Source organism: Neovison vison, chromosome 7 (assembly GCF_020171115.1).
Source record: "Neovison vison isolate M4711 chromosome 7, ASM_NN_V1, whole genome shotgun sequence".
NCBI lineage: Eukaryota > Metazoa > Chordata > Mammalia > Carnivora > Mustelidae > Neogale > Neogale vison.
Genome location: NC_058097.1, coordinates 130,906,821 through 131,050,999, shown reverse-complemented (window position 1 = coordinate 131,050,999; position 144,179 = coordinate 130,906,821). Strand labels below are relative to the sequence as shown.

At 41.3% G+C, this 144,179-nt stretch overlaps 3 protein-coding genes across 6 annotated transcripts; 1 reads left to right on the top strand and 2 right to left on the bottom strand.

The window, feature by feature from the left end:
- Positions 1-17,834: 17,834 nt before the first annotated feature.
- GPR83 (G protein-coupled receptor 83) lies at positions 17,835-31,242 on the bottom strand. Its single transcript, XM_044258300.1, has 4 exons — positions 30,859-31,242; positions 26,474-26,599; positions 23,909-24,042; positions 17,835-20,592 (listed from the first exon to the last, which is right to left on the bottom strand). Exons 1-4 carry the CDS (start codon positions 31,240-31,242, stop codon positions 19,968-19,970), a joined length of 1,269 nt encoding a protein of 422 aa, XP_044114235.1. The 3' UTR covers positions 17,835-19,967.
- An 8,960-nt stretch (positions 31,243-40,202) lies between these two features.
- On the bottom strand, positions 40,203-122,630 carry MRE11 (MRE11 homolog, double strand break repair nuclease). Of its 3 annotated transcripts, none has more exons than XM_044258295.1 (20): positions 122,543-122,630; positions 121,682-121,813; positions 119,308-119,440; positions 113,984-114,144; positions 106,605-106,692; positions 105,101-105,242; positions 101,357-101,471; positions 96,778-96,963; positions 95,722-95,893; positions 94,382-94,462; positions 90,154-90,280; positions 80,821-80,921; positions 79,427-79,600; positions 72,592-72,651; positions 67,137-67,356; positions 66,134-66,214; positions 58,386-58,444; positions 55,407-55,474; positions 46,444-46,522; positions 40,203-42,855 (listed from the first exon to the last, which is right to left on the bottom strand). In XM_044258295.1, the coding sequence occupies exons 2-20, from the start codon at positions 121,699-121,701 to the stop codon at positions 42,799-42,801; spliced, it is 2,124 nt and encodes a 707-aa protein (XP_044114230.1). In that variant the 5' UTR covers positions 121,702-121,813; positions 122,543-122,630; the 3' UTR covers positions 40,203-42,798. The 3 variants fall into 3 exon arrangements, with proteins under 3 accessions (XP_044114230.1, XP_044114231.1, XP_044114232.1); XM_044258296.1 differs by having other exon boundaries at positions 121,682-121,762; positions 122,543-122,624; XM_044258297.1 differs by lacking the exons at positions 40,203-42,855; positions 46,444-46,522 and adding an exon at positions 55,212-55,319.
- Positions 122,631-122,704: 74 nt separating this feature from the next.
- Positions 122,705-129,448, top strand: ANKRD49 (ankyrin repeat domain 49). Of its 2 annotated transcripts, XM_044258298.1 has the most exons (3): positions 122,773-122,869; positions 126,128-126,482; positions 127,929-129,448. In XM_044258298.1, exons 2-3 carry the CDS (start codon positions 126,225-126,227, stop codon positions 128,388-128,390), a joined length of 720 nt encoding a protein of 239 aa, XP_044114233.1. In that variant the 5' UTR covers positions 122,773-122,869; positions 126,128-126,224; the 3' UTR covers positions 128,391-129,448. The 2 variants fall into 2 exon arrangements, with proteins under 2 accessions (XP_044114234.1, XP_044114233.1); XM_044258299.1 differs by lacking the exon at positions 126,128-126,482 and having other exon boundaries at positions 122,705-122,869.
- The last annotated feature ends 14,731 nt before the right edge of the window (positions 129,449-144,179 follow it).

Genomic DNA, 144,179 nt, shown 5'->3' with positions numbered 1-144,179 from the left:
TATATATAGAAAACCCTTAAGACTCCATCAAAAAACTACTAGAACTGATAAATAAGTTTAGTAAAGTTGCAGGATACAAAATCAATGTACAGAAATCTGTTGAATTCCTATAAACTAATAATGAAGCAGCAGAAAGAGAAATTTAAAAACAACACCATTTACAATTGCTCCAAAAACAATAATCTAGGAATAAACTTAACCAAAGAGGTGAAAGACCTGTATTCTGAAAACTATAAAACACTGATGAAAGAAATTCAAGATGATACAAAGAAATGGAAAGACATTCCATGTTCATGGATTGGAAGAATAAATATTGTTAAAATGTCAATACCACCCAAAGCAACCTACAGATTTAATGAAATCTCTATCAAAATACTGAGAGCAATTTTTCACAGAACTAGAACAAAAAATTCCTAAATCTGTATGAAACCACAAAAGACCTCATATAGCCAAAGCTATCTTTGGGAAAAGGAGTTTTCTTTTATAAAGAAGAATATACAAGGCTAGAAAGAACCCATGTTGTGAAATGGGATGAAAGGAGCTAGTACATGCATGATTATGTAGCAGTTCAGAGAATGTCTTTCCTGGAGGCCAGCCTCTTTTCCAAAAGGACCAATAAAGAAAGGCTATATGCTGGCTGAAGTTGAAGGTGGGCCAAAGTTCAGGGGCCTGAGAGAACCAAATATTTAGTCCCTAGTGTCCCCATTCTATAGTCATCTTAAGGATCAACTGGGGAAGGATCCACTGGCAAGTCCCCTCACAACTATCCCGATCACCTGGTTGTTGGCAGGATTCACTTTTTTGAGGCTCATTGGACTGAGGGCCTCTGCTCCTCACTGGCTGTTGGTTAGAGGCATCTTTCAGTTCCTTACTTTGCCCTTCATTTCTCTCCATGGGTCTCCTTAGTCCACAACATACGAGTTTGTTTCATCAGAGCCAGGAAACCAAGAAAAGCCTGAGGACGAGAATGCAAGCAAGACAGAAGTCAGAGCCCTTTGCAACCTAATCTTAGAAGTGACATCCAATTGCTTCTGCCATGTTTTCTATTCATTGGAAGTGTCAACTTTAAATTGTCAGGAGGCAGAATTAAGGAGAAGCATTTACTGAGGAACTAAGAATTGTAATTCAGGGTACACAGATTTGGGCAGCAACCCAAACAGAAAGGAATGTGTGTATAAGTTGTTTACAAAGAATTTTGATTGGTGTTGGCAGCAGAAAATTAATCTTGGCTAAACATAATTGGTTGCTAAGGCTGTCGTTAAGCAAATGTCTGTTACTGTAGCAAGTGGCAAGCCTTCTTGTTTCCAGAGTTCTTGAAGCATTTGCAGTTTGGCCCTGTTCAAAAGTTCATGTTTCCTCTGGTGAGGACATGCATAAGACCCACCTCTTTAATGGCCTCCCACCTCCATTTTAAAATCCCTTAACATAAATGACTCCATTTTATTTTACCTTTCTCAGAAGCAGAGTACCATACCCAGCTCACACTCAAGGGTAGGGATGATACAAGACAGTAGGGCTCATTGGGGGCCATCTTGGAAGCTATCATAAATCTCTGTCAAATAAAAATCAGATTCAGGGGACGCCTGGGTGGCTCAGTTGGTTAAGCCGCTGCCTTCGGCTCAGGTCATGATCCCAGGGTCCTGGGATCGAGTCCCACATCGGGCTCCTTGCTCGGCAGGGAGCCTGCTTCTCCCTCTGCCTCTGCCTGCCTCTTTGTCTGCCTGTGCTCGCTTGCTCTCTCTCCCTCTCTCTCTGGCAAATAAATAAATAAAAAATCTTTAAAAAAAAAAAAATCAGATTCAGGTGAGTAAGAGTCTCCATTAGCAGGGATTATTGCAAGGAGGGAATAAAGATTATTGCAAAAAGGAGAACACTGACCAAAAAATCAGCACTTTGTTCCTGTTGATCAGTGGGGACAAAAACAGTTCATCTAATCGTTTGTGAGCCCAAGAATGGGAATTTGGATAATAAAGAGGGTACCCAGGAGCCTTATCCAACTCACATGGGAAGGGTGGTTCTTTGCAATAAGCCATTTCCTGGAACACAAAAGGTGAGGAGATTTCTTAAACTTCCTTGTTTTCCCTGCTCAGGTCAAACTCAGTATCACCATTTTCCTTCCCATCCCTCCTGCTCCCAGCATGGGGGTGCTTCCACAGGGGCCAGCCAACATTGGCTGGGTTCTGCACCCCAGGTCTTTGCTCAGTGGGTTGCCTCAGGCAGGATGGAGAGGAAGAAGGGCAAGAAGAGGAAAGATAAGAATAGAAAGCATTTCCTGAGCAGTTGCAGGTATCAGGAGAGTCTTAAATGGTTTTCCCACATTATTTCATAAAGTTCCTCCTCTGCCACTTCCGGTTCTATCTCACTCCATCCTCCAGGCCCCACCCCCGACACACCCCACTTGCCAGTCATGAACTCAACTGTCCCTCACTACTCAGGATGCACCTGCCATTCATGCCCTTCTCTGTATTACTATTATTTACAAATAATTCCTGGACTGCAGGCTGAGTGACCCACTCATTTTTGCCAGTTCCTGGGCCTTCCATTTTTTTATCTGTAAAAACTGAGATTGGAGAAGTGAACACTGTGTTGGGCTTACAGAATCAGATTTTCTGATTTTCAGGTGACCACAAACTGCTGGAAAACGACCAAACAACGTCTCAAATCCATCTCAGGGAAGGAAATTTTCTCAATAACGGTACTAATGAGGCCCTTCTCACTGTAACAGAACCCTCTTTAGCATTCTACCAAGGCCACCCCTCCTCTGATCCCACCACAAATAGAGCCCCCTCCCGCCCCACACCAAACCCTTCTGATGCTTGGCGGCCTGAGGAGTTTCTTATTTCCTTTCCACGGTATTCGAGAACTCCTTGACATTCAAATAACTTCTTTGCTTCTCCAACCATTCCCAACTACCAGGCACCTACCACAGTGTTTTAAGTGAATTCAACCTATCTGACAAGGAAGCCATTTTCTATAAAGAAGGCCTTGAAAACACTACAGATTAGAGGAAATGCAGACCGTAACAAAGGAAGGTAATCACATAACAAGGCCAAGAGCTGCCTGGCCTTGGGAGGAGAATGACTCCACAATCTGCAAGAAGTGGAAAGTAAGCATATACTAGCCCCTTTTGTTTTTGAGAGCTTACAGATCTGCTGTATTAGGAAACAGGCTTCTATAAAGATTAACCCTCAGCGTCTATAACATCAGTGCAGGGAAACCTTGTTTCATTGTGCTTTGCAGAAAAATTGCCTTTTTTTTTTTTTCCAGATTGAAGGTGTGTGGTGACCCTGCATCAAGCAAGTCTGCTGGGACCATTTTTTTTCCAACTGCATTTTCTTCTTCTGTGTCTCTGTGTCACATTTCGGTGACTCTCATGAATATTCCAAACTTTTTCATTATTATATTTGGTATGGTGATCTGATGAGTGATCTAATCTAGCATGAGGCTATCTAACGATTATCTGTGTGAATTACACAATATTGTCATTATTTGGGGGGCACCACAAACCTTGCCCACCTAAGACAGTGAATTTAATTGATAAATGTGTGTGTTTTGACTGCTCCACTCACCAGTTGTTCCCCACTTACACCCCATCTCTCTTCACTCTCCTATGGCTTTCCTACTCCCTTAAACACAACAGTATTGATTTAGACCAGCTAATAACCCTACAGTGGTCTCTAACTGTCTGAGTGAAAAGAAGAGTCGACCGATCGATATGGCACATTTCACTGTTGTCTTACTGTAAGAAATTGCCGCAGCCACCCCAGCCTTCAGCAACCACCACCGGATCGTTCAGCAGCCATCGGCATCAAAGCAAGATTCTCTCCCAGCCAAAAGATTACAATTCACTGAAAGCTCAGATGATGGCTAGCGTTTTACAGCAACAAAGGTATTTTTAAATGAAGGAATATACATTTTTTTTAGACATAATGCTACTACACACTAACTAAAGTATGGTGTCAACATAACGTTTCCGTGCACCAGGAAACCCAAAAAATGTATTCAACTGACCTTATTGTCATTTTCAATTTTATGTGGTGTTCTGGAACCAAACCTGCACGGTCTCCAAGGGATGCCTGTACACAGTAACAAATGCATTATTGTCTCCATTGTTTGAGTGAGATTACCAAGTGCTGGAGCACGCTCAAGGTTACAGAGCCTGTAAGTGGCAGAGTGCTTTACAGACCAGCCTGACTCCAAAAATCAGGCAATGAGCCCGTGCACCCTACCCCACGCCCCACCCACCCAGGGCTGTGTATTCCTGGGAGGCATGAGGATATCTAACAATTAGCCGTGTAACTTATACAGTCCTTTGCACATTATCAGTCTTCCATAAGTATTAAGAATTCTAGACCTATGGAAACCTATCAGTTGGAAATGGTTTCAAGTGCATTTAACAGAATATCCAAGTGATGGGAGTTCAGTTAAACAGGGCTTTTTTGGGTCACATAACAATATTTTGCTCACCCAATGGTAGATGGCTGGCTTAGGTTCCGCAGTTTAGGACAACATCTCTGGAACTTTCTTCAACTTTCAGAATGGGTGTTGGGTTAGCCCACAGGCAGTGCTGGACACAGGTCTTCAGAAGGCATCGGGTCCCAGACTTTCATGTTACCAGTGAGGGACTGCAGCACACAGAAGCTAACTGACTTGCCCGAGAACTCACAGCAAAGTGGCCAAGTTCAGGTTTAAACCCAGACTCCCTAAACCATGGCCTCTCTGCTTCTAAGAATCAGGAGAAGGCTCTTGAGACAGGGAGAGAAAGATGTTTTTCCTTTCACGGGGGAGCAACTTTCTCAAAAAAGCAATGAGGGCTCTTCAGTATGGTTTGAAGAGCCAAGATCATGTTGCAGCAGGCAGCGTCCATCCATACCCAAGGCAGCCTCACCCAGAATCTAAATCCCTTGGTATCCCCAGTGTGTTCCAAGGAATGACCTTCAAACACATTCAGGACACATGTCCCCTAAACAAATCAATCAGAAATCAAAACAAAAGCCTCAAGAGTGGGAACTAATAGGGATGCAGAACGGGAAGAATAAAGCCTCACAAGTCATTGTTCAGATTAAGTGAGTGAATAGAAAGCCCTGGCTGCACAGCATCCGCCTTCCTTTCTGAGGGATGTAGGAATCTTACAGATGATACCAACAGTAGGGGCACCTGGGTGGCTTAGTGGGTTAAAACTTCTGCCTTCAGATCAGGTCATGGTCGCAGGGTCCTGGGATCAAGACCTGCATCGGGCTCTCTGTTTGGCAGGGAGCCTGCTTCCCTTCCTCTCTCTCTGCCTGCCTCTCTGCCTACTTATGATCTCTGTCTGTCAAATAAATAAATAAAATCATTAAAGAGAAAAAAAAAGATGATACCAAGAATTGCCATTTATGGAACATTGATCAAACATTTATCGAATTTACAAAAGAATAAACACTTTACATGCTTTATTTCATCCTCACAACCCATTTTACAGATAATGACATCAAGGCTCAGAGAAGTTAATTGAGTTGCCCAAAAGCAGGGGTGAGATGGATTTAAGCCCGTTTGTCTAATTCTAGCAGAGCCTAACATTAACCACTACATCCTCCTGTCCCTCCTGGCTTCAGAGTCACAGGACAAGACAAATCCCCAGCAGAAGACTCTTCACTGACCCCTACTTCCCAAACAAGCACCTCTGCAGAAAGAGAATTCTCAGCCTTGCTGAGAAAATGATCCCATGTCCTAAAGCCTGACATTCACTGCTCAGAGAACTCTCCTCTGTCAGAACCTAATGGCTTCTTGCTGTAATTTCAACTCATTGCTTCTTTAGTTTAGCTGGTAAGGCTTAGGATAAAATGAAATTGAAGTGTTATTTCGAAATACTTGTGTTTCCATCCTTCATAAAAACAAACAAACAAACAAACAAACAAAAAAAACCAGCTCCATCATTTTTTGGACTTCTTGGCAACAGTGATTTACTTCTTACTTTCAAGATCATGCTCTAGCTAATAAAAATAAAATGTTTTTTGGGGGGATGAAGGCTGGTAGAAGATGGGGGTAGCAAAAATAAAAATTATTCATTGCCAAGGGAATGAAGCTCAAAAGTCATTTTTCTTTGAAGAGAATTTGGGGGAGAAAAGAAAAGAAAGAAAGAAAAGAAAAGAAAAAAAGATCTAGAATGCTGCCCAACCTATTCGTTTCTTTTTCTTTGTACTTTTTTTTTTAATAAGTGCTATGCTTTTTTTTCTCACGCTGAGTTTTGAGGACAACCTCACATCCTACATACTCTCAGATAAGTCTATTTCTAGCCCCATACAGTGCCAATGACACATATTCACCAAACGACATATACTGAGCTTTCATTATCTTACTTTGAAATGAAGATAAAAACAAACAGCTCAGGTCTCCCTCTCACAGGACAGCAGATTCTTCACATCTTCAAAGGAGTGTTCCCAAGTCTTTGGCAAACTCCTAGGAATGACTTTTGTGAGAATCTTTAGACTAGCACCTAACTGCCCTTTAAATTAGTTCAGTCAAGGGCACCTGGGTGGCTCAGTGGGTTAAGCTGCTGCCTTCAGCTCAGGTCATGATCTCAGGGTCCTGGGATCGAGTCCCACATCGGGCTCTCTGCTCAGCAAGGAGCCTGCTTCCTCCCTCTCTCTGCCTGCTTCTCTGCCTACTTGTGATCTCTCTGTCAAATAAATAAAAATTAAAAATCTTTTAAAAATAAATAAATAAATAAATTAGTTCAGTCAAAAGTCCCATGTCTCCTCCAAACAACTATACAATCTAAGTTAAGTTTTTTTCATTCAAGCTTTATTTTCCTCCTAATAAACAATAAGGGCTGACTGGACACTCACTGAAAATGCCATAGATTTTCCTTTACATTTGCCCCCCTCCTCTTTTTTAGAGATAGAGAGCACATAAGTGGAGAGGGGAGGAGCAGAGAGAGAGGGGAGAAAGAGAATCTTTTTTTTTTTTTTTAATTTATTTGACAGAGAGATCACAAGTAGGCAGAGAGGCAGGCAGAGAGAGATGGGGCGGGGGAAGCAGACTCCCCGCTGAGCAGAGAGCCCAATGCGAGGCTTGATCCCAGGATCCTGAAATCATGACCTGAGCCAACGGCAGAGGCTTAACCCACTGAGCCACCCAGGCACCCCAAAAGAGAGAATCCTAAGCTGACCCCACACTCAGCATGGAGTCCAATGCATGGCTTAACCTCACAAACATGAGATCATGACCTGAGTTGAAATCAAGAGTCAGATGCCTAACCGACTGAGCCACCCAGGCGTCCCCACTTTACCCTTTTTGGCTGGATAGGTCCTGTACACATTAAAGACTTGAGTCCTTCCTAAGGCATCCCTCCTTTAAGTAGCCTAAACTTTTAAGCTCTGGACAATTACTTACTTCTCTTGGAAGTAAGTGTAAGAAGCTAGTTTGGTCATTTTTCCAGGTAAGTAATCAAAATAAATGGTAACAGAACAAGAAAGGGATGTTTGACCAAATCACTCATAATAATACTTATTATGGACTGAATTGTGTTCTAAATTCATATGTTGAAGCCCTAATCCCCACTGCGACTAGAAGGAGATAGGATCTTTGGGGAGGCAATTCAGCTTAAATGAGTCATTAAGGTGGGACCCCAACCCAATAGGACTGGTATGTTTATAAGAGGATGAGACACAAGAAAGCTCTCTTCCCCTTACCCCCAGCTTGAGCATATGAAAGAAAGGCCATGGAAAGTCACAGTGGGAGGGAGGCTACCCGAAAGGCAGGAAGGGAGGCCTCACTAGAACCTTGGTGGCACCCTGGCCCTGGACTTGCAACCTCCAGAACTGTCAGAAAATAAACTTCTACTGTTCAATGTACCCAGTCTGTGGTGTTTTATTATGGCAGCCCCAGCAGACTCACAAAATGCCACTCAATGGAATTAAAATGATTACTTAAGCAACATAAGGAGGAAACAGCGAGGGTCAGGGAAAGAGTCCAGGAGAAGTGAGGAAGTGCGGAATTGTAAGTGAGCTGATTACTTGTGTCTTATGACAGGGAATCAATAGATATTGGAGCAAACTGATAAAAAAAAAATGAGGACTTCTGAATACATTATTTAAAGTGACAGAGGGGAAACATTGAAGAATGCGTCCACTTCAGTTAATAGAAAATCTGCATATTGTGGATTGAAGAAATAGTTGGGTTTTTTCTCCCCACACCTCATACCAAGCAGTGCAGGGGTAAGTAGCTGCTGGCATTAGTTAAGAAATCCCCAGTAGGGGTGCCTGGGTAACTCAGTGGGTTAAAGTCTCTGCCTTCGGCTCAGGTCATGATCCCAGGGTCCTGGGATCAAGCCCGGCATTGGGCTGTCTGCTCAGCAGGAAGCCTGCTTCCCCTCTCTCTCTCTCTGCCTGCCTCTCTGCCTACTTGTGATGTCTCTCTGTCAAATAAATAAATAAAATCTTAAAAAAAAAAAAAGATATACCCAATGCCCAATGTCAGGGCCAGCATCACCGCAATTCTCCTGGCCTTCTCTTCATGATCACAAGCTGGATGTTGCAGCTCCAGCCATTAAGACCTCATTCCAGACAGGATTAGGAAGTGAGGGAGAAGGGATAGCACCAGCAGACTGGCTTATATTTTTGCCCAGAACTGTAACATGGTCACCATTAGCGAAAAGAAAGAAGGGGCTTAGGAATGGGTCTTGCCTACTTATGTTACCGGAATGGTTAAAAGTCTTCTAAAGTGTGAGGCCATGGGCATGTGGTCAGAGAGTTTTGTTTCTATTTTGATCTTTTTCATGTTCAAAAATTTGGGAAACTTTAAAATTTTGAAAGCTTTGAAGGATGAAAAGAAATCATGCCTCAGGTTTCTAAATTACCACATGTCATGGACACCTTGTGGGGTGATCGTTGAAGCCACAAATTTAAAACAGGGACTGCCAAGAATCTACTTGGTGTGATATTTCTTGGGGTAGCCCAGGAAGGTTCCAAATTCATTTAGCACCTCTGAGAGTCTCATAGCTACATACTGAAGCCAGCTTCCTTGAGCTATCTACTCCAGGCCTTCGTCATGGCTACTAGATAATTCTTGGCAAGACCCACAACCACATAGAATAGTGGTCAAAGCATGACCAGTGGCATTAGAAAGACTTGGGTCTGACACCCACTACACACTTTTTACCAGCTGTGAAATTGGACAAATCACTTCAGTCTCACTTTTCTGTTTCCTTGCTTATAAAATAGAGATAGTAACACTTCCTAGCACTGTTGGCAGTGAGTATTCATCACTGGTTTGCTAGCACTTAGAATGCCTGAATCAAAAAATATTTGTTGAATACCTCCTGAACCTTTTCATTTACAATTTCCCTAAGAATTACCATAATGTCTGAAATGGGCACATCATGTTCTGTTTATGGTGACTCTTATGTAAGCTTTTAACTTTCAGTAGACTAAACTGCATACACTAAGTTGCATCTCTTAGGTAGCTAATGCATAATAACTAGAAGCTGGACTTAAAACATACTTTAAGAAATTTTCATGCAAAGTGAATTATTGAACTCTTTGTTCAAAATGTGCACCTGGGTTGCTAGCTGTTCTCTGCCCACTACAAACTCCTAGCAGTATTGTTCAAAACGAAGAAATGGGAAAATCCAAATTCCATAAATGAGGACTAAACTGAAAGCTAAACTGGTGAGTAGGAGTTGGTATCAGAACTGCCCGTGAGAATATCAGGATTAACTACACATCTTAGATGCTGAGGTTATACTGGGGTTGGGGCTAGAATTTCCTGACTGAAGCTGGCAGCCTGTGAGTGCTATGCTCTCCGACTAAACAGTGGAAACGGAACTAGGATATGGAATGGCCAGGAGAAGTGAAAAGGCAACTTCCCACTCATTCTGGGCTAAGGGTGGAAAATAAAGTTACTCACAAGAAATTGGAAATCTAAGCCAGCTCTATGCTTGGATGTGGGGCCAAATTCACACCACACATGGAGTTTGGAAAGCCTAAGCTGAAAACAACCTTACAAACCCATGCAGAGTGGTAATAACAGAAAATCTAAGCCAGATTAATCTTTTTGTATTAACAGCTAAAAATCTGGAAAAATATTTCGAAAGCAATTGTACAAAGGCATCAGAGAGGGACAAAAAGCAAGTAGAAATGGGGAAGAGCCTACCCTTGAAATACAATGACAACTGGTGTGATTTGGGAGTCAGAGGCTTTTTGTCTGTAGAAATTCCTCAATAAGCACGAAGCTCAGGGTAGCAGAAAACCAGAACCTTCCTCCTTGAGATAGCATAAGACAAAGTTCAGAACTTGCAGAATGACTGGAAGGTTATGGGTAGAAATTGAAGAGAAGAAGGAGCTACAGAAGGAGTGAAACATAAAACCTTAATGTAAACTGAGCCAAAATCCTTGGTAAATCACTAAACCATGCATGTGGTGGGGAAGGCCAGCAAAGCCCAGCTGATAAGCAGCAGGTGGACACTGAGAGGGTTGAGAAGAGATTTTTTCTGCAGGTAACCACAGGGGATATCAAGGCTACTGCCTGCTAGACCAAAATAAGAGAAACAAAACCCTTCAGGGAAACATAAGATCCAGACTCTGTTCAATACACCATAATAATCATCATCAAGCAATCAATCAAATTCATCATCAAGCAATCAATCAAAATCATCATCAATCAATCAAATCATCAATCAATCATCAATCAATCAATCAAAAAAATCACTAAGCATGCAAACGAACAGAAATATGTGACCCATTCTCTAAAGAAAAATCAGGCAACAGAAACCAATTCTGAGATGACCTAGAAGTTGCACTCAACAGACAAGAAACTTATTTAAATCAGCCACTGTTGGAACTACTCAAATATTTTACAGGAAAATACAATCATTATGAATGAACAGAGTGATAATCTCAGCAAAGAAATGAAAATTATAAAAAATAAATAGGGGAAGGATAAGTCTTCTGTAATGGTGGCATAAAAAGTTTATGCAATTGCTTTTGAAGATAAAAGTTATAAAATGGGACAAAATAATTTAAAACAATTTCTGTTCTGTGAAAGATAATGTCAAGAGAATGAGAAGACAGGCCACAGACTGGGAGAAAATATTTGAAAAAGACACATCTGGTTACAAAAAGACTCTGAAAATGTAATGCTAAGAAAAGAAAGAACCCAATGGAAAAATGGGACAAATACCTCAACAGATACCTCCCCAAAGAAGATATACAGGTAGCAAATAAGCATATGAAAAGATGCTTCCCCTTATTTGTCAACAGGAGAATACAAGGTCAAACAAAAATGCATTACCACTACACACTTACTAGAAGGGCCTAATCTGGAACCAATTAAAAATTTTAAAACTGGGGGCACCTGGGTGGCTCAGTGGGTTAAAGCCTCTGCTTTCGGCTCAGGTCATGGTCTCAGGGTCCTGGGATTGAGCCCCACATCAGGTTCTCTGCTCAGCAGGGAGCCTGCTTCCTCCTCTCTCTCTCTCTCTCTCTCTCTGCCTGCCTCTCTGCTTACTTGTGATCTCTGTCTGTCAAAAAAATAAATAAAATCTTAAAAAAATTTTTTTAAACTGAAAAATATAATATCTACAGTCCATGCCCAACACATCTATTCACTATGATGGAAGAAAATCTAGTTAGTATAAGAAGATGAGAAAATGATGAGTCATGTAAATAATGTCTTTATTTGTCAATGTCATGATCATATACATAGATGATCCTAAAGAATCTATGAAAAAAGTCTACTAGAATGAATTACTGATTTAGTATGGCTGCAGGGTAAGAGTTTGATATAAAAAGAAACATTTTCTACATCTTGGACCAACAGAAAGAAATGAGAATTCCAGAAGTGATGGTCTAACAAATGCCTTAGGACCAGGCAGAGGTAGGGACATTTAATAAAACATAAAATTAGGTGGGAAAAGCAATTCAGCAAAACTTTGTATAATAAGGGAAAGAATAGGTTCCAGCTTCCCCCAGAAGGAAAATCAGGCCTCTTGCTGTAAAATTGCTTTGAGTGGATAAGGTCTAAAAATGTAAACAGCATTTCTGAGGCACAGAGCTAGGTAACCCTTCCTTTGAAGTGACTATGTCTGGGTTGACTACCTGTACTCTTTCAACAGCTCTGCAGAGACTTCCCAAGGGCCCTGTCATGCCTTAAATTCCATGCCTGGAATGCTTTAAATTTTGGCATGTTCCGTGACTTGCAACTTGCAATCTTTATGTGGCCAAGATTCTGGCAGACACTGTCACAGAAGTGAGCTGTGTGAAGTCGACTTCAGTAGACTTGGGTAGACCAGTAACCTGGGTGAATGTCAAAGGGTTCCTCTCAGGAACACTGAGCTTGAGGCATTTAATTGATTTGTGGCAGCTGTAGCAGAGATTCTACAATGCTGGGTGGTGAATTATGGCCAGTTGCATCAGTGGGTTTCTTCTAGCATTGTCCCATGGAGTAATTGAGCATGTCTCTTGGCTGCTGCGCTCCACTTTTAAAACATCCCAACCAGGTTCCCTAGTGTTCCTGAAGATCTTATCTCTTTGATATGCTGTGAAAATTGCACTTAAGCTAGCTAGAGTGGGTTCTGTTTTCTCTACAAAGGATATTGATTAGTAAAGACTTTGCTCCAGAACTGGTGGCAGGCTACAGACTTTCAGAGAAATGGGGATCTGGAATAAGTTATCTTTTTTCATAGGGTTTGAAGGCAGTGGGGATTGGGCTAGCATTACAGGAGGAGGCACAGGTATTCTATGGCCTGTTTTGGTTGAGCAGTCTCTTAAATGATCCACCAAGGTCACTAGGAATAAAATGCCTATTGAAAGCAAAGCTTCAGTGGCCGCAGCACTTTTTCTAAGAGTTTTATGGGTTTTGCTCTTATATTTAGGTTTTTTATTCATTTTGCATTCATTTTTATATACAGTGTGAGGTAAGGGTCCAACTTCATTCTTTGCATATGGATATTCAATTTACCTACCATCATTTATTAAAAAGTCTCCTTTTCCCCATTGGTCTCTACACCCTGGTTGAAAATCATCTGGCCATATATGGGAGGTTTTATTTCTGGGCTTTCGGTTCTATTCCATTGGTCTTTATGGTTGTCTCTTTGCCAGTATCACACTATTTTGATCACCATAGGTTTATAATAAGTTGTGAAATCAGGAAATGTAAAACCTCCAACTTTGTTCTTTTTTTCAAGATTATTTTAGCTATTTGGGGTCTTAAGAATGGCTTTAACTAGTTTAATAAGGAATAATAATTTTATAATTTAATGATCTGCTAGGTTTCTATCGCTTCTGGGCTCAGTACTGGTCTATGCCATTATATATGAAATATAAAATATTATAAAATAAAATGTATATAAAATAAAATAAGCAATGTAAATAAAAAGAAATAGGAATAGTGCAGTGGATTTATTAGTTATGACCCATGCATTCGCCCTTAAATATATCCCCTCAGAGAGCCCAGATTTTTCCAGAGCATAAAGACACACAATAGTGAGAGAAATGCAGACATATGGGAAAGTGTTTGAGTGGATCTTTTCCATGCATCAAAAATGAATGTGAGGATACTATCTTTGAAATGGACTTCCTAATGTGAGTAAGGTTGATGGGCCTGGATTCTGAGGGGGGCAGAAGCCAAGTAGTAGTACTCACCTCTAATGGCACAGAGGGTAGGGTTACTATGGCAACCAGCAGGGTCAGCTCATTCGTCAGTGATGTGGCCCACAGGAACTTCACAGCAACTAAATTATCACAGGGACCTGGAATAAATAGAAGGCCACTCTACTAAGGTACTACTCGATTTATATAACAAAACAAAAAACAGCTGTAGGTCTGGCAAATGGAGACCTAACTTTAGCCACCACGTCTGAAATCCAGAGCCCCTCATTTAATTTCCATACCCGAGTTACTATACAGATCATGGATCTCTTGAATAAAGAAAAGACTGTAACAATATCACTGTAAGTGCTATAGTTCTCCCAATCAGCTTCTCCAAAGGGGCTTATGGAATGACCAATTTGGGAATGACTGGACTGGCTTTTAGTTCACACCAGTTCTTAGAGATGGAAAAAGCCACTGTGGCCCATAGGTGACAGCGAGGACTTTTAGAGGTCAAGTGATAAACGGAATTTTGCTTGTGTCTCACTCATCTGACGTCAATGGGTCTATTCTGTGGCTAATTCCCGAGTTCCTAAATATAGAATTGGAATACTTAGCAACTGACAGAATCTACACAGGAGCTCCGTTATGGTGGTATTAATGGAAGCCCCTGGAAGCTCTTCCTCCCAGTGAAAATACAAGCCAAAAGCAACATCATCTCCCTGAAGGAATCACTGAGGTAAGTGCCAATATTACATAATTCATAGGTGCAGAGGTAATGATTTTTATTCTAGCCATTCAACTCACCTGCTTAAACTCTACCTAAAATAGATCAGGTCACATACACTGGACTAGCAATCAGAAAAGCATTCAATTTCTCAGAAGAAGTGCTAGAAAGTAGATGCGCAGTGCTTGTAGGCAGAATAATGGCCTCCCACGTCCTGACCCCCAGAACCTATGAACACACTCAGGCAAAGGAGAATTAAGGTTGCAGATGGAATTATGGTTGCTCGTCACCATTTTTAAAATAGGAAGATTATCCTGGATTATTCAGGTGGATCCAATGTAATCACAGAGGTTTACAAATTACATCCTCGTAATCACCTTTGAAAAGTGGAGGGGATTGGGGCTCCTGGGTCGTTCAGTTGGTTGGGCAGCTACTTTCTACTCGGGTTGTGATCCTGGAGTCCCAGGATTGAGTCCCACATCGGGCTCCCTGCTCAGCGGGGAGTCTGTCTCTCTCTCTGACCTCTCCCCTCTCAGGGTCTCTCTCTCTCTCTCATAAATAAATAAATAAAATCTTAAAAAAAAAAAAAAAAGGAGGGGATGGGCAGAAGAACAGAGAAGGGTATGTGACTTCAGAAGTTCAGAGTGATGTCACCCATGTTGCTGGCTTTTCACATGGACAAAGCAGTCCATGATCTAAAGAATGTGGGTGGTCTCTATAAGCTGGAAAGGACATGGGAATGGAGCCAACCCAGAGCCTACAGAAAGGAATGCAACCCTGAAGACACCTTAACTTTAGCCCCAGGAGAAATGTGTCACATTCTGACCCATCTACAGAAGTGTAAGATAATAAATGTGTGTTGCTTAAGCCACTAAGACTGTGGTAATTTGTTATGGCAGCCATAGAAAACTGATAGAAATGTCTTCAAAATTCAGATAGTTTACATGTACCTTTTCTTGAGCAACTGCTAGAGAATGTGGACTTCCAAAATAAAGGAGTAAATTTTTTTTAAAAAGAGGAAGACAGGGATCTAGGAAACTCCAAGACCTAGCAACTGGGTAGAGGAGAAGGGGGATCCTGAGAAAGCAGGTGCTCTGCAAGCAGAAAACTCCGTGAGCCCAGGGAGAAGCAGCTGACAGCCTAGGAGGTGTGGTGGGGGAGGAGCGATGGCAGACACTCCATGTGTGTGGTCAGGTCACAAAGGGGTTTTAACTCTTCTGAAAAACTGAGAAGGAATTAGTGATTGTGACATAAAAAACTAAACAAAGAGGGAGTTTTAACTCCAGAAGAGCAAGGTTGTTTGTAAAAAGGAAATATAATTGTCATACCCTATTTGTCTTGGAAGTGAACTCTATTTGCGTGTTTTAATAACACAGACATAGAAGTAACTTGATTAGAAAGATACAGGGAAGAAAAATAAAGGCTTGGACCTCTAGATCTCCATTTTTATTGGTTTACTGTTTGTTTATAGACTACAGAGGCACAGAATTTAATTAATCATAATCCTTGGTTTATGGCTCACCCTTAACGTTGCCCCAAAGAAAAGCTAGAACCTTGACAACTATTTATAACCCCATCACCCTACGTGTGAAGCCATATACCTTCTCCTCCATCTCAAGTAACCAATATCCTAAATGTTGTGTTCATGATTCCTTTGCTTTCCTCACATTTAATCTGGGCACTTTAAATTCATGACCACTCTGGGGGCGCCTGGGTGGCTCAGTGAGTTAAGCCGCTGCCTTCGGCGTGGGTCATGATCTCGGGGTCCTGGGATCGAGTCCCGCATCGGGCTCTCTGCTCAGCGGGGAGCCTGATTCCCTCTCTCTCTCTCTGCCTGCCTCTCCATCTACTTGTGATTTCTCTCTGTCAAATAAATACATAAAATCTTAAAAAAAAAAAAATTCATGACCACTCTGAGGATAAGGTTCCTCCTAGGCTAGAAACAGGAGGATAGAAGGAACTATTAACATCAACCACTCTGTACCCATAAAGCAGCAAATAGTTTATTCTCAGCAAGAGAGACTACAAAGTCTCAGAAAGGAGAATAAACTGCAGGGCTTTCTCACACTAGATACTATTAGAATATTATTTAAGTGCCATCTAGCATTGCACGTACCTTATTTGTTCCCTCTTTAGCTACTCCTTTAAATGAAAGAGAATGGAGGGGGCAGTACACAGAGATGCCAAAGCAAGATGCTAATGGGCTGATCTCAGCACTGCCAGCATCTTCTACCACCTGCAGGCAACATTCCAAGACAGGCTTGCTTCCCCAGTTGATGTGTCCCCGCCGTCTTCCAGATTTGCCCCTGGCCCCAGACACTCTGGTGTTGCCTCCTATTATCCTAGAGCCTGTACCTAGGACAGCAGCACAGAGGGCTCTGGGGGCATGCATGTCACATCAGTCTGGAGCAGTGAGGGTTGAGTTGAGCTCTGCCTGTGCCCTCTGAGGACCCCAAGGCCCAGGCTGCCTAAAAGACAACTGTTTGCCTTGGCAAACAGTTAAGCAGGGCACCAGCAATCTCTAAGTCACTTATGGTCTATTTGGAAGATGTTTCTAACCAGAATTGAGTTCTACTGTACTAGAGCAATGGACTCATTGGCCATGGAGCTGTGAGGACTCTGGGGTCCACTTAGTCAAGCATTTCCCGAGCAAGTAACTCAAGCACTTCCTTTTAGGATAGTTAACAGGTTTTACCCCAAAAGTGTCTCACAATTGAGGAAATTTGTCAAATGTTGAATTAAAAACAAATCAAGATTCTTTTTCTACCTGACTTCTCAAAATCTAATTTCCAAGAAGGTAGCATTTACCCAGTTTTGCTCTGTGGTCTATAGCTGAGCCTCAGTCTCAACCACAATGTAGAAATGGTAACACCGAACCCGGGGGACTGCTGTGAGGGCGAATGAGATCATAAGCTGAGCAGCATTTAGCACGGTATCTTCATATTTGGTGTCAGCAAATCTTATTTCCCTTCTCCTTTTCCTATGCTTTTCATTTTTCTTTCAAGTATTCCCCTTGGCTCTGTAAATTATCCCTATAAGCAACCTTCCATGAAATTATGTGACACTGATTTCCTGGGCTCTGGGTGGCATCAGAGTAACTACGGATACTACAAAGACCCCTACCCAGCTTACCTGGTAGGACAAGGGGACCCTAGGCCCAGTGGGGCAGAAATCCTGGTCAACATGGGAATGTGGCATCCACTGCACACTCTGAGTTGGAGAACCAATCCCAAGGCTTCAGTGGCAGCTCTACTTCTTCCTGAAACACTAAGGACTCATGGGTGGAGTCCTGGGTACTCAGCACAGTTCATAATCACAGAAGAGGGGATTTGGCAGCCAGTTCAATGGAAGAAGCACTAGACTGAGTTTAGAGGTTTCCAGCTGGCCATTGACCCTAGCCAACACATGTCTGTGCTTCCTCAGTTATAGCACGCAGGGGTGTGGGCAGATGGTCTTCATGCTTTCTTTGTGATCCAATGAACCTCCATTGTAAAGGTTACCAACTGTGGTCTAATCAATAGTCCAAGAAGCATAGTCCATGCATCCAAAATATATTTTATTGAGACTAGAACATCCACAGTAAAGTACACATTATGAAACATCGGAAAGACTCAAGTTTAACAACTTTCACATTCACAAATACAAACTGCTTTTGGCTCTGAGGCACACAGAGAACAAGGGGAATGGGGAAGACAAGGTACTGTCTTGGAGACCCAGATCTAGTGGGCTATGTGCGGGTCTTCCCCCACAGAGAAGGGTCTCCTCTGACTTGGCAGTATCTCTAGATGCCTTCACAAGGAGGAAAAGTAATGCTTTCCCCATGATTCCAGAGCAGGACAAACTATGTGTAATTCTGTTTTCTTTCTGGTTCAAAGAATTTCCATGGCAGCATTAAGATGAAACCATAGGCTACTTCTTGACACCACAGAGACAGTAGGCACAGACCTGGAAGCCATTTGGCCTGAAAAATCCATCTTGGGAGCCCTGTAGGCTTAGAAGCCAATCTGTCCCATGAAAGTCAAACATTTCAAACATTCTCATAAATCGAGAGAGTAGGATAATGAACCCCCATGGTTAATTATAGGAAATCAGATAATATGACCAAGTTCAGTTTCAATGAACAGTCAAGAGATTGAAGTGAAACCTGGACAAAGTCCTTCTCCCCAAACCTCACTTCTCCACTCAGCTCCATATCCGTGTTTGCTTTCAAGATCCATCTGGTGCTAGGAAGACACCTAAAGCCAGTGTAAGAGTGGCAATTGTTTAGGGTGGGTGAATTAAGTTCTATTCTGCCTGTGTCTCCTGGGTGACACAGTGAGTCACTCAGGACCAGACTGAACGTGATGAAAACACTCAGTCTCTGGAATGAGATTTCTCTGGCATGTTGAATCATTAAGGACTATCACGATGTCACAGGTTTCTGAAGGTGACATGAGAGCCACCAGGGTGATGTTGACAAGTGAGTCGTTTTGGGGGAACTGGCATGAAGAAGCCGTATTTATTATTCAGACAACACAGAGAAGTGGCCTGTCTAGACAGCTTGGGAGGATTTGAAGTGTCTAAGAGCAATTATTTCTGGCATGTTAGAGAGACTGCTCCATCATCTCCTGTAAAATCAGGGCAACATTTTACCACTTCTTGTTCTATGTGAGTGCAAGATGGAAGGCATTATGCCTCCTCGATGAGTTTTATTTCCCAGCTCATCATGATGGCCGCCTTCTGAGAACTTCATCCAGACCTTTCCCACCACTGGCTACAAGAAGGCGGCAGTCTGTTGGCTCCACGACAGCCTTACTCTTGGGTTCCTCTCCCACCTCTTCTACCAATTCTTCTTGTGGACACTACCCTTGGGAGAGAGGCTCGGAAGTTCTCTGTTATGCCCTGTGCTTAATTGTGTCTACGTGGAAAAGTGTAATTCAGGATGGAAGGGAGGGCATGCGTATACACACATGCAAAGGGAAAAGCTGTAAATAAATCCATAGCATATTAACAAAATGCAGAAAGCGATGACTTTTGTTTTCTTCTTTATGCTTTTCTAAATTTTCCCAAGTTTTAATAATAATCCTTCTTTAAGAGAACTCAGTAATTCCTCTTTAAGGGCCCTAATTGGTCTTTTCTTGTCATCTGTCCAGCCAGCCACTATACTACTGAGATTCATCCTGGCCCAGGACTTCAGTAAGTGAGGCCCAAAAAACCCTCCACGTCAGCTGTGGCTCACTCACCTTTCAATGGCCAATGAACGTTGTTTGAGTAGAGTTCTGTGCATCTGGGCCAGCCACGCCCCAAGTATGACTCAGGTGTCCTTTATGAACATTCGGTGGTCGGGAGGGTTGTTAGGCAGCCAACTGACTCAGCCCTCATGTGGGCTGAAGCTGTCCTGGGTTCCCTGGCTCAGGGAACCAAGGTGATATGCCTCGCAGCATTTCTTAGACAGGAATTCATAAACACATGTCTGATTTGTAGTTGCCTTTTAGTTTTGCACATCCAATGGGGTAGGAGGCTAGACAGCATTTCCTAGAAAATCCAGGGTCCCGTGGCTTCTGTGGGGCCTTGTTTCTAGCACTGTGAAGGTCATGTGTGAGGGGACAGGCATTTTTCCAGGCTCCATCCTCAGGCCCTTTGCCAGCCTCAGCTGGGGACAGAGCCCTCTCCCTGCCCCTTCCCGCCTCCCTCTAACTCACTGCCACGATGGGCTCCACAGCAGACAGGTCTGTCTTCCCAGACTGGAGTTGGGAGGAGGGCAAGAAGTCATTGGCCAGTGGAGCCCTCCGGCCATCGCTCTTCTCTGTCCAAGCCACCCTGAAAGAAGCAACTGGGGAGGGTGGCCTCTCCTCCTGGGGCTTGGGCAGCCTTTGGCACATGCTCAGTAATGCCTTCAGCTCGACCCTGAAGTTCTCATTGAGCCAGCAGTAGATGAAGGGATTGTAGCAAGTGCTGCTCATGGCAAACCAGTGGAAGGCGAAGTAGAGGGCATTGTTGGTGTGGATGACCTTGCTGGACAGGAGGAGGACATAGCAGTTGAGGGGGAACCAGCAGAGAGCAAAGAGGACCACCACCAGCATCAGCATCTTGATGGTCTTCTTCTTCTTACGCCGAAGGGCCAGGTACTGCTCCGTGGTCACATCCCCAATGGTGTTGCACAACCACAGCTTCTTGGCCACTCGGGCGTAGGCCACGGAGATGATGAGGAGGGGGAGGATGTACAGCAGGATGAAGGTGGCCAAGTCCAGGTACTTCCAGAAGAGGTCAGCTGGCTCAGGGAAGTCTGGCAGGCACAGGGAGCGGACGATGTTCTCACTGGTGGCAGGGGGACGGGGAGAGACAGAGACACAGAAACAGGGAGAGGCAGAGACGGAGAAAGGAAGAGGAGGGTGCGCCATTAGCGTGGAAAGGCTTCATCCCAAGAAGCACTGGCCTTCCTCCCGCCTGGGCTCCCAGCTCATCCCTTAGAGCGCTTTTGCTACAGCATAATTATCTGGCACATTTCTGGCTCTCCCCCTAGCCTGGGAGTTCTATAAGGATAAGGAGAACACCTGCTCTCTCTGTGCCTCTTAACCTTGTATTACTCTTGAATAGGCCTGCAACAGAGACCCAGTAAATATTTGTTCAATGAATGGATACAACACTGGTGTTCCTCGTCTTAGAACTAACTCACCCTGAGAGCACAACGTGCTCAGGAAATCCTGGAATTCCCCAGTCAGTTTATGACCTACTCCCATTCCAGAGGGGAATTAAGGAGGGGGGCAAAGAAATGATGGGTCTTAAGAATGTGAGTAGCAGGGCGCCTGGGTGGCTCAGTGGATTAAGCCGCTGCCTTCGGCTCAGGTCATGATCTCAGGGTCCTGGGATCGAGTCCCACATCGGGCTCTCTGCTCAGCAGGGAGCCTGCTTCCCTCTCTCTCTCTCTGCCTGCCTCTCCATCTACTTGTGATTTCTCTCTGTCAAATAAATACATAAAATCTTTAAAAAAAAAAAAAAAAAAAAAAGAATGTGAGTAGCAGAGCCCGAACTAACATACCTTCAGCCATTCATATAACGAGTATCTCTTTTCTATGGAATGCACCTGGTCCTCTTTGAGGACCCCCCCCAGAGCCCGTGTGTTAGGGCTCCGCAGATTCTGACCTGCTGAATGAGGAGGCGCGAGGCACCCACGCAGGGCCGGCAAGTACCTCCCTGGGCATCGGAACTCCCGCTTCGGGGAAGTGAAAACCGCGGGGCCGTTTTGACGGAAGGCGCGGTTTCAGTACGCTCACGCGTAGGAAGCCACAACACGAGATCTGTTGCTTACAAAGCCCAGAACGGAGGCCCCGGGAGCTGGGGGAAGAGCAGTCCTCTGTCCGGGTCACCAGCAAGCACGCGACAGAAGGCAGGTCGCAAGCACCTCTTGTGAGGAAGGGGGCTGCGGCTGGGCTCACTCGAAGTGGTCCCTTTAGAAGGTGACCCGGGAAAAATAAGGCAGGAACTTGTGGTGGGAATCCTAACCCCGTGTCCTAATCTAAACGTCCCAGTTGTGGTTGTGAATGGAGTTATCATACTACAAAAGGTTTAAACTCAAAATGGCTCTTTTTTCCTCCCATCCTGTGGCTCAGTGCTCTTGCCCTGGGTGCTGGTGGCCCTCATTACTGACAGAGAATTCTCTTTGCTTCTGTTAGCAGGGGGAAAAAAAACAAACAAAAAAACCCAGGTCCCCATGGGTGAGGGCGGATGGGAGTCCGAGTGCTAGGGGATTTGGGTATGTGATTCATTTCAGTATCATAGAATTTGGGGAGGGAGCCTTTATAAATGACAGCTGACCCTTGAGCAACAGAGAGGTTAGGGGTACCGACCCTGCACAGTTGAAAATCCCTGGCTGAGTTTTGACTTCCCCCAAATTTAACTACCAATCACCTGCTATGGACTGGAAGCCATACTGAAAACATAAACAATTGATTAAAACATTATTTTGTGTATGTATTAGAACTATATTCTCCCGATAAAGTAAGGAAAAGAACATTTTATTAAAGCAAGAAGGATTTTAACCAGCTGAGTGGCTCAGTGGGTTAAAGTGTCTGCCTTCAGCTCAGGTCATGATCCCAGCGTCCTGGGATCGAGTCCCACATTGGACTCCCTGCTCAGTGGGGAGCCTGCTTCTCCCTCTGCCTCTGTAGCTCCCCCACTTGTGTTCTCTCTCTCTCTATGACAAATAAGTAAATAAAATATTTAGAATTAAAATATTTAAAATCAGGAGAAAGAAAACAACACCTTTCTAGTGCTGGAATCTATCAGTGGCAAAAAATCTACATAGAAGTCGATCCACACCGTTCGAACAAGTGTTGCTGCTCAAGTGTCCGCTGTAGCTGTAACCAGCCTTCAGACTTAGTCTCTTGACCCTGCCTGTGTCACCGAAATGCATGTTTCTAAGTGCACACCTCAGGAGGAATAGTGCGTGGCGACTGTGGGCACGCTGCCCTGCGCCCCTAGATCCTCTCAGATCCCAGGCACAGGTCTGCAGTGCCAGGACGCTAGCCCCCGGACAACCCTGTGATCTCGTGGGTGCCTAGCCTCGGGCCACTGAAATCATTTCCTACAGATCCCCTAAGAGCCAGAAGGGGCTGGGAGTTTCCATTTTCCCCAGGGAAGCCTGGAATATGAAAGCCCAGCTCCCTGGCTTCAAGGCTGAACAAACTCTGTGTTATCTTTGCTCTAGAGATCCGGTGCAACTGGCTGTAGCTAACCCCCAACAACCCTCTACCCCCAAAGTGCACCTTCCCTCAGTCTCCCTCCACTTTCTATCCTGCGTCCCCTCTCCCTCAGCCATGACCCCTGGGAGCACTTCCTTATAATCCATCTGTATCATCACAGGGTCTGTTTCTAAGGAACCTCATCAAAAACAACTATGAACTGATGAAAATTGCTTGAAGCTCATTCATTCGCTCACTCATTTATTCAGTAAGTAAGTGATTACGTACTGAGAGCCTGTTACGTGGAGACAGTAAGTTAGGTGCTAGGGGACACCAAGGTAGCAGAATCAAGTTCTGTTTGCAGGTCGGGTGAGGGCATTTAAACATCACCATTTTAGGGGTGCCTGGGTGGCTCCGTCATTAAGCATCTGCCTTCGGCTCAGGTCATGATCCCAAGGTCCTGGGTCAAGCCCTGCGCTGGGTTCCCTGCTCAGGGGGAGCCTGCTTTTCTCTCTCCTGCTCGCCCTAGCTTATGTTCCCGCTCATGCTGTGTCACTCTGTCAAATAAATAAATAAAATCTTAAAAAATAAATAAATAAACAAACATCACCAATTTAGAATTTTGCATCTTGGTCTGTGTGATTGTGTGGGTACCTATTCCCAGTGACAGAAGCTGTTCACTACTGCCTTGACCTTGCAGACAAACTGGGTGGAGAACAAGGAGAAGCCGAAGCGGTTGAGAGGAAGAGAGGAGAAAGAGAGGAAGGGATGCCACCGAGAGTCGTCGTTATCGCCCCCCGGCCCAACCCCGGCTCAGAAGCAAGAGGACGGGAGACAGACAGAGGGAACAGCTGTGTGCAGCAGGTACTGGGGTCAGGGCCGGAGTGGGGATGCTCAGATTTCCCTGTCAAGGTCCTCGGCGGCCATGGGCTGCTCCTTACTAGCCAACTCACCTGTACTTGAAGGTAAATAATTTCTGGCAGATGGCATGTGGGAGTGAAAAGAACGTCGCCATGGTCCAGATGACCGTGATGTAGATGACCCCTTTCGTGATGGAGATCCGGGGTTTCAACGGATGCATGATGACCTGGAAAACAGGCATTGTGTCACCGGCCGAAGAAATGCAGAAGCAGACAGAATCCTGACGACGCAACTGCCGTGTCTCTCTAAGGCAGGCAGGTCCGATTTATAAAGGAGCACCCCCGGACCATGCCACCCCCCGTGGCCCCCCTCCAGCGAGTCGTCTGGACTCAGACACTCCAAGCAGCTCAGAGCCGTCTTGCCATCGTATGTGGCAGAAGGAGGGGGCGGGGCAGGGGTGGGGTAGGAGGTCTGCTTGCATGACACCCACAAGGCTAGGAGAAGGACAAGCCATGGTCGGCCTCTGCCTTGGGATTGTGCCCTGTCCCCTCCCCCAGGACCCTTTAGGTCATGGAGGGCGCTGACCTCATGGGAAGCTGCATGGATGTTTATCTGGGCATTCACAACACTGGTGATGAAATTATTTGTTTATTGGGGCGCCTGGGTGGCTCAGTGGGTTAAGCCTCTGCCTTCGCCTTGAGTCATGATCCCAGGGTCCTGGGATGGAGCCCTGCATCAGGCTCTCTGCTCAGCAGGAGCCTGCTTCCCCCTCTCTCTCTCTCTGCCTGCCTCTCTGCCTGCTTGTGATCTCTGTCTGTCAAATAAATAAATAAAATCTTTAAAAACATTTATTATTATATATTTATTAATATTATATATTAATATAAATTATTGCATTTGTTGTTAAAGCTGCAGTGCGGTCCAGCTTTCCCACGGCTATAGTAAAGCCTGGATTGCAGACTTTGGGCTGAAAAGCATCCTGGAATTGCCACAACGTGACAATCCATTCTCCTTAAACCTTTAGGTCAAGACTTGAAATTTCATGGCATCCTCGTCTTCTCTAAGAGCAGGAGCATTCTCTTTCTTACAAAAGGCACCCTGAGACAGGTGAATCCAGGGTTAGGGGGAGAGGTCATATAGAGTGACGCAGTGGACATTCTGGCTGTGTCTCCCCAAATTTTTCTCCAGTTTTTCTTCTAGGTTTTATGGGAGGAAGTCACAGGCTGTAGAAGCGGCTCTGCACAGCCCCCTTCTGGAGGTTGCCCTCTTTGCCCCTCACGCTCCCTCCTTGTTCAGGTTGCTGAGAGAAGTGAGAGCCTGGGTCAGAGGCCCTGGACATCACTTGAAGATTTCACTGGCTTTGGGACGAGTCCCCATTTTGGGGGTTTATAACACAGCATCGTGATCAATGTGGGCAAGACTTATTCCTGTTCTCCTCAGACCAACCCATCTTTGGCCCAAGGGTCACTCAGCCATGTTAAGATGGGGGTAAGCACAGGCCAGGTAAGGGTGATCCAGATTCCCTCTTGTTGAATTCAGGGAGAAGGTTAAGAAGAGAAAATATATTTGTATGCCAGAAAAATATTTGTATGCCAGCTTTTCAGACATTGCCCAAAGCGTCTGCAATAGAAACGCCAAAATGACGGACTTGCAGGGCTGAAGAAATCTGTTTGCCCGGCCCAGTTCCCTCCCAATGATGAATGTCTGCTAAACCATCCCTTTGAAGCGTCATCCGGTCCTTGTTTAAAAGTGGCCAGTGAAATGAAACTCATGACCTCCCCAGGCAGCTCTGTTCTATGAGAAAATTCTTTCTCACACGGAGCTGTATCTTTGAATCTGCGTCTTTGAAGCCTCCTCTCCCTTGGTCTTTGTTTGCGTCTCTTGGAGCTACTCACGATAAATTCTACCCTCTCTCGGTCCGGTGGCCCTTATGGTAGAGGCCTTGCAGGTGCCCCTCGGCTTTCTCAGAGCAGGGTGGTCTAGTGATCAGAGCGGAGGCTTGAAGCCAGACAGACCTCAGTGCTAATCCTAGCTTCATCAGTCACCAGTTAGGTGACCTTGGGAAAGCGTGGCACACACTTTCTCCTCGATTCCACACAGACCTAAGGATGCAACATGGACCGCCTGAGTCAGCGTGTGGGTGGTCCTTGCCACAGAGGCGTCCTCCTCCAGGATGGGCATCCCCAGGCCTTCTTTGGTTTCCTTTGCCATATCCACCACGTGCGTCTGATGGGGCAGGACAGCGAGCAGGGCCTTCCTGCCCTACCCTGAGGCCCGCTCCGGCCACCTGGATCCTCTGACTTCCTCCTCGATAACGGGGGCCAAGAAACAGCCATCTCCCTTGACGCTGCCCTGCCGTGATTTGCCAATCTCTTTTCATGTGTGATTCTCAGGTTGGCTTTTCTACGCCCAAGACAAGCTCATTAATTTCTGAGACACAACACGGAAGCCTTTGCTGGAACAACAAACTGGGAGGAATGATTTTCTCGTAGCACTTAGCACATGCGTTTTAAAATGCCTAGCCTGGGTGCTCAGACTGATCAGTGAGACAACTACGCATGCTGAAACATGTGTAGAACACTGTGTTGGACCCTGCAGTTCCCTGAGAAGCGAAGCCTGACGGGGATGGACAGGGGGTCAGGGGTAGGTGCCCTCACCTGGTGGCGGTCAACGGCGATGGCCGTCAACGTCAGTGCGGAGACATGCAGGGAGCAGTACTGGGCGAAGCGGCTGACGTGGCACATGCCTTTCCCGAACACCCAGGTGCTGTTCACAAAGCGGACCTGGAAACCAGCCCACAGAGGTCAGAGGCCTTGAGCCTGACACCCAGCCCCTGTGGCCTCTGAGGAGCTTCCCTCAGGAGGTCTCTTCCACTCCACCCTCCTCAGCTGTGGGTCACACACGATTTCCTCCCGCAGGACTGATTTCCAATCATTCGATTCAGGGAAACCTGATCACGTTGCTGGGGCCACCCCTTGGTAGGTGCCGGGAGAGTGTGGGAATCCGTGGGCTTTGGACTTGGACTTGCCGCCTCCACTGGTCTCTAGATGTGTGGCCAGGGCCGAAGGATACAATCTCTCTGAACTTCAGTTTCCTTATTTGTAAAATGAGCCTTAAAAGTCTCTACCTTGTAGGCTTATTGTAAGGATTAAGGTTTCAGGAGGTCTATAAAGGTGGGAACACCGTGTCTGGCAGATCAGTAGAAAGATATTATTAGAAAGAAATAGTAGCTATTTTTCTAGCAATAATAAAATCCATTCTTGGCCCGCATGAGTTCAGACTTAATGGGGGACACACATAGGAAAAGTCACAACAGAGCGTGGGGGCTGTGCTCTCTAATGTTGACTAAGCAAACCTGCAAGTCCATCTGGGAAGGGGACTGAGGGTCCTGGAGAGCGGCTGGGGAGAAGACAAGCTCCAGGCCAGTGTGGGGCCCTAGGAGCAGACCGAGGCCTCATCCCACATCACCCACAGCTGCCGGCTCACTCCCTCAGTGCTCCAGCCACTCCTGACCAATGCCCAAGAAAGCTCAGGCACTGATTCTGAACAAGTCTGGGGAGAGGACCCAGTATCTCAGGATGCAAGAAGGGAAGTATTCAGTGCCAGAGAAGGCCTGGAGAGAGGGCCACAAGGCAGGATGGGAGGGGGCTGAGGCTGATAGGAAACACGATAGAGGAAATAACAGAGCAAGTCAGTTGGACAGGAAGAATACCATCCAGTGATTTATAGCAGAGTATTTGCCTCTACGACTGTCACCTGGGGCAAAGCTGTTAGGCTCTATGGGCTTTACTGTTCGCGTCAGTAAAATGGGCTAAAGTTGTTGTGAAAATCGAACAGGAAAGAACACGTGGAGAATAGGTAGAGCAGTGCTTTTTTTTGTACAGAGGAAGCACTTAACACAGTAACTACTCCCGTTACGACATGAGACACTTTAGATGACCTTTAAAGAGTAAGTAGTCTTGGGCACCTGGGTGGCTCAGTCAGGTAAGCGTCTGCCTTTGGCTCAGGTCATGATCCCAGAATCCGGGATTGAGCCCCGAGTCGGGGTTCCTGTTTGGTGGGAAGCCTGCTTCTCCCTCTCCCACTCGCCCTGCTTGTGTTCCCTCTCTTGCTGCGTCTCTCTCTGTCAAATAAATAAATAAAGAATCCTTAAAAAAAAAAAAAAAAAAAAAAGGAAAAGAAAAGAAAAAAGGAATAAATTGTCTTTGTTCCTATAGTCGTAAGAACAAAGGCTTGGCCCTGAGTCAGAAATACCAGGGGCTGTTTGAGGAATAAACAGTGGGATGGTTTGGCGGGAGTGTGTAGAAGAGTGGCGAGGGACCGCGCGTATGGCCAGATCGTGACATTAGGACAGCAGACCAAAGATTTACTCTCTGTGGGGCTGGGAGCCAGCAGCCATATGAGGCTTTTGAGCGGTCCATGAACATTATGGGGCTAGACATCACCAGCGATTCCTGCTTCTCACCTCCCACCTTCAAGACATTACAGAGCCAACCGGGGCTGCCCTGCACGGCCCTCAGATCATCTGGTCTTCTCCAGTCCCAAGGCCGTGGTCCTCGTGATGTGCCCCACCATTTCTCCCCCGGACCGTTTCCAGCCTCCTAAAGGCTTCCCCTGTCCTCCGATCTTGGCTGCTTGTGATTCAGGATTCACACTGCTGATGGTATTTTCCCAACTAAAAATCCGATTACTGTCACCTTCCCACTTCGCCTCATCCTGGCCTTCGGGACAGAGCCAGATGCCTCCGGAGTACCCAGTCCCCTTCACAAGCTTGTCCCAGCCTTCCTAGCCCACCTCCGCTGGTCTCCAGCTCCCTGCGCACCCCCTACGGCACTCTGCCCCACTGCCCCCCCACCCCATCAAGGGCCACTCAACATCCCCTCAAAACAAAATGAGCTTTGACACACTTTGCCTTTGGTCTCCCGGTCCCTCTGTCTGCATGGAGCCTTCACCTCAACCTGGGAAACTCCGGCCCTTCCAGGCCGCTTTGAAATGTCACGTTCTTTGTACAGTCTCCTGTGACCCTCTCCTGGAACTCTGGCAGGACAGAACCAATGATTCTCTCCTCCAGTCTCCACCACATTCTATGCATGCCTCTGCCACCGGAATTGTAAGTAACTGTTTGCTTTTCTTTCGATGACCAGAGCTAAACTTCATGCTCACTGTCGTGTGTAAAGTGGACAGGAAAGGAGACCAGAGACAAAGAACGTTGTCACCAACTAGCTGGAAGACGGGATGCCTTACCTTAGAAGACCCTCCCCCCAGCCCTTTCATACACTCTTGTGCTTCAAGGTAACAGGGGATTCAGGATTGGGGGGGCGGTGGTATTTGGAGCCCTTTTGTCCTTGGCTGGTGACAAGAGGATTCCGAGTAGCCAGGAATCAGTTAGATATAAGCTGGCTAGCAAGCAGGAAAAGTCCATGGTTTGGAGTAGTGGAAGCTTAACATAGTCCACTCCCACACCTTCACCTGCCACCCCCGGGTTCAGTGGCTTAGTGGGCAGACCTCTGGACTTGAGTCAGAAAAGTAATTCTTATCATGCCTTTTGCCAAAAACTAGCTAAGTGACCTTGGACAAGGGACTGAACCTCTATCTGTGCCTTAGTTTCCTCACCGGCAAAACGCAATTTTCTCATAAGTGAGGACAAAAGAGAGAATGTAGTATTAAAATGTGAGGTTTGGGGGCCCCTGGTGGCTCAGTGGGTTAAAGCCTCTGCCTTCGGCTCAGGTCATGATCCCAGGGTCCTGAGATCGAGCCCCACATCGGGCTCTCTGCTCAGCGGGGAGCCTGCTTCCTCCTCTCTCTCTGCCTGCCTCTCTGCCTACTTGTGATCTCTGTCTGTCAAATAAATAAATAAAATCTTTAAGAGAAAAAAAAAGAAAAAAAATGTGAGGTTTGGAAGGATGTTCACACAGGTGGGAGTTCACCCTCTTCCTTTGGCTTGTCTATTATTTCTGGTTGAGTATGAGTGTGAGAAAGAGACAGGGAGGGAGAGAGACAGAGAGTCTGCTTTGGTCAAAATAACAATAATAACAAGGTTATTCCATGAAGCGGAAAAAAAAAGCAAAAAACAAAAAACAAAAACGTGACTCATGCGGCATAAACCTAAGGGATAACTGTCATTAGACTGCGTGGTCCTAGCCCTCACAATCCCAAACCACCCAGGAGCACCACACTCCTGAGTCCCAAGTCCCGGAGGGACGGGAAGGACACAGTTCATGCCAAGCAGCCAGTGCCTTGGTGTGGGGGTGGAGGGTGGGGGTGTGTTCATCTACCACCCACGTGCAAGTATCCCCAGCCCAGCCCTGGGACCCAAGCCCACCTCATTCCCATCTCTTCCCCAACACATTTCTGATACAGCCTCATTGTCAAACCACAAAAGAGAGACGCAATTTAAGTAAGTGGTCTAGGAAAATGCACTTAAGTGTCCATTAACAATTTGCAATTGTTTGCTGTTGCAGCTGTGGCACAAAGCAGCATTCTAGGGTGGCAGCGGGGCATTGAATGGGCTGGAACTTTGGGGATGGGGGGGACCTTAGCCATCTCTGCCAGCACTTCCAGGAGCTTCGATTTACCGCTTGATATCCAATAGGCCCAAGGCCCATTAAACAGGAAGTGGTCATTCGCTCCGGGGTGACTGCAGACACTCCAGTCACTGACCCCGGTGCCCCCAGCTGCAGAAGCTCGAGCTCAGAAGGTGAGGAGACAGACAGAAGAGAGAGCGAGAGGGAGGACAGAAAAACAAAACCACAGAGAAGGACAGGAAGAGTGGAAAAGGGAGGATAGAGACAGTCACCACCGGGAGGGAAAAAGATGAAGACACAGAGCACAGGGACAAAAGTCTGCGAGACAAGACAGAGTTCAGACTTCAGCGAGGAAGCCAGAAGGGAAGGAGCTGGAGAGGCGCAGCCCGTGCCCCCACCCCCCACCACCGCGCCTCGGGCCAGACGCGGGGCAACCGGAGGAAAACTGGAAGGACCGAGGGGAGAGGGGCGCCGGGCATGCGGAACGGGTGGGGGCCAAGCGGGGGCCGGGGCCTCACCAAGGTGAAGGGCGTGTTGAGCAGCGTGATCATGATGTCGGCGACCGCCAGGTTGACGATGAAGAGGCTGGTGGCCGAGTGCATTCGCTGGTTCTTGAAGATGACATGACAGACCAGGACGTTGCCGAAGAGCGAGAAGACGATGATGAAGGAGTAAGCCACGATGAGCAGGGCTTTCACCGTGGGGTTCTGGGACTCGGCTCCGTAGCGCCTCCGGCCCACAAAGTTCTGCCAGTCGGAGAAGGTGTAGTTGCCCCAGAAGAAGTGCGAGGCGTTGGGCACCGCCAGGGCCGCCTCCAGGCCCGGCTCGTCGGCCCGGCCCTCGGGGCGCTCGGCGGCTCGCACCAGCGGGAGCAGGCAGAGCAGCACCCCGCGCGCGCCCATCCTGCGGGAGCCCCGGCACCCGAGCCCGCGCCGCGCCCACGCCCGCCGGGAGGGGAGGGCGCCGGCTGCGCTCGAACGCTGGCCGCACTTCTCCCGCTCTGCGCAGCGCCGCGCCGCGGCTCCGGCTCCTGCCCCGGCTCCCGCTCCCGCTCCGCCGGTGACGCGCGCCCGCTCCGCCCGCTCCGCCCGCCCGGCCGGCGGCCCCTTCGGGAATGCAACCCAGCGGGGCTCCCAAGGCTTTCTCCCCGCGCGCGCTCGCCCGCTCGCTTTCTGGCGCGCCGCGCTCCGCCCGCTCCCACGCCGGGAGTACAACTCCGCCCGGCCTCCGGGGCTCTGTCCCTAAGTCACACTCGCCCCGCCATCCCGCCCCAGCCCGGTTACTGTCAAGGGAGCGGGCAGGCGGGTGGCAGCCGCCCCCGTGGGGGTGCCTGGCCCTTGGGGCGCGCAGCCTGTCAAGCCTGGTGTGCGGGCTCCGGGCGGCCCCCTGTGCGGAGACGGGGATGCGCAACGCCTGTGCCCTCAGAGCGTCAGCCCGGGCGCGGTTTCCACACTGCGGGGGATCCCTGGGTCCGGCTGTTTTTAAGGAACAAGGCGAGTAAGGCAATGGAGGGGAGGGCTTCTCTAAACCCCTGCACCCACCAGACTTCAGATTTGCTGGAGGGCTTCCTAGGTTTGGTTTCCCGAAGGTCTTAAGACAATGGGGGGGGTAGGTTTTTCCAAGGAAACTCTTCAAAGCGGAACAATCTGCTGACAGGATCAAAGAATCAAAGGAGATAAGTAGCTGCGTGCCCCAGGTGGCGGGAGAAGCTTCTGAAGCTTGAGGAAGGGGTGTATTACCCATGTTTCTGTTCTCTGCCTACTCCACAGGAATCCTGGTACCTTGCTCACCCGTTTTCATTCCCATTGAGTAGTCTCTCCCAGTCATGACGACCCGGCCACCCACCCACGGACCCCATCCCGGGGAGTCAGGATCAAATCACAGCTTTGTCACTTCCTAGCTATGAGATCCTGGGCAAGTTAAATTTAACTTTTCTGCCGTTGGTGAAAAGCTTTCTAGAGCGCCTGGGTGGCTCCGACGATTAAGCGTCTGCCTTCAGCTCAGATCATGATCCCAGGATCCTGGGATCCAGCCCAGCAATGGCTTCAGGCTCCCTGCTCAGCGGGGAGTCTGCTTCTCCCTCAGTCCCCTACCCCCAGCCCTGCTTGTGCTTGCTCTCTCTCCCTCTCTCGCTCTCAAAAAATTAAATAAAATCTTTAAAAGAAAGATTCCCACTTGTGGGGTTTTCAGAGACCCTTGAATGTCCCCACCACCCTGCCGTGTGGTGCTAGGTATGCAGTAATCTGTGGACTGACATTTGTAACTTCGGGGCCCACCCCCATTCAAATGGTAAAGGTCAGGTAGACTGCTGCATTATCTCCCCCTGCTGGGAGTCCACCAAAAGACTTAAGTCCAGGTGCCTTCTGAGAATTCCATTTGGCCCAGGGGAAAGCCTGCTCCTTTGTCCCACCTTCACCCTGAAGAATGGGCCCCGCCCACCAAAGTCCTCCTTTTTTCAGGAGGTCAGGAGGAGAGGCCCCAGGCACCTCTCACTTTGGAACTTTTCCAGGGGAGGTTAGATGTCAGCTTCTGTATGCTCTTCCAACTTCAGGGATACAGTTCAAGCGCACCTCTGATAAGCAGCTAGGAAATGGTTTAAGCGTCATCACAATAAAATACAGGTGCACTTCCCCAGGTGGGCGGGAGCCTGGGAAGTTTTCCTGGAAAGGTGGTACTTTGGTTCAGTCCTAAGGGACCAGGAAGAAACAGGTCGCAGAGGGAAGAAGATGGAGTATTCCAGAAGGAAGGAACCATGGTACATGCAAAGACATAGAGGTGAGTATGCTCCCGGCACATTCAGCGGCTGTAAGAGTGATATGAACTCATTCCCGAAGGCCCTTGGCATTCACCAAAGGGCGGTAAGTACAAAACTGACAAGATCAGGTCTGCATTTTAGAAAGAACACTCTAGTGACTTCCTGGGAAAAGGGCTGCAGCCGGAGGCAGGAGGTTTGACGGCTGGTCAAGTGATCCAGGATCAGAGGTGGGACCTGAATCAAGGTGCTGGCAAGGGGAAGAGCAAGGGTGACAGAGATGGGAAGGAGGACACGTGGATTGCCTAGTTTTCAGTTTGAAGTCAAACATCCACAGAAAGAAACACAAAAAGGAGCCTCCTCTGACCTCACTTACCTCTCTCCATTATTTTATCTGCAAATTCAAAGGGGTCCATTCTTGTTTCCAGTTTTTCCTTCACATTCACTCTTCAGGCAACTCCGTGTAGGGGAGAGGATAGTGAGCCAATGTCCTTCAATTCTGCTGATGGACCTGGTGGGTCCCAGAGGATTTAGGTGGTCAGAACAGGGGATTATGTGACTGGTCCTAGGAGAAGGGACAGGAGTGCCAGGCAGATCAAGTAATAGGTATTTAGTTCTATAAAAGAAACCAAGAGACTGCCTGTAAGCATGTAATTCAAGAGCCTGGGTTGACTTAATGGTCTACTAAGGTGACTTGGTACCATCTCAGGGAGGCAAGGCTGGAATGTGCTGGTAATTTTTTTTTTTTTTTAAGATTTTATTTATTTATTTTTTGACAGAGAGAGAGAGATCACAAGTAGGCAGAGAGGCAGGCAGAGAGAGAAGGAAGCGGGCTCCCTGCTGAGCAGAGAGCCCGATGCGGAACTCAATCCCAGGACCCTGAGATCACGACCCGAGCCGAAGGCAGCGGCTTAACCCACTGAGCCACCCAGGCACCCAATGTGCTGGTAATTTAGAAAACAAAACCCTACTTAATCAAATTGTTGAGAAAGAATGAATGGGCAGACTAAGGTTAGTCAGCCTGGAGTGCACAGAAAGGAATCAAAGGTAGGCAGTGTCCTTCCAAGCACTGTCCCCCATGTACCCTGCTTGGTGCTCTGTGACAGGTACACTCATCTGCTCCTAATTAATGCCTTCACTTTGATACATTTCTCCCCACATCATTTGAGGGCATTTATGCCAGATGCCTGAAACCTCCCCTCCATCGGAAGACAAGATGACATATTTTAGCTCTTAGCTTTCCACAGAAGAAAGTCCTGAGACAAAGATTCTAGAGGATGGGTTTATTTGAGAAATGAAGGCAAACACCAGTAGGGGAATGGAAAAGCGAGACAAGGTTGGGAAGGGGCCAGTAGTCTATCGGCAGGCCAGCTACCACTGTGAGTGACTGGAGCCCCTTCCTTTTGGGAAAGCCATTGCAAAGCAGACACATCGGCTATCCAAACCAGTAGACAAGAGCTGGATATCTACCCACCCAACTCCTGTCAATCACTGGTCGAAGGCTGCTCCCAGGGGTGTGATAATTCTCTTGCACTTCCAGCTGTCAAAGAAACAAGTAAATATTGGTTCTGGTTGGAATTTGGACGGATGTGCTCTTCCGTGAGCATGGCTCTCCAATCAGTCTCCCAAGTTCCCAGCACCCAACTCTCCTGGCCTGAATTTACTCTCAACTGTAGCAACAGCCAGCGCTTAATGAAAGAAGAACATCCCCCCACCTATCCCAAGTCAAGGCTAAGTTTTTAAAAAGAAGTCCCTTCCTCAGAGACCTTAATGGTTCTGTAACATTTTCATTTGCTATTATGAAGATGATTTGGGAAGACACAGAGCCGCCCTTACAGAATGAGACAGCTCCTTCCTTTGTGCGTTCTGAATAAAACTGAGGACGCTGTGTAGTCAGGCTGTGCAGATAGTAATTATATTTCTGTCTCTAATAATAGTCACACGTATTAAACATACCAAAGAGTAGAGAATTTAACTCTTTCAAATGGACTTGAAACAAGAAAAATAGTAAATCACCTCACCAGCATTCACAAGACCAAGAATTACAGAATGGTAATATCACACAGAGGCCTCAGAAAGAAGTGTTTGAGAGCCCCACTTCATCAACATTCCCAGCACTGCGAGTGGTTGTTCCTCTAACGCCAGGATTGTTTCCTGAAAAGGTTCTACTTGAGTTAAAAATGCACCAACCCACAGTTCTTCTCTCGTGCCAATCATCGGCAGAGGGGAAGAAAGATCAGCATCATGTCAGGTGCATGACTGTCACTCAGAGTTGATCTGTTTTAATGACAAAGGTGGGATGGCATCATACCTTAGTTACAAAGTGAATCAGGTAGACCTGAAATAGAAAGTATGGCTTAAGATATTCCCAACGCAATAAAAACACCGTATGTGGGCATGTTACCCCTGGAATCAGTTTCCAAGTATGCTGGAAATATTCCAGTACCCTGGAGCTGTAGACTAAAATGATCTATTCAGGGGCACCTGGGCTTGGGTCATGATCCCAAGGTCCTGGGTTCCAGCCATGCATCAGGATTCTTGCTCATCGGGGAGTCTGCTTCTTCTCCCTCCCCCTCTGCCTGCCGCTCCCCATGCTTGTGCTCTCTCTCTGACAAGTAAATAAAGTCTTCCAAAAAATGATATATTTAGGATAAATAAAAGAAGTACACCCAAATTCCAATGTACAGTTTGTGGTCCAAATACTTCTGTAAGTTGTTTGAACTTACTCCACACTTTAAATAGGAAGTTTTATAAATGATGGAGCGGGTATTGGGCCAGCTCATAGCAGCCCATTTAATCCCTCCAGTAGACTACTGGTAGCCTTAGTGGTGCTACCACAGAACTCCTAGCTACTCTTGGCGATTCAGAGTGCCATCCTCCAGCATCTGGTCCTCTTAAACTAAATGTCACGGTCATCTCAACCATCTCCATTGGTTAAACCATCACTCACAAGTGACTCCGAGATCTGTATCTCTACTTACCAATCCTTTTGAAAGCTCCCGGTTGTTATGACACATTTGGCTGTTGCTTGGACATTCCCACTTGGAACACCCCCCACCCACACATACACACACTTACAATTCAACATCCTCCAAACTAAACTCATTGTATCCCCTCCTTCCCTTACTTTCTTACACTTGCTCCTTTTCTTGTTCACTTGTTCACCATGGTTTGAGTCTTGCAGTCGTCTCCCAGCCCACCCCCACTTCATGATGCGATTGCATTCGAAGATGCTATTTCTGTCTCGAATGTCTCCCTCTGATCCCAGGGCCAGAAAAACTCCTCCTCTTGGAAGACCTAGCCGAAGTCTTCTCTCTCCTGTGAAGACTCACTGACTTCCTTGATTTCCACAACCCAAGAACAAGCTGTGTTGCCTTATCTATTCAGTTAAAAGTGCTCCTGTAACGTGAGATCCATTCTCAGATGTGCAGTTCCCTTGTGGTACTGTTTGTGACTTACCTGTCCACTCTTGCAGGCCAGGATGGTGTTATTCCGCACGTCATGTCGTAGAGCCTTGCACAGTGCCCAGACAAGAGAAATAGTAGTGTCTATTGTGGTAGACACTGGACTTGGAGTCAGATGACCCAGGAAGCAAGTCTTGAACTTTTCTTGGTACTCCTTTTGCTATCTAGCAGGATTCTGGGGACATATCTAAGTTTTCATTATAGAAAATTATATAAACCTTCATCTTCTAAACTCAATGTAAAACCATCCTTCTGTGGAAATATCTCCTGATTCTATTGCTAGTTAACGACTTAAAATGAGGAATCTTCATTAGATCTCTGAGGGGGCAAAGAGAAGATAGGATTCTTCTAACAGGTGGAGCCGTAGAGTTCATATTTCAAGGTTTTCTGTTACCCTACAGGTTGAGTCATATTTCCTAGCACAAGCTCTAATTCTGTGCTCTTAATTGCTATTGAGCTATTTATTCTACTTCTCTTTTATTTCTGTTCTGTGCTTTGTTTCAGTTGGATCCTTAGAGAGTGAAAGAAAATTAAGTGTGGTATCTAAACCATTTGATTAATACTGCATCTTATAGAGGAAAGAAGGATGTTTCCTGTTGTTGTTGTTTTTTTTTAATAATACCAAGTAGAAATTGTATTTCTAGAAGGCATCACTGGATCTGCAACTCATTTTCAGAGGATGTAAGCAACAGCTGTCGTTGGTCTTACACTCCTGAAAGTGCTTTAATACTTTTTTTTTTTTTATTGTCACTTGAGGTCATTAGTTTTGAGCACCAGAAAAAAGTTCTTTTCTTATATTAATTTTGTGCTCATTTCTATTTTACAAAGTTAGTACAACAATAAAGACAAATTCTAGCAATTACTTGCAGGTGGTAGAATCAAGGAGGTCTGTGGTGTTTGAGGTATGATGATCATTATTTCTCTGGGGAAGAGTTATATACGGTCAAGTAAACAATTTGGATCTAAATATAAAAGTCAGATCTCAGCCAACCAGAAGTTAATGGCTTACCAGTAATAAAATCTGATTTAAATTGTGTGAAGAAGATGACCGTACACATTGCTGGCAGAAATGCAAGATGGTACAACCTCTATGGTAGAGAATTTGGCCATGTTTAGTAGAACTACATATACACTTACTCCCAGTAACTCCAACATCTAAGAATTTACTCTTAAAGATATATGTCTAAAAATGTCCAAACACTAACATGCAAGATGAGCATTACTGCATTATTCGTGTAATTGTAAACATTGTAGCTACTTAAATAGCCAAATATGAGAGAATGATAGTGTAACCTATAGTATTTAAACTCAATGGAATACTATGTAGCTATGAAAAAGGGGATCTTTGTAAAACGACATGAGTGATTTCCAGCACAGATTATTCGGGGGTTGGGGGGAGTAATGCACACACACGTACACACACACTTTTTGTGTAAGAAATAAGGGAAAATGAAAAAAATACACAAAACTGCTTTTTTAGAAAAAAATGCAGAAAGGTTAAACAAGAATGGAATTGTTTACCTACAGTTGGTAGAGCAGAAAGGAGTGAAAGGGATAGGGAAGGGAGAAAGATTTGAGTACACATTTCAAATGGTTAGACTTCTGGAAGAATGTACATGTTTTATATATTTTAAAAAAATTAAATCCTGGACTAGAGGGAAAAACATGCTATGTAAGGAAAATTATTGGGACTGACAACACTGAAATATGGACTATAAAGTATTAAAAATTTAGAATTTTAAAAATTAAATTATTGAATAAATTTTAAATTTTCTAAAAGTCTAACTACTGATGTCATTAAAGACAATACCCTTATTCCTAGGGTATATACAGTAAGTATTAAGGGTAAAGGAGCATTACTCCTTGAAACCTCTCAAAAGACTGAAAAAAAAAATTTATATGTGGGTACATATTCACATGTGTGTATGAATATGTATGTAATATACACATACATGATTTTTTAAATGACAAAAGCTTAAAAATTAGTATATCTGAGTAAAAGATAAAAATAACTTCTCCATTATTCTAGCAGATCTTCCACAAAATTCAGTATTATTTCAAAATAAAAATTTTTAAAAAAATGATCTAGGGGTCCCTGGGTGGCTTAGGTAGTGTCTGCCTTCAGCTCAGGTCATGATCTCAGGGTCCTGCTCAGCAGGGAGTCTGCTTCTCCCTCTCCCTCTGCTTCTCCTCCACCCTGCTTGTGCTCTAATACAAAAAAATGTTTTAAAAAATTAAAAAACAAAATGAAACATGGTCTAGCTTTAAACCACTACTAAAAAACCTCTGTATTGAGATTGGGGTGATAAACCCCAGGGGCTTCTGTCTACGATGGATGGATAGATGCATTGACTGAGTTCAGTATTTATAGAAAGACATTTTATTTATTTATTTATTTATTTATTTTTATTTTTTAAAGATTTTATTTATTTGACAGACAGAGATCACAAGTAGCCAGAGAGGCAGGCAGAGAGAGGAAGGGAAGCAGGCTCCCCGCTGAGCAGAGAGCCCGATGTGGGGCTCGATCCCAGGACCCTGGGATCATGACCTGAGCCGAAGGCAGAGGCTTAACCCACTGAGCCACCCAGGTGCCCCTAGAAAGACATTTTAATAATGTAAAATGGAGAACTTCATTTAGTGCATCCTATTTACAGTGTCAAAGGACCAAAAGAAATGCAGTTGTGCCTCCCACCCTATTAAGCTACAGCTTTTTGCCTTTGGCAAATTTGCTCCAAGTCCAGATACATCAATGTAATCGATTTGAATGCGCTAATAGGTAGACTGGAGTTAAATTTGTAACTTGCAGTTGAGCAAATACTGATTTTTAAATACAATAAACATGGAATCTCTGGAACCAAACAGGAGACGTGATCAAGAGTACTTACTGCCATAGCTCTGGTAGCTCCACGTGAATCACTGGACACAGAGGGGCACGAAGCAGCAGAACGTGGCCTAGGCTCAACCAGCCTGACACCTGCTGCGCCTGTTTCTTAAATTAACCCACTGTCATGTGCCATCACTGGCGAAGAGCCCTTTGAAAATCACTTTACCGCTTTTGATGGCGAGGCACACAGATGAAACATTCCTGCATCTGACTCAAAGGGAGTGGTAACCTTTCAATGATGAACTGAAAAACAGTAGTTATCCCTCAGAACAGACAATGGTGGTTTGACCAAGAGAGGTGATAAAGCAGCTACGGAAACATCAGGACGTCAAGTACCAAACTGAAAATACACCTCGATGTAGGGACTCAAAATGTGACCACGTAACTGAGGGTTCCAATTCAATTTTGGTCAGTGATCATGCTAAAGTAATCGGAGAAATGTGTACCCAATTGTTGGGAGTTAAGTCTGGAGAGGATTACAGGGAAATATACATATTTTTAATATATGCTCTGTTTGAATTTTAAAGAATATTCACTGCCTTTATAATTTAAAAACAGCTAAAACCAGCTCTAGTGAATAGTCACAGTCAAGATACACAAATGTGCTGGCAATAGCAAGCAATGTTAACTGGCTTTACAGAGCTCAAACTAACATTCTAGTGTCTTCAGACCTAGCTAATAAACAATGAGTTAAAAAAAGTATTGAAAGGGATAAGCAAATAACAAAATGCAGACATTTTTCATTCAAGAATATGGAAGTTCTTCGGACTTAAAACACAAACCTTTATTCTACAAAACTTTTACAATAATTCTAATGGAAATAAGCCTTAAAAAAGCTACAGAACACCATGAATTAAATGCATGATAGATTTAAAAAGTCAGATTACATTGGGGTAAAGTTATTTTTAAATATAGTACATTTCAAAAGACAAATTTTACAATGCGAGTCTTTATTTTTTCTAATAAAGGGTTTTTCTCTTTGTTTATTAAAACATAAAACAGTTTCTTCTTGAACCAGTATTTGTAAAATTTATTGAACTAGCAACTTCCTCAGTCACAGGCAGAGCCAGGTGAAATATGTAAAGCAATTTACATCTAAGATTAGAAGGCTAATTTGGTATTACTGCATAGGCTTAGTATTATTGCATAGGTTCCAAATTTACTGCAAAACTATACTTCCTTTCAGATTTGCTGTTGGATCATCCTATCTGCCATCCAATGGCAGAAGCACCACCTTGTGGCAAAAAGGAAGAGCTTCTTAATGACAGAAGTCAGGACTGGTTAGCCGGAGGAGACGTCAGAACACTCAGTGGGCTTCCGGGGCACAAGTGATGGTGTATTTCTTGACCGGCATAGAAATGTTATGAGTGCTCACTTTATCATTCCTTATTAAGCCACATAACTTTTCTGGTTTTGTAATTTTAAAAGCTTACGGGGAAGAAATGGTTTCTGTACCCGAATTTACCTTTGTCATATCATGGAGCAATTTTTGGAGAAAAAGTCTTCTTTTTTCGTAAGCTGTCAGCATGCTTTTGTGACTGTCCTTCGCGATGATCCCCACATGGGCACATCTTGGTGGCAGGAGAGAAGAGTCATCAGCTGACCCTGCCCCACATGGGGCCTACATTGCCTGGACGCCCCCATCCAAACCAGCTTCCATTCTACACAGGAAGCAACTCTCATTCCCGGCTTCGCTGATGCTGGGAATAGTCAAGATGTCGTGACATGGTCCTGACAATATTTCACAGGATAATGCCTTTCGCTGGGTTAATGCTGTCGGCTCACCTAATCTTTATGCTCAAGTTGATACAGAATATATTTTTTAAAAATATTTAAAACAGATTTTTTATCCCAGTTCATCCCACAGAATGTTATATCCCAGTTCTGACCGAAGCCATGTCAAAGGGCTATAATATGGAGAAAGCCACTTTGCAAATTTTCTTTTATAATTTGACATAGTTCAGGTGTGACCATGCCAGTAATCATGAATATTGCTCAGTCGAGTGTTTAATTCTATATATAAGTGAAGAAATGTCAGGCTGTTGTACCACCGAGATCTGTGACTTCCCTAGGAAGTCTTTAAATACAGCTACATCAGAGATGAAAACAAGAAATACTCCAGGGGGTGTGTTAACAGTCTTAAGATGGAGATGGAATTATTCAGCTTAAATCTGAAAAGGTCAAATCGTTATTGCCTCCCCCACCCCCTGCAACACAAGTAAAGAAATACAAGCTTGCCCACGGCCATACCCCCTGAATGTGCCTGATCATGGAAGCTAAGCAGAATTGGGATTGGCCAGTACTTGGATGGGAGAAAATGTGGCCTTAACAAGGCTGCTTCACTAAAATGTCTGGAACTAGCCATGTCTGATGCTAAGATAAAATATTATTAATATAAAATTTTGGCATTGATAGTCCACAGAAGTTATAGTTCAGTACTTCATCTAATATAATGCTCAATTGATCACTCTATCTAAAAAAGTTCTTCAATATTTTTGAAATAATACAGTTAGAATAAGTTATTATTTTTTTTAACACTTTTCCTTGTAGAAATAGATGAGAGAGCTCCAGAATAAGGGACGAGAGAACCATGAAGAATGAAGAAAAGGACTAATGGAACCCAATCTTTTAAAAATATTTGCTACAACTAAAATAAAAAACTTAATTCTGAGATTTTTCTATTTTTTAAATACAAATATATCTAATTTTTCAAAACATAAGGTACCTCTAACATTCAAAGTCTCAGCGTCTGACACTATCACAAGCTTTAGAAAAAGAACAATATATAGTAATGAACAGTGAGCTTAGGCACAGTTTCAAAAAGATTGTCCTTGAGGAAATCCAGAATCTCTAGAATTTATTAAAATTATAAAGGGGTCAAATTTTATAAGCTCTTTTCCTCAACTTTGGCTAAATGTAACTACATTAAAATACTAGTAGTCTTTGATCATGAAGCAGAAACATACAGTGATAGATTTCTTTTAATCCTTACTCTCAAGAATGGTATTTAAGCAAAACCCTCATTCGGTAAGACGTACACTAACACATGTGAGGAAAGTAACATTCTGATTTTATAGAGCAGCCCCAGGTAATGTTAACAACTAGATTTAAAAAATAAGGAGAACCAATCTTATTCTGTACGTTCTTGAGCTGGGAAGCATCTCAATTAAAGGAGTCATGTTCAGGAAATGATACCCCAAAACATAAATTCTTATACATGAAATTTCCCTGATAAGTACATCTTTTTCAAATTCTTTAGTTAACAGCAGTACTTTAAAAATCTTCAACTGTAAACTCTCAGCTTGCAACATTTTGATTTTTCCTGAACCTTGAAAACTTCAAAGTTATATTAAATACATTATCTTCTGTTTCTTCTTAAAGAACTCATGTTCATAAAAGGATCATCATCGTCATCCTGAAATGACACACAAATGTTACATGAGTGACTGTTCCATGCTTCACCCAGACAAGACAGACATGCTCACGGGTAAACAACAATATCAATAAAAGCCATTTCGTCCTTTCACGTGAGGTGCCTTTCATTTTTCTCTTTGATTTATGGATATGAACCGTCTGTTCATTTATCTTTTCCTCCCTTCCCTGGTAGCTCTTTCACTGTGGAAGTAAGTCAGTCAGTTAAATTCTTAGCAAGCACTGAAAATAACTGATCCTGATATATGTGTGTGTGTGTGTGTGTGTATCCCTACAATATATACCAAATACATTTCTCTCAATTATTAACCTTAAAAAAGGCAAATAAAGTATGGGTAAGCCAGGAAAGTTAATACTCTTCAAGTCATTTCTGTTTGCTTTTTGGAAGTTTTTTTCCCAATCACATTTTATTACTGATGTTACCTAATATTCTGGAAACTCACCCCCCTGGCCAAATACGAAGGCACAGGACCTCAGAAATAGCTATAATTCTTATTTCCTGTTACCCATTTCATGCCAGCAGTAGACAGCTACTCTTAGACTGCTGCAAAAAGACACCCAGCAAATCAATCTTTGAAGTATCTTTCTGGAAAAAGCAGCAGTATGGAAGAGTTCTCATGCTGGAATGAGACCAAAGATTATATGCACAGTAAGAGCAGGAAAATTAACAAACCTCAGATAAGCCCAAATTATATAATTTGATGAGGATAATTTAAAATGGATTCTGATGTATTCTCTAGCTAAATATCCAGGAGAAAGAAAATTTGCCTGTAAATTTTCTTTCTCTTTAAATTAATTAAGAGAGGGAGAGAGAGCAAGAGAGTACGAGCAGGTGGAAGTGGCAGAGGGAGAGGGAGAAGCAGACTCCTGGCTGAGCAGGGAGCCCAGTACAGAACCCAATTCAGAACCCTGGGATCGCCGAAGGCTGATGTTTAACTGACTGAGCAACCCAGGTGCCCCTGATTTGTTTCTTTGAAGACATTAATAAAAAGGGATAATTATTTGGTGTTAGACTAAGTTAGCTACCCTTTGTTACCTACGTTACCTATCTCTAGTGAGAAATGAATGCCTTGAAAAATACAAATTGACTCACATAACTGATTCATTTTCTGCTATTAACAACGGCAGAACTTATTAAAAATGAGAGATAAATCCAACTTGAGGCATAATAACCTGCTAATTGCTTTTCTTTGCAGTTAACATGAACTACATCCAAATCTCTAACATTTAACATGTCCATCTACATGACTGGAATGAACAAATGACCACAACTGCTTGCTTCCCTCCTGGAGGAAACATGGTACTATTTCATAGGGAGCTTGAGCTCAAGCTGCCATTGTTCTCTGCAGCCTGAACTGCTGGTGAGTCGTCTCCTCAAGCTGGTTCAAAACCCCAGCTGGGATACAGGAACATGACAGCAAGAGCGGAAGCTCAAAACGAAAGGTGTGAGTCAAGGGCGACAGCAGGGATGAACCTGCAGGGCACACCAAGTGACATAAGTCAGTCACCAAAAGATAAACACTGTGACTCCACTTATAGCATGTATCTAAAGCAGTCCAATTCACAGAAACAAAAAGTACAATGGTGATTACTGAGGCTGGGAGGAAAGGGAAATGAGGAGTTGCTGGTGGGTGGAGATTTTTAATTCCAGATGAAAAAATTCTGGAGATCTACTGCACTATAAAATGAATATACTTCACACTAGTGCACTGCACACTGAAAAATGTTTAAGATGGCAAGTTTTTGTTTTTTGTTTTTGTTTTTGTTTTTAAGATTTTATTTTGGGGTGCCTGGGTGACTCAGTGGGTTAATAAGCCTCTGCCTTCAGCTCAGGTCATTGTCTTAGGGTCCTGGGTTTGAGCACCACCTCGGGCTCTCTGCTCAGCAGGGAGCCTGCTCCCCCTCCCTCACCACCCCCCTCCCCACCTGCCTCTCTGCCTACTTGTGATCTTTGTCAAAGAAAGAAAGAAAGAAATCTTTTTAAAAAAGTTTTTATTTTAGGGACGCCTGGGTGGCTCAGTGGGTTAAAGCCTCTGCCTTCGGCTCAGGTCATGATCCCAGAGTCCTGGGATCGAGTCCCGCGTCGGGCTCTCTGCTCCACAGGGAACCTGCTTTCTCCTCTCTCTCTGCCTGCCTCTCTGCCTACTTGTGATTTCTCTCTGTCAAATAAATAAAATCTTTAAAAAAAAAAAAAAGTTTTTATTTTATTTATTTGAGAGACAGCGTGAGAGTACGAGAGAGAAAGAACACGCAGGAGCAGAGGGAGAGGAAGAAGGAAGAAGCAGCCTCCCCAAGGAGCAAAGAGTCCAATATGGGGCTCGATCCCAAGACCCTGGGATCATGACCTGAACCAAAGGCAGATGCTTAACTGACTGAGCAACCCAGGCACCCCAAGATGCCAAGTTTTACCCTGTATGTTTGTACCACAATTAAAAAACTTTTTAAATAAAAATAAAGAAATGGGGTGCCTTCGTGGCTCAAGTCAGTTAGGTGTCTGGCTTCTGCTTAGGTCATGATCTCAGGGTCCTGGGTGCGGCTCCCTGCTCAGCCGGGAGTCTGCTTCTCCCTCTTCCCGTGCCCCTCCCCTGTGCCTGCACACTCTCTCTCAAATAAATAAAATCTTTCAAAAATTTAAAAAAAAAAAAAAAAAAGAAAGAAAGGAAAGGGGTTACAGAGCTAAGAAAAACACATTAAAGCAATTCAACAAAAACTAGCAAAGGCCCATCAACGGGCTGCCGTGGAGGAACGGGAAATGCCAGGCTTTAACACAGCTGAATGAACAGATGAGTGAAGCCGAGAGGCTAGTCTTGAGTCGGCCTCTCTATTCCTTCTCCCCCAGCTTAGAAGAGGCGTGGTAGTTTTATGGCCCGGACATAAATTGGAGTTTCTTTCACACGTCCTGTCATGTGGCACTTTAGTCAATATCTGAACCCCTCCATAAATGAAAATCACCACCGTGTACCCTTTTATATATGAAATGTGTAAAGCATGTAGCAAGTACTTAATAAATATTTTATTAAAGTAACATTAAAAACTTCTAGAATATCATCATCACTTCTCCAAATATAAATGACAGAAATGGAGGAAAAACTATTCTGATCCATGATTAACAGGGCAAATTAATTAAGAATTCAGGATATCATATTTTTAAAATTGACGGGTCTTTTATAGCTGAGTATTTAGATTTATGGGTACCCAACAAACATTACGTGTTGATTCTTTTTTTTTTTTAAAGATTTTATTTCTTTATTTGACAGACAGAGGACACAAGTAGGCAGAGAGGCAGGCAGAGAAAGAGAAAGGGGAAAACAGTCTCCCCGCTGAGGAGAGAGCCCGATGTGGGGCTCAATCCCAGGACCCCAGGATCATGACCTGAGCTGAAGGCAGAGGCAACGCACTGAGCCACCCAGGTGCCCCTACTTGTTGATTCTTAACATTAAGTACAGTTTAAAGGAAGGCTATCAATGCACGTATTTTAAAAAATCTTTTCCAGCAACTAGCTTAGCAGTCCTTACTTAAATTTTATAAACAGCTGAAAATTGATGAAAATTTAACAATATTACTTTATTACCTCATCTGATTCAAAATCAACTCCTTTAGCTATTTGGTTCTGAGACATGCACTTGCTTGATGATGATGCGCTCGACCACCTGAGGCAGAAACATGGGAAAAACATAGAAAATGAACGAGAGAATTCATGAGCCCTTTTAAGTGCAATTTTTCATTCTAGTAGCAGCCATGAGTAAAAATAGCTAATCCCTTCCCTCAATCTGCATTAGAGACAGTAAAACTGTAATGGTGAGGAAAAGGACTCTGGAGCTAGGGTCTGAATTCCAATTTTGTCATTTACTAGCTATGTGGCTTCAGGCAAGTTACTTAGCCTCTCTGCCTCAATTTTCTCATCCATAAAATGAGGATAGTAATCAGTTTTTAGAGAATTACTATGTTAATATGCTAAAAAACTTAAATCAGTTGCCTGACATCTATTAAACACTACACCGATCCTTGCTTATTATAGTGCTTAGCATGTATTAACATGCATCTACTATGATCCCCCACTCCTGAAAATTGAATGTGGAAATATTTGTATTCAAATACCAGCTATGTTTCTGTCACAAGATAAAGGGATTTCAGGGGAGGCTCATGATTTTCTAGGGCTCACTGCTCGTCTTATTCATGTTCGATCCAAATCAAACAGCAAATATACACTGAGAGCTTTTTCTTTTCCAGGTACTCTGATAGGCCCTGGGAAATATCAGCAAACAAGATCATGATTCCCCTCCTTATGAAGCTTAACTTGTGGTAAAGGAACTCACGTTTGTATGTCTTTTTACCAGTAGGAATTCTAAATCCTCTTAGATCAGGTCACTGCAGTCTATCCAGCCTGGTTTTTTACTGCCTATGAACTAAGAATGGTTTTCCCGTTTTGAAATGGGGTACATTTAAATGGTTTTACAAATATCTACATAATCGCCTCAGCTTTGCCTCTTGGACTACAAAGCCTAAAATATTTACTATCTGGCCTTTTAAGAAACTTTGCCAACTCCAGTCTTAAATGAAAGCAGCATTTGTAAACTTTTAGCTACTAATTTATTACCATGCACTGGGATGTTACAGCAAAAGTACGTCTGAAGTGTATCTGAAGATCTTGTCTGGACAAGTGGGTTGAGAATCAAGAGGGCATGTGTCAGAAGGAAAGAAAAAACCCACAGGTTCTTCTACATAAAAGTAAAGAACAGGAGGATCTATGAAGCAAACCTGAAGCAACAACACAGCTTTAGAAGTAGAGATCAAGGAAATTTATCAAGCGATCCATCTGGGACATACCCATCTCTCTATACTCGGCCTAAACGGGAACTGATCAGTTGCTGACTTGTTTCCATCTGTGACAGGAAGCAGGTCATCAAGAGCATACAGCCACAGTGCCAAAGAGGCGGAAGTTAGGTGAACCCATTCTTCCCGGGGGCTGGTTTATGGGAAAAAACCCACTGAGACCTGACTTGGCTTCTGATGTCTCCCCAAATAACCAATGGGACCCAGAAACGAGCCAGTCAACTATGACGGACAGTGGCTCATCTGATCACAGCAAGAGTCCTAAGTTCTGCATCAGGGGGCTCCAGAGACTTACAGATCTCATCTGTGAAGGACCCCCAGCCCTAGAAATCAACAGTAGAAAGGGAAAGAAATGGTTATACTCTTTTGATTGCTGGGTCGAATAAATGGGCCTTATCCTGGATATGAGAAAAGGTTTAATTTGATTTGCTTCAAATCAATAAAAATTTATCTTCAATAAAAAGAGAGAGTGTATCAAATTGAGTGCGAGGAGCTGTAAGCTTGTTTCCCCTTTTTGTTCAAATACGATCTAGGGCCATAAATCAGAGCGTTCAGCCTAGAGATGTTCAGCCAAGAAGTCAGCTGTAAGCACAAGGTGACATGTTAAAACTGGCCTAATACTGTGCCTGGCACATCACAGATGCCACAAAAATGCAAGCTTCCCACCACTCACTGTCTGCCCCTCCCCACCACCCCTCACTCTACCCCTCTTATTCATGTTTTGAGGGAGGATCCTCGGTTTATCTGGTACCTCTACCAAACCTGAATGGCCCTCTTATTGCCAGCACAAGGACAAAGTCTGGAACAACCTTCCCAAGGAAAAGTAGGCTCTCTGTTACCCATCTGGCAGGAGGCAGTTTTACAGTCCTTAGGTTATTTCCTTTTCCAAATTAACTGCTGGGCATTATGGAGCTTTTATTGCTTACCTTTTCTCCTGTTACTCTTGTTCTATTTTCCCTAGCCTGTTATTTAATTTATTTAATGAACACTTATAGAGCTGTTACTGTGTTACTATGTGTCAGGCATTACACTTAGCACTTTATAAGTATTAACCCACTTAAATCTCCTAATGATATGGGGTAAATACTATTAAATTCATTTTATAAATGAGGATACTGAGGCACAGAGAAGTAAAACAACTTGTACAAGGCCCATACCTTGTTAAGTTTTAGAGCTTAAATACTGTAAATAATCAAAATAACCATACAAACCTTGCCATTAGTAAGTAAGTCTTCAAAACCCACCAAAATTGTGTCAGTCTTTGCTTCATCAGAAACACAAATTTGCCCTGGCTGATTTCTGATCTGCTGCCAAAAACATTAATTTCTAAGTTGCCTCTCATCACTTAAATGATTCCTACTGCCTGCACAGTGGTTTGAGAGGTGAATCTCAAGTGAAGTGAAGCAGCAGCAGAACCCCTGGCTGTTGTGACTAGCTTGGCCACTGTAAGTAAGTAAGCCACTAACCTACTGTGCCTCCCTTTCTTCCAAGAGATGATGGGATAGTTACAGCTTCATCTGCCTCCTGGGGTGCATGTGAGCACCACACAAGCTAATTCACATGTAAAGGCTCAGAAGAATAAACAATTCAGTTATTCTTATTACCGCAGGAGTAAATAAGAAAGCGACAGACATTTATTCTACTGAAAAGTAGACAACACAAAATGGTAACAAAAATCAAGGTATTTTTCTTTAATACCCTTAAAATCTATGTCAAACATACTAAAATAGTATTTCTGTTGGTTCTAATAATGAAAAATAAGGACCTCATGCAACCTAAACTTTCCATTTCCTCTTGACTACTGATGCACTACTGGGGGGAAAAAAAAACCTCAGAAAGCTACACTTGTTTTTGTTTGTGTGTGTTTTAATTCACAAAGACAAGAATGATCAAGCAAGTACTAAAAGGGACTCTTCCTTTGATGGACTGACTTATTCAGATATTCTTTCAATAAATCTCCTCTTCCCTAAGCAAATTTGAGTTAGGTTTTTACTGGACCAAAGAACCTAAGGTGTCCTGACTAATAGAAGACTCCAGTTTAAGACAGTAACTCAAGTAACCCAATTATCCTCAACTATAGATCACAAATACACAACCTGACTTGCACCTCAGCCTGTCTTGGTATTTTGCACTTGTTCTACCAAAGCCGGCACTGGCTTTGGCAACGTCAAACTCTTCTGGGTCTTTCTCATTGCTCCTACTTTTCCTAAATTCTAAAGGTTAAAACCCAGGTACTAGAACACAAAGCCCTCTCTTCTCTACCTTCTCTTGTAAGGTGATCAATCCATTCTAACAGCTTCAAGTTCAGTATCTGTGTATCTGTTATATGCTGTTGAGAAGGACATTTAGGTATCATTCAAATCTTGTATCTGAGCTACGGACTCATATATCCAATTGCCTACCACCACCCCCTTCATATAAATTTCACAGGCATCTCAAACTTTCCACATCTAAAGCAGAATTATTTGATTTTCTGCCCATTATCCCTTACCAAAATCTATTTCTCTTCTTTGATGACTCTCAGTGTATGGCACTAAGAGTTCAAGTAGAAAACCTGGAAACCAACCATGACACCTCATTCCCCCTCACTCCAGATAGTCAATACATCCCCGACTTCTGTCACATCTACCTCCCAATATGCCCTGAAACCATCTATTGCTTCCCTTTCCCTTGCTACCGCTCTCGTACAAGCCTCTGTCATCTCTCTTCTGGGGACTATACACACTCCTTTCAGGTCAGCCTGCTTGTACTTTGCCTCCTGTACCACACGGATCCTTCATAAATGTAAATCAGATGGTGCAACTCTCTCAAAATCCTTCCATGGATTTCCCTGCATTTATAATAAAGTCCAAATACCTTACCCTGCTCAACTGTTACTGCTTCATGATCTATTCCCGCTTTTCTTATTCTTATCTCAAACCCCTTCTTTTCCATGGATTGGTCACTGGCTCCTAACCTATAGTCAAGCTTCTTTCTTTTTCAAGAGGCTAAGGATCTGTGCTCAGAAAACTACAGGACACTCATGGGCACCTGGGTGGCTAAGTGGGTTAAAACCTCTGCCTCCGGCTCAGGTCATGATCTTAGGGTCCTGGGATCAAGCCCCACAGCAGGCTCTGTGCTCAGCAGGGAGTCTGCTTCCCCCTCTGTCTCTGCCTGCCTCTCTGCCTACTTGTGATCTCTCTCTCTCTCTCTGTCAGATAAATAAATAAAATCTTGGTGGGGGGGGGGAAGAACACTCATGAGAAAAACTGAGGAAGACACAAAGAAATGGAAAAATGTTCCATGCTCATGGATTGGAAGAACAAATATTGGTAAAATGTCAATGCTACCCTGAGCAATCTATACATTTAATGCAATCCCTATCGAATACCATCAACTTTTTTCACAGAGTTGGAAAAATTAATCCTAAAATTTGTATGGAAACCGAAAGGACCCCGAATAGCCAAAGGAATGTTGAAAAAGAAAACCCAAACTGGTGGCATCACAATTCCAGACTTCAAGCTCTATTATATATCTGTAATCATCAAGAGAGTATGGTACTGGCACAAAAACAGACACATTAGATAAATGGAACAGAGTAGAGACCCCAGAAATGAACCCTCAACGCTACGGTCAACGAATCTTCAACAAAGCAGGAAAGAATTTCCAATGGAAAAAAGACTGTGTCTTCAACAAATGGTGTTGGGAAAATGGGACAGCCACATGCAAAAGAATGAAATTGGACCACTTCCTTACACCACACACAAAAATTGACTCGAGGGCGCCTGGGTGGCTCAGTGGGTTAAGCCACTGCCTTTGGCTCGGGTCATGATCTCAGGGTCCTGGGATCGAGCCCCCCGTCGGGCTCTCTGCTCTGCGGGGAGCCTGCTTCCTCCTCTCTGCCTGCCTCTCTGCCTACTTGTGATCTCTGTCTGTCAAATAAATAAATAAAATCTTAAAAAAAATAAAAATAAAAAAAAAATTGACTCAAAATGAATGAAAGACCTCAATGTGAGACAGGAATCCATGAAAATCCTAGAGAAGAACGCAGGCAGCAACCTCTGTGACATCATCTGTAGCAAATTCTTGCTAGACACGTCTCCAGAGGCAAAGGAAACAAAGGCAAAAATGAACTATTGGGACTTCCATCAGGATAAAAAGCTTTTGCACAGCAAAGGAAACAGTCAACAAAACTAAAAGGTAACCTACAGAATGGGAGAAGATATTTGTAAATGACCTATCAGATAAAGGGCTAGTATCCAAAATCTATAAAGAACTTATCACTCATCACCAAAAAAACCCCAAAAAATCTAGTCAAGAAATGGGCAGAAGATGTGAACAGACATTTCTCCAAAGAAGACATAAGAATGGCCAACAGACCAATGAAAAAAAATGCTCAACATCAGTCAGCATCAGGAAAATACAAAACCACAATGAGATACCACCTCACACCAATCAGAATGGCTAGAATTCTAAAATTAACAGATGAGGAAATGACAGATGTTGAACCTCTTATACTGTTGGTGGGAATGCAAGCTGATGCAGACACTCTGGAAAACAGTATGGAGGTTCCTCAAAAGGTTAAAAAAAGAACTACACTATGACCCAGCAGTTGCACTACTGGGTATTTACATATACACGCATATACACACACATGGTTTGTCTCTCTGCAGGGAAGAAATATATTTGTATACATGTATATAGTGTATACATGTAGTGACTGAAGGGGCACCTGCACCCCAATGTTTACAGCAGCAATGTCCACAATAGCCAAACTATGGAAACAGCCCAGGTAGCCACCAAAAGATGAATGGAAAGATGTGGTGTATTTACATAATGGACTGCTACTCAACCATCAGGGGAAAAAAATGAAATCTTGCCATTTGCAATGACATGGACAGAGCTAGAGGGTATTATGCTGAGTGAAGTAAGTCAATCAGAGAAAGACAATTATCATATGATCTCACTCATATGTAGAATTTAAGAAATAAAACAGAGGATCATAGGGGATGAGAGGAAAAAATAAAACAAGATGAAACCAGAGAGGGAGACAAACCGTAAGAGCCTTTCAATCATAGGAAACAAACTGAGGGTTGCTGAGGTGGGGAGGATGGGGTAACCGGCGGATGGACATTAAGGAGGGCACAGGAGGTAATAAGCACTGGGTGTTATATTAGACTGATAAATCACAGACCTGTACCTCTGAAACCAGGAATACATTATATATTAATTAATGAATTTAAATTAAAAAGAAAAACAAACAAACAAAAGAGAGGCACTCTGTATGTGGTCTTCCTTCTGTTTCTTGCAAGGCCAAGTCTCTCAGCAAGATTCCAGTTTAAAAAAATATATATTATTTATTTATTTATTTGACAGAGAAAGAGGGAGAAAAACCAGAGGGAGCAGTAGAGGGAGAGGGAGAAGCAGGCTCCCTACCAGGCAGGGAGACCAATGAGCAGTTCAATCCCAGAACCCTGGGATCATGACCCAAGCAAAAGATAAACAAGACACTTAACCAACTGAGCCACCCAGGCACCTGAAGAGTTTACCTTAAAGGTGATCTCCTCAGAGGCCTTCCCTGATCTCTCTTTCAAGCAGATGTTTGTGGCCTGTGACATTACTCTTTACTGCTGCACCCTGATAATTTTGTAGGGGCCAACAGTAGGTCATCCCAACATCGGTTACTTTGACATGAGGATTATTTTGAGTTAAAATGCAATCAAAACTCAGCAGATTCAGGACCTTCCCCCAAACACCTAAAAAGGACTTAGATATTGGACCTGCTCCAGGAAGAGAGCTATCACCATAGGTAGGTAACCATATTACAGTATGAACTAGGTATGGTAGACAGGGAGGAGCCCAGCAAAGATTTTGTTTGATCAAAATCCTCTCTGTCCTACTGATTCTGAGTGGCCCGGCAAACATTCGTTTACCAAGCACTTACGGTCTTTCCCCTTCCTGCGAATTGCTTTCTTTCCCACTGATGTCCACTGATGTTCTACTCCCTTATTTCAGAATGACATACATACCTCATTTTGTCTGTCTTTGGAATTTCCACGTTTGTGTGGATTCCCCCTATGTATGAAATTAAACTTGATTCCCTCCTATTAATCTGTCTCATGTTAATGTGGTTCTTAGCTCAGCCAGAAAGACCTTGGAGGGGAGAAGAAATTCTTCCTCTCTGAAAATTTCTTTTAAACATTTTTACACACCTATTGATCATCAACCCAAATGTTACCTACTTTCTTTGTAAAGCCTTCGATGACCTATTCTAGAAGACAGTGCCACTTCCCTCAGATTTCATTACACTTGAATAAAACATTTACCTTGTTGGATTATTAGTGCCTCGTAATTAGCATACTGCTAAAGTGGAAATTCCTCGAAGGAAGGAGACTTTTCTTCCATATTTCTACCCTCAGCTCCTAGCATAACATGTAACTGAATAAATATATGGATGCGGAACTACATATACCGATTTTCCCAACACAGATCCTTAATTCACATAAAGCATGTATTCTCTGTAGGGTCAATATCACATACAAGGAATGAAAATTGGTTCTAAAAGATGAGGTAGGTGAAAAATCTGAGATACTACAATGGTTTTGGCCGTTCCCAAGCTCAATCCTACCCAGCAAAATTTCATTCTTTAGTATTTAATTTCTCTTGTTCTTTTAATTTAAATCAAATTTAATTTTTATCCTTAGGTAATGAAAACAAGGTTGAGATCATGAAACCAGTGTGAAGCACTGAGGCAGCGTTTTTTTCCTCATTCTCTTCCTTCTCGCTAACAACTCCTGCTCAGGCCATTACTCTCAGCTACCCTTCTCCACCCCGCTGCTCCAGATTCCTATCTCAAAACCTCAGCTAAATGTTACTCCCTTAGAAAACGCTTCCTTCCTTCATAGCCCATAATTCTTCCTCCATTTTCCAAGAGCCTATGAGCACTCACACCTAATCTGTATCATAAAATTTCACACATAATTATGTACTGATTCATCATCCTTTAATGGACTGAAATGTGTTCATCTCTCTTTTCCACTATAACTTGCATTGCCTAAAGGCAGTAACCATGTGAAAACATTTATTCTGTCCCCCATCAGACCTCATATAACGCTCACACAGAAAATCAGAGTTAAAAAAAAGCTCTTGATTATTTTCTTAAGTAGAAATTTTCATTAACTGAGCTTCAGTTAAGCAGTGTCCACCTAAAGCCCTAACACAGAGAAATGCTAACAGTGCATCAAGCCAAGTAATAGCAAAAATGGCAAAAACCAAAAGGGGCATGTAGAAGCAAACGAGCGCTCCAAATGCAGGAAAAGCCCATGTGATCCTCTTTTTAGTGTCTGGCACAGCACCCTGTGAAACGCAGTATGTAAAAATGCGATATGAAAGAGAAGCTGAAATCAAATATTTAGAAAAATACAATAAAAAAAATACAATACTCTGTTCATTAGAGAGAACACAGAACTCCATCAGGAAAATCCCTGAATAATAAAGGCAAAAGGAAACAAATCAGAGGTTAAGTTTCACTGAAAAGTACCTGCAGTAATGCCGCGTCATCTCTATGAACCCGGCTTTGCTCTCTTTTTCACTTCTCTATTTACTTGGCCAGTTGAGAACAAATCTGTTAAACTTCTATGACACAGAAAAATGTATAGGTAGAATTTTGGATGATTTAAAATTTTTCGGGTGTTTCTTCTTGCAGGAAATCACTGCACCTACCTTTGTTCTGTTTTGGAAGTCGTAGGAAAAATGTCTTCTTCCATATCTGACTCATCCACCTCAATCACCTAAGGGGAAAAACAAAACAGTGAACAGATTTTATGGGAATTTATCTGAATAAAAATAAATAGTTTTATCTCAAAAAAATTATTTTTAATAGATTAGAAAAAAAAGTCAGAAAAAAGGGAAAGAAACCAATTGTTAAAACTTAAGTTTGGGGCACCTGGGTGGCTCAGTTGGTTGAGCGACTGGACTGCTTTCAGCTCAGGTCATCATCCTGGGGTCCTGGGATGGAGCCCGACAGCAGGCTCCTTGCTCAGTGGGGAGTCTGCTTCTCCTCCCTCTGCTCCTTTCTCCTCCTCCCAGGATCCCCCATGCATGCTCTCTGTCTCAAATACATAAAATCTTAAAACAAAACAAAAACCACAACAACCAAAACCTGAAGCTTAACCTGACTTCCCTCTAATGTCACTCTTCAATCACAAATGGTATTCTATACATGTCTGAGCTCACTCTTCCCCTAAACACCATGGCAACAGGGGTACCTAGAGAAACATTTATTAATTTGAAAGAGTGAGCAAGAGAGCACAAGAAGGGAGAGCAGCAGAGGGAGAGGGAGAGGGAAAAGCAGGCTCTCTGCTGAGCAGGGAGCCCCAATGCAGGGCTCGATTCTAAGACCCTGGGATCATGACCTGAGCCGAAGGCAGGTACTTAACTGACTGAGCCATCCAGGCACCCCAAGATATTTGTTATTCTTGATTCTATCATCTAAAATACTACTTACTGGGGCACCTGGGTGGCTCAGTGGGTTAAAGCCTCTGCCTTCAGCTCAGGTCATGATCCCAGGGTCCAGGAATCAAGCCAGCATTGAGCCTACATGGGCTCTCTGCTCAGCAGGGAGCCTGCTTCCCTTCCTCTCTCTCTGCCTGCCTTTCTGCCTACTTGTGATCTCTGTCTGTCAAATAAATAAATAAATAATCTTTTTTTTTTTTTTAAAAGGAAAAAAGAAAAAAAAAATACTACTTACTTATCCCTCTACATTTTGTATTATCTTGACACTTAATAACACATTAGCTACATCTTCAGCTAAGGAATACACTTGATCTTAGCCAAAAGGCCAAGAAGCGATTTCAGCTAAGGAATAAAGCCAAGGATGAAACAGTGAAAAAACAGTACCTGAGAGCTCCCCCTCCAGGCTGACCTAAAACTATTAATAAAAAATTGTTAAATGTAGTTGTCCAAGAAACTATGAATCCGGCCAATGTTTCTGCATTTTGTCATAAAACCACAAGAAGACTGTCTTATGTGCCTTGAAGGAATCAAAGGTATTCAACGCTCCTCCAATCTACCACTGTGTAACCACAATGAATGAATGAAAAAAAAGCTATTTTAGCACAACTTATTACTTTTGAACTCACGTTCCTGACTTACAAGAGAAAAAATCCAGAAAAGAAGCTACTTTGTGGGTGTGCTAATTTTGCTTTTAGATGATCTGCAAGTGACAGCAGGCAATAGTTGAAAGCAAATAATAAAATGGAGCTCAGGGTAATAGTTATTAGCACTGGCACCCACACATCAGCAACAACAGGAAGAAAGGGAGAAAAAGATGAGGTTAAGGGATATAAAAGGACAAAATGAAATCAGAGCAGAGAAGTTTCCTGGAAAAGAAGGGTGGGTAACTTTTGTCACATATTCAAGAGTTAAAGAATGAAATTTGAGAGAATGCTGCTGGGGCAGGTATGATACAGAACACAAATTCTCAACTGCAGGTGATAATGGCTATTATTCTGGAAACTTATGGACATGTCTCTGACATTTTTGACTGTCATAATTAGTGACATAATTTGACTGGCATCTAGAGGATAGAGGGTAAGATGTTGCTAAAATCCCCACAAGGCAGAAGACAGTCCCTCCCAGTAAGACTTACCTGGTTCAAGACTTATCTGGTCAATAGTGCTGCTATGGAGAAACCCTGACACAGAAGCAAGAGCCCCGCCTTAGGCATAAAGACATGGGGGTCTTGAAAGTAAGGTAATAGACACATCAAACGCATATAAAATCTTGTAATCCAAAGGAAGTGCAGAGGGCCTATGTTATTGTATCTAGAGCTTAAGACAGAGGTCCTTACATTCTGACTGCTTAATTTGTCTTGAGTCTAGCTCCCAGCCATCAGCAAACAAACCATGGTATCATGAGAGGATAAGTAACAAAAGGAAGCCAGATTTAAATAAGACTTCTACGTGCACTGAACTCCAATCTTCAATATTAATTTTCCATGCATGGACCTTTTTGGCTCAACAATGTTATCCTCAAAAATATTACTGTAAACACACATTTATGGGTTCCTAGTCATGAGATACAGTACTTTTTTTTTTAATATTTTTATTTATTTGACAGAGAGAGACACAGCAAGAAAGGGAACACAAAAAGGAAGAGAGGGAAAGGGAGAAGGACGTTTCCCACTGAGCAGGGAGCCCAATGCCAGGCCTGATCCCAGGACCCTGGGATCACGACCTGAGCCGAAGGCAAAAGCCTAATGACTGAGCCAGTCCAGTATTTATTTATTTATTTATTTATTTACTTGTTTATTTAAATATTTTATTTATTTATTTGACAGAGAGAGATCACAGGTAAGCAGAGAGGCTGGCAGAGAGAGAGAGAGATAGAGAGAGAGAGGGAAGCAGGCTCCCTGATGAGCAGAGAGCCCGATGTGGGACTCGATCCCGGGACCCTGAGATCATGACCTGAGCCGGAGGCAGCAGCTTAACCCACTAAGCCACCCAGGTACCCCGAGATCCAGTATTTAAAGAAAAAAAAAAAAAGTCCTAGAAACCCTTGGTCTGGATAACCTATAATATTCTGTCCAGCTTTAATGTTTCCCACTTTTTCTTCATTTACTTTGTAGATCAAAGAATTGACAATTCAAAACGCAGGAAGCATAAATTATTAAACACACAACTATAAAACTTTTCATCTTACCTCTGAATAATTCTTAGTAGCAACATTTCGGGATGGCTGCTGTCTTGCAGATTTAAAGGCTATAATGTGAAAGAATAAACATCCACTATGTAATTCTTAAAATAACTGAGAAAAAATTGTACCTATCTTTAGCTGAAGACTTTGTAAACTCAATCTACAAAAATCCATGATAGCCAATTATAAAACATTTATATATATTTAAAAACATTTTATACTTTTTAAAGGGAGGCGGAATTATTTGTTCAAATAAATCAATGCCTAACTGCCAGTCTCCTGATTTCATGGCTTATTCAAATAAAATAACAGGTGATGTTCATAAATACACCTACACTAAAAATATTTTACAGGAACTATATGAAGGATAAAATCTGATCACCAAATGGATTAAACTCCAAATGTATCAAAGGTAACCCTCCTCATGTCTTCTTTCCCTTACAGTTGGCAGTACCTTTCCCTGTGGCTAGATCAGGAACCATGTGGTTCCAGTAAGAGCTTTCTTATTCTCCTCTACTTTGTTAGCCATATTCAGTATCTAAGAAAGAGTCCAGAAGAAATCCTAGAAAACAGTGTTATCTTTTACGCTATGATAAAACTTCCCTTTAAATCCTCACATTTTAGCTTTAAAAACTTAGAAACATGAAGTTTAGCTAACCCTTTACATTTTCCAAGATCAAAATCATGATACTACGATTTTATAATAAGAAATACGGGTTTAATCTCAGTCCCCATTTCTGGCAGAGCTCCTAGTACCCGGAAATTCCTAAATACTAAGAGCCAGGAAAGTGTCTTTTGTCATGTTAATGAAGTGACTTTCAAACCAAACCTAAATCTGGGGACTGGTTGCCAGGAAACCAACATGGAAATCAGGAAATGAAGGCTGGAACTTAGTCCCACCCCAAGATTTCCAAGGAGACAGGGGGACCGGAGGTTGAATCAATCACCAATAGCCAATGATTTAATCAATTAATGGTAATGAAGCTGCCACAGAAACCCAAAGGAGGGGGGTTCAGCAAGCTTAGAGGTGGTAAACTAGAATGCTCCCACTTGCCAGGCTGCTGGCCCCCAAACTCTGAGGATACAAATCCTTTGTTTGCAACCTTACCTTTTGTATTTCTTTCTTTCTTTTTTTAAAGATTTTATTTATTTATTTGACAGAGATCACAAGTAGGCAGAGAGAGAGAGGAGGAAGCAGGCTCCCTGCTGAGCAGACAGCCCGATGTGGGCTCAATGCTGGCTTGATTCCTGGACCCTGGGATCATGACCTGAGCTGAAGGCAGAGGCTTTAACCCACTGAGCCACCCAGGCGCCCCACATTTTGTATTTCTTTTTTTTCTTTTTCTTTTTTTTTTTTAAAAGATTGTATTTATTTATTTGAGAGAGAGAGACAGTGAGAGAGAGCACGAGCGAGAAGGTCAGAGAGCGAAGCAGACTCCCCATGGAGCTGGGAGCCTGATGCGGGACTCGATCCCGGGACTCCAGGATCACGCCCTGAGCCGAAGGCAGTCGTCCAACCAACTGAGCCACCCAGGCGTCCCCACATTTTGTATTTCTTAATCCGGCTGCTGATTTGTATCCTTTGTAATAAACCAGTAAGTTAGTGAATTAACTAGTTCCCTGAGTTTTGTTAGCTGCCCCAGGATATTAATTAAACCCGAAGAGGAAATTAGGGGAAAAAGACGGATAGCCAGTCGAAAGCACAGCTAGATTTCTGATTAGCCTCTGAAGTGGAGGGAGGCAGTCTTGTGGAACTCAGCCCTTACCCTATGGAATCTGATGCTACATCTGGGTAGACAGTGTCAGAATCGAGTGAATTTGTAGGAAACCCAGCTGATGGCTAAGAATTGCTTAATGGTGTGAGCCCCCGCACCCCCTCCCTTGCCCCACTCCCACTACAATGAATTGGGTACAGAATATTTAAAACCTAGAATAAATTTCAAACTGCCAATTAGAGTTTTATTTCCTCCTAAGCCTTACCAATTTCTTAATATAAAACAATTTTTTCCCCAAGACAACCCCCAAATTAAACAGGGTAAGAGGAGAAAAAAAGAAAGAGGCCCTGAAAAAGTCAAAAGCTCAGAGAAACCCACAAAGTCCAAAATTCTTGTAGTCTAAAAACTCAGAAATTGTTCTATCTAGCCTAGATTTATGATTTGTTCATTTTTCCTATTCCAGGTTCTATCCCCAGTCTTGTGATGTCTATCTGAGAGGAGAAATTAAGGGCAAAAGCAAAGTTCTTATCCACCCTACTCAATTACTAGGGCTTTACATCCTAACTTTACTTGGAAAGACAACTGAATGAAAAAAGTCAGCCATCATGACCCTTAAAAGAATATTTCTACTCAATAATTACTGATTAATTGAATCCTCAGACCCTCAGATCCTGAAGAGCCCGCCTTAAAAATAAGTAAATAGCCCTCCTTTCTTTGCATCCCCAACAAATGTGAGATAAATTAACCTTATCAGAAAAATAAGCACCGAGTTCAGTGAGGAAGGCAATACAGTATGGTGGTTGTAGAGTTAAACTCATTTTGACTGACTAGCTGGGTGACCAGAGCCAAGCTCCTTGGCTTCCTTAAGTCTCAATTTCCCCACTTATAAAGTGATGTGGGAAATAAAGGCAGAAGAAAAATTATTGAATTTCCTTACCACCTACAGCCCACTGGCAAATCCTTGAAACAGAAGAGTGACATTCCTCTAGGGACTCAACTACCTTGAAGTTGATACTTTGCTCAGGGCGAAGGGTAATCTTAGCCCAACTCCAGGACCCCCTAAGTCTACTTTAACACATAAAAATTCCTTTGGAAACTTGCTTTATCTCTATCCCCAAAATACATGTTGGCAATCATCCCTTAAGTACAGGACCCACCCATATATATTTGAAGGGTCTCATGACAGAGTTTTTACTAAACAATAATAAAATTACCTTTCCTAACAATAGTTAACCCCCTCAGGATCCTGGAAACCTTGTTTCCAAAATACCTGGGAGGCTTACACTATCCCCACCCCCCAACCTGAAACTATAAAATAGGCCACTCAAGAACTCAGCAAAGCTCTTTCTGCCCAAGTCCTGTCCCTGTGCTTTTAAAAAAAAAAAACACCATCTTTTTGCACCAAAGATGTCTCAAGATTTTCTTCTTGGCCATCAGCTTTGAACCCTAACGTCTTTCTTACATCATAAAATAGTGTTAATCAAAATTCATGCAGAAAATCGTTGCAAAGATAAGAAGAGGTGATTAATGAAAATAGTTCTGCCAAGAGACTAGAAGGAGCAGGTACTCTGATAACAAAGCTAGCGGCCGCCATGATGGTAAACTACATGGAATCACAGAGCCTTCAGAGCCACCACTCACTGGGTCACCACCCTCTGCAGAAAAACTTCAAGGGAAACTGGGGCTGTCAACTCTTTATTTACAGCTGCTGCCTGAAGTGTAATATCTACCGTTTCCAATAAAATTCCAGTACAATAATAAATCTCTACACTCCACAGGGCTTGTTAATAATAGAATTGTACTGTTACAACTCTTCTCATGCCTCCATTTACAACAGGTATTTGGAAGTTTCTGTTTTTAAAGATTTTTATTTATTTATTTATTTGACAGAGAGAAAGAGAGAGAGAGAGAGAGATCACAAGTAGGCAGAGAGGCCGGCGTGGGGGAGGGGGGAAGCAGGCTCCATGATTAGCAGAGAGCCCTATGCGGGGCTCGATCCCAGGACCCTGAGCCACCCAGGCACCACTGCCACTAATACTAATAGCAGTTATTTTTTGGATTCTTACTAAATCCTGTGCTAAGTAATGTATACCCATGAGTTCAACTGATACTTGCTATGACTCTGTAGAGTCAGTACTATGCTGCCAATTTTATAGCTAAGGATTTGAAGCTTACAGAATAGAAAGAAGCAGTTTACGCCTCCTGGGGGCTTAACATGTATATATACTATGCCAAATAGTCCACATGTATTTTCTCATTAATCCTCAAAAAAACCCCAATGGGATAAATGCAATCATCAGCCCACTTACAGACGAGGACACTGAATATGAAAAGCCTAAAAGGACACATAGCTAGTAAATCAAGGAGTCAAGTCAAGCCAATGGCTGACTTTAGAACCATGCTTTTAACGTTTATGCTATCCAATCTCTAAGTAACTTTTATTCAGTCATTCTCAAGCATTTAATGAGCATAGCCAGGCACCATGGACACCATGAAAAAGAATGACTCTGACCTCATTCTGCCGATGCTCCTGGTTTATGGGCATGGAGCCAGTGGGTAAATTGCTGGCCCACTCATACCAGGTCTGACTCCAAAGCCCAGGTTCTTAACCATACCATCTGCTGCAAAAGGCATAACAAATAGATTTTTTTCCTAAACATAATTCAGGAAATCTTAAGTTTCATATTAATTTTGCTTACTTTTTACAAATGAGTATTATTACTTTAAAAAAAAAGGATTATTTGTGGGGGTGCCTGGGTGGCTCAATTGGTTGAGCGACTGCCTTCGGCTCACGTCATGATCCTGGAGTTCCGGGATCAAGTCCCACACTGCGCTCCCTGCTCAGCAGGGAGTCTGCTTCTCCCTCTGACATCTCTCCTCTCATTCTCTCTCTTCCTCTCAAATAAATAAAATCTTAAAAAAAAAAAAAAAAAGGATTATTTGTGAACATTTTAAAGTACTATAACTTGTCTTCTGTCTTCTCTATATAAACAGAAGCTTTCTTCCACATTATCAATGGGTAACAGAGCAGAGCTCATGAAAGAGTATCTGCTAAAAGTCTCACAGGCATAGTAGTTCTGAAAGGAGCCAAGGGTAGAAACTGAAAAAAAAATGTTCACAAAAACCCTGAGATATAAAGTTCTAGATGCAAAGGAGGCAGCCACATATAAGTTTTGAAGAAAGAAAAACCTCTGTATTTGTTTATGTGGGCTAGGTTTTCAGACAAACACTGCTGCTCAAAGCAACACAAATTGCTTCATCAAACATATAAAAAATTTCTAATGGCACCGAGTTGCTGATCACATAAAGAATTAACAGGCCAAAACAGAAGAAATGGTCCAACTCAGAGAGGCAGGCAGAATCCTTTTCTCTGGGGACCTGCTGATCTGGACAAATGTTCACACTAGTTTTGACAGTTCTGTAGAGAAAACTGTCAAGGCCTGATCAAGACTGGTGAGGGGAGGGGACCTGATACATGTCCTCCCTACCATAAGGTGGGACCACAATGGTTAAGAAGAGAAGCATATGTAAAAACAGGTTTTTGCAAGTACATTATTAGCTGGTTGAACCTCAAGTCACAACTTGAAATGTAGTTTAATGTGGCCTAAGACTTGTGGTGCCTCTAGAAGCCTGGAGAAACAAATATGAATCAACTCTGGGGGAACTTAACTTCATCTCTGATCTCAAATTATTCCTGATAATCATTTCTTAGGGCCAACAGATAACAAAACATACAAGGAAACAAGTCACCGCAAATGAGAACAAGCAGAAACAGAAATCAGAAATGGACAATAAAAAGAAGCCAAAGGCATTCAGACACTGGGTTATTAGACACAGAATATTCTGTATTCTGTATTTGTTCTCAAATATCTTTACTATAATGTGCACAAAAAATTACAGACAGGCTTAAAAACATCTGCAGGGAATTTTTAAAACCACACAGTGTATTTCAAAAGAACTAAGTAGATATTCTACCCACATCAAAAACAATGAAATAAAAAATTCAAAGGACAGTTTGAAGAATAGATGGGCATGGGGGTTGCTCGGCTCAATCTACAGAACAAGCAACTTCTTATCTTCAGGTCAGGGCTTTGGACCCCACGTTGGGGTCCGAGTTTACTTTGAAAACAAAAACAAAAACAACAGATGGGTGAACTACTGGAAGATCAATATAGCGCAGGAAGATAAAGCAAGGGAAAATACAAGAGATTAATAGTCATGGGAGGACAGAGTGATCCTTAGATTTATTTAACTTCTGAAGACTCTGAAGGGAGGATAAAAAGAGCGCAGAGGTATTATCTAAAGGGAAAGGATTTTCTAGGAGCCATGAAAGATACCAATTTACAGCTTCATGAAGCCCTATAAAAAAGAATGTCCTATCTAGATTCATCAGTGAAACTACAGTACACCAAACACAGCCAGCTGGAAGAAAAAAAGACTACTTCCAAGGGAAAAAAAAAAAAGCAAGCTTAACTAATAGCTCATTTCTCAACAACAAAACTGAAGTCCAAAGATTCACTCTCAGTGATTAATTCTGTCCACTGGTGCCAAGGAAAGCTTCACATAAAACAGTTCAGCCAGGACAAAAAAAGGCAGTTTGGGTTAAGGTCAAGGTGGGTATGCCTTAGTGTCACATGCTAACCAACTTCTGGTGACTTAACTTGGAAGTGTACGCATTATTTTCACTTCGTATTTCTATCTCCCTGTTTCTTCTTTTTTTAAAATGAACATTTTATACAGGTCTACTGTGTACTGGACTCGGCCTTTCACCTTTAGAATAACCTACTATATGTAGAGTTTATAAGGGAAATAAACTTGGAAGTCTGAGTGACGTAGTCAAAGTCACAAGGCTTTTCCATGTTGAACTCTGCCTAGATCATTTCCATGCTGCCTCTTTTCCCTCTTCTCTGCTTTTACCTTACTCCTGCTAAGAAAGGAAGAGTACCTCTTCAGATGCCTTTCCCTAAAAGACATGCTTTTGAAATCAAAATAAGAATCTCAGGGGCAGGGGCGCCTGGGTGGCTCAGTGGGTTAAGCCTCTGCCTTCAGCTCGGGTCATGATCCCAGGGTCCTGGGACCGAGCCCTGCATGGGGCTCTCTGCTCAGCGGGGAGCCTGCTTCCAGCTCTCTCTCTGCCTGCCTCTCTGCCTACTTGTAATCTCTCTCTCTCTGTTCAATAAATAAATAAAATCTTTAAAAAAAAAAAAAAAAAGAATCTCAGGGGCACCTGGGTGGCTCAGTGGGTTAAGCCTCTGCCTTCCACTCAGGTCAAGCCCAGCATCAGGCTCTCTGCTCAGTAGGGGGCCTGCCTCCCCTCTCTCTCTGCCTGCCTCTCTGCCTACTTGTGATCTCTGTCTGTCAAATAAATAAATAAAATCTAAAAAAAAAAAAGAATCTCAGCTGGCCCTCCTCAAGTACTAAATAATCAGAGTCAAAACTATTATTATTTTTTTTCAAGTAGGCTTCATGCCCAGTGTGGAGCCCAGCAAGGGGCTTGAGTGTAAGAAAGTAAACACTTTCTCTCTTGATCACTGGTGAAATATTGACCAACTGACTCACTTTTCTATCTACATGATCCCTCTATAAGAAAGGAAATAAACAAATTTGTCTAAAGTAAGGGACTACAAAAAAGAGTTGTGGTTTTTTTAAAAGATTTTATTTATTTATTTGACAGAGATGACAAGCAGAGAGGAAGGCAGAGAGAGAGGAGGAAGCAGGCTCCCTGCTGAGCAGAGAGTCCGATGCGGGGCTCGATCCCAGGACTCTGAGAGATCATGACCTGAGCCGAAGGCAGTGGCCCAACCCACTGAGCCACCCAGGTGCCCCCAAAAAAGAGTTTTTAAGGCTCACCCTCTTCAATAGCTCTGATGAATGGCAAAGACCTTTTAAGGAATGATTTATCTTGTAATCCTAATAACTCTTTTGACTCTACAACAACGGCAACAGAAACCAATGAGATTTCCCAATGAAGATTTGCTAGGTCTTCCTATTTGGAATTTATAAATAACTACTAGATAATCATTTGCAATCCATACTCACCATCTACAATAGACATATTTCTAGATGTTGACGTAGTCATCTTTGAACTTCTGCTTCGAGTAGAAGTCTCTAGACCAGTGCCTAGTGTTAGAATTAATGAGCAGTCACTATACAATTCTACCAGGAATCAAGGTTTAAGATAGTGCCAAATGAAATGTACATAAAGTTACGTCAAAACATAGCTTATATAAAAAGTCAAAGACATGTAACAAAAAACACGTAGTCTACTCAATTTTCAAAAACTACTCTTCCAATCAAAATATAAGGAAACATTTTGTAAACTTAAGGATAATGAAAACGAACTATCACTAGAGGATGAGGGTCTCTTTCTCTGGAAATTTTTAACTTTTAAGTACTATTTGACCAGCGTAAAATTCCTATGGATAAATATTTAATAAAAACAACTGAAAATACTCCTAGAAACAAATGTATACAATATACCAGGAAGTCACTGGATGACCAATTTTCTATTATTTGGATTATCCAAGAACAACAGTCCCACGTTAAATACAATGATGGCAATTAATGTTAATGACTGTTTGAAGATATATTGTTTTAGGGTAGTTTTCTTTTTGAACATATTTTATGAAGCCACTTTATAAAAATGTGGACATTTGTATCTCATGATAGTAACAAAAATAATAATGTTTATGACCTGGAGTTTCTTCCTGCTGCCAATGGTCATTAAGCAGCCATTTTCCTTAGTAGCTCATATTTGCCTATTACTTTATACCTGTGAGAGTACCCAAAAAGTACTGTGTGAGGAATGTAGTGAAGTTCTTAAAAAAATGTTAAGAGACATTAAAACATTATGTACACGTGACCATTAAAATTTATTTAAGTAAACATGTATGTCAGAACTATATTAAAGACTGACTTTATGCATTATAAACAAACTTTTAAAAGATTGCATAACTTAATTATGATGACAAGAATACAATCATGTGCGTCCCATTCAACTGCCAAGTGTGAATGCGTGGGCAAGCCAGTACTCAGTGCTAACCTCTTCCTCTCTGAGACCCTCCTCTCAAGACTGAATTCTGCCCTCTTCCTCCTCGTCGGCCTCTTCCTCGGCCTCTTCCTCTATTGGCTGCTGCTGTGACGTCCTCATCAGAGTCATCAGCCATCTGTTCTGCCAAATCTATACTCATAAGGTCCTCAGCACTAAAGGCAGAAGCAGCGTCCTCAGACTGAGATCTGAGGGCTCTGGCCCTTGTCATAGCCTGAGAGGGAAAGAGTTTGAGAAAATATACATTAGTAGAAAATGCAGCATCCTAAGTCATTAATCTGGTTACTCAAATAACATTTAATATTGTCAAACTATGGGCACTATTATTTCTCACTCATCATGCTATAAAAATGCCAAGCAGGAGAACTCTCCTTCCCCAGCTATCAAATTCAATTCCTACGATTTGTCAGATCAATGTGCCATACTTATTTGTAAAATGAGACCTTTTGAAAAGGTGTACTGAAAATGATAAAATTTCACAGAATCAAAACTTTTAGAACTGGTTAGAATATTGGCAATTGCCCTTAATTCAACATCACCATTTGTAAGAGACTGTCATCACCTGAGCTACTCTGTACAATGGGCTCTTAATAAATAACAAGAAAAATTCTTACAAAAAATGGCTGTTATCTCTGGGGGACAAAATTTTACAGTGCTCTTGTTTTCTTCTTAATTCACAAATCATAAATTCTCTACAATATAGATTTTCAAAATAGTACTTTAGAATCAGAAAATTATGAGCAATAATCTCTCACAAAAATTAAGTAGAATTAAGAATAAAAATGTAGGGACACCTGGGTGGCTCAGTTGGTTAAGCAGCTGCCTTCGGCTCAGGTCATAATCCCAGCGTCCTGGGATCAAGTCCCACATTGGGCTCCTTGCTCCGTGGGGAGCCTGCTTCTCCCTCTGATTCTGCCTGCCACTCTGTCTGCCTGTGCTTGCTCTCGCTCTCTCTCTCTCTCTGACAAAATAAATAAATAAAATATTTAAAAAAAAAAAAAGGAATAAAAATGTAAAAAAAGAGGGGATCCTGGGTGGCTCAGTTGGTTAAACTTCTGACTCTCGATTTCAGCTCAGGTCGTGATCTCAGAGTAGTGAGATCAAGACCCGCACCAGGCTCCGCACTTGGTTTGGAGTTTGCTTGTCCCTTTCTTTCTGCTTCTTCCCACAACCTCACACTCTCAGATAAGTCACTATATAAAATCTTTAAAAAACAAAAACAAAAACAAAAACAAAAAAACAAGATAAAAAGAATTAAGTAGAGTGTAACAACTGAAGGCCTGGAAAAGAATAAAAGCTTAAGACCAAGAATATGCCACAAATTTTAATTTGATAAGAAACTGCCCAGAAAAGACAAGTTTGAGATTTAACGAAATATTTTAACTCTGAAATGAGTACAGATTTTCTGATTAAAAATAAAATAAAAATGTTTCCCTGAGGTCCTTCCTTAAACCAATCAAAATGTTGTAAGGAGAACAGAAATGAGACATAACACATTCTCAATAAAATCAGAAAATAGCTCCAACTTCAAAATATAAAATCTCTGAACAGTTAACGAATATAATGAAGATCTGACCTAAGGAACAAGGTAGAGAAGAGTCTTAGGCAGTATAAAGCTCTCTAAAATTGACCTATATATTCTAAGGGACCATAACTAGAGTCTCTCTTGCTTGAATAAAAAATTCTGGGTCTAAGAACAGGTGGGGAGCATTTCTGAGCTCTCTGTGATACCATGAATTGAAGAGAGGCGGGGCTAAATCAGGAGATGAGAACAAAACACATAGGGTAGAAGGAGGAGGGAAGAGGAAGGTGGGAGATAATCCAGCCGCATGATGATCTCAGCTTAAAGGAAATAACAGCTAAATCACAGCAGGAAGGGCTCTGTATGGCATTACCATGTAAAAAGAAAAAAACTTCAGGGAACATAACAAAAAATACAAAGAAAAAAATGGCAGAAAAAGATTTCAACTCATTTTTCTTGTCTTAGATGAAGGATGGTCAATCCTCATTATTCCCAGATTTTATATTTGTAAATCACCTACTTGCCGAAACTTATTTGTAACCCCCAGAACAACATTCCTGATACTTTTGCAGTCATCTGTGGACCTGTGTAGAGTGGGGTAAATTCTGAGTCTCCTGACACACATGTTCCCGGATGAAGAACACTGGACACTCAGCCTTGTTGTTTCAGCTGACACTTTAAACAAGCATCCTGGGGCGTCTGGGTGGCTCAGTGGGTTAAAGTCTCTGCCTTCAGCTCAGGTCATGATCCCAGGGTCCTGAGATCCAGCCCCGCATGGATCTCTCTGCTCAGCGGGGAGCCTGCTTCCTCCTCTCTCTCTGCCTGTCCCTCTGCCTACTTGTGATCTCTGTCTGTCAAATAAATAAATAAATAAATAAACAAGCATCCTTTCTGTGGCATATTAAGTGTCAAGGTTTTCACATTTCTGCGCTTTTGGTTGGTGTCGCTAAAGTGCTGTCCAGTACTCTCAAGTGCAAGAAGGCTGTGATGCACCTTACAGATGAAATACATGTGTGAGATAAGCTTCATTCAGGTATGATTACAGGGTTGCTGGCTCTCAGTTAAATGTTAATGACTCAACAATATACATTAAAACAGAAAGAAACAAGAAAAAGGTTATGTACTGATCAGCGGATAAAAATGCTGTAACCAGTAGTTGGCAGGAACCCATTCCTCTATTTCCCCTAGGAGCAATATGGGTTAGTGTTCACTAGGTTAGTGTTTGCAGTAACACAGAACATAAAGAAATAACAAGAACCAGCTGTACTTTTTAAAAACTATATTTAAAGAGAAAAAGGAGACCTAAATTATATGATTAATAAGACAGATCTAACTGATGTATGTTGAACTTTCTATTCTGAAAATATAGACTTCTTTCCAAGACCTCATGAAATGTTTCATGTATCATGGGGTACTAACAAAAATATCAACTAAGTTCTAAATAGTAAGGGTATTATACAGTCTAATTGCCATGAATCAAATCATTAATTAAAGATAATAAAACAAAAACACCTGCCTCCAAATCACAAAATTAAAATTGAGAAATCTGGAAAATAATAAAATACTAGAAAATAATAAAAATACTGTAGACTGGAATATATGAAATAAAGCAGTGTTTATAAAGAAAGCCTACAGCCTATTAAAAAAGAATGAATGAGGGACGCCTGGGTGGCTCAGTTGGTTGGGCAGCTACCTTCGGCTCCGGTCGTGGTCCCAGTGTCCTGGGATCGAGTCCCACATCGGGCTCCTTGCTCCGTGGGGAGCCTGCTTCTCCCTCTGACTCTGCCTTCCACTCTGTCTGCCTGTGCTCGCTCTCGCTCGCTCTCTCTCTGACAAATAAATAAAATCTTAAAAAAAAAAAAATGAATGAATGAAAATAAGTAGATTTGATATTCAAAAGTTAGGACAAAAAAGCTCATCCAAAGGAAATTATGAGAAATTAATAAAGATACAATCATAAATAAACAAATCTTAACTAAAAATCCATTCAAATTAGTAAATTTAAGAACTGATCCTCTGAGGGACGCCTGGGTGGCGCAGTTGGTTAAACGACTGCCTCCGGCTCAGGGCGTGATCCTGGAGTCCCGGGATCGAGTCCCACATCAGGCTCCCAGCTCCATGGGGAGTCTGCTTCTCCCTCTGACCTTCTCCTCGCTCATGCTCTCTCTCACTGTCTCCCTCTCTCAAATAAATAAAATCTTAAAAAAATTAAAAAAAAAAAAGAACTGATCCTCTGGGACAAAGCCACATTGATAAAAATCACTAACTTAATAAAAAGGGAAAGAAAGACAAATATACACCATTAACAATCAGAATCGAGGGGAAAAAAGATTGAGGGAAAATTAGAAGAATCTTGACAAAATACTCTTCAATCTAAGTAATTTGGATAATAAATGACCTAAACATATCCAACAACAGACACACAGTCTCAACAGACTAATAATAAAATCAAAGAATATGTAAGAAAATTGTTAAAGGAACACCACCCCCGGAAAAGGAACCACAACCAGCAAGTTTCACAGGTATTCTATCAAATCTTCAAAGACCAGATAATGCCGCTGCTATTTCCATAGTACCAGAGCATAAAGAAAGCAAGCTCCCAATTTCTTTGCACAAAGCCAGCATAACAGAGTACTGAAAAACTGACAAAAGGCTGCAGGCCCAAAAAGATGATTACAGGATCTTAGTTATGAATATTAAAGCAAAGGGAATACAGGAACATATGGAAAAACCAGGATACCTGTTACCAGAAGGTTCACAAAGTGGTAACAAGAATGGGGCACTAATAGAGTATGTTTTAATATAACTCACCAAACTAATAGAAAGGAGGAGAAAAAAATCCCACACGCTTATCTCCACAGATGTCAAAAAGGCCCTTTCTGGATGTGAACAGACCCCCAAATCCTTCTTTTACACAACAAATACCCTAAAATATGCTACCCCTCCCCCCACAGGGTCCGTGCACCTTCCTGTGAGCACTCTTACAGAGAGACCGCTGTCCTCGGCACAAAACCCAAACCCAGCAAAAATTTCTGGGCAAAGAACATGACCAGGTGTTTCATGTAAATATAAATGGCTTAGAAACATAAAAATCGCTGAGTTACTAGTAACAAAAGTAGCAGGGGTTAAAAACAATAGTCAGAAACAATTTCCTCACCCTCTGGATATTTTTTTTAAGCTTTTTTTAAAATTCATTTGACAGAGATCACAGTAGGCAGAGAGAGAAGAGAGGGGAAAGCAGGCTTCCCGCTGAGCAGAGAGCCCGATGTAGGGCTCTAGGGCTTGATCCCAGGACCTTGGAATCATGACCTGAGCGGAAGGCAGAGGCTTTAACCCACTGGGCCACCCAGGTGCCTCTGACCCTTCCTTTTCTCATGCTCTCTCTCTCTCAAATAAATAAATTAAAAAAAAAATCTTAAAAAAAAAAAAAGTTCCTAAACTGCAGAGAAGTCGAGAAAGACCAGCATTGATGGTGATCAAGCCCACTACAACAATTTTGAAAGCCCAGTGGATGCTGTATATTTATCTATGGTAATATTGCTAGCAAAACACGTTTCTTCCTTTTTGCCCAAAATAATATCAGCTTAGTAGGGCAAGATTTCCTCTTATGCTAGTAAGATGCTCTGAAAGCCATTATGTATTTTGATTACTAAGGACTCTTGTCATTTGTGCTCATCCTCCCTACCCCCCCCCCAAAACACACAAGTAAGTTAGTTTTAGACAAGAGCAAAAGGATAGAATGGGAATATTGGGAAGCTGAATACCGGTAGGCTACACTGGTATAAATCACAGGCAGCTATCCTCAGCCAATCCCTGCTCAGGCCTATCTACCAAAGCAAGGCCCCATGGACTATTCTACATATATCTACCAGTCACTCTAGTTTAACAAACCAACACAGAAGTACAGTAATTTATATAAGAAATTACCTCTCGAACTTCTTCTTCTTCATTAGTGTTTTCTTGTCTGCTTTCTCTGAAACGACGTACCTGTGTTAAAACAGTAAATCAAAAATGTTGTTTAGTCCTATCATGGAAATAGAAAACAATGGGCTACGATTGATTAAGAAATACTTTCCATCAGACCTAAAAACGGGGATTTTTTGTTTCAAATTTTCATTTAAATTCTAGCTAGTTAACATATAGTATAATCTTGGTCTCAGTAAAATTTAGTGATTCATCACTTACATATACTACCAAGAGTTCTCATCATAGCAAGCGTCCTCCTTAATTCCCATCAACATCTAGCCCAATCCCCAACCACCTCTCCATCATGCTTCAGTTTGTTCTCTATAGTTCAGAGTGTCTTATGGCTTGCTTCTTTCTTTTTTTTTCTTCCCATATGCTCATCTGTTTTGTTTAATTCCATGCATGAAGTCAACAGTATTTGTTTTTCTCTAACTTATTTCGCTTAGTATAATATACTCTAGCTCCAACCATGTTGTTGTGAATGATAAGATTTCATTCTCAGGGTCATGAGACAGAGCCCACATAGGGCTCTGCACTCCGAGAGGAATCTGCTGGAGATTCTCTTTCTCCCTTTCTCTGCCTCTCCCCGACTCCTATGTGCATGAAAATAAACCTTTTAAAAAATAGTATCTGAAGTGGGCGGGCCTCTGAAAATCATTTTATCAAGTCAACTCGTTTACTGTTTGCTGATAATGGTCCTGGAGCCAAAAGGGAAACTAGAAAGATTCTTTCTTCTTCTTCTTCTTCTTCTTTTTTTTTTTTTTAAATTCCTGCCCTACAGGCTCTTATAGTAATATAATTAAGGAAAAGTTCTATTTGTTTAATAATATACGTAGCACCTCTTTACTAAGCAAACACTACTGTACAAACACTTTACTGCCAAACACTACTGTAGGAACTGAGAATCCAACAATGAACAAAATAGTTACAAATTCTGCCCCCATGGAGTTTAGGATTGTGTGTCTGCGTATGCAGCCAATAAACAAAAAACAAACTAAGAAGTTATACTGTGTTTTAGATGGCGGGTCAGACTGAGTTAATTTACAGCTAGACTAAGAAAGTGCTGTCATCTCTGGGGAGCCCTTTATTTACTGATGTTTATTTCTGATGGTTTTCAACCTGCATAACCAGTTAGAAGCATGGCTTGATTATGAGACCAGAAGGGCATAAGAGATCCCCTGGGAATTTCTGCACAAATCTTGCTGTGTTCAATCCAGGGACCCCTGTGTGCAAATGAGGACATGAGAGCTTATGCCTGGCTTCTCATAGATCTCTAATGCCTGCCCATACTTTTTTTTTAAGATTTTATTTATTTATTTGACAGAGAGAGATCACAAATAGGCAGAGAGGCAGGCAGAGAGAGAGAGAGAGAGGGAAGCAGGCTCCCTGCTGAGCAGAGAGCCTGATTCGGGCCTTGATCCCAGGACCCTGAGATCATGACCTGAGCCAAAGGCAGCGGCTTAACCCACTGAGCCACCCAGGCGCCCCATACTTTTTTTCTTGATGCATCATATCTTTTGCCTTTAAATGAAAATCTCAGGAAGTATGCTCAGTGGAGTCTTGAGTTCTTCAAATATTCAAACTTGTGAACACTTTGCAAAAGACCGTAAGTATACAGGGTGCCTGGGTGGCTCAGTTGGTTAAGCGTCTGCCTTCAGCTTAGGTCATGATCTCAGGGTCCTGGGATCAAGCCTCATCTGGGGATCCCTGCTCAGTGGGCAGCCTGCTTCTCCCTCTCCTCCCCATTCCTGCTCTCTATCTCTGTCAAATAAATAAAACCTTAAAAAAAAAAAAAAGGTACAATTAAAAAAAAGACAAGAAGTATGCAGGGAGAAATAAACCAGGAAGAGGGTGAGGAATACCAACGAGAAGTCACATCTGAATAGAATGATCATGCAAGGTCTTACTGAGAAGGCAATTTATGAGCAAGGGTAATCAATCTTGCGTAACTAGGAAAGAATATTTTAATCAAAGGAAAAATTGTGCATAAGGGCACTAAGGGAGGGGTGCCTGTGTGGCTCAGCCAATTAAATTTCCGACTCTTGATTTCGGCTCAGGTCATGATCTCAGGGTGGTGAGATCGAGCCCCACATTGGGCTCCGTGTTCAGCTTGGAGCCTGCTTGAGATTCTTTCCTTCACCTTCTGCCTCACGATGCCCTAAATAAATGAGCAAAATCTTTTTTAAAAAAGGCACTGGGGCAGAATGCATGGTATATTTAAGAAATAGCAAGGAGATTGCTGTGGCTATGAAGGTTAAGAAAGTAACAGAAAGCCAGACTGAATGGGGTCTTGTAAAAAAAAAACAAAACCTATAAGGAATTTTTTTAAAGGCAGGAGTTGATCTGAAATATGTTAGCATCACTGACAGCTGAATTGAGGACAGAATGGGGGGTGGAAGAGGGGCACAGTCAGAAAAAGGGAGAGGAGTTTGGAAGCTATCAGAATAATCTAAATGAGGGGCGCCTGGGTGGCTCAGTGGGTTAAAGCCACTGCCTTCGGCTCAGGTCATGATCCCAGGGTCCTTGGATCGAGCCCCACATTGGGCTCTCTGCTCGGCAGGGAGCCTGCTTCTCCCCCCACCCTGCCTGCTTCTCTGCCTACTTATGATCTCTTTCTCTGTCAAATAAATTTTTTTAAGAATCTTAAGAATAATCTAAGTGAGAAATGGCAATGTGACGGACCACTGGTAGTGATGAAGACATGAGTAGTCAGATTCTGTATATATTCTGAGTAATGCCAAAAGGACTTCTAGTCAGGATACAGGTGGCATAAAGACTATCTACACAGAGAGCAAGGCTGAAAATCAGCAATTCAGACTGGGAATATTACTGGTTTGAGGCATCTATTAAACATCCAAGTAGAAACGTCTAGCAGGCCGCTGACTGCAGAAATCTTGAGCTGAGAAGACATCTGGACTAGGACTTTTGAAAATCACCACCAAACAGACAGAATTTAAGTCCAGGCAGCTGGATGAGATTACAAAGGGAATATGGAGCTGAAGAAAGGCTCCAAGGACTGAATTCTGGGGACTCCCGATTTCAGAGGCAGGAGAGATGTGAGAAAACAAGAGAAACTGAGAATATGCACCGTGAAGAGAAAGAAAAGCAGAAGAGTGTGTGGTTCTAAAGCCAAAGAAAGAAACATTCCAAGAAGAGTTCAAGGGAGATTTAAGATGAACTGATAGTAGATTTAGCAATGGAGGTCACTGGTGACTTCGATGTGAGCAGCTTCACTGGAATGATGGGTCAAAACCCGGATGATGGGTGTAAGGGAAAAGGGAGAGAGAAAAATCAGAGCAGCAAGTAACAGAACTCTGAAGCAATTCTGCTGTAAAAGACAAAGAAAATGAATAGTAGATAAAGGGAAATGGGAGTAAAGAGGGCTTCTTTGTTGTCTAAGGAGAAATGACAGTATGTTTGTTATGATTTGGTAGAGGGGATAAAAATTATTTTAAAAAGTGGTATAGTATGTTAATTGTGCCCTAGGCAATAAATAGCATACCGAAAGTGCTAAGTCACCCACAGAAAGGAGTCAGAGTGAAAACACCAAGTAGGTACCATGTGCTGGTAGTGTCCTGGGACTTTACACGTGTTCTTTGGATCCTCACAACAATCTTGAAGGAGTTTTTTATTATTATCATCCCCATTTTATAGATGAGGAAACAGAGGTAGAGAGGCTAAAACGCTCACTGATAATTACATGGGTAGTAAGAGTTTTGATTTTGGACACAGGAAATTTGGTCCAGAGTCCATGCTCTTAGCTACATCCCCCATCCCTCCCGGACCCGCTCAGGAGTCGTGATAGCTCTCCAGGTAGGCATGCTCAAGTTACTTGTTTTTGTGTTTGTCTGTGGGTTTTTTGGTTTGGTTTTGTTTTTTAAGAATTTTAGGTTCACAAAAAAACTGAGGAGGTACTGAGATTTCCCATACAGCCCCCCAGTGCCACACATACATAGATTCCCCTATTATCAACCTCCCTCCACCAGAACTGGCATATTTGTTATAACTGATGAACCTACACTGCCACATCATCATAACCATCCAAAGTCCAACGTATGTTGTTGTTGCTTTAAGATTTTATTTTTAAGTAATCTCTACACCTAGCATGGGGTTCAAACTTACAACCCCAAGATCAAGGCCAGCCAACCTCCCCCAAAATCTAGTTTATATTCTGGTTCACTCTTGGTGTGCTATGAGTCTGGAAAAAGAATGACCTGTATCCACATAAATTAGAGTATCTTACGGAGCAGTTTCACTGCCCTGAAACTCCTCTGCGCACCTACTCATCCCCTCCCTTGCTCCTCACTCAACCCTGTGACCTCTGATATTCTTCTTGTCTCTACAGTTTGGCTTGTTTTTTCAGAACGTCATACAGTTGAAATCCTGTAGTTTGTAAGACTGTATACTTGAAGATGTTGTATGGTTGAAATCATACAATCCTCTGCAGACTGGCTTTTTCCACTTAGTAAAATGCATTTAAGCTTCCTCCGTGACTCCACAGATTGACAGTTCCTTTCTTCTTGGCCTAAATAATGTTCCCTTGTCTGGGTGTTTCACAATTTACTTACCCAATCACATACTGAAGGACATCTTGGTTGCTTTCAAGTTTTAGCAATTATGAATAAAGCTGCTATATACACCTGTGTGCAGGTTTTTATGTGAATATAAGCTTTCAACATCTTTGGGGAGATACCAAGGAGCACAACTGCTGGATCATATGGTCAGAGTATATTAAGTTGTTTAGGAAGCTGCCAAACTGTCCGTACCATTCTGCATTTCCACCAGCAATGATGAGTGTTCCTGCTGTCCACAGCCTCACCAGCATTTGGTGGTGTCGGTGTTCTAGATTTTGGCCATTCTAATAGGTTCACAGTCGTATATTCCACTGTTAATCTGCTGATGAGATATGATATAGAGCATGTTTTCATATGCTTACTTGCCATTTGTACATCTTTGGTGAGATGTCTGTTGAGGTGTTTAGAATGTTTTTACATCAGGTTGCTGTTTTCTTATTGCTGAATTTCGTTTTGTTTTGTTTTAAGAGTTTTTTTTTATTTGAGAGAGATAAAGGAAGGAGGAGGAGAGGGAGAAGGACACACCAACTGTGCACTGAGCGTGGAGCCTGACACAGGGTTTAAGTGGAAACCAAGCGTTGGACACAAACCAACAGAGCCACCCAAATGCCTCTTATTGCTGAGTTTTAAGAGTTCTTTGTATTTTTTGGGTAATGGTCCTTTACCAGATGTGTCTTTTACAAATATTTTTCCTTCAAGTCTGTTGCTTGTCTTCTCATTCTTCTGACATTGTCTTCCACCGAGCAGTTTCTCATTTTGATAAATTCCAGCTTATCAATTCCTTCTTTGGCAAACCATACCTTTGGTGTTGCATCTAAAAAGTCACTGCCACGTAAGGTCATCTAGATTTTCTCCTATGTTATCCCCTAGGAGTTCCATAGTTTTATATTTACATTTGAGTGGGATGTCATATTTTATATCTGTATTTAGTGGAGAAATGCATCCCTGCCAAAAATTTATGAACCCCATATACCCAGCATACTTGGCATGGAATATTATTAGTTGCACAACAACATCTCGCGGCTTTAAGAGAACCACGTTGACTAATTAAAAGCACTAAAATCAAAGTCAAAGGGAATAAGTTTTAAAAATAATGTTCATTCTGCTTAGAGGGAATCCAGAGGATACAGAAAATGATCCCCTATACTCTCATTACCTGAATATAACCAATGAAAATGTTTGGAATATTTTCTTTCATTCTTCACACATACACACATACTTGCATGTAAAATAAAAATCACTGGAATCACAGCATATAGTTTTAAATCTATGTTTCTTCAAAAGTGTAATTTTTAATGGCTGCATAGCATCTAGTATGTATGTACCCACATTTACTTCACCAAAAATTTTCAAGTTTTCCCACCGCAGACCACACTTAGATAAATACTGCATACACAAATTTCTACCTCACTGTTGTCTTGGGAAAGGGCTGAGTTAAACAACAAATCTTAAGCCTTTTGATATGCCCTGACAAACTGCCTTTCAATGCAGCAGCTCAAATTTGATACTCCCACCAGCAGCATACTAAATACTTTTCTCCAACTGCTGTCACTCTGACAAATAAAAAGTACATCTCAGTTCCTTTGAATATCATTTTCACATGCTTATTACTTTTATTTCTTTTGTGAACCACTTATTCATGTCTTTGTTCATTGTTTCTACTGAAATGTTTACTACTTCTCTTAACATTTACAAAGGTACTTTAATATTGTGACTATCAACCTTTCTTCTGCCCACATACAAGTATTTTTCCCATGATAATACATTTTGTTTTTTGATAATGTGACATGCAAGCATTTACAATTTCTGTGCAGTTAAAGAAAGTTAAAGTTAAAGAGCTTCTCCTCTTATCTTTCCACTGCTTTTATGCTCAGACATGAATCTGAATTTCTAGATGAAATACCAAATCTCAAACAAAACTTACTAAAAAATTGAAAAGAACAGAAGTTTTCATCCTGAACCTGTAAAGTTTATTTTAAAGCATTTTCATGATCTTCAGGAGAAGACACTATCTATGGAGAACAAACCTAACATTTAATGGATTTCAACCATGATTCTGTTCTAGACCTTTCCCACTTTAATCCTCATTTCACAAGCTCAGTTTTATAGATGAGGAAATGAAACAAATCAAAGAGGCTAAATGGTGGTTTAATAGAAAGAAAAGTCAGGGTTACTCTTAATAAGAGAGTGTCTAATTAGATTTCTCCACCCCAAATTGTTACCTCTTCATCGATTTTATCTTCTAGGGCATCAATATGACGCTCTTTAAGAAATCGTTGTGTTTTTTCCAACTGGTATTTCACTAATTCCTCTATGGCATCTTTTTCTTCCTTGTCCACAAATTCCTGTACTGCTTCACCCATTCCCCTTTCTGTTAGAAGTGAGAGCTGCACATTCTGTAAAAGAGGTACAAATCAATGGATGCAGAAATCAGTATCTATTCCTTATCAAATAATTCTATACAAGCTAGGAAAATTAGAGTATAATGTTACCAGGGGAAAAAGATAAAGAAGTTATCTAGCTGCTGAAAGGAAAACAAATCAAAAAACAAAACAATGGACAATAAGTAAGCCTACTAATAAATCTTATGGGCCAGAAAAAGCCAAGTACAAATAAGAAACGAGAGTAGTGTTTAATGAGACAGGTGGGAAAGCAGAGGCCTGAGTGGTTGGGATGGAGAGTCCTGAAATGGTAGCTGATGATTAAGAGATTAGCTCAGTCAATGTAATGGGAGGAGTAACAGCCCCTTAAAAACATCCACATCCTAATGTCTGGGCTGTGAATATGTCACACAGCAAAGGAAAACTATGGTTGGTAACAGATGGAATTAAGGTTGCTAATCAGCTGGCTGTACAATCAGCAGATTACCAGGGACAAGGCAGGCGGACCCAGCATAATCACAAGCATCCTTAAAAGTGGAAGAGGGAGGCTGAAGGAGGAAGTTAGAGGGAGATCTGACTGGGGGAAAATGGCCAGAGAAATGTAACACTGCACTCTTTGGAGGTGGAAGGAGGAGGCTGTCGGCCAAGAAACATGGACACCTCTAGAAACTAGAAAAGACAGGTAGTGGATTTGTCCCTCGAGTCTCCAGAAAGGAACACAACCCTGCTGAAACTTGGATTTTAGGCCAGTGAGACTGGCGTCAAATTTCCGACCTACAGAACTGTAAGATAACAAATGTGCTTTATTTTCAATAATTACGTTTGTGGAAATTTGTTTCAGCAGCAACAGGCAATTAATAGAAACAGATCTTAAAGGTGCATAAACTCATGACAATGCAAGTAGCTTCACCACCCTGTGCTGTCTTTAGTTCTGAAATTACATCTAGATGCAAGAGAAATAAATCCTGGATTCAGAAACATGCAGCAGAGATAAAAAGAAAGAGCAAAACAAACAACAACAAAAATAATAGCCAAAATAATACCATACTTAAGCACTGATTCTTCTTGATGAAGAGTAACCAGAAGTGAATGTAATTCATTGGTTTCCCACTTAGTTCATGGACACATTGTGAAGATCCCTTTTGCTGCAAGTATCCATTATACATATCCCAAATTAAAGTCGGTTATCCTCAGAGAGCCATTCTTCAACATGTAGGCTGTAATAAAGAAATTACCTTCTCTGCAGTCTGAAAATACTGTCTGACAAGGTCTTCTACTCTTAGGGTTGTTCCTTCTGAAGGTTTTGTATTGAGATTCCCAAAGTTGATCTCTTCTCCTAGAAAAAAAAATTCCGTGGAGAAACAGCAGCTTCTGGGACAGCATGAAAGTGCCCAAATTCATGGCAAGTTTGGCTCAGTACAGGAGTTAAGGCCAGACTTGGTTAAGGATCAGCTTGCTCAACATGGTAAATTTTGAGGCAAAAACATGGCATCACTGCCAGCAGCTGCAGTCTTCCTCAAAATGTGTATTTCTCTACTATCTGCAAGTCTTATGTCTCCTATAGCTATTCTCAAAGGGTGATCTTTAGACTTGATATCCGAGACCATTTCAGGGGATGTCCAGAACCAAAACTCTGTTTGTAATGACACCAAGATGCTATTTACCTGTTCCACTATGTTGCCATTTGCCCTCATGATAAAAAATACAATTGTGGGTTCCTTATTGCAAGTCAAGGCAGTGGCCTGGAATCATACAACACTGACCACCACATCCACACGGCTCCAAGCAAAACAAAGAAAGCCAGTTTCACTTAAGAATGTCCTTAATGAGGGCGCCTGGGTGGCTCAGTGGGTTAAGCCGCTGCCTTCAGCTTGGGTCATGATCTCAGGGTCCTGGGATCGAGTCCCGCATCGGGCTCTCTGCTCAGCGGGGAGCCTGCTTCCCTCTCTCTCTCTGCCTGCCTCTCCATTTACTTGTGATTTCTCTCTGTCAAATAAATGAATAAAAAATCTTAAAAAAAAAAAAAGAATGTCCTTAATGAAACTGCAGAAATTATTCATTTAATTAAATCTCAGCCCTTAAATATGTTCCTTTTTAATATTCTGTGAGACAAATGGGATGTCTGCTTACAGCACTTTTGCTGCATTCCTAAGCAGGAGAGCTGCCTTAAAAATAGGTAAAGAATAAAAAGAGTACTGGTAGGAAGCCAAGAAGCAGAGGGTCCAGGACTTACTCTGCTGATAGCCTTTGTCAGGAAAACAAATAATACCATCTAGCAGATGTTGGTCATGAAAACACAAATAGTGAAAAAAGGACAGGATCCCTGCTGGTAAGGGCATGTTATGAAAATAAAGGTGGGAAATGCTCCGAGAGGTAAAAACCAAGAAACACACGAAGAAGAAATACCCTGGTTCTTCTCAGAGAAGACTGAAAATAATGTGCATGTATCAGATGCAGCTATCATTTGAATTAAAACTGCAGAATAAATAAGATTCACTAAGCAACACAGGGAAAAGAAAAAAGTACTTGAGGCAGAGGGAAAAATATGTGGCCTGGAGGGTAAAGAGGCACTACGTCAGTGTGCTTCTTGCAAAGTGCCTGAAGGCTAGTGAGCAGAAATCTTTTTCAAATCTCAAGATGGTTAACAAAAAAAACAAACAAACCTCACAGACAGTAGAATTAACAAAGCTTCCTAAGTATGATCACTACATTTTACGATGCTGGACACTATGTTTAGACTATTTACACATATCGTATCATCTAATCCTCACCATGACTCTATGAGGCAGGCTCAGTCATTATCCTGATTTCACAGACAAGATCAAACATCAGAGAGCTTATGTAATTTGTACAATATCACAAAGGTACTTGAGAAGTAGAGCTGGCTGAAGTAACAAAAAATGCTTTCAATGAAACATGTGAAAGGGTTGTTGTTTCTGTTTAGCAATTTATGTTTAAACCAAAAAGGAACAATTAGAATAAAACTATGTATGAAATTAAAGTAACAATGTCCTAGTTCTATAATCTGTATTATGATGAACGCTCCACCCATAAAATCTCAAGGTACTGATAAGGATGGACAATTAAAGTAAACCACTATGAGCAAATAACTAGATGAAACCCATAGCATAAGAAAATAGTTATCTGATAAGGATTTTTTCCTAAAACAGTATTTTATGAGTTCCATTTAAGTATCTGAATGAATGTTTCAGGTTGTTTAACATGCAAATAATCTGGTCACAACTTGACACTGAAAATTGAAGCTTATTAATAAAAAAACCTAAACAGCTTTACCTATAAAACAAGGGCCATATTTTTCTATAAAAATTCTCTGACTCGATAGCTTTAAGAAGATTATATTTCTTACCAAAAAAAGCACTATTTCACTGGATGGCCTATTTTTATAAATGCATTTAAAATAAGGGCAATTCAGGGGGAGGAGTCAAGATGGCGGAGAAGTAGCAGGCTGAGACTACTTCAGCTAGCAGGAGATCAGCTAGAGAGCTTATCTAAAGATTGCAAACACCTGCAAATCCATCGGCAGATCGAAGAGAAGAAGAACAGCAATTCTAGAAACAGAAAAACAACCACTTTCTGAAAGGTAGGACTGGCGGAGAAGTGAATCCAAAGCGACGGGAAGATAGACCTGGGGGGAGGGGCCGGCTCCCGGCAAGCGGCGGAGCAACGGAGCACAAAATCAGGGCTTTTAAAAGTCTGTTCCGCTGAGGGACATCGCTCCAGAGGCTAAACCGGGTCGAAGCCCACGCGGGGTCGGCGTGGCCTCAGGTCTCGCAGGGTCACAGAAGGATCGGGGGTGTCTGAGTGTTGCAGAGCTTGCGGGTATTGGAACGGGAAAGCCGGCTGCAGAGATAGAGCCAACAGTAAGCTCACAGCTCGGTGTTGCCTTGAACTGGTCACAGGCTCGGATCATTCAGCCCGGCCCCTGGTAAGGGCGGTGCAATACCGCCTGGGGCAAAGACACTTGAGAATCACTACAACAGGCCCCTCCCCCAGAAGATCAACAAGAAATCCAGGCAAGACCAAGCTCACCTACCAAGGAGTGCAGTTTCAATACCAAGGAGAGCAGCAGAATTCCAGAGGAGGAGAAAACAAACCACGGAACTCATGGCTTTCTCCCTGTGATTTTTTAGTCTTACAGTTAATTTAATTTTTTTTTCATTTTTTTTCTCTTCTTCTGCTAAAATTTTTTTAAACTTTTACCCTTTTCTTTTTTAACGTTTTTTAACTAGTTTATCTAATATATATATATTCTTTTTTATACTTTTCTTTATTCGTTTTCTTTTTTTTTAATTCTTTTTTTTATTTTTGAACCTCTTTTTATCCCCAAATCAGAAGAGATCCCAATCTCTTCAATCTCTTTTTTTAATTCTTTTTTTAATTCTTGATTGAATTTTTAATTCAATCTCTTTTTTTTAATTCTTTTTTTTTCTTTCTTTCTTTTTGAACCTCTTTTTATCCACAAATCAGAAGAGATCCCAATCAGAGGAGATCCCAATCAGAGGAGATCCCTCACCCAATCTGAGGGGGGAGAAATCCCCCCTCACGATTTGGGATCTCTTCTGATTTGGTTAAAGCATATTTTCCTGGAATTGTTGCCACCCTTTTAGTATTTCACTTCCTCCTTCATATACTCTTAGCTGGACAGAATGACAAGGCGGAAAAATTCACAACAAAAAAAAGAACAAGAGGCAGTACCGAAGGCTAGGGACCTAATCAATACAGACATTGGTAATGTGTCAGATCTAGAGTTCAAAATGACAATTCTCAAGGTTCTAGCCGGGCTTGAAAAAGGCATGGAAGATATTAGAGAAACCCTCTCCAGAGATATAAAAACCCTTTCTGGAGAAATAAAAGAACTAAAATCTAACCAAGTTGAAATCAAAAAAGCTATTAATGAGGTGCAATCAAAAATGGAGGCTCTCACTGCTAGGATAAATGAGGCAGAAGAAAGAATTAGCGATATAGAAGACCAAATGACAGAGAATAAAGAAGCTGAGCAAAAGAGGGACAACCAGCTACTGGACCATGAGGGGAGAATTCGAGAGATAAGTGACACCATAAGACGAAACAACATTAGAATAATTGGGATTCCAGAAGAAGAAGAAAGAGAGAGGGGAGCAGAAGGTATACTGGAGAGAATTATGGGGGAGAATTTCCCCAATATGGCAAAGGGAACAAGCATCAAAATTCAGGAGGTTCAGAGAACGCCCCTCAAAATCAATAAGAATAGGCCCACACCCCGTCACCTAATAGTAAAATTTATAAGCCTTAGTGACAAAGAGAAAATCCTGAAAGCAGCCCGGGAAAAGAAGTCTGTAACATACAATGGTAAAAGTATTAGATTGGCAGCTGACTTATCCACAGAGACCTGGCAGGCCAGAAAGAGCTGGCATGATATTTTCAGAGCACTAAACGAGAAAAACATGCAGCCAAGAATACTATATCCAGCTAGGCTATCATTGAAAATAGAAGTAGAGATTAAAAGCTTCCAGGACAAACAAAAACTGAAACAATTTGCAAACACCAAACCAGCTCTACAGGAAATACTGAAAGGGGTCCTCTAAGCAAAGAGAGAGCCTACAAGTGGTAGATCAGAAAGGAACAGAGACAATATACAGTAACAGTCACCTTACAGGCAGTACAATGGCACTAAAATCATATCTCTCAATAGTTACCCTGAATGTTAATGGGCTAAATGCCCCAATCAAAAGACACAGGATATCAGAATGGATAAAAAACCAAAACCCATCTATATGTTGCCTCCAAGAAACTCATTTTAAGCCCGAAGACACCTCCAGATTTAAAACTGAGGGGGTGGAAAAGAATTTACCATGCTAATGGACATCAGAAAAAAGCAGGAGTGGCAATCCTTATATCAGATCAATTAGATTTTAAGCCAAAGACTATAATAAGAGATGAGGAAGGATACTATGTCATACTCAAAGGGTCTGTCCAAGAAGAAGATCTAACAATTTTAAATATCTATGCCCCCAATGTAGGAGCAGCCAACTATATAAACCAATTAATAACAAAATCAAAGAAACACATCAACAATAATACAATAATAGTAGGGGACTTTAACACTCCCCTCACTGAAATGGACAGATCATCCAAGCAAAAGATCAACAGGGAAATAAAGGCCTTAAATGATACACTGGATGAGATGGACATCACAGATATATTCAGAACATTTCATCCCAAAGCAACAGAATACACATTCTTCTCTAGTGCACATGGAACATTCTCCAGAATAGATCACATCCTCGGTCCTAAATCAGGACTCAACCGGTATCAAAAGATTGGGATCATTCCCTGCATATTTTCAGACCACAATGCTCTGAAGCTAGAACTCAACCACAAGAGGAAGTTTGGAAAGAACCCAAAAACATGGAGACTAAACAGCATCCTTCTAAAGAATGAATGGGTCAACCAGGAAATTAAAGAAGAATTGAAAAAAATCATGGAAACAAATGATAATGAAAATACAATGGTTCAAAATCTGTGGGACACAACAAAGGCAGTCCTGAGAGGAAAATATATAGCGGTACAAGCTTTTCTCAAGAAACAAGAAAGGTCTCAGGTACACAACTTAACCCTACACCTAAAGGAGCTGGAGAAAGAACAAGAAAGAAACCCTAAGCCCAGCAGGAGAAGAGAAATCATAAAGATCAGAGCAGAAATCAATGAAATAGAAACCAAAAAAACAATAGAACAAATCAACGAAACTAGGAGCTGGTTCTTTGAAAGAATGAATAAAATTGATAAACCCCTGGCCAGACTTATCAAAAAGAAAAGAAAAAGGACCCAAATAAATAAAATCATGAATGAGAGAGGAGAAATCACAACTAACACCAAAGAAATACAAACTATTATAAGAACATACTATGAGCATCTACGCCAACAAATTTGACAATCTGGAAGAAATGGATGCATTCCTAGAAACATATAAACTACCAAAATTGAACCAGGAAGAAATAGAAAGCCTGAACAGACCCATAACAAGTAAGGAGATTGAAACAGTCATCAAAAATCTCCAAACAAACAAAAGCCCAGGGCCAGACGGCTTCCCAGGGGAATTCTACCAAACATTTAAAGAAGAACTAATTCCTATTCTCCTGAAACTGTTCCAAAAAATAGAAATGGAAGGAAAACTTCCAAACTCATTTTATGAGGCCAGCATCACCTTGATCCCAAAACCAGACAAGGATCCCATCAAAAAAGAGAGCTATAGACCAATATCCTTGATGAACACAGATGCAAAAATTCTCACCAAAATACTAGCCAATAGGATTCAACAGTACATTAAAAGGATTATTCACCACAACCAAGTGGGATTTATCCCAGGGCTGCAAGGTTGGTTCAACATCCACAAATCAGTCAATGTGATACAACACATCAATAAAAGAAAGAACAAGAACCATATGATACTCTCAATAGATGCTGAAAAAGCATTTGACAAAGTACAGCATCCCTTCCTGATCAAAACTCTTCAAAGTGTAGGGATAGAGGGCACATACCTCAATATCATCAAAGCCATCTATGAAAAACCCACCGCAAATATCATTCTCAATGGAGAAAAACTGAAAGCTTTTCCACTAAGGAACACGGCAGGGATGTCCATTATCACCACTGCTATTCAACATAGTACTAGAAGTCCAAGCCTCAGCAATCAGACAACAAAAGGAAATTAAAGGCATCCATATCGGCAAAGAAGAAGTCAAATTATCATTCTTCGCAGATGATATGATACTCTATGTGGAAAACCCAAAAGACTCCACTCCAAAACTGCTAGAACTTGTACAGGAATTCAGTAAAGTGTCAGGATATAAGATCAATGCACAGAAATCAGTTGCATTTCTCTACACCAACAAGAAAACAGAAGAAAGAGAAATTAAGGAGTCAATCCCATTTACAATTGCACCCCAAACCATAAGATACCTAGGAATAAACCTAACCAAAGAGGCTAAGAATCTATACTAGAAAACTATAAAGTACTCATGAAAGAAATTGAGGAAGACACAAAGAAATGGAAAAATGTTCCATGCTCCTGGATTGGAAGAATAAATATTGTGAAAATGTCTATGCTACCTAAAGCAATCTACACATTTAATGCAATTCCTATCAAAGTACCATCCATCTTTTTCAAAGAAATGGAACAAATAATTTTAAAATTTATATGGAACCAGAAAAGACCTCGAATAGCCAAAGGGATATTGAAAAAGAAAGCCAAAGTTGGTGGCATCACAATTCCAGACTTCAAGCTCTATTACAAAGCTGTCATCATCAAGACAGCATGGTACTGGCACAAAAACAGACACATAGATCAATGGAACAGAATAGAGAGCCCAGAAATAGACCCTCAACTCTATGGTCAACTAATCTTTGACAAAGCAGGAAAGAATGTCCAATGGAAAAAAGACAGCCTCTTTAATAAACGGTGTTGGGAAAATTGGACAGCCATGTGCAGAAAAATGAAATTGGACCATTTCCTTACATCACACACAAAAATAGACTCAAAATGGATTAAGGACCTCTATGTGAGAAAGGAATCCATCAAAATCCTTGAGGAGAACACAGGCAGCAACCTCTTCGACCTCAGCCGCAGCAACATCTTCCTAGGAACATCGCCAAAGGCAAGGGAAGCAAAGGCAAAAATGAACTATTGGGATTTCATCAAGATCAAAAGCTTTTGCACAGCAAAGGAAACAGTTAACAAAATCAAAAGACAACTGACAGAATGGGAGAAGATATTTGCAAACGACATATCAGATAAAGGACTAGTGCCCAAAATCTATAAAGAACTTAACAAACTCAACATCCAAAGAACAAATAATCCAATCAAGAAATGGGCAGAGGACATGAACAGACGTTTCTGCAAAGAAGACATCCAGATGGCCAACAGACACATGAAAAAGTGCTCCATATCACTCGGCATCAGGGAAATACAAATCAAAACCACAATGAGATATCACCTCACACCAGTCAGAATGGCTAAAATCAACAAGTCAGGAAATGACAGATGCTGGCGAGGATGCGGAGAAAGGGGAACCCTCCTACACTGTTGGTGGGAATGCAAGCTGGTGCAACCACTCTGGAAAACAGCATGGAGGTTCCTCAGAATGTTGAAAATAGAATTGCCCTATGATCCAGCAATTGCACCACTGGGTATTTACCCTAAAGATACAAACGTAGTGATCCAAAGGGGCACGTGCACCCGAATGTTTATAGCAGCAATGTCCACAATAGCCAAACTATGGAAAGAACCTAGATGTCCATCAACAGATGAATGGATAAAGAAGATGTGGTATATATACACAATGGAATACTATGCAGCCATCAAAGGAAACGAAATCTTGCCATTTGCGACAACATGGATGGAACTAGAGCGTATCATGCTTAGCGAAATAAGTCAAGCGGAGAAAGACAACTATCATATGATCTCCCTGATATGAGGAAGTGGTGATGCAACATGGGGGCTTAAGTGGGTAGGAGAAGAATCCATGAAACAAGACGGGATAGGGAGGGAGACAAACCATAAGTGACTCTTAATCTCACAAAACAAACTGTGGGTTGCTGGGGGGAGGGGGGTTGGGAGAAGGGGGGTAGGGTTATGGACATTGGGGAGGGTATGTGCTTTTGGGTAAATAGGAAGGGGAGGTGAACCATGAGAGACTATGGACTCTGAAAAACAATCTGAGGGGTTTGAAGTGGCGGGGGGGGTGGGAGGTTGGGGTACCAGGTGGTGGTGGTGGGTATTATAGAGGGCACTGGCTTGCATGGAGCACTGGGTGTGGTGAAAAAATAATGAATACTGTTTTTCTGAAAATAAATAAATTGGAAAAAAATAAAATAAAATAAAATAAGGGCAATTCATTTTTATGAAATTTAATTAGAAATTAATTATCTTATCATTAGAAACACTAAACTATAAGATACTTCTTATTCCAAAAGACTGGAGTCTTCCTAAATCTTGTATACTCAAAAGCTGAAATACTTGAGGCAAAATTTGAGTATATTCTCTGAACACTAATAATGTACTGTCAATAATATATATTTTGAGCAATAAATCTTTAAAGATTTTTATTTATTTATTTAACAGAGAGATCACAAGTAGGCAGAGAGGCAGGCAGTGAGAGAGGGAGAAGCAGGCTCCCCACTGAGCAGAGAGCCTGATGTGGGGCTTGATCCCAGGACCCTGAGATCATGACCTAAGCTGAAGGCAGAGGCTTTAACCCACTGAGCCACCCAGGCAGCCCGAGCAATAAATTTTTAAAGTCTGTATGCACTGTTACTCAGCAGGCAGAACTGTTTCTAAAAACTTTATCTGCACAGAAAGTCTTCCCTTTCTTTACTGTTATCTTCAGGTTTGAAACAATTGCTATCAAATTTTTAGAAGACAAAAGATTTAATTATTCCAACTGCCAGTTTAAGATATTAGAAATAATCATATAAAAATATTTTCATTATTTTCTACTTCTTTTACTTAAGACTGAATTTTGTAAACCCTGCCAAAAGCGTTTTTTAATTTGTGAAAATAACTAGCTTACCTGTGTTTTCCTTTTGCTCTCTACGCCTAAAAAAATGGATAACATCTTTTGGATTAGCTACCCGATCCACAAATTTCTGGCTAAAGCGAAGAACACTGAAAGGCTCAAAACCTCCACTATAGTCCACCTGGAAATACAAAACAAGCTATGAAGGCCAGATACAACAGTTTACCAATTTCATTATTTACATTTATGCTCAATACTTTAAAGTTAATAGATGTTCCCTAATTCATGTTAAAGATCATGATGGTGTTAATATATTTTATTCTACTGAGAAAACAAAGCTTCAGAGGTTTGTGAATTTACACAAGACATTTTGCTTGACAGACCTGAAGTACAGCAAGTATTCCCACAAGGTATGAATGATAACATTTCCCTATGATAACACTAAGAGCCTAGGCACCGGGAGTACCACCTAGAAAGGAGGTGAAATTTCTAAACATAAATGTTTAAACTTTGAAAACAGAAAGAAAATTCCCCACTTCAGTAAAATGCCAGCCCTACATGCATTAATTAATTGGTCTATCATCTTAGGGGTATACTTTCACTAACTTAGGGGTAAGAAAGAAATGCTGGGAAAATCCACGCAGGAAAAAAAATCCAACCTGTTAGCTTTGAGAAATGATTACCTTCAAAGCACAGTATCTATTTAAAAGTCACAGTCAGGCAGGCTCTTTCTAAGTTAAGAAGTTTACAGCCACACAGAGACCTTTCCAAAGAGAAATGCATACTACATTTTTCCCCCAAGAGATATAATCATTTCTCCAAACTAGCTGTTCTAAAAACAGGCTCTGGGAACAGGCATCGTAGCACATCCCTCACCTACTGAAACCTCCTTACCCTCCACCCAGTTTACACCGTTCATCACCCTTAGCACTGGCTGGCATTTTGCTCATTTATTTGTTATTTATTTTTTATATCTCTCCTCACACCTCCACTCCCCTAAGACAGATATATTCAAAACTCCCTCTGTTTTGTTGTCACTGTATCCCCCAGCATGCAAAACAAAATGTACTCAGAAAGTATTTGTTTACTAATGTACTCAGAAAGTATTTGTTTACTGAATCATAAAATTAATGAGGGTCCCTTAGTTGATACAATGTACTCTTGGACTATATTAATGAAAATATCTGTCCTTTCATTTCATGAATGATTTAATAATTCACTATGTTTAGGAAAAGGAATGCCAATTCTCTATTTAACTGTGCTGGCTTCTAATGGTATAAGGCGGACATAGATGGGAAACATGGCATCTTCTGCCTCGATAAAGAGAACTACGTGGTTCTCTCTGAGCAACTATGCATTACATCTCTACAGCAACCATGATATAAAAAAGAAAATGCTAAATGCTCAGTATATTGAGTCTCCCCAAAACTCTTCATACATTTCATCAGTGGTACTCCAGCTTAGGTTGATTGTAATTTTCTGCTCCTAAGAGTCCAAAAACTCATTCACTAAGCAAACTTTACTGAGGAGTCCACAATGTGCTGGGCACTCCGCTAAGGCCCAGGGATATAGCTATAAAGAAGTTTAATATTGCTTGTCAAGAAATTCACAGGCTGACTGAGAGGACAAACATGTAAATAACTAAGTACAAGCAGAAGGGGGTTGGTGCTTAACAAGTACATACAAAGCAGACCGAGGGCACAAAGGTAGAAGTGCTGATCCTGAAGGGAGGTCCAGGCAGGTTCTTGGAAAAGGGGAAAGCTTTAAGTGGATACTGAAGGAAGTGCTATGGAAGGAGAGAAGCACATTGCACACAGCAGGATCAACATGAATGAAGGTATGGAAGAGTAGGATAAACTCCACTGGACCCACGGAGCAGTAACTTTTAGCCTAATACAGCTGGAACTTAGAAGGCTCTGGAAGAAAAAGTAGGTCAGTTTTGACCAGGTCATGAAACCCTTGAATGCCATGCAAGACTTGTTCCTATTAGCATGAGGGGATCATTAAGTAATTTTTAGCAGGAAAGACATGTAAGATTATGTTTTACCAAGTTGACTTTGGCATTAGCGTGAATAGGCTGGGGTGGGGGAAGAGAGAAACTAAAGGCAGAGTCAGGAAAGAAGCTGCATTTATAGGCCAGACAAGAGAAATCAAGGTTCAACTTCAGCAATGGCAATGGGTAGAGAAAGGACCAGATTACTTACTGTACAACAGGTGATATTTAATTCACTTTGATCCTCTAACTGTATGAGGTACAAACCAAGGGACAAAAGATCCAACTGCTCGAGGTCATATAGCAACCCAGGCATTCTGGCTCTAGACTGTACTCTTTATCTTCACACTATATATCCCAGAGTATCTCAGATTTTAACATGCATACAGATCTCTTAGGGATCTTATTAAAACACAGTTCAGCGGGTGTGATGTAGCGCCTGAAATTCTGCATTTTAAAAAATTTCCCACAGGAGGGGCACCTGGGTGGCTCAGTCAGTTGGGCTCTGACTTGGGATTTTGGCTCAGGTCATGATCTCAGGATTCTGAGATCAAATCCCACCTCTGGCTGCCTGTATACATGGAGTCTGCCTGGGATTCTCCATTGCCCCCTGCCCTCTGCTTCTTTCTCTCCCTCCCCTCTCTATAAGTAAGTAAATAAATACATAAATAAAGCAGTAATTGTTAGAAGGAAGGAAAGAAAGGAAGGAAGGAAGGAAGGAGTTTCTCAGGTGATGTCAGTGCTGCTGCTTTGATTACTTAAGTATCAGGCTTGGTGGTGGTGGGGCGGGGGGAGGGGGCTCTTGGACCTCAACAAGGAGGTCTAAGCTGGAGGTAAAGATGTGGGCATCTTGGGGCGCCTGAGTGGCTCAGTGGGTTAAAGCCTCTGCCTTCCGCTCAGGTCATGATCTCAGGGTCCTGGGATTGAGCCCCGCATCGGGCTCTTTGCTCAGCAGGGGGCCTGCTTCCCTTCCTCTCTCTGCCTGCCTCTCTGCCTACTTGTGATCTCTCTCTGTCAAATAAATAAAAATAAAATATTAAAAAAAAAAAAGATGTGGGCATCATCACTCTATAGGTGGTCCTTAAAGTCATATGCCTAGGCTGAAAAGAAGGCTAAATGTAACTTCAAATGTAACTCGAAGAAAAGAATGCCAAAGACCGATTCAGCCAGATGAAAACAAGCTACTGCCTTTGACAACTGAACGCCATCTTTTCCACCTGAGATGATGGTGTCAGAGCCTTGGTTATAATGGATTGAGGAACAGAATGTTAAATGAGCAATTAAGGACTACGTATTTTGAGTTTGGAAGAAAATAAAAACAAGGGCAGAATTAGTTGAAGGGAAAGGCATAGGGAAAAAAAAAAAAAGAGGTCTGTTACTTTTTTTATATGATGACGGAAACGAGTAAGTAGGTTTACAGGCAAAGGAAGTGCTTCAATTTCTTTAAATTTTTTTTTTTTTTAAAGATTTTATTTATTTATTTGACAGAGAGAAATCACAAGTAGCCGGAGAGGAGAGGCAGGCAGAGAGAGAGAGAGGGAAGCAGGCTCCCTGCTGAGCAGAGAGCCCGATGCGGGACTCGATCCCAGGACCCTGAGATCATGACCTGAGCCGAAGGCAGCGGCTTAACCCACTGAGCCACCCAGGCGCCCTCTTTAAATTTTTTAATATTCGCAAATACTTAATTCAACATATTTCTCAAGCACTTGCTATATGCCAGAACTGTTCTGAGATCTCTGGGTACATTAGTCAACAACATTCACAAAGTTCCATGCTCTCACGGGGCTCACTGTCTTGTAGTTGAGGACACACAATAACCAAAATAAATACATTGCATATAGTAGGTTATGAGGATACGTTGTGGAGAACAAAGAAAGGGAGGGTAAGTGAAATCAGGAGTGCCGGTGAGAAGATGTGCCATCTCATTAGGGGGGCCTGACCAAGCAGACATGAAGGAAGGGAGCGTGAGAGGGGACAACTGCAGGACGCCATAGGGAGTGAAGGGAGAGGCAGTAAAAGATGGAGTCAGATCCTGCCAACTTATTAAGCAGAACAATGGACTATTCAGAAAATGAAAAAAAAAATAAGAAAAAAAATTAAACTTATCAGAATCAAACTACGATTAACTCAAATCCTGACAGCTTTATTACTTCTGGTGCCAGATGGTGATTGCTCTTATTATTGTATTTACTTTCCTTACTAACTTATAAAACAAAAAAATTTATGGAAACCATGTAAGTACCGTCCTCTGAAAATCAATAAAGTTTAATTTCTCTACACAGAACTTACTCGCAGTCGGATAATAGGCTTCTCTGGCTGTCCAGGATTTCCCAGACGTTCTCGCTCAGCGTTTTCAAGCATTTCTTTAATCTCAAAATAAAAATATTGTCATGACTTGGGGGAAGGATACTACTGGCATCTAGGGGGTTAGAGGTCAGAGAGGTCATTGTAGGATTGAACTCCTACAATGCAACCTCCCACAACAAGGGATTACCTGGGCTAAAAGGTCAGTTGTGTCAAGGCTTAAGAGACCTGACATAGGCCTGACCAACCAAGCCATTTTCTACCTCCCAAGGACATAGGACCTCAGTCCAACAGAACTCCTAGGAGTTGATTTGCAACAACTCAGAAAACAGGCTCTCTCAGCTCTAAGGACATTGTTGAGTCTGGGTGCAACCCTGTGGACATACCCTCCTCAGGGTGAAGCTTCAGACAGTTACCTACAGAGTGTCACGGGGGCTAAACACAGAAATAGACACAGAAACCGCAGTCTTAATGTGGGTTTTTGGGTCTAATCCTCTTGAAACCAGAATACTCAGCTATGTGAGTTACATGCCCTGGGAAGGCTGTGACACTGGGTAAGTGATTTCATCTCAGGTTCAGTTCTTCTTTCCACAAAATTTGGACAATACCTATGGACAGCATTGCTGACTGGATTAAATGCAAAATGCTGTCAACAGTGACCAGGATATATACACAATTGATGAATATCAGTGATAACTGCAAGAACTACAGTGACTGTCAGCAATTAATGGTATTAAGCTGTCCATTTACATACTATTAAGTGCATTCGCACAACCTAAGCAGCAGCTCTAGAATCTCTCAGAGGTTGGGGAGGGGGAACCTGCATGGAAGGTGAGGTATGGTACCTATGCCAAAGCTATAAGGCACATAACAGGCACATTTGAAGATCTCACTGGAGGCAGCTTTCAGGGTGAAAGGGATGCTTAACAGAGATTATTAGAAATGCTAAGGCTTTCCTCATCCTCCACTGTATCTATCCATTCACCAACAAAAGCCACTGCTTGCTTTCAGAAATAAAATGAAAAAATTACCAAATCAGAATAAAAACAAAGAAAAGATTATGTGTAGATTTTTGAGGAAGAGGACTGGAACTGGGAGGGGGCTTAATTAAAGTTTCTTCTATGTTTAATGTTCTTCCATCTCCAAGACTAGAAAAAAGGTCTTTGATACAAATGAACTCATTTATGGAACAACAGTGCTTCCTTGTGGGCTTCATGAGACTGGAACAAGGACAAAGATTTCTCCTACTCTAAGGAAGTATTTAATTCAATGAAAATCACCTCTCAGCTAAAGCAGATCTCATCGACCTTTATCTAGAGGATTACCTTCTCCAAGCAGAAGCTCTGTATGGCCTGAGTTACTTTAGGATTATCTGGGTTAAAAATGTCTGGATGATCAGCCAGAACAATATCCTCCATGAAAAACTGCCGCACTGTGTGAAGAGGAATTTTCTGCATATTCATCTTTCTTCCTTTTACTCGCAGCAAACCGACATGTCTGAAATGAGGGAAATGAAAGTAGTCAGACTGTAAATTTTCTCAGGAAAATGTACACACCAAAACTACTTTATCTCTAAGTTCCTACAGAATATTTCTCCATAAAAGCATAGTCTTAAAAAAATCTTTTAACAACCTAACACTGTATCACCAGAAAAAAAATGTTAACATTCATCCACAGAATAAAATCCACTCATACCTCCCTGCCTGAACAAATATACACTCTAGTGAGGGAAGATGACAGTAGGTAGGACACGACATTACCAGACCATGAAAAGACAGATTATGCCACATATATGGATTATGTGTGAGTATATACGTACATACACACATAAAACGAATTAGCAGAACTCTGAAGAAAAAAAGCCAAATTTACATCCTACTACCATATTCTTTAAACCGGTTATTATCATCCTAACAATCAAAATCTGAGTGGATTCAAAAGGTAAAATCCATTATACAAATTGGGCTTATTTGCTGTTAACTACTTTATCATATAATTCCCCTAAAGAATTAAAATAAATGAGATATACTATAATGTTGCATTTATAACCAGAAAAATCTCAATTAAATGGCAAACAGTGAATTTGTTTATAAATGGACTTTGAGAAATTGGTAATCATCATCCACAGCATTCTAACTTGAAATTCAATTAGTAAAAGTGTTAGCCCTGAATATGCCTAATAAGCAGCAAAATAATTAACACTATTGGGACACTCTCTTTTGAAATGGCTTAAGATCTGGGAAACTAGTAAGACTACATCAAATAATCAATCTTCCTAAAGAAATCTATCATATAAAAAACCATCAGTACTTTGAACCTGTAGGATGATTATAGCAAGAGATTTGTTTATTCTAATTGATTTGCCAAATATAATTACTTACTTCTTTACAGTTTCTCCTGGGGAAAGAGAAGTAACCACTGAACTTCCAGGTTGTGATACATAAAAGAGTTGCTGTTCATTTTTGGTTGGAGCTATTTTACACTCATGTTCATGGCCCCAGATAACAAGATCAATGAAGTCATCCAAAAATTGCTCTGGAATGAAGTTAGTATTTCCGTGTTTACTCCTATACAAAGATTTTAAAAAATAAATATAAACATCCAGAGCTATAGGAACACTTCATTTTAAGAAAAGATATACAGATCTTTCTTTCTCCATCCATTAAAGCCTTATTACAACTCTTATTTGTGCCAGAAACTATTCAAAGGATTAGGGGTGCAAAGATAATACCTAATCCCTGCCCTTAACAGGTTTACAAATTTGCAGCACACAGACAGGCAGGAGCCACAAAAGAGAAACTGGTCAGTTCCACACTGAGAGGCAAATTGCAAAAGGCTTTACAGAGGGCAAGTCAGAAAAGCATGAGCTTCATCTAGTGTGGCTGAGCAGAACAAATGCAGGGAAGAGCTGGAAGTGAAATTAGAAAAGCAGCAGCATGAGTTCTATCAATAGTGGAAACATAGAAATTGATTTGATTAGTCACAGAGGCAGAAAATGAAAGTGAGTGAAGTCTAAACTTTGTAGAATAAAAACAAATCTCTAAACATGCCCAGCCATTTTTTAACATGATTACTGAGAAGAATGGGAGTAAGAATTTCAGTCTTATCTGAGAGATGAGTTTTCAATATTAAATAAAATACTTTGTGAAGATTTGCAAACTCTGGTTTTATACCTAGATTAGCTGTTATTATTAAAAGATACGTGAAATCCAAAAGTGAGGAAAGGCAAGAAGTTTTCCCTAACACTGACTTTATAACTGGGAATTTAGTAAGTGTCCAAATACTTCAACCTAGCATTCACTTAAGGCAAATCAACATCCATTCACTCAACAAATATTTCCTGTGGGTCCACTCTATGCCAGGTGTCCCAGGCCTCTTCTAGATACCAAAGACATAGCACGGGATAAAGTCCTTGCTAGTGTTGGAACATGCAGTAATACAATATGTACATGTGTGTGCATTACCCTGTCAGGTGGTGGTGGGTGCTGTAAAGAGAGATAGAAGGAGAAGTGACACAGAATGGGAATGCTACTAAGCTACTATGGTAGTTAGGATAGGCCGCTCTGTCAGGTGACACATGAGCAGAGAACCGCAACAAGGGATCGAGCATACAAGGGAAGAAAGTTCTAGAAAGAGGGCTAAGTCCTCGGCAGAGTCCTAGAGCAGATGGGTGGCAGAGTGGTGAAGCAGGAACGTATTCAGCGAGTTCAAGGACTGCAAGGAGAGGAGCACGGCAGAGCAGAAGGAATGCAAGGAAGAGCTGAAAGTGTTCAGACAAGCTGCAGGCTCCTGTAGCTAAGGATGTTTTTATGTTAAAAAAAAAAAAAAAACACTTATCAGGGCGCCTGGGTGGCTCAGTGGGTTAAGCCACTGCCTTCGGCTCAGGTCATGATCTCAAGGTCCTGGGATCGAGTCCCGCATCAGGCTCTCTGCTCATCGGGGAGCCTGCTTCCCTCTCTCTCTCTGCCTGCCTCTCTGTCTACTTGTGATCTCTGTCTGTCAAATAAACAAATAAAATCTTAAAAAAATAAAATAAAAAAACACTTATCTAGGGCATGACATAATCAGTTACTGAAGAAACAGATAACTCGAATACTGTATGATGTAACTGTGCTTTCACAGAACACTGACTCCTTCACAGAAGAGGGAACATTATACTGGTGGACTGACTCTGATTTGTGACTTAAAAGTAGACCAAAACAAAACAAACAAACAAAAAGTTGACCAAAACATTCTGATGGAAGTATTTTGTATGACAAGGTCCTCTTCTGCTTTGAGTCTACTTTCTTTTTCAGCCACAGAAAGAAACCGGGAAATAAAGCAAAATGTAAAAGGCTCATGAGAAGCCACTCACTAGGACAAACCCTGTTTTTTTAAGCCCATTGAAGCAATAAAAAAGTACATAAGAATGCAGAGGGTGACAAATGAGTCCAACAGTGTTACAGAAGAACTGCATAATCACGTTGAAGGGGCTGGGGGAAAAGGAGCTGGCCTTTCGTGGCCTTTTGTGGTCAAAACACAAGTGGTGTTTTGACTACATATAGTAAGGCTAAAGACTAAAATAACTTACATAAACACTATACACTCATTGACAAATTTGTTTCTCATGGGTAGAGGTCAGCAATTTTGAAAGTACCTTATATGTCAACCAAGACTGAAAAAATTAAATAAATATATTACAGATATTATGATCCAAGTTTCTAACTGTTAGAGAAAGAACTCCCAAATAAGAAAAGGGAGAAGACAAAAATGAACCTGATAGGGCTGGATTAGAGTAAGTACAAACTCTTGCTTGTGTGTGTGTTTTTAACAGCTACAGATGTATATACATGGGTTAGGATATATATACACATATCCCCTTCACTCTGATCACTGAGGGCTAAAAGAGTCTCAGCAGCAACAAGCACACCTGGGTCTCTAAATACTGTTCTCCAATAAAGATAATTAGGGATCCTTGGCAAAGTGGTTGATTCCAGGACTAGAGCCAAAAATACAATATGTGCCTGGTGCACCTTGTGGTACCAGAAAAGTGAAGGACATGATCAAAAATAAATAAAATGGAAGACGGCATGCTGAGAGGACAAAGAAGCTAAAATCAAAGAACTCTCCGTGGTTAAAACTGGAATAATTTGAGCAACAACAACCAAAAAAAAAAAAAAACCCTGATAGTTTTGGATTATAACTCAAAGGATAAAATAAATATCCTTAAGTCCATACCAACATAAATAAATGAATAAATAAATGAGAGAGAAGGGACAAATCTTCCTTATAGAAGAATTTCAATTAATAAATGCAGAAAGAATGAGGGGAAATAAAAAGATAACAACTGCAACACCATAGTGTTCATTGCTGGAAATGAGATCCCCCACCAAATATTTCCCAAAATATTTGGGAAAAAAGTATTTTCCCAAAATATTAATTACGAAATGGGAAAATGGGACCTTGACCCTGGTGCAACTTAGCATACACCACCTTCATCAAATTATGAGTGTTAACATCACCAGCAACTAGCCATTATCATCATCTCACCCAATCCCATTCCTGATGCTGCCATTCCACCTCTCATTCTGACTGAAGTTCCTGGAATCACTTAGGATTTTTCCTTCTGACTTTTCCCTACTTTGGGAAAGTAGAAAGGGTAGCAGAATTGGGAAGGCCGAAGCAAGAGAAAGAACAAACTCCCAGGGGTGCAAAGTTATAGGGAGACTGCACTTATTAAAACTCTGGCCTGCTCCTCCTTCAAAACTCACTGTTTGAGAGAATATATAAAACAGAAGGCTGCCTTGTCAGGCCTTCCTTTCATTGAGTGCTTAGTGGGTTTAAGTACCAGTATTTTATATTCAGCAAGTGTCTGTTCAATAAGTAATAAATTATATAATCAGGCCCAAATCCCAAATCAGGTAACTTCTCAGGTCTGTCCTTTCCACATCACTTTCACTGCCATCATTTCACACTTTAAGTACAGTTATCACGGTAAATCTTGCATCAAGTCTTCCTTCCTTTCAGTCGATCCTGAACCCTAACAACAGATGGAACATCTTCAAAATACTAACAAAAGACAACCGCTCTAGCTGTATCTAATGTATTCTAGAAAAATACCTGCCTATATGTACCAGGAGATGCATGTAAGAGTATTCATAACAAAAAGGCTGAAAAAAGCAAGACTCTGGAAATAATATAAAATTTTACCAACACAAGAAAAACTATAACTGTACAGATCAGTGGAAATTAATTATGCTTTTTTTTTTTAAAAGATTTTATTTATTTATCAGAGTGAGAGGGAGAGAGCGAGCACAGGCAGACAGAATGGCAGGCAGAGGCAGAGGGAGAAGCAGGCTCCCTGCTGAGCAAGGAGCCCGATGTGGGACTCGATCCCAGGACGCTGAGATCATGACCCGAGCCGAAGGCAGCTGCTCAACCGAGCCACCCAAGCATCAGAATGTATGAATCTTAGTAATGTAATGTGGAACATAATAAGCCAGCTACACAAAATACACAGAAGGGTTCCAGTTGTTCCAGTTGTACCAAAACTAAATAAAATACTCATGACAGATAATTATGTGATTAAACAATAAAGAAAAGCAACAGACTGATTAAATAGAAATTAAAAACAGTGCTTCCCTCTGGGGTAAGCGGAAAGAAGGGGTTAGGGAAGCGCATGGGATAACACATTGTGAATGCTCTACTTCTCTGCTGAATTTAAAAGTATCCAATTTTATAGCTATTCCTGTACCTTATTCATACGTCATAAACATTCTTTACAGAAAAGAATGTATTGGAAACAATTTCAAAATGCAGTCACACAAAGCACATGGAAGTTTTGCATGATGCTGCACTGACAACTTTCAAAGAATAAGGAACACTTTACAAAAACACGAAAGCCTAGAAATAGAGATTTGAGGAATCTCAATACTGGACCCAAAAATTAAAAAACAAAAAACAAAAAACGAATACTTTCACCTGTTCTGATGAATCACAAATAAGTTAAACCAAGAGTTTTCATCTTCTTTTGGTCTCAACATTGTTACTTTTTTATTGACGAACATTCGATAGAGTCTTTCATCTGGAATGGATCCTGAAACAGACATCATTTTAAAACTGGCTTTTTACTTGGTTGAAAAATGAATGTTTTGCTTCTAACTCATGTGCTTCTCTAAGTATTTCATTTTCTTATCAGAGATATATTTGAAATCTGGAATCATTTACACACGAGTAGGTTCCGGGTTCTTGCATGACAGCTGTTGAGAAGACACTTGCATTTTAAAAATGTTTTCCAAGTCAGGCATATATACCTTCAAAATCTGGAAAACATGGAAAATCTGAAATTTTCTATGAAAACTATTTCTATTTGAAGTTTTCTTAAATTCTTTTTTTTTTTTAAGATTTTATTTATTTGACAGGCAGAGATCACAAGTAGGCAGAGAGGCAGGCAGAGAAAGAGGAGGAAGCAGGCTCCCCGCTAAGCAGAGAGCACAATGTGGGGCTCGATCCCAGGACCCTGAGATCATGACCCGAGCTGAAAGCAGAGGCCTTAACCCACTGAGCCACCCAGGCACCCCAAGTTTTCTTAAATTCTTATTAAAATTTCCAATAATGTTGTTTTTCACTACCCCTTTATTATACATACTTTCCCTCTAGTATACACATTGTAATAGATCTGTTAAAAATGACGAGGTAAAAAAATAAATGTACTTAAAAAAATATTCTTTTTTAAGATTTTATTTACTTATTTGACCAATATCACAAGAGGGCAGAGAGGCAGGCAGAGAGAGAGAGAGAGAGAGGAGAGAGAGAAGAGGAAGCAGGTTCCCTGCTGAGCAGAGGATCCCAGGACCCTGAGATCATGATCTGAGCCGAAGGCAGAGGCTTTAACCCATTGAGCCACCCAGGTGCCCCCAAAATAATATTCTTATATACCGTTTTTAAATAAAGATACTCTGCTTTTTAATAACATAATGACTTTTAAATAATTCTTCCTATACCCCAAAGGATCACCTCAGACTAGTGGAGAAGGCCAACAAAAACAACTAAACAAACAAATTACACTTTTAAATATTATAAAAGGGAAAAAGGATACTAAGAGGGCAAATATCAGTGAGGGGACAGTTGCTACTTTGTGCAGTCATTAGGGAAGGCCTTGGGGGAAAAAAAAGCCAATAACACAGAAGCTAAGAACCTGAAAATATCTAACTTCTTTAAAAGAAATTTCTAGAGTGTGACCAATGGAATGGATACTGGAATACAGAACATATAAACTGGAAACAAAAAAGTCAAGGCATACAAAGTCCAGGGCATTAGGTTATCTACTTAGGTGTTCAAGTCTTGAGAATGCTGATAAAACTTGAAGATAGGTAGGTGAAAAATTTGAGAAGGAAGGGCAGGGCAAGTTAGCCAATTAGCCTTGAGGGGGCAAGCTATTTGCAGACAGTAAAGGACATGGCAAGCAGGGAGAAGGGGAATTCCCACCCCACCCATTTCCCCCACTGCTCCTGCCCTAAACTCTGTAAGAAACCTGAGAGAGGCAGAGAAGCATGGGGGGACACAGAACCTTAGGGACCAGTTTCCCTGCAGGTTGGGAAGTAGAGATACCATGCAGAGAAGAAACATGATATGAGGGACTTCATTAACTGTAGAGAGAAGGGCTAGGGTGAGAAAGTGGCGTGGGGACAGAGTCCAGTTAAGGAAAACAGAACAGGATGAAATGAGAGTTTGGGAAAAAATGGATGACTTGAGCAATGCAACAGGTGGTCCTGAGGCATAATGGGATCCGTCTTAGTCTGAATGTGGGAGTATCACCCATTTTCTGCAGATACAATCCCTAGCACTGCAGTGATTAAAATACCTGTTAGCATCATTTTTTTTAATTTTTAATTTTTTTTAATAAACATATAATGTATTATTAGCTCCAGGGGTACAGGTTTACACACTTCACAGCACTCACCATATCACATACCCTCCCAAATGTCCGTAACTCCGCCACCCTCTCTTAGCATCATTTTAAAAAGTGTATTTCACTCCTTGCTCTACCACTTAGGAAATCAGACTTTGATCTCATTTTCCTTATCTCTAAAATATAGATAACCATGATATTTTTCTACTCTTTAGAAATTATGAAAACTGGACAAAGACTGTAGACTCCCTAGGGTAAGTATTTAAATAAACCCCCATTGTAATTATTCTTTTAAAAACATACAAAGAGGGGCACCTGGGTGGCTCAGTGGGTTTAGCGTCTGCCTTCACCTCAGGTCATGATCCCAGGGTCCTGGGATGGAGCCCTGTGTTGGGCTCCCTGCTCAGTGGGGAGCCTGCTTCTTCCTCTCCTGCTCCCCCTGCTTATGTTCTCTCTCTGTCAAATAAAATCTTAAAAGATATACATCTGTATCTATAGGTATAGATATATATACACATAAAGAGACTTGAATGAAGTAAACAAGGTCTTCTAAGGCTATTACACAAAAATCACTCAAAGATATAAAAACTATGTTAAGCTGTCAAAAATATAAATAAAATCTCTTAAAAAAAAAAAAAAAAAGACTGGGCACCTGGGTGGCTCAGTGGGTAAAGCCTCTGCCTTCAGCTCAGGTCATGATCCCAGGGTCCTGGGATCGAGTCCCACATCGGGCTCTCTGCTTGGCAGGGATCCTGCCCCCCCCCCCGCCCGGTCTCTGCCTGCCTCTCTGCCTACTTGTGATCTCTGTCTGTCAAATAAATAAATAAAATCTTAAAAAAAAAAAAAAAAAGACTATGTTAGGGCTACAGTGTGAAATTTTTTCCTAATTTCTCTCAGGGTACTTTACAGTTGACTTAACATGGAATGTAATTTTTAAAATTAGATACAATAAAAATAGTAAAGCTATTACATTATAAAGTATCAAGCTGAACTTAGTCCAAGGAGGACTCAACAAATAGACTTGGAATATACTCTAAAAATATTCTTTGATTTCTTTGTTCATATGGAATCAAGCCTAGCAAATAGATTTTTACCTACTGGACACTAAATAAATTGAAGATAGCCAAGCTGATAAAAGCACATATTCAGCATTACAGATGATAGCTCTGGACTAGCAATGTTGTAACAAAAATATAACACGAGCCACTAACACAGGCCAATTATGTAATTTTAAATTTTCTACTAATTACATTAAAACAAATAAAAAGAAACAGGTGAAATTAATTTTAATTTATTTTACTTAATCCAAGAGATTAATAAGGCATTTTTCTACATCTTTGAAATCAGCTGTGATTTTATATTTACAGCATAACTCTATTCAGACCAGCTGCATTTCAAGTGCTCAATATCTACATGAGGCTGGTAGTTACTCTACTAGACAGTGAAGCTTTAGACATTTCAAAGACGTCCAAGATACCAAAATGCAGTGTTTCTAATTACTGTGTAAGTCTAACATTTAGGATTCTATATCTGAGTTTAAAAGAAAGAAAAAAAATCAACAGAAATTAAAGGAAATTTTTTTTTTTTTTGCCAAAATGGCTCTTAGAAGTATTATCAAGGGCTAATGGTCCTTATTAAATACTAAAAAATTTCAACCAAAACCTTCTATCATTTTTTATAGTCACTCATCAGGAATAGATAGATCTGCCTCACTTTTTTTCCCAAACAGCAACAAAGTTAATTCCAGAATTTGATTTCAGTTGCTGTTTAAGTAACTATTTATTGACATAAATGATAAAATAAAACCATCTTACCTAAGCCATATAGAGCAATTTTTGTGCTTCCTTTTTGGAGCAAAACTGGACTAATGTCAATCTTCTCCACAGACACTGAACGTCCAAAGTGATTTACCAATCCAGCACAACTTAAAATATCCAGGGCGCAGAGTGCATCTGCCTGTGCAAAATATTTTCAAAGAATATGACTGTGTATCCAAAAATAAATAATCTACAAATCATATTATTACCTATTAAAGTATATTCCATATACTAACTAAAACATAGATTAGGATAGTGCCAAAACAAAATTATAACAGTAGAAGTATTTACTACCTTTCTTCATTTACAAATGACCTACTGTGACTGGAACCACATGCTAAATACAAAGTTAGCATTTCATCAAAACTTATGATGTGTGTGTGGGGGGGAACAACAACTTATGATGTGGGGCACCTGGGTGGCTCAGTCAGTGAAGTATCTATCTTTAGCTCAGGTCATGATCCCAGTGTCCGGGGATGGAGCCCCACATCAGGCTCCCTGCCCATCGGGCAGTCTGCTTCTCCCTCTGCCCTTCCTCCTGTTCATGCTCACTTGCTCTCTCTCAAATAAATCAATAAATAAAATCTTAAGGAAAAAAAAAAAAAAAAACTTATGATGTCTTGGCCACCAAAAATAAAAACCAGGGGCGCCTGGGTAGCTCAGCTGGTTAAATGTTCCACTCTTGATCTCAGCTCAGGTCTCAAGCTCAGAGGCTGAGTTCAAGTCCCTCATTAAAAAATAGATCAATTAATAAAAGCCAGCCCTGAAATAAGCGTTTTGTAATAAAAGCAGACCTCTTAAGCCATGGAGGAAAAAACTAGATTAACTAATAATCTATGATATTAATGATCAGATGAAACAAAAATATTTTTAGTGTAGGACCTCTATTACTGCTTCCCTATCAAACAGACAATAAAATGAACTAATTTAGATTTAAAACTGTTGACGAGAGGGACGCCTGGGTGGCTCAGTTGGTTAAGCAGCTGCCTTCGGCTCAGGTCATGATCCCAGGGTCCTGGGATCGAGTCCCACATCGGGCTCCTTGCTCGGCGGGGAGCCTGCTTCTCCCTCTGCCTCTGCCTGCCTCTCTGTCTGCCTGTGCTCGCTCACTCTCTCTCCCTCTGTCCCTGACAAATAAATAAAAAAATTAAAAAAAAAAAAAAAAACTGTTGACGAGAAATCATTTCCTACAGGTAAGATTTTGAGATAAGGGACATAAAAACACCAGGTAAACTATGAAGCTTTATACAAATGTTAGGTACTTATTCCTACTCCTGGTTACTTATTGTCAACCTCAGCACTAATGAAATAAAAGCATACCGCACACACAAATTATTACTCCAGATTTTTAAAAATTATCTAAAAAGCAGTATAAAAGCTTATATGAATGATACAAAGTCAATTTGACTTTCTGACTCAATTTGACTAAAAATTTCTGGGAAGGACAAGAATGCTTTCCACAAACTAAAGTGACAACAAACTGTAAGAACCCAATAATTACCCCTGTGGGATCATCATGATTGCCATGAATACTGAACACTGGAATCGAAATGTTGAGATTGTCATCTTGGTAGTTCACCCATGGAAACCTTTAAAAAAAAGAAAAGTTCATGTTTCTATGAACACAAAAGCTATTTTCCCCAATATCCTCTAAAAAATTAATGCAATTATGGGCAAAATGGACGATAGAAATTGGCCATATAAGTGCCACTGGTTTGGCACTTTAAAGAAATAAAATGACAGGCAAGAATTCATGTCAATTCAAGTTTGAAGCATCTCAAAGTACTACACTTTAAAAAAAAAAAAAAAGATTTTATTTATTTATTTGACAGACAGATCACAAGTAGGCAGAGAGGCAGGCAGAGAGAGAGGGAGGAAGCAGGCGCTCCCCGCTGAGCAGAGAGCCCGATGTGGGGCTGGAACCTCAAAGTACTACACTATAAAGAAAACACTGCAATATATGGTATTTGTGAGTTATATTGAAAGATAGGTGGGTATACCGGACTACTGGAAAGTAAAGAGACCCGAAGAATTTTGAAAGCTTTTGTAGGTTATTTGTGGAAGGGGGAGGGAAGGAAACACATGCACTTCGGAAACCAAGATTTAAAACTCCAGGCCTATCACTTACTTTCTGTGCAATTTACAAGCCTCCCACCCACTTCTGCCCAGTCATCCAGCGCCTCTTCTCAGAGGCAAATGCAATTAACAACTTCTAGTGTGTATCTATGCTATAGTATCTTACATCTTCATTGGCAAATAAATGTACTTCTTCTTACACAAATGGTAGTACAATATAGGTTTCTGTACCCTGCTTTTTCATTTAATGTTTTAGAAACCATTCTGTATCAGTACATAAAGAGCTTCCTTGTGCTTTCTTTGCCGGGACAGTACTTCAATTGAATGGGCTATCAAAACGTGTTTAAGTAGTTACTTAACCAATGGACATTTAGAGTATTTCCATTTTTTTTACTTTACAAATAATGCTATACTGGGTAATCTTGTACAAAGTTGCCCTTGTGCAAGTGTAAGAAAACATCTAGAAGGGAGTTAGGTCAAAGGATGAGCAAGCATTTGTACATTTGGAAATTCTGCCAATTTCCCTCCATAGAAGTTGCACAAATTTACACATAATGTAACAGCAATGCATAAGAGACAACTTCTTCCCTTTATTCTATCAACATATTACGTTACCAAGCTTTTAAATGGATGACCATGATTCTAAACCCTAGCGGCATGTTACAATCACCTAGGAATCTTTTAAGATATAACAATGCTGATGACACATTCAGACACTAATTGACCTGGAGACTGTCATCAGTATCTTTTTTAATATTTCTATGCAACTACAATGTACACCCAGAACTGAAAAATCACTGATCTATGCCATGCTGACAGGAGAAAAACATCTCAGTAGAGCTTAATTTTATATCTTTATTATGAATGAATTCCATTTTGTATTTTTCATATTCTTATGTTTAAATGCCACTTCTTTTGTGAACTCAATCTGTATTCTTTACCTATATTTTTATCAACTCTTGAATTTTTTAAATTGATTTGAAATAGCTATTTACCTACTGGGGAAATGTGACCTTAATTTGCAATGAGCTGCAAAAATTCTTCATAGTTGAACTCAACTTTTCATTTGGTCTCAGAAAGTTTCTGTCCTGCACAAATTTAGTTTTACAAAGACAAACATCAATTTCACTTTCGCTTCTCAGTTTGTATTGTACACAGAAAACCCTTTTCTGAATCTAAATTTTAAAACAATGTCCAATAGTTTCTTCTAATACTTTTGTGGAATAATCCATATTTTTCCTACAGATACAAGATACCCCCTTCTCCAAATACAAAATTCCTACATGTATTGAGGCTACTTATGGAGCTCTACACTCTTTCACTTATCTGCCTATCAAGTCATGAGGCATATCACATTTTTAATTACTGAAGCATTGTACTTTTTCCAGTTTTATCATGAAATAATTGACATACAACAATGTATAACGTTAAGGAGTACAATGTATTGTTTAAAACACATATACTCCATAATCACCACTACAGCTAACACTTGCATCATCTCACATTTTTTTGTGACAAGAACATCTGAAATCTACTCTTAGCAACTTTAAGTATAAAATATTACCAACTACCATCACTATGTTGTACACTGGAGTCTCAGAACTTACTTACTTTGTAACTTGAAGTTTATACTCTTTGACCAACATCTTCCCTTTTCCCTCAAGTCCTGGCCCTGGTTAAGCACCATTCTAGTCTAAGTTCAGCTTTGTCAGATTCCATATGCTAAAAAAATCGACACATTATTTTTCTTTGTCTGACTTATTTCACAGTGTAATGCCCTCAAGGTCCATCCATGTTACAAATGGCAAGATGTCCTTCTTTCTCAGAGCTGAATTAATATTTCAAGTTCATATATACATGGCATATCATCTTAATCCTTCTTTATCCATTCATCCAACTGACAGGCCCTTATGTTCTTTCCAGATCTAGCTACAATGGATAATGCTACAATGAACATAGAAATGCAGATGATCTCCTCAAGACCCTGTTGGCATTTTCTTTTGGATACATACCCAGAAGAGGATTGCTTGATCATACGGTAGTTCTATTTTTATTTTTGAAGGAGCCACTATACTGCTTTCCATTGTAGCTTAGTCAATTTACATTCCCACCAACAGTGCATAAAAGTTCCCTTTTCTCCACATCCTTTTGCACATTGGTTCTCTTATCTTTTTGATGATAGCCATTCTAACAGGTGTGAGGTGATATCTCATTGTGGTTTTGATTTGCATTTCTCTGATAACTAGTGATTTTGAGTATCTTTTCATATACCTGTTGGTCATTTGTAGATCTTCTTTAAAAAAAAAGTCTATGCAGTTCCTTTGCTCATTTTTAATTAGAGTGGATTTTGCTCTTTTTGAGCTAAAAATAGATTTAGCTCTATTGAGCTATATAAGTTCTTCACATATTTTGGGTGTTAACCCCTTATCAGATAGATGACTGTATTTTCTTCTACTCCATAGGTTGCTTTTTTATTCTTGATGATTTCCTTTACTGCGCAGCAGCTTTTAAATCCGAGGTAGTCCCACTTGTTTATTTTTGCTTTTGGTGTCAAATCCAAAAAAATCACTGCCAAGAATGATGTCAAGAAGCTTACTTCCCATCTTTCTCCTAGGAGTTCTATGGTTTCAGGTCTCACATTCAAGACTCTAATCCATTTTGAGTTGATTTTCATGTATGGTGTAAGAGAGGGGGCAGCCTCACTCTTCTGTATGTGGCTGTCCAACGCTCCCAGTACCTTATTGAAGAGACTGTTCTTTCTTCATTGTATAGTCTTGGCTCCTTTGTCATCAATTAATTGACCAAATAAGCATGGGTTTATTTCTGTGCTCTAATCTGTTGTCATGACCTATATGTCTATTTTTATGCCAATACCACACTGTTTTGATTACTATAGCTTTGTAATACAGCTTGAAATTAGCAAGGCTAATGTCTCCACATTTATCTTTCTTAAGACTGCTTTGGCTATTTGGGGCCTTTTGTGGTTCCACACAAATTTTAGGATTGTTTGTTCTATTTCTATGAAAAATACCACTACAATTTTGATAGAGATTGCACTGAATCTGTAGATCACTTTGGGTAAGAAGGATAGGTTAACAGTATTAATTCTTCCAATGTGTAAGCACAAACATCTTTCCACTTTTTGTCTTCACTTTATTTCACCAATGTCATAGCTTCAGTACAGATCTTTCACCTCCTTGATTAAGTGTATTCCTAAGTATTTTATTCTTTTTTTATTCTATTTTTTCCTTAATTTCTCTTTCTGTTCATTCACTGTTAGTATATAAAAATGCAACTGATTTTTGTGTACTGATTTTGTATCCTGCAGCTTTACTGAATTCATTTATTAGTTCTAACAGTTTTTTGATGAATTCTCCCAGGTTTTCTAAATATAGAAAATATAGAAATATAGAAATTTGTCATCCACAAATAGAGACAATTTTTACTTCTTCCTTTCCGATCTGGATGCCTTTTATTTCTTTTTCTTGCCTAATGGCTCAGGCTAAGACTTCTAATATGATGTTGAATAGGAGGGGGGAGAGTAGGAATCTTGTGCTGTTCCCAATCTTAGAAGAAAATTCACCACTGGGTATGAGGTTAGCTGTGGGCTTGTCATGCATGGCTTTTATTATGTTGAGGTATGTTCCTTCTATGCCCAATTTATTGGGGAAGTTTTTATTATAAAAGGATGTTGAAAAAAAAAAAAGGATGTTGAATTTTGTCAAATGCTTTTTCTACATCTAGAGATGATAGTATAATTTTTATCCTTTGTTTTGTTAATGTGGTATAATATACTTTCACATCTAATGGGGCTAATCTTTATTTAGCAGTCTTTTCTTTCAGTTTCTCTATTTTTTGTTTTCTCTGTTTTTCCTACATGAACTAGTAAACAAGAAAGGAAAATTATTCAGAATACAGCACAAAGAGATAAAGTAAGTAGTAACAATACAACAAAAAGATTAAGAGACATAAATAATATTCAAAAAGAGAAAGAATAGGAAACATTTGAAAATGTAATGGATAAGTTGCTGAGAAAAAAAATCGTCAGACTGAAATGCATAATACGCAAGCAGAAAAATTAGAACTAAATCCACAGCTAAGCATGTCATAGGAAGACTGCAAAATGCTAAGAACAATGAGAAAAGCATAATAGTTACCTGAGTGTTTTCTTTCTGTCGTTACTATTCTAAGCAATTTTATTAATTCAACTACTTCTCACAACAACTCTGTAAGATCAGCACTATTGTTTTTTCATTTTATAATTATAAAAGTAAGGTAGAGCAAAGCCAGGACAAGAAATCAGATGGTCTTATACCAGAATCCACGCCTTTTTTTTTTTTTTTTAAAGATTTTATTTATTTATTTGACAGAGATCACAAGTAGTTAGAGAGTAGTCAGAGGGAAAGCAGGCTCCCCGCTGAGCAGAGAGCCTGATGCGGGGCTCGATCCCAGGACCTCAAGATCATGACCTGAGCTGAAGGCAGAGGCTTAACCCACTGAGCCACCCAGGCGCCCCCAGAATCCACGCCTTTTTTTTTTTTTTTAAGATTTTATTTTATTTATTTGAGAGAGAGAGAATGAGCGAGGAGAAGGTCAGAGAGCGAAGCAGACTCCCCATGGAGCTGGGAGCCTGATGTGGGACTCGATCCCGGGACTCCAGGATCACGCCCTGAGCCGGAGGCAGTCATTTAACCAACTGCGCCACCCAGGCGTCCCAAACGCTTTTAATCACAATGTTATACTGCTCTTCCAGCAACGAACATGATAGCAGACTTCTCAACAGCAACAAAATATGAGAGTTTACCACTCAACTGACACTCAATGAAAAAACTACTGAAAACTGTACTTTAGAAAGAAAACAGAATCCAGAGAAAAAAATGAAATACAAGAAGCAACAATAGTGAGCAAAGAAATATGTGAACAGGTTTGCAAAGGTGGGTGGAGCAGTTTAAAAAGAAGATGAAAGAAAGAAGAAAACACTAAAGTTCTAGAGCTGAATAGAATACAGGTAAAGATACTGATCACAATTCCTGAAAACAAGGCTATATGTTAAAAATTATAGGAATCATTTAAAATCCAATTCTATACTTAGCCAAATTATCAATCCAGAGTAAAGTTAAATACAACCATTTTCTTACATACAAAAATCTAAAAATTTACCTCCCAACATGAACTTATTTTAAAAATAGAGATAAATAAATAAATAAGCAATAAATACAAATAGGTCTGTTTTCATGGGTAGTACATATACATGTATTTCGTAGCTGTGAGCACAGACAGCCTAGAAGCCGGCAAAAGATAATAGCAATGTGCAAGTCCAGCACCTAGATTTGGGCTTTCAAATACCATTCTCCAAAGTAACCAGGGCTCTTTGAAGAAATGCATGAGTCTAAAGCTAAGGAAGGGAAAATAAAAAATCAGCTTGGAGCATCTTCTAGCACCAAAAAGTAAAGGGGTAGGGGGAGGAGAAGGGTATGTCAAATGCAGATAGGAACCAATCTGAAAAAGCACCCAATGACTAACCCTAAAACAAATCATTTGAGCCACAAAGTAGATTATAATAGTATTAAATTATAATCCAAAGAAAAAAAATGCGTTCATACTGATATAAACAAATAAGTTCCTACTGATAGACAGCTGAGTAAGTAAGTTAACAAATGCGGGACAATGGACATATCTTCCTTACAGAAGAATTTTATTAATAAATGTAGAAAAATATGGAAATAGAAAATCACCATTAAAACACCACAGTTATAACTGCTACAGGCAAGAACCACTGATGAATGCTAAAATTAGTGGACAAACTTTAAGGAAATACAGAATAGGTGCAGAGACTCAAAATAACTCCCTCAAAATTTTTATTGACTACGACAGCTTTAATACGCCCATATCCTGTGACATTCCTTCCTCTCTCTAGGAGGCGGAACTTAAATCCCTCTCTGAGTGTGGGCTGGACTTAGCAACTCACTTCTAATGAACAGCATATGAAAAGGGAAAAATCCTAACTTGACAGCAGGAAACCCTGGTAGACACCACCTTAACCAAGAGATCAAGGTTATCCTCACCAGTAGTAATAAGCCATGTTGACAGCTTGCACTCTGGATATGCTACGAGAAGGGCACTTCACCTTTGGAATATTCTTTCCTGAAAACCCACAATCCTGGTGTAATCATGAGAAAAACCCAAACTGAGGGACAGTTTATGAAATAGCTGACTAGATGAAAGGTAAGAAAAGACAGAGAAACTAGCATAGTCTGAGGAGTCTGAGAGAACATTTCAACTATGTGCAATGTGGTATCCTGTACAAACAGATGAGACTAACTTTACAACATGGCATTCTAGGAGGATATCATCAGTCAGTCCCAAGTACAAATCTTAAGGAGGAAAAAATGATGTATCTCACTAAATAAGAATCTGTCTACAAAAGTATCCATAAAAAAAGTCAAAAGATAATACACTAACTGGAAAAAAAAAATACATGCCTAACAAATATTTAGTTTCTAGAATATATAAACAACCTCTACGAATTCAACAGGAAAAGACAAAAATCCCAATTTTTAAAATGGGCAAACGAGATGAATAGGAGAACATACCAAGATGTACAATAAAAATTTGAGACGATACGCAGAGATATAAATAATTAGGGAAATACAAATTAACATAATATACAGAAAATTCAAAGAATTACACTTACTATGAAAACAGCTTTTAGTGAAAGTGAAATCGCTAATTGTTAAGGTGTTTGTTTTTACAAAAAATACTATACACAAGGAAACATTCACTTAAGCATTTAAATATACTTACTTACTAAAACCAAAGTTGACTGACTGATCGCTGAGAATTTCAAATGATACAGGACGGTCACCCATGCAATATTTTCTCAGTAACTCGAGACAGGTATGTAATGTTTTCCTTGAGGGCTTATTTTCATGAAAAAGATCACCACCTAACAAAATAAAATCCACCTAATCAACAGAAAATAGTGTGAAAATTAGTATGTTTTGTGGGTAAGAATGTTAAAACTATAAAGAAGTAGGAAAAAAATCATAAAGATACTACTGTGTAAGGAGATTTAAAGATTTATATTTTATTTTTATCCAAGGGGCCTCCCAGTCTGTTGATTAATTTGACTCCAACTCAGGTTCCTAGGCTACCTTTCAAAAAGCCACCTTCAAATTATTATACCAAACCCCTAACTCATGCTACCCAAAGTGATCGTTATTTTTGTTGTTATTCAAATCAAACATAAACTTAGCACTTTAATGCACCTCTGGACAAGACAGCCAGTTCAATTCAGGTCATGATTTCAATTTATTCAATCATTATTTAGGGCTCCAACAGGCACAGGAACCTAAGGAAATAGCTATCTACAAAACAGATAATGTCCATGCACTCATTAAACACTGACAACGTGCAAATCCCTGTACCAGGCACTCCAGATACAAGTGATGGATAAAATACAATCTCTTCCCTAAATGGTTCAGAGTCTAATGGAAGAGACAAAGTGTTACACATCTGAACAGAACTCAAACTCAGACATGCACTAGAATGGATATGTTAATAAACCAGGAGCAGCAATAACATCACAATCAATTCTTTTTTTTTTTTTAAAGATTATTCATTTAAAAAAAAAAAAAGATTATTCATTTATTTATTTGACAGACAGAGATCACAAGTAGGCAGAAAGGCAGGCAGAGAGAGAGAGAGGAGGAAGCAGGCTCTCGGGGCTCAATCCCCAGACCCTGGGATCATGACCTGAGCCGAAAGCAGGGGCTTTAAACCACTGAGCCACTCAGCTGCCCCATCACAATCAATTCTAACTGAAGGGAAGAAACTCATCTGAGGACAAGGAGTCCAGAAGAGTATGTAAACACGATGGCATATGAGTTGCACTACAAAGAACAAATGAGACTTTAAGGAAGAGCATTCTAGAAACAAGAGAGAAGCAAGAAATTATACAGAAAAAAAAAAGAGTCTAACACGTTTTCAAGAAGTGTATAATCTACTTAAAGAAACTAGATTAAATTCTTAATTACAAAAAGGAACCTAGCAGTACAGATGACTTGAGCTACAGAAGTAAGGGGGAGCGGAACGCAGCACTCCCAAAAGTGTCACTTTGGCATGTGGATTGTTTTGAGCTAAAGGCAGTTAAGACTTGGCAGACTCAGGAAAAGCTTTTATTTTTTTTATCCCCCCTTAACTGCCTGAAAGAATTTAGACAGAGAATCTATACCAGGAAGAGCTATTATCAGAGATAACTTTTATGACAGAGAGACGTCTCTTCATGGCATGGCAAACATTTGCTCTTCCCATCTTCCTATAAATTATCTTCCTTCCCCTTTGAAGCCCTAGACCGCTACCCCCTTTCTCCTTAGCTCAGGATGGCAATATAAGCCTCAATTACCTGTCAGGGAGTCTAATATTTCTATGAGGCTCCTGTACATACAAAATTTGTTTTGCCCCTGTTCATGTGTCTTATGTCAATTTAATTATTAGATCAGCCCAATAACCTAAAAGAAAAGAAGGGAATAGTTTTCCATCCTACAATAGTCAGAGAAGCTTTAATAAAAGTGTGGGACTTAAGCTAGGTCTTCAAAAATGAACAAGATTTAAGGAAGAAAATGATACAAAAGCACAGAAAAAAAACTATCAAAGAAAATAAAATATTTCAAGGGGAAGAAGCAGTAGCAATCTAAATGATATAGCTTCACTTCTGCAAGATGAAGAGTTCTGGAGGTTGGTTATGCAGCAGTGTGAATGTGCTTACTGCTGATGAAGTGTACACTTAAAAATGTTAAGATGGTAAATTTTGTTATTGTATTTTACCAAACATTAATTTTTTTTAATTTTTAGAAGCTAATTTGTGACTCCAGGGAACATTGAAAAGGACGTAACTTGCTTCTGTGGTATTCATGCAAAAATTCATCTAACCATGAGGAAATACCAGACAAATCCAACTGAAGAATATTCTACAAAATGACTAACCTGAACTCTTCAAAAATGCTAGGGTCATAAAAAGACAAAGGCAGCCCAAAGGAAAGCAGGTTACAAGAAACTAATTGGGGGCATGACAATTTCACGCAAAATGTAATCCTACTTTAGGACCTGGACTCTTACCAACCTGCCCCCAAATTGCAGTACAGCCATTACTGAGACAATTAGCAGCATCTTTAAATTATGTAACAGTACTGAATCAACATTAGTTTCCTGGTTTTGATAACTGCACAGTGCTATACAGGCAATTTACTCTCAAATGGTTCAGAAAATCTCCCCCAGCTCACGCTCTCTCGCTCTCAAATAAATAAAATCTTAAAAAAAAATGGTTCAGAAAAAAAGTGTACATGTGCATATGTAATGAGAGAGAATAAAACAAATATGGTAAGTGGTAAAATGTAGGAAAATCTGGGTGAAGGGTAAAGAGAGGGAATTCTTTGTACTATTCCTGCAACATTTCTGAGACTGATATTGCTTCAAAATTAAAAGTTAAAAAAACAAAAGACTCTAAGAAATCAAGGAGTAGAAATAAGGCTAGTTAGTGGCACAGACAAACAAAATAGCGGACTTAAAGTTAGGAGAAATTTAGATTTTATTTATTTATTTTTTTAAAAAAAGATTTATTTATTTATTTGACAGAGTGAGATCACAAGTAGGCAGAGAGGCAGGCAGAGAGAGAGGAGGAAGCAGGCTCCCTGCTGAGCAGAGAGCCCAATGCGGGGCTTGATCCCAGGATCCTGAGATCGTGACCTGAGCCGAAGGCAGCGGCTTAACCCACTGAGCCACCCAGGCGCCCCGAAATTTAGATTTTAGTAATAAGAAATACTAAATAAAAATTAAGTGTAAATAGTAAATATGCACCTGGAAGTACCAGCATGGGGCTGTGGGGGAGGGGAGTATTAAAATTAAGGAACACAGGAAGGGAAACAAGGAAACAGAAGGGAAGCAAAGGACAGAGCAGAAGAAAGAAGCTTATGCTCAGGAAAAGTAGTATTTTAGTACCAAAGAGAAAAGAGAACACAAGTTTCTCTAGTAGGAAACACACCTCCTTCAGCTCCAAGTTCTCTGCCCTCAGGGAAAGAGGAAACCCTCTAAAAAGGAAAAAGTACTAGATAGTCCCATATTCTTTTTTTTTTTTAAAGATTTTATTTATTTATTTGATAGAGAGAGATCACAAGTAGATGGAGAGGCAGGCAGAGAGAGAGAGATGGAAGCAGGCTCCCTGCTGAGCAGAGAGCCCGATGCGGGACTCGATCCCAGAACCCTGAGATCATGACCTGAGCCGAAGGCAGTGGCTTAACTCACTGAGCCACCCAGGCGCCCCTAGTCCCATATTCATTAACAAAATTTTTTAAGAGTTCCCTACTGCTTGCTAGAGCCTTTCTAGATTTTAAGATACAATGTAAACAAGCAGAAAAAAGATTTTTCACTCTCCTGTTGACCTTCTAGTGGAGAAGATCAATAGTTAACAAGTAGGCAATTCAACATATTATTTCAGAGGGTGTTATGAAAAAAATAAACATAGTAACTGAAGTGTTTGGAGATATCCAGGAAGACCTCTCGAAAACGGTAAATACAATGTGCTCCAATGTGAACCAGACATACAAAGGTCCCAGAATAAAACATACCAGGGTGGATGGAGCACAATGAACAATGCAGAGAGTTGCAGAAGTCTCTTGGCAGGGGTCAGATCGAGTTGGGCTTTGTAGTTTGAATTTTACTTTAGCATCAATGAAAGGCTTCTTGAAGATTTCAAGCAGCAGAGAGATATGATCTGATTTATGATTTTAGAAGTTCACTTTGGCGCTATACTGAATAGATGTAGGGGGGAAAGAATGCAAATAGAAAGACCAATGCGGAGCTACTGTAGTCCAGCAAAATAGGATAAAAGTTTTGGGCTAAACATATAGACACAAAAACAGAGTTTCCGCATATGTTTACGAGGAAGAACCACAGGACTTGCAGAAAAATGGAACAAAACTCTGAGGAAAAGTCAAGGTTGAAGACACTAATTTGTAAGTCACAAGCATGTATGTTTACTCCCCAGCTCTCTCCTGAAATGTCCAACAGGATATTTCTTTGGCTTGCTAGAATGTTGACTGAATGTCATACTGGAATCTCCAACTCAAATAGTCTAAATCAGAATTCACCACCTTCCCACATAAAGTCCCTCTTCCTTATTTAGAAGCTATTTCTATTATTGGTATCACCATTTGCCCAAACTTAAACATACACCAGACTTTGTCCTCTCCTCTTCCCTCAACTTTACCCCTGACGTATGCAAATCCATATACTTCTTGCATTCACTTCCCCTTTTCCAACCCATGCCACTACTTGAAAATAGTAGTCTGGGTCACCAATTCGTGCAGTATCCTGTCACCAGGAGATTTTCCACTGAACTGGATACAAACTCCTCAATCTGGCATTTGAAGCCCTCCTTAATACAGCTCAAACAGTGATTTTATTCTTTTAAGCACATTTTCTAACATATGGCCTACTAATAAGCCAAACTGACCTGTTGCACCCCTAACATACCTCATACTGTCTCACCTCTGCGCCCTTCTTCCTGCTTCCTGTGAAATGTACATTTTCTATGCTCTTTACCCAACAAAAGCCTACTCGTTCTTCAAAGCTTAAGTTAAATGCCACCCCATTCTTTTAAACTGATGTTGCTATGCTCTATAAAGAAGAGATCTTTGTATGGTATCTCTTCTACCTCTAAACTACTGGAAAGGCTGTTTATGATCTTCTTCTGGTTCTTAACACGTAAGACTTGCATCTGAGCATTATGGACATCTGTCTTATCTCACATACTGATATCCTGTATATTCTTGGAAAACAGAAACTATGAGTCATCTTTCCATTTCAAACAGAAACTGCAACAGGATCCTGCACTCAGTAAACACCCCATAAATATGTGTAAACTTTCACAAACTTCTAACAAAACCAACTCCTACTGAATTGAGCTCACAAAGCACTTAAAATCTGCTTTGGGTTTATAGTACATTGATATTTAAGCAGGCAATGTGAGCATACGAACCTGTAAAACAAACCTCCAACTTTAAGAAAGGAAAAGAGTCTACTACAGACTAAGGGAGCATAGCAGAAACTGAAAAAATGTAAACCAAACTCACTTCATTTTCCTGGGCAAGTCTTAAAATCTCATCCAGTGTTACAAATGTATCATTTCCTCTGACTGCATCTTTCTCCATAAATCCCAGATGAATATCTGTTGCAACTAATATTTTAAATGTATTTTCATCATCACTATATGAAAAAAGAAGAAACGTTTCAAGATAATTCATTAAAAATGCTCAAGCAGATTAAAACCTAAATTTAGAAGATAAATAATAGTAGTTATACAGTAAAATCACTTTTCTAGCTTTAAAATAGTCTGAAATTTTGAAGCAATTGACAGATCTTCAGTTTGTCTGCCTACACCTAATTCAAAACAAAACACACACACATAAACTTTAAAAGGTTCTCTGACTCCTTTCAAAAAACTACAACCTTGGTTTTTTTTAAAGATTTTATTTATTTATTTGATAGACAGAGATCAGAAGTAGGCAGAGAGGCAGGTGGTAGTGGGGGTGGAGGGGAGCAGGCTCCCCTCTGAGCAGAGAGCCCCAAGTGGGGCTGGATTCCAGGACCTGAAATCACGACCTAAGCCAAAGGCAGAGGCTTAACTCACTCAGCCACCCAGGTACCCCAAAAGTATAACCTTATTACAACTCCAGTTTTATACATCCTTTTGGACCCTGGACCTAAAAGCTTCATTGTTTTCCAATTCTGTTCCATCCCAAAATCCTAAGAGGATTTGACCCCATATCTAAACTTGCTTTTTATCTATTTTGCACTCGTTCAGAAAAATCAGAGTGGACTGTTAATTTAAAAAGCCCTCCCTCTTACTTTATAAGTAGATTTTATCCAAATAAACTAGTAACTTATATTCAAGCCCCTGAAGGACACTTGCATGATTCTAGTCCCTACACAAAGTTAGTGTTTCATTAACGAATATGGTCAAGTAAAAAACAGATTTACAATTCCATGTGAATTTGGTAGTATTCAAAGGTACTCTCATGTAATGCAGCAATGTAGTAGTTGTTAATAGCTTCTTTAATGTAACTTCTAACTTCTTTAAAATACTAAGGGAGCCTGGGTGGCTCAATTGGTTAAGTGTATGCCTTCCCCTCAGGTCATGATCTCAGGATCAGGATTGAGCCCCTGGGATCCCTGGTTACTGGGGAGCCAGCTTCTCCCTCTGTCCCTCCCCCAGACTCAAGATCTCTCTCTCAAATAAGTAATAAACTCTTAAAAAAAAAAAAAAAACTTTCTTTAAAATACTTATGTTATCTATAATCTCACCTCAACTTCCACATGTAAAGAAGTAGGTATTGCTGTCTCTAAAAAATGAGAAAACTGTTTATAGAGAAATTAAATGAGTTATCGCACAACTATGTAGAAGAAACAGGATTTAACCTCTGTCTATTTTCACTAAACCATAATGAAATTAAAAAAAACTTTCACATATATCTCCAAATTAAAATCTTTATATATGAGATTGTTCTAGAAGAGATTTCTCTTCAAAAACTTCAAAGATGAGATATGCACATAGTTCCAATTGCTACATATACACCAGTTGATCAGAATACTTTCAAGATCACATTACCCATGGGGCGCCTGGGTGGCTCAGTGGATTAAAGCCTCTGCTTCCGCTTGGGTCATGATCCCAGGGTCCTGGGACCGAGCTCCACATCGGGCTCTCTGCTCAGCGGGGAGCCTGCTTCCTCCTCTCTCTGCCTGCCTCTGCCTACTTGTTATCTCAGTCCCTCAAATAAATAAAATCTTTAAAAAAAAAAATCACATTACCCTAAGCTTCCATATCAACTTATAAAATATCTTCAAACGAATTCGCTCACTGAAACATCTAAATTAATCTGAGAAAGGCAATTCTGTTCCAAATATATATATATATATATATATATATATATATATATATATAAAATGAAGAAATGTAGGCAAGGTTCAGAGAATTGCTAACTTCCCCAAGGTCACACAGTAATAACCAAGGAACTGAAATCAGTGTCTTCTGATTCTTTCACTGATTTTCATTTCACCCAAATTTATTTCCAATCTATTCAATGCTAGAACAATTTACTACTCTAAAACTCTGATTAAATAGGCTTGCATTGACCAATAAGACTTCCTCACAAAAGTTCAAGAATATTGATAGCTTCAATATTTTAAGAGAACCTAAGAATATAAATGTATATACTACAGTAAAATATCAAATTATTGCAAGGCCTCAATCTATAGCTGTACATTATCTTTTATAATTATAAAAAATTATACTAATTTTTTTAACAATGTATTCTTTTTGGTTACATTTCTGTTTATAGGCAAGTTATTTACTGCTAATTTTTTAAATAAGTTTTTGTTCATGGTGATTCTAGTTGATGGGCTTCAAGAAACTCAAAGCAAAAAAGATTCCAGAAGACAAGTTCTTACAGGGCATCTGCAGGACTCATTTCTATGTATGGTAAGTCCAGCTCCTCTCCAAGTAGTTTTCTCTCCAAGTACTCCGGGGTCCTGTGATCAAAGACGTCAGGAAACTCACTCGATTCCAAATTCTAGCAAATTCTAAAAGCAAAATTACATTATTGTCAAATACATTATTTTAAAAACTACCGATTTTAGGAATCTCATTTTCATCTAAGCGCCGGCTATATTTTTACTTTTTAAGAGCTAACAACAGAAAATAGCACATCTCCAGTTTAGTTTTACCATTTTAGTTTCACCACTATGATCAAACTACCGGAAACTAGTGTTTATTAGATAAATGGACAGAAAGGGTCACAGACAGTAATTCTGGTTTAGCACACAAAACAACTCTGGATGTGCACAGGCTACCCTGGGGCATGGAGAAAATCGCATATTTCATGCTCAACCACGGAACTGTTTAAAGGAATGGTCCAGTTTAGGAAAGAGAAGGCCCACCTTTAAAACTAGTGTAAGTAAACAGAAACACGTGCTCCGCGGAGAAACGCCCGCCGGGCAACTGGAAAAGGCAACACATTTGGGGAAGAGCCGCTGCCACAGCGAAACCACCCCTCCTACGTCCGGACTCCTGGTTCCTTCCAGATTCTGAGCCTCAACACACCGTGCCCCCCGCCCCCGCCGCCACTGGACTCTTTGAAGCCAGAACCAGAACCTTCAGGCCTTAACCGACTCGCCCCACTCTTTCCAGAAAGTCAATCGACTCAGGACGTCCGCCTGGGATCCGGCAAAATAGGAGACGGTAACTCCTTAAATTACCCCACACCTACACTCTCCAAAGCCCCCGCACCGGACCCCCAGGCTGTCTTTTACCCGGGTAGACGGAGCGGGATTCGTGAGAAGTAAAGCAACAGCACTTCCTGAGCCTGCACGCAGGGAGCCGCCGGGTCATAAACCTGAATTCGGCGGGAGAGGGGGGAAAAAAATTAAAAAAAAAAATAAAAAAGCGACTCTTTCTCTCGCGATACCTCATTGATGCCTAGAGTTTGGGTCTTCTTCCGTTCTCATTGGCTGCGGAATGCAGTCAGGGAGCCGGGAAAGCGGCGGCGACGCCCCGCCCCTAAGCAGGAGCCAATCCTGAGAAGCCGAGGGACGACCCCGGAAGCGAGGTTCGCGACAGCGATGTTTCCCTTCTTTAAGGTGGGTAGCTCTTGCATGTCCCGGACCGCGCTCCTTGGTCCCCTCGCGCCACCTAAAAACTCCTGGGCCCTTGGGAGCGGGTCACCTGGCGACCCCGGCTGAGCCCTGCTGTTCTAGCCGCGTCGCGGGTCCGGGGTGGGGCTGGAGCGGCTTCTCCACTCTTGGCTGTTTGGAAGGCCGCAGGCGCGACTCCGGGCCTGGGAAATGACCAATCGGTGCCAGAGGGCCGGTACTAGGGGCTTTCTCCCTCACTCCCACTCCCCTGAGTTAGAGCATTCGGACCCTTTTACTCCCAGCTTCCCCTTCTTTTCACCCCTGGTTCCCGGGTTCAGCACGTCTGTATTGCTTTGTGCTGATAGCAGTAAAGTACAGTACAGTTAAAAAACAATGTGAAACTATTCAATGAAAAAATCTGACCTTTTAGTTCCACTGAAGCGTCCCTAATCTAGGGCAGGTTGTTTTAATCTGTACGAAGTTCGGTGCCTTCACCTGGAAAACGGGGTTTATGCCCGCATCTGTCACTGAGCTATTTCCGAGGAGTTGACAGTTTAGAGCTCTGTCGAAATGTGTTCTTTTAAGAAACATATCCTATTTCTTCCTGGTGGAGTATCATCAAGTCAGAATCTTAATCGATTTTTTAAAAATCCGGAGTCAGGGAGATGCACCTAGGTTTGACTCTTTAAATTAAATCTACCTGGGCGCCTGGGTGGCTCAGTGGGTTAAGCCACTGCCTTCGGCTCAGGTCATGATCCCAGGGTCCTGGGATCGAGTCCCGCATTGGGCTCTCTGCTCGGCAGGGAGCCTGCTTCCTCCTCTCTGTCTCTGCCTGCTGCTCTGCCTACTTGTGATCTCTCTCTGTCAAATAAATAAATAAATTCTTTTTAATAAATAAATAAATAAATAAATAAATTAAATCTACCTAAATTAAAAAAGAAATTTTATGTATGAGTTACTGTATCTGGAGCAGTAAATTCAGAATTTATTTTAAAAACTGGGGAGGGGGGTACAGAAAGGAAAGGGGAGGATAGATGTGCCTTATTACTTCTATTTTTGATTTAGTTAAATGAACTTTATCAGTATCTGTTCAGAGTGTTTAATGAACTGATATATGATCATTTTTGTTTTGCAACGTTCAGGGAGTAGTTTGATAGTGAAGTTAAAAATGAGAGTCCCAATGGGAGTTCCTACCTACAGGAAATCATAAAAATCATAAATACCGAGGAAAAAAATGGTGGTTACCAGAGGGAAGAGGGGTGGGAAGATAGACAAAATGAGTGAAAGGTTTGAGGAGGTACAAACTTCCAATTATAAAATGAGTAAGTCACAGAGATGAAAAGTACAGCATAGAGAATATAGCCAACAATACAGTAAGTGTAGTCAGTAATATAGTGTACTGTGGTGAGGGTCGAGTCATGTACAGAATTGTGGAATCACTGTGTTCGTACACATGAAACTAATATAACACTATATCAACAATACTTCAATAGTAAAAAGTGAAAATTCCAAGAGAACTAATAAAACATAAAGTAATTCTGTTGGGTATCAATAGACTCTGAAAAACCAGGCACGACTTGGAAATCACTTCGTACAATCATTACATTTTACAGCGAAGTAACAGGCCCAGAGACATTATTATTCACAAGTGATAAATTTAAACATAAGGGTAGTACTTTTGGCACTAATGATAAAATCTAATGCTACATTACGATTGAATACTGTTAAGCTTGTGAAATTAGAAAGAAATTAGTATCTTAAGGGAAGACTAATTCTGGAACTTCTCAGAATACATTCCAGACAAAATCAAGTGATAGGACTTTAATTAAATTTCATTCTACAAATATTGATTAGGACAGAAATATAAGTTAAATACAGACTCTATCCTTAAGCTTATAATTCTCTAAGGAAATAATTAGTGCTGAAATAAGACAATAGGTAGAACCAAAAAAGCAACTAGAGAGAAATCTAATTTGGAAGTTCAAGAAAGACTAATGAAAGAGATGACATCTGAGAAGAGCCTTGAAAGACTGATAAGATTTCAACAAATATAATTGGGAGCCTGAGAAATGGTATTTTTAAAAGATACTTACTAGTTATTTGCGTTTTTAAAAATTGGTTAAGATTTAATAAGCTGTGCAACTTTTTTTTAAGATTTTATTTACTTATTTGACAGAGAGAGAGATCACAAGTAGGCAGAGAGGCAGGCAGAGAGAGAGAGGAGGAAGCGGGCTCCCTGCTGAGCAGAGAGCCCGATGCGGGACTTGATGCAGGGCTCCATCCCAGGACCTGAGATCATGACCTGAGCCGAAGGCAGCGGCTTAACCCACTGAGCCACCCAAGCGCCCCAAAGCTGTGCAACTCTTAAAACTGATAACTGGTTTATAAATTAATGTGGCAGCTTCACTAAATAAATGTCCCTTCCTTCAAGAAGCCTTCTCTAATCCTTTAGGATTGGATTAACCCTCTTGTATATCATTGTATCTGGACGGAGTCCTGTCATAGCACACATCGCGCTGTTGTTTCTAGTCACCTCCAATAGAGAATAACCTTTCTGAGGTTAAGACATGAATCTCGTTCATTATTGAATCCCAATACCCGAAGACTGGCACAGACCAGGCATTCTATTCATATTTGTTGAAGGGAGTGAATGACAGCCGAAATTTAGTTCCAGACAAGAAGCCAACTAAAAATTATAGTTGTCTTTCAAGGAATGGGACTCCTTTTTAAAGCAGTGTATTTTCCCAACCCTGAAATTATTAAAGTAGAAATAGGATCATTATTATAGATGTGTTAATAAAGATATCTGCACTGATGAGAGATTTATACAGGTATCCTTGGGGCTATTCCATCCCTAAGAATGTCTAATTCTTTGAAGTAATTTATTAGAAACTAAAAGTTTTTATTTCTGCTTTATATCATCTATGTGTCTAGTTTATAAAAATCATGAATGTGCTGGTCTTTTTAATTATGATTTAAAAGCCTTAAGCATTTATCACTCTTCATATAATACAGTAGTATCGAAACCAATAGATTCAGAATAATATAACCATTGGCTTAGTAGAAGAAAACAACAACAACAAAAATAAAGTTTTAACCATTAAAAGTATAGATAACAAATTTCAGTGCTGGTATTTAGAGAATGTAGACTACCAGTAAAACCAAAAAGTCTAGATGGGTTTATTGTGTATGTTTGCAAGACTTATCTATGCTGTTGACAAACAATTACTGTTTTGCTAATAATTTTTGTGTTTGTGTTTCCAGATCTTGGTGGATAAAATAAAGCAGACATAATTCATCTCTAGAAAGATTATTTATACCCTGGCATTTGAAATGTTTTATATTTAGTGTCATAGGAAAAATGGAAAAAGGGAAAGTAAATAGTGATGGAAAACCAGACCCAGAAAATTCCCTGGACTTTTCTGAACACTTTAACCAGCTTGAATTGTTGGAAACACATGGGCACCTTATTCCCACTGGTACCCAAAGTCTCTGGGTAGGGAATTCTGATGAAGACGAGGAACAAGATGAAAAAACTGAAGAGTGGTATCAATTGCAAGAAAAAAAGATGGAAAAAGATCCAAGCAAATTGCTTCTTTGGGCCGCAGAAAAAAATCGGGTAAAAAAAAACAAACAAACAACAATTAAAGAGGAAACCATAATATAATAAGAGAAGTACTGGATTCAGAGCCAGAAGACCTGTCCCTGAACCTCTATTTGGTTTGTGACTTTGGGCAAATCCTACCATTCCTGAACCTCTATTTTCTTACCTATAAAAATGGCCATGATAATACCTTTATCTTTTATACAGGATTTGAGGATCAAATGAGGTAATGTCCATGAAAGGACATAGATAGTCACAAAGCGTCCTATTGGGTATTATTTGGGAGTTTAAGGGATAATTATGCAGTTAGCAAGAAATCACCTATTTTTTTTTTTGAAGATTTTATTTACTTATTTGACAGAGGGAGATCACAAGTAGGCAGAGAGCAAGAGAGAGGGAAGCAGGCTCCCTGCTGAGCAGAGAGCCCGATGCAGGACTCAATCCCAGGACCCTGAGATCATTACCTGACCCCAAGGCAGCAGCTTAACCCACTGAGCCACCCAGGTGCCCCGAAATCACCTATATTTTTAAAAACATTTATATTAAGTCGTTAAGATCTTCCTAGAGACAACTATCATTTAGAAGAGGGAGGATGGGAATTAACATGTTTTGAATATCAACTATACCATATGCTTTATTATATTATTTGACTTAATCCTCATCTATCCCCACAAGATAAGTAATATTCTTCCCTTTTACAGTTTAAGAAAATGGGATTCAGGAATATTAATTTGCCCAATATTATGTAAGTAGTATCATCAAATGGATTCTTCCTGCTCAGCCACTTCTTCGTTTTACTAAGTTCTTCCATATCGGTGGTAGCAAATTAATAACTGAAAAGCATTGCATTTTTGGATAACTTTTTCATCCAGGAGCACACTGTATCCCACCAGAGATCCAAAGACCAAACTGAAAATCACTTACTGAAAACATGTTTCCAAGGTTGTTTTAGTAGGAAGGAATTGAGCTCCTTAATCTCTAGATTTCCTTGTTACCATTGTATTCTTCTGATAAGTTTATTTTTCAAAGCTTTATGCACTATGCATATTGGTACCATAATCCTACTGTAGAAAAATCAGTTATTAATGTTTTCACTAATGAAGTGTAAAATACTGAATACAATTATGGTCTGTGTTATTTCTCTAGGACTAAAGCCTAGATGCCGTGGGCCTTAACTGGACCAGGAGTAAATGTGTGATTGTCATACATCTGATACTGATACTTGGTTTTCAGAGAGAGTCACATTCTTAGAAGCAAGAGTGTGGTTAACACTAATGGGTTCATTCTTAAATCTGTAGCCCTCTGTCCCCAAAATAAATCTTAAATCATTTTTATCTTAAAAGTCCTCTGCTAACAAGTTTTTGTGGAGCTCAAATAAATTTAACACCACTGGGCAGTTTAGTTTGCTTCATGTACTGTTTTGGTCACGCTGGGTTTTGAAAAGATCCTTTTCCTTCTCAGCTTACTACAGTGCGGAGACTACTGTCTGAAAAGGCCACCCATGTGAACACTAGAGACGAAGATGAATATACCCCTCTCCATCGAGCAGCCTACAGTGGACACTTAGATGTGGTACGCGAGCTGATTGCACAAGGGGCAGATGTCCACGCGGTGACTGTGGATGGCTGGACGCCGCTGCACAGTGCTTGTAAGTGGAATAACACCAGAGTCGCTTCTTTCTTACTCCAGCATGATGCAGATATCAACGCCCAAACAAAAGGCCTCCTGACCCCCTTACACCTCGCCGCTGGGAATAGGGACAGCAAAGATACCCTGGAGCTCCTCCTCATGAACCGCTACATCAAACCGGGTCTGAAGAACAACTTGGAAGAAACGGCCTTTGATATTGCCAGGCGGACAAGTGTCTATCACTACCTCTTTGAAATTGTGGAAGGCTGCACAAATTCTTCACCTCAGCCATAACGGTTCTAATAATCCTCTGAAGTTTCCAAGTACCAGTGCCTCCTTTGTGTGAGATAGGACATATGCCCATGATACAAAGTTGACATCAAAAGTTTTGCAACAGAAATTCAGTGGTACACATTCGAATGCCCTTCCCAGTGAAATGCCTAACCTTGATGTCAAAATGTATTTGAAAGTTGTTTGGCTATACCTTTACTGATCTATGTGGACTTTGTAATTTTTATCAGAAATAATTTTAACACGCTTCTACTTAACAACTTGTAACAGGTTGTACAGAAAAACTAATGATATTTTTGGTGCTGATCCAAGAGAAGTGTATTTTTAAATACAGCCCCCCGCCCCATCCTGGGTCTTCGTGCAGTATTTAGTATATTGACATGTATTTTTATAAGGTGAGGTAACTCAGAATTTAATTGAAAAATCTCAAGTATACTGGTGCAGTTCAGCCATCTCCACATCACGATAGCCATTTGCTTTGATTTTAAATGGTAAGAACTCAATTTTTAGTGACTTGAATGGTCACAAGTTTAAAAAAACATTAAAGAAGATTAGATCTTTATCTTTTAGAGTGTAGACCATTTTCAGCAAAGTAGTTAACTAAAGTGTTTAGCCCGTGAATGTTACATAACTGCCTCCGCAACCACAGTTCACACAATCCTGTGGACGGCCCTACCTCACCCTGGTCAACCCACACGATCCTTCTTCCATTGGTTGAGTAGGCGTGACCTTTCAGACATGCGCACAACTCTACCTTGGTCCAAGTGATCGTACTATATGTGCTCACCAACTGGTTTTACCTGCCTAATCCTGTTGTTTGGGGCACTGCTCAGATGGTCTCTCTAGTTCACAGGAAGTCTCGGTTTTCCAAGGTCCTCCTTTTATATGAATCCTACAAAGGCAAAGAGACGAGGGAAAAGGAATTCGAAGAGTGAAAGGATAATGATTATATTGGGGCTAGATTATAAGTGGCTCAGGTTTTAAAAAAGCCACAGTGTGGATAGTGACACGAGCATAAATAGAAATATTCAGAAAAAAATAAAAGTTTTGAACAACAAAAATGACACCAATTCTCTCTCTCTCTCTCTCTCTCTCATTCTTTTTTTTTTGATCAGCACAGATCTTCCTTGGATCCATAACCTATGTATTCATCGAACATATATTGATTAACTACTGTCTCAGTCTCTCCAGCAGGAGTTTCCCACTGACCGCCTACCCTTTCTGTGACTGTTCCTGAAGGGTTGTCTCTTAACTTCTTAACACCAGAACTGACATGCTAATGGGAAGGAAACTAAACCAATGAGCCTTTTCTTCAGTTGTTTATTCACCAAAGTTTGTCTCTTTGAGCCAGTCCATGTGAGCCAATCACTACGGACTAATAATGTTACTTAATCAACTATGTTTGGTGGTTTTGGGGTTAAAAAAAAATGAATCATCTCAGAAAAGTTAATTACTAACTGAATCATCATGACAAACAGGATTCAAGAATTAGGATAGCTTTAATTATTTTGTGGTCTCTGGCTAGGAGATGCCTCAGTTTCAGAGTACCAATGTCTATGAAATGTACTGGGCCCAGGGCGCCTGGGTGGCTCAGTCATTGAAGCATCTGACTCTTGATTTTGACTCAGGTCATAATCTCAGAGAGGTGAGATTGAGCCCTGTGTTGGGCTCTGTGCTGGGTATGGGGCCTGCTTAAGATTCTCTCCTTCTCCCTCTGCCTTTTCCCGTCCCTGTATAGGCACACACTCTCTCAAAAAAAAAGTGGCCCAATTTGAGGATAGCAGATGACAGGTACAGCTGACAGGCAGTGACAATAGAATAGGACCCCTTCTATCCTAGCAGACTGCTAAACAAGCTACCTGCTTACCTGAAAGTTAGAGTCTGTGACTCCTTTCTTACTTTGGAAATAAGTTGCATCCATGATTTTACATAAGAGACCTCCTTACTTACAATAAGGAGCTGAGATGTGACTCACTACTCCCTTGGTTTCAGGCCTGAACATTCAACCAGTGCTGAGAAGCAAACTCCACATAAAAGAAATCCTTTCCGTCTCAGCACAGAATTTGTGTTGTTTGCTTCCTTTGTACTTTTCCTTAGGAAAGTGTTTTCCTATCCACAGAAGGCATTCACTAATCATGCTTTTGACTCTTTTACTTACCTGTATCTTCCACTTTGCTTTAAGAAGCCTTAAAAAAAAACAAAACAAAACAAACAAACAAAAAAAATCGGTTTGCAAAGAAAATTTTCTCTAATCTGGGAGAGTTTATCCAAAAACTGTTTTTCATAACTGGCTTTAGCTTATATGCTTCAGGAAAGGTGACTGTCATTGTTCAAGGAGTACATCATAATTCACAGGCTCACAAATGAAATGAGTTGGCTTTGCGCTTCTAAATCTTAAATATGCTCCTACAGGGAGCTCTCTGACCCACTATCTACCATGGTGATGGGATGTAGACTTTATTCTATGGATGCACTCACTTATTTCTCTTCATTGGCATTTATTATGACAAAAATCCAAATGCCTCCATTCCTGGAAACACTAAATCCCATTTTCAAAGGTCCCTTTCAGGCATCAGAGGTCTCCAACAAATGGGAAAATCCGAAGGGGTGGGGGGAAAGCAAAAGGATGTTAGCAAATAATTAAAAGGACTGAGAGGAAATGAGTTTCTGAAAGAAAATGGGTTTCCTGTACCCAGGGCTGAGAAGCTGAGAGTGGCTTATTTTTTGTTCTCTATACAGCTCCTCAATGCCTATTACCTGAGTTCCTCTTTAAATTCATACCTAATTTCACCCCTTTCAGGATGAGTCTTACTAATGTTGACCAAGTGGAATAAAAACACAAAAACTCTCATATTTGGTTCATCACTGATTACCCAGTCAATGCTCAGGTACATCTAATAGCCATCATTATGAATTTAATGACATGGTCACATTTGCCAGTGGATCTTAGAGAAGCAGGCGCTTTATAGGCTAGAAAATCTGCTTAATGAAATAATAAATTCTAAAAGCAAACTGCTACCCAATTTGGGTTTTTTTTTTTTTTTTTTCTTTATCTCATATTGTAAGGACTTACTTAGCAAGAGGCTTTCATTAAAATTAAACTGTCCCTGCTCCCCTTCCCCCAGGGGATTTACTTGGGGACAAGCCCCGGAAACCAGCTTCAGGTAACAAAGCCCAGACACAAAGGTGGGTCAGGTGGAGACTCTGATCAGTTGGGGGGTGGGGGGGGATGCATACTGTCTCCCTGGTTACTAAGGAGTTTGGGCCCCGCCCTTTGGGAGCCTTTTTGGCGCCAATCCCAATCAAGGTGTAATAGGCTGGTTTAAATGTCTACTAGGGTGAACTGTAACTCAATTGGTCACCTAGCATCATTGTGGAGTTTCCTGTGTGTGTTACAATCTCATTGGCCACCTGTGCGTGGCCAGGCCTGACCGCATGGCCTTTGCTCTTAAAAGCTAGTCTGTGAAACAGAAAAGGGTCGCCCTCTCTTGTAAGAGGTGCGGCCCCAAACGTTCGGTTAGATTCTTGATGCCTGGCATGAAATAAAGCTTTGCTTGACCTTCGCTTTATATCAGTCTCGCTCCTTTAATCACATACCCATTATTGGAGCATAAAATTTGGGGGGTTTTGCCTGGGATTAAATGGCGAGAACTGAGCCAGCATCAGAATTTCTGGGAAAAGCCTTGAGGTAAGATCTCACAGATTTTACTCTATGGGATCCACCGATCCCCAGGTGCTCTGTGAGATTTGTCTGTGTCTGGGAGGAGCTCCAGGTATAGCCCACCAGGGTGAAGCCGGACGCGGCCATGCTCCCCACGGCTGGAGAGGATGCCGGGACGCCCCTTCCCTCCACTGGTAGATCGCCAGGGGGTTCGAGTCCCCCTAGTCAGTCAGGGAGTTCGAGTCCCCCTAGGAGGTATCCTCAGGTTCTGAAAAGCTGGGCCTGCGGTTGTCTTTGTTTTGTCTTTTCGTTGTCTGTTCTGTTGTTCATTCTGTTTGCAGGGGATGGAGAAAATTCCCACCAGCAGCAAGATCTGGGTGAGGACAGCTGGGCCTGCAGTTGTATTTGTCTTGTCTTTTTGTTGTCTGTTGTGTTGTTAATTATGTTTGGAGAAATGAGGCAAGTGGGGAGTAAGGGACCTATGACACCCTGAAGTCTTGTTCTCCAGCATTTTAAGGATTTTCAAAGTAAAGCCACCCAGTCAGGTGACAAGGTTTATCCAGGAAAACTAAAAACACTCTGCCAATTAGAGTGGCCCGTTTCCTCCACAGGGTGGCCGCCGGAAGGAACGTTTGTCTTGGCTCAAATCTACTCTACTCAGAGCAAGGTCTTCGATCTCCGTCAAGACCAAATACCGTACATCGTGGCCTGGCGATATCTGGTAGAAGAGCCACCGTCATGGCTCAAGTCTCACCTTCTCCCCACTAACGAAACCATCTCTCTCCCCCTAAGGCAGGTTGGATCACCAAAACTGGAACAAAAAGAGGAGGGGGAATCCAGGAAGAAGACCATCCTACCTCCGTCAGCTGTGGAGAATGTGGAATTTCCCCCCTTTTATCTGACCCCTAAAGCTGACTTTCCGTCCCAGGACACCCTTACTAGTCCACCTCATATGCGGTCAGGGTCCACCTTTGGGACCACCAAGCAGGAAGACTGCCCTGAATCTCCCCCTTTCTTCTATCCCCTTTTAACTCCCTTCACCTCACCGGCTCCATCGGCTGCTCCCAAGCTGCCTCTCCATGAGGTTGCTCCACCGGACGGAAGAGGGCGCCCCTACCTAACCTATATCCCTTTCTCCTCTTCTGTTATCTATAACTGGAAGGCCCAACAGAAATCCTTTTCTGTCCACCCTCAGGATTTAATCAGTCTTTTGGAGACTGCCTTTCTTACTCACCAGCCCACCTGGATGGATATTCAACAACTCCTTATGGCCCTCTTTAGCGCGGAAGAGAGGGATCGCATTGGGCGAGAAACCCGTAAGATGATAAATGAGAGACTTGGCAGGGACCTTGATCCCCAGCGAATGGAGGACTACTGCCCAAGGGAACCCCCCGACTGGGATCCAAACTCCAGTGAAGGTAAGGAGAGCCTACGCTTCTACCGCCAGGCTCTGCTGGGAGGCCTCCGTGCAGCTGCAAGGAGACCCATACATTTATCTAAAATTAGTGCAGTGACTCCAGGTAAGAATGCGTCTCCAGGAGCTTTCCTAGAAAGGGTTATTGAAGCCTATAAAATGTATAGCCCGATCGACCCTGAGGCGCCCGAAAATCAGAGGGCAGTGAATCTTGCTTTTGCTAGTCAGTCAGCCCCAGATATAAGGAGGAAACTTCAGAAAAGTGAGGGATTTGAAGGAAAGAATCTGACTGAGTTAGTGGGAATAGCAGAAAAGGTGTTTAGCAACAGGGATGCACAGGAAGAGGAAAGACAGACAAAAAAGCTGGGTAAGGTTTTGGCACTGCATGAAGCGGGGAAGAAACGGGGGTGGGGGAGGTCAATGGAAAGGGAGAAGGCAGGTAGGGGATAGCCAATGGAGGGAAAAGTCTAAGCACAGAGAAAGCAGGCAGGAAGACTTAGATTCAGATCAGTGCGCTTATTGTAAGGAAAAAGGACATTGGGCCAGGGAGTGCCCCAAAAAGAAGACAGCAATGCTGGCCACTAGAGACTGAAGGGGCCGTGGTTCGGAGCCCCTCCCCGAACCTCGGGTAAAAATTGAAGTGAAGGGAAAATCAATTGTTTTTTTTTTTTTTTTTTTAGTGGACACGGGAGCCCAATTTTCATCATTACTTAAACCCATGGGGAAACTATCCGGAGAGGAAGTCTGGGTGCAAGGAGCAAACAGCATGGAAAAACATAAATGGACAACAGAAAGGACTTTAAATTTGGCCTCAGGAGTAGTCAAACATCGATTCTTGGTCTTCCCTAATGCCCCTTATAACTTAATGGGAAGGGATCTCCTCCAAAATTACGAGCTGGCATTCAGTTCTCCGAAGGAGATCTGACCCTAACCTTGGGACATCCCACGGTGCAGATATTCATGGCAGCAGTAGATGAATACCTCCTTTATGAGCCAGTCTCGAAACCAGAGGAGGAAAGGGGGGGGAGCCTTCTCCAAACCGTACAGGCTGAGTTTCCCGAAGTCTGGGCAGAAAGGAACCCCCTGGCTTAGCCAAGGAGCGGCCTCCAGTGGTGGTACAGTTAAAAGCGACGGCCACAGCTGTTCCCATCCGGCAGTACTCCCTCCCCTGGGAAACAAAGGAAGGGATCAGGAAGCACATTACCCGCCTCGGGGAGGCGGGATCCTAGTTCCTTGCAAGTCTCCAGGGAACATTCCTTTGCTGCCCCTCAAAAAGGACGAAACTGGGGAATACCGACCCGTTCAGGACTTGCCTGAATAATAATAAATGGGTTGAAGATATCCACCCTACAGGGCCTAACCCCTATACCCTACTCTCCCTTCTGGGCCCCAGAAGAACGGTCTATACCGTCTTAGATCTCAAGGATGCATTTTTCAGCATACCTTTAGCGAGGGAATCTCAGCCTCTTTTTGCTTTTGAGTGGTCCAACCCAGAGGAGGGATTCCAAGGCCAGCTCACCTGGACAAGACTTCCCCAAGGATTCAAGAACTCACCCATCATCTGCAATGAGGCCCTACATGAGGATTTGCGTGAGTACAGAACCTCCAACCCGGGAGTCACTCTGTTACAGTATGTTGATGATTTGGTGATAGCTGCTGAGGACTAGGAGTCATGCTTGCAGGGGACAAGAGCTCTCTTACGAACTCTGCAGGAAAAAGGGTATTGGGTGTCAGCAAAGAAAGCACAGCTCTGTCAGAGCCGTGCCACTTACTTGGACTTTGATCTCCACGAGGGAGTGTGTTCGCTGAGTCCAGGAAACAGGTGATCACCCGATACCCCCACCCCACCACGCCCCGACAAGTGAGGGAGTTTCTTGGGACGGTGGGCTACCGTAGACTGTAGATACCGCGGTTTGCGGAGATTGCCCCACTTCTCTACAAACTGACTAAGGGAGGGCTCACCATGATAGAATGGACAGCTGAGGCAGAAAGAGCATTTCAGGAATTACAAACAGCCTTACTGAGTGCCCCAGCATTGGTTATCCCAGATGTTACCAAGCCCTTCCACTTGTAGGTGGATGAAAAGGCAGGGGTGGCCAAAGGAGTTTTGACTCAGACTCTAGGGCCCTGGAAAAGGCCAGTAGCCTATCTTAGCAAGATCCAATAGCGGCCGGCTTCCCCCCTTGCCTCTGCATAATTGCTGCCATGGCCCTCCTGGTCAAGGATGCAAGTAAATTGACTCTGGGTCAAAATCTCATCCTGACCACCACCCACGCTATCAACAGCCTTCTCCGGACCCCACCAGACCGCAGAATAACAAATGCCCAAGTGACAGGATATCAGGCCCTCCTCCTCAACAAACCAAAAGTGACCTTCCGGCTCCTGGCAGTGCTAAATCCAGCCACGCTGCTGCCAGAGGAGCTGACTGACCACTCACACGACTGCAGGGAGGTCCTAACACAAGTCACAGGAATGAATAAGGCTGGACCTCAGAGACATGGCCCTTCCCGGTGCAGAGATGACTGTTCACGGATGGGAGTAGTTACATGGTTGATGGAAAGAGGTACGCGGGAGCTGCGGTGGTTTCCACTGAGCAGGAACTCTGGGCAACAACCTTGCCCGATGGAACGTCGGCGCAGAAAGCAGAGCTGATTGCACTCACCAAGGCACTGCAGATGGCCAAGGGTAAAACCGCCAACATCTATACGGACAGCAGGTACGCCTTTGCTACTCTCCATATACATGGGGCTATTTATAAAGAAAGGGGTCTATTAACAGCAGAAGAAAAAGAAATTAAAAATAGAGGAGAGAGATTGGCGCTCCTCCAGGCTATTTAGGACCCAAGAGAGGTGGCCCTTATGCATTGCCCAAAAGGGGACTGATCTGATTTCAAAAGGAAACCAATTAGCAGATCAGGCTGCGAAGCAAGCAGCTCGAGGAATAGCACAAGAGCTGGTTACACTCCCAGCTCCGGCCCTACCAGAAAAACCAAACTATTCAGAGGAAGATTTAAAATATTTACAGAAGTGGACTAAATTAGACTATGAAGGGGACTGAGCTAAGACTAGAACAGCAAAGTTAATTCTTCCTTGAAGACTAGGAAGAAAATTAGTAAGCCAAATACATCAGGGCACTCATCTGGGGACACGCAAACTTAAGGAGCTTATGGGCAAGTGGTTCCAGATTTCTTAATTAGGGCGTATGGCTCAGGATGTGGTTGATAGATGTGCTCAATGCCAGGCAGTCAATGTGGGAGGAACTAGAATGGGAAGAGGGAAAAGAGAAAGAGGTAAAGAACCAGGAATTTGGGGCACCTGGGTGGCTCAGTGGGTTAAAGCCTCTGCCTTCGGCCCAGGGTCCTGGGATCAAGCCCCACATCAGGCTCTCTGCTCAGCAGAAAGCCTGCTTTCCTCTCTCTCTCTCTCTCTCTCTCGACTGCCTCTCTGCCTACTTGTGATCTCTGTCTGTCTAATAAATAAATAAAAATATTAAAAAAAAAAGAACCAGGAATTTATTGGGAAATAGATTTTACAGAGATGAAACCGGGAAAATATGGGCACAGTATATGTTAGTTTTTGTAGATAACCTTTTCAGGCTGGGTGGAAGCTTTTTCTGCCAAACATGAGATGGCAGGAGTGGTAGCCAAAAAGCTACTGGAAGAAATAATTCCTAGGTTCGGGCTGCCTCTCGAGATCAGGTCAGACAACGGCCCTGCATCTATGAGTTCAGTCTCACAGGCATTGGCCAAGGCCGTGGGCACTAATTTGAAACTACATTGTGCCTACCGCCCGGCCCCGGAGCTCCAGGCAAGTAGAGAATGAACTGGACTCTTAAAGAGACCTTGACAAAGTTAATTCTGGAGACTGGCGGTGGGTGGGTAGATCTCCTTCCCTTCGCCCTACTCAGGGCGCGATGTACACCCTACTTAAATAAGGTGACCCCATTTGAAACCATGTTCGGGAGACCCCCCCCCACCCACTGCCCCCCCCCCATCACAAGAGGTTGCTATAGCAGAAATGACTGACCAGTCTGTACTCCAGTCACTGCAGGCATTACAGTCTGTCTTAAAAAGAGCCCATGCAGGGATCCGGACTGCACACACTGGGACGGAGACAGAGGTGGAGCCACATGCCTACCAACCTGGGGATTTGGTTTGGATACGTCGTCACCAAGTGGGAAACCTGGAGCCTCCCTGGAAGGGATTGTTTACTGTCATCCTGACCACCCCCATGGCAATAAAAGTAGAAGGCATCAGGGCCTGGATTCACGCGGGTCATGTCAAACGAGCCGAGGTCAAGAACGCCCCCCAGAGATGGATGCTGCTGCCGATGGGCCCCACCGATCGTGGACTAAAACTAAGACTCAAAAAACAGTAAGTTCATTAAATTCATTGTTGCCCCTGTTGTTAATATATGGGGGAGGGGAGGATATAAACAATTGCAAATAAAAAGGGGGGCTTAACTCACTGTCTCTAATAAAAGGAGGGTATAGAACTAGCTAAAAAGTCAAAGATTTGACTAGTCTCCAAGAAAAGGGGGGGAATGTAAGGACTTACTTAGCAAGAGGCTTTCATTAAAGTTAAACTGTCCCTGCTCCCCTTCCCCCAGGGGATTTACTTTAAAAAGAAAAAAAAAGTCCAGGAAACCAGCTTCCGGTAACCAAGCCCAGATACAAGGGTGGATCAGGCCAGGTGGAGACATCCGATCAGTGGAGGGTTGCATACTGTCTCCCTAGCTACCAAGGAGCAGGGACCCCCGCCCTTTGGGAACCCTTTTGGCACCAATCCTAATCAAGGTGTAATAGGCTGGGTCAAATTTCTACTAGGGTAAATTGTAACTCAATTGGTCACCTAGCATCACTGTGCAGTTTCCTGTGTGTGTTACAATCTCATTGGCCACCTGTGCATGGCCAGGCCTGACTGCATGGCCTTTGCCCTTAAAAGCTAGTCTGTGAAACAGGAGGGTCACCCTCTCTTGTGAAGGTGCCTCCCTGAACGTTCAGTTAGATTCTTGATGCTTGGTGCAAAGTAAAGCTTTGACCTTTGCTTTTTTTTTTTTTTTTTTAAAGATTTTATTTATTTGACAGAGATCACAAGTAGAGAGGCAGGCAAAGAGAGAAAGGGACGCCTGGGTGGCTCAGTGGGTTAAGCCGCCGCCTTCAGCTCGGGTCATGGTCCCGGGGTCATGGGATCAAGTACCACATCGAGCTCCTTGCTCGGCAGGGAACCTGCTCCTCTCGCTGCCTCTGCCTGCCTCTCTGCCTACTTGTGTGTACTCGCTTACTCTCTCTCTCTGGCAAATAAAATCTTTAAAAAAAAGAGAGAGAGAGAGGGAAGTAGGCTCACTGCTGAGCAGAGAGCCTGCGGAACTCGATCCCAGGACCCTGAGATCATGACCTGAGCCGGAGGCAGCAGCTTAACCCACTGAGCCACCCAGGCACCCTGACCTTTGCTTTATATCAGTCTCGCTCCTTTAATCACGGACCCGTTATTGGGGCATAACAATATGTTCAGCTTTTCATCTCTACTAGATGTACAGTCTTTAAAAATTAGGCAAACTTCATTGGAGAGTTCATTTGAGTTGATAAGTAGTACTGTCTCCTAAGCAGTTACTGGAGTTGTTTTCAGACAGATAATTTCAAACAGATAATTGTTTTCAAATAGATAATTTTTAGGAATCAAAAAACAAGGGGCACCAGGGTGTCTCAGTTAAATGTCTGCCTTTGGCTCAGGTCATGAAGTCCTGGGATCGAGCGCCACACCAGTATACATTCAAAATTTAGATCATCATTGATTCTACTTTGAATTTTTAGTATATTAATGAGATTCTTCGAACACATTAAACAATTAAGATAAAACATACAACAAGAAAAAACTCCTCATTCTTAAGAACAGCCTACTTAAGAACATTCTTAAGAACAGCCTACTTACTTCTCCCAGCTTTGGCTTCTAGAAAACTTACCCCTTAGTCCAGATGAGGTTCCTCGTTTTTAGGGAAATTCTAACTTCTGGGTATTAATGGGTATAATAATCAAATCCTGAGTTTTTAATAGGTTGCACCATTGCAACTGTAAATTTTTCATTGTATTGCTGGATAAAATGCTCTTAGGTTAATACACAGGCTTTTTACTCCTAGAGGGGATGAGAAAAGCCAACACCTGACACCAGACCACTATGATAATATTAATAACAACTGAGGGATCCCTGTGTGCCATCTCTTCTGTGGGCGCTCACTAACATTTTCTCATGTGAGCCCCATGAAAACCTTTTGAGATGTCATCATACACGTCTCTGTTAGGGCTTACATAGGTTAAGAAGATGACCCATTGTCACCCCACCCACTGAACTACATTTCAGAAAGCTCACATTCAAATACAGTTTTTCATCTGTGGTGTCCCTGAATCTTAATATCCATGTACCACCAATTAGTCTATCAAATAATTACAACAAAAATTCCATTTTCTTAAAAATTATTTATTTACAGTAGTGTTTGGAGACATGAAAATTACCCTTATTAGGAGCAGATTGCATTTTATGGCATAAAATAATCAGCAATTCCTAGGTCATAAGAGCCAAAGCAATTTTTAAAAAGAACAACAAAGCTGGGGGATTTATACAACCTGATTTCAAAACTATGAAATGGCAGTGTAATGACAGTGCGGTATTGGATAGACATGTAGATCGATAGGAAAAAAGAGACTCTAGGAACTGATCCAGATAGAAATGTTCAATTAATTTTTGACAAAGGTGCCAAGGATTGCAGTAGGAGTTCTCTTAAAGGCACAGTACTGTGTTCCAACTGAATATCCATTTAGGGGGAAAATGAACTCATTTGTAGACAGCAGGGCAGTGGTTGCCTGGCAACAGGGACAGAAGTTGGGTTGCAAAAGGGCAGGAAGAATCTTTTGGAAGAGATGGAAATGTTCTATATCGTGTTTGTACTGGTAGTTTTGCAGCCGTATGCCACTGCCCGAGTCACTGAGTTGTATTCTTAAATGGGTTGCAGGGTTTTGTACTGAAGTTATACTTCAATAAGTTGACTTTTTAAAGTAGGGTATCCAGGGATGACTAGTTTCATCACTGTGTTATTTTCCATAGCAAGCAGGGGCATATGAGGCTCTCTTTGCTGAATTCTTTTTTTTTTTTTTAAAGATTTTATTTTATTTATTTGTCATAGAGAGAGAAGCGAGAGCAAGCACAGGCAGACAGAGTGGCAGGCAGAGGCAGAGGGAGAAGCAGGCTCCCCGCCAAGCAAGGAGCCCGATGTGGGACTCGATCCCAGGACGCTGGGATCATGACCTGAGCCGAAGGCAGCTGCTAACCAACTGAGCCACCCAGGCGTCCCTCTTCGCTGAATTCTAATAGAGGGTATAACTTTCTGGGCACTGCAGAGTCCTGTGAGTTATTAACACCACCACCAACAAAGACAACAAAAGAAGTAGAAGAAGAAGATTTCACCAATTCACTGGAATTTAGCAATCCCAAACAAAAAGTCCTTTATAACAGGAAGGAATATTTTCTCCATTAAATGAGAGTAGGAAACAAAATAATTTCTCTAAAAAAATTAGTCCATTTGAAAGCACTCAACAAATTTTGAAAAGATGGCTTAGTTGTTAAAAGAAGGACTATACTGGGTTTTTTAATAATTTAGATGAGGACTGTTAGAATCTAGAATAGGAAACCAAAATGGTTAAAGCATATGCTTCTCTGAAGAAAAAAACAATGGCATGAAACATCCATTGTTCTGTTCATTTTTTAAAAAGATCTTATTTATTTGTCAGAGAGAGAGAGAGCAAGAGAGTACCCAAGCAGGGGGAGTGGCAGGCAGAGGGAGAAGCAGGCTCCCTAGACAGCAAGGAGCCCAATGCAGGACTCAATCCAAGGACCCTGGGATCATGACCTGAGGCAAAGGCAGACGAGTAAACCACTGAGTTACCCAGGCTCCCCCCATTGCTTTATTCAATTGCCCTGTTTCAAGCAGAGAACAGACTGAGGTGGCTTCTGGAGATATATTTAAAATCTGTGATATTAAATACAGAATGTGAAACTTAATCCATCTAGTTTTTACTAATATACCATTAAGTAATACAAAGCAATATATTAACTCTGGTAATATATTAAGTTTTTGTTTCTTTACTATAGACGGTATGTTTTTATGTTAAATATATTTAACTTTTTACATGAAAAATTTAGCCTTGGGATTTGCCTCCATCTAGTGGACATCTTGGTCTTTTACATTTAATTAAAAAAGTGTAAGCATCCTGGCTTGGTTGCTCATTTTTAGTTTTTTTGGAGTTAAAGAAAGTAAAGCAAAATGGTAACCACAATTCCTAGGTAAAATGGTATGTATCATACATTTTCATCAGAAATTGATTCCTGAGAAGATCTGAGGCGGCACATAATTGAAAACACACATATAATAAGAAGAAATAGGAAATTAAAAGCCGATTAGGAGGAAGACAGAAATAAACCAGCTAAATTAATATGGTCACTACAACTGACAGTTATCCCCAAAGTTTTTTATATTTGGAAAAAAAAGAGGACATATAAATGGCTAACAGACACATGAAAAAATGTTCATTATCATTAGTCATCAGGGAGATTCAAATCAAAACCACATTGAGTTGGGGGAAATTGGAGAGGGAGACAAACTGTAAGAGACTACGGACTCTGAAAAACAATCTGAGGGGGCGCCTGGGTGGCTCAGTGGGTTAAGCCGCTGCCTTCGGCTCAGGTCATGATCTCAGGGTTCTGGGATCGAGTCCCACATCAGGCTCTCTGCTCAGCAGGGAGCCCGCTTCCTCCTCTCTCTCTCTGCCTGCCTCTCTGCCTACTTGTGATCTCTGTCTGTCAAATAAATAAATAAAATCTTTTTAAAAAGGGGGGGGCATAAAACATTGTCAAATGCTATTAGAGAGGTCAAGAGACCTGAGAAAGCATGGCTTGATTTGGAGAGGTACTTGGTGACCTTTAAGAGACAAAATTCAATGGTGGTGAGAGTGGGAACAGAATATAGGAGATAAAAAAGTGAACTGGGTAAGCAATTGGAGACCAGATATGAATTATCTTGTCAAGAAAATAGGCCACAAAGGAAAAGAAGTAAAAAAATAGAAGCTTGGGACATTTAGTATGATCAAGGGAAGGATTTTACGTGTTCTTGAACAGAAATGGAACAACTGGTAGAGGGATAAATAAATAATTTAAATCAGTAGACGGAAGATAGATAATAGAAATCCGAAGGAGTTTCAAGTAGAAGGGAAACCTATAGAATGGGACAAAATATTTGCAAATCATGTATCTGATAAGGAATTAATATCCAGAATATATAGAGATATTTGCTCATCCACATTCATCACATCAATAATCACAATAGCAAAAAGGTAGAAGAAACCCAAATGTCCATCAACAGATGAATATAGTATATACATTAAAAAGTAAAATGTAGCATATACATGAAATAGAATATTATTAAGCCTGGGGCACGTGGGTGGCTTAGGAGGGTAAATGTCCAACTTTTTTTTTTTTCAATTTATTTATTTTCAGAAAAAATTCACTATTTTTTCACCACACCCAGTGCTCCATGCAAGTCGTGCCCTCTATAATACCCACCACCTGGTACCCCAACCTCCCACCCCCCCGCCACTTCAATCCCCTCAGATTATTTTTCAGAGTCCATAGTCTCTCATGGTTCACCTCCCCTTCCAATTTACCCAAATTCCCTTCTCTCTAACGCCCTTTGTCCTCCATGCTATTTGTTATGCTCCACAAATAAGTGAAACCATATGATAATTGACTCCCTCTGCTTGACTTCTTTCACACCGCATAATCTCTTCCAGTCCCGTCCATGTTGCTACAAAAGTTGGGTATTCATCCTTTCTGATGGAGGCACAATACTCCATAGTGTATATGGACCACATCTTCCTTATCCATTCATAATGTCCAACTTTTTGATTTCAGCTCAGGTCATGATTGCAGGTTCATGATCTCAGGGTGCTGGGATAGACCCGGTGTCAGACTCTACACTCAGCAGGGAGTCTACTTCAAGATTTCTGTTCCTCTCCCTTGGCACCTCCCCTCCTCAAATAAATAAATATTTTTTAAAAAGAATATTACAAAGTCTTTATAAAGAAGGTAATCCTTCACATGCTACAATAGAGATGAACCTTGAGGACATTATGCTAAATGAAATGAGCCAGTCACAAAAAGACCAATACTATATGACTCCATTCATACAAGATATCTAAAATATTCAAACTCACAGAAACAGAAAGTAGAATAGTTCTTGCCAGGGGCTGGGGGAAAAGAGAAATAGGAAGTTGGTATTTAATGGGTGTAGACCTGTTTTGTGTAATGAAGAAGTTCTAGAGATCTGTTATATAGCAATGTAAAGATACTGAAAAATGGTTAAGGTGGTAAATTGCAAATGTTTGTGATTGTCCAAATGCCCTACATGGTCTCATAGATTGGTTTTACAAATAAATGTTACAATACAAATTTATAAAATAAACATTTAAAAAAGATACTTGACTATTTGGTTAAGTTTCTGACTCTTGATTTGCTCAGGTCACGATCTCAGGCTCTGCGACTGAGCCCTGCTACAGGCTCTGCACTCAGTGGGGAGTCTGTTTAGGACTCTCTTCCTCTCCCTCTGCTCCTCTCCCCACTCATAGTCTCTCTCCAGTTATTAAGTAAATAAAATATTTTAAAATAAAGATAATT

What these genes read in the sequence shown, in the direction of transcription:
- GPR83 (XM_044258300.1), bottom strand. Translation starts at nt 31,242, where the DNA reads ATGGGCGCGCGCGGGGTGCTGCTCTGCCTGCTCCCGCTGGTGCGAGCC. An exon ending in TCAACACGCCCTTCACCTTG is followed by an intron (nt 26,600 to 30,858) that starts GTGAGGCCCCGG and finishes GCTGGTTTCCAG; the next exon opens with GTCCGCTTTGTGAACAGCAC. An exon ending in TTATTTACCTTCAAGTACAG is followed by an intron (nt 20,593 to 23,908) that starts GTGAGTTGGCTA and finishes CCCTGCCACCAG; the next exon opens with TGAGAACATCGTCCGCTCCC.
- MRE11 (XM_044258295.1), bottom strand. Translation starts at nt 121,701, where the DNA reads ATGAGTCCTGCAGATGCCCT. An exon ending in ATGAGTCCTGCAGATGCCCT is followed by an intron (nt 119,441 to 121,681) that starts GTAAGAACTTGT and finishes TTTTTCATATAG; the next exon opens with TGATGATGAAAATACATTTA. An exon ending in AGCCTATTATCCGACTGCGA is followed by an intron (nt 90,281 to 94,381) that starts GTAAGTTCTGTG and finishes TTGTATTTCCAG; the next exon opens with GTGGACTATAGTGGAGGTTT.
- ANKRD49 (XM_044258298.1), top strand. Translation starts at nt 126,225, where the DNA reads ATGGAAAAAGGGAAAGTAAATAGTGATGGAAAACCAGACCCAGAAAAT. An exon ending in GGGCCGCAGAAAAAAATCGG is followed by an intron (nt 126,483 to 127,928) that starts GTAAAAAAAAAC and finishes TTTCCTTCTCAG; the next exon opens with CTTACTACAGTGCGGAGACT.